Below are 144,179 nucleotides of genomic sequence, written 5' to 3' on the forward strand. Positions count from 1 at the left end.
GGTGTATTCAATGGAGACCCACAACACAAGTGCTAATACTCCAAGATCAATGTGAGCCACCTCTCTTATTAGAGTTAATAGATAAGGACCCAATGGCACAAGGTTCACTTTTTCCCTCTCCTTGGGAGCCTAGAGAAACCCAACCTAAATATTCTTATCTCTACTCAAGGGAGCACATTGTGAGTGACTTCGAGGTACGATATGATGGACTTGTAAAGCATTGAGAGGGGGGGTGAATCAGTGACACCAAAAACAATACTACTTTAAACTCTAACCCGTAGATATACTTAACAAGTTTGTTAAACACTATAAATGCAATCCAAAATGATATAAAAACATCCACAATAAGTAAAACATCCACCATAACACAAGTGTTTATACGTGGAAAACCCAAATGGGAAAAACCACAGTGAGATGGGACTCACAAGTTAACTATCTGTAGTAATAGGTAACTGACTGATTAAGGTCTACAAAAATTTGCTCTGCTAGGAGCGAATCCTATTAAAGATCCCAAAGCTTAGTTAAAAGCTATACCCTGTTAGGAGTAACCTCACTAGAGGATTTATGAATCAAAACTAATGGATCACCTGGTTAGAGGATTTGTACAATGAAGCTTGTTAGAGCCTACCCGGTTAGGGGATTTGATTGTTGCAGTGATTAGAAAACAACAGGTGGTGTGATCTTGAATAGATCCTCTTCTGCACACTCAAAACTTCATTACCAACATACTCTGCAACTTAACACTTCTGCCTTCGCATCAAATCATCTCATAACATATCTCCTTCACTCATACAAAATAATTCATTGTGATGTCAATATATAGACATTTAGATTTCATGGCAGCCTTTAGAAATCATATCACAATTTCCTAGGTGCAGTGTATCTGGTCAAACAATCATAACTCATCACAAAAATACCGCCAAAATTTGTCGGTTAGGATAACTCATCACAACCAGTGATAACTCATCACAACCAGTGATAACTCATCACATAATCAATGAATACCGGTTGGAACAACAATACTGGTTGGAGTTAAACATATAAACCATTTATCCTTCAATGCTCCTTTGATAATCTCCGCTGGATCTTCAGGTTGATGTCAAGTTATGTATATCCATATATAAATACACACTGGTTGCCACCATGTATATACCGGTTGTCACCATGTATCGGTTAGATATAAACTTCTAGTATAGCGGTTGCAATATAAACTACTTTGAAGTCACACCGGTAGACAATATGAACATATGTGTGTGTATGTGTTTCATCAATGACAACATATGAAGTTATTCATTACAATCATCATCAAGCCAACATGATATGCATCCTTTGCACCACACTGAGAAATGACCAAATGGTCTTATTTAAGATAATATAGACGATCTAGGGGCATCATCTAAATACTAGAAGGGTAAGTGAGGCATATCTGTGAACACTAGTTCATCACAAGCATGGGTCGGAAAATGTTTAATCAAGCCATTCAAATTAGTCTTGCATACTTACCTTGGTATCACCCAAACTTCAAGATTTTGTTGAACATGGCATGGCATGGATTGGGCTACAACTTTCACTCTCACCCCTTTGTATGCCCCGTTGGTGCACGTGGTTGAAGACATCCCTTAGGGTGATGAAATCCCCTAGTAGGCCTCCTAAAGGGAAAGATATGCTAGACATTTTTGATACCTAAGATAATAGGTGAATGCAAGAGTAGAGCATACATGCAAGCTAGCACTTCTAGGATTAACACAACAAGACTTAGATTAACATGCAATTTATGATACCTAGGCTCATATGAGAATGTATGGGTAGAGAATACATCAACACACTAACCTCAAACATGACAAATAAAGTTAATTGACCTTTTAAGAAAAAATTGAAATGTTCCTAGATTAGTGGAAAATATGTTTTTGATTAAAAAAACAATGTTAAATAGGGTGTCGACCCTTACACATAGTCATAGACTATCAAAAACAAAAAGCCCGTAGGAAATACAATACAATAACATATGGGAGCAAGCTCCAAACAAACAACTATTAGACCTTCAACAAACCAAACCCAGCACAAGGGGGGGGGGGGGAATGTACACCCAAGCCTTGACCAGGGGGGTTTGGGGGACTTCCCCTTCCGCCTATGACAAACAACCGTCTAGGAGATACTATAATTGGGACCATCAAAAGAATGCTCAAGCAGTGAGGATCTAGCTTGGAAACCATCAATAGAGCCAAAGTTATGTTGCTGCAGGGTAACGACATGTTGTTGCGACACAACAGGGGGCTGTAGGGGATCAATAGAAAGCTGCTACAGAGGAGTGGCATCAGGTGCAAAACTAGTAGGTGGAGAGCAAAGCTGCGAGTCATCGACGACAATAGGTGAGTCCATGGGGGCGAGAGGGGCCATGGTGGAATCAACTGCTACATCAACAGTAGTAGGAGGCACCTCAACCTCTCGAGAGAAGTCATCTGAATCCGGATCAACAACATGGATGGTCAGGTGATCGACAATAACGTCCTTCTACCGGGTAGCAACACCTTTATGGCGTGAAATGAAGCAGTTTGAAGCAAGGTGACCCGTAGAGAAACATTTTCGACAATGAAAGGGGAGACCCTCAAAATCTAGCAGTCGAGTCCAAGGTCGATCCCCAACCATGAGAACCACATCTCTCGAAAGAGGTGAGGAGATATCAATATCAACTAAGCTGCAGGCAAAGGTAGTGTGGTCCATTGAAGACGTAGCATCATCAATCTTTAAGAAACGACCAATAGAGTTGCTGATAGCCTCATAGCAAGAATGCTCCCAAAAATGAAGAGGGAGATTAAGGAGGCGAACCCACACTGGACGCACGTTGAGCAGTTCAGTGAGAGGATTGAAGGAAGTTGTCCAAAGTTTGCAAGAGAGAGAATGCACTCCCCAAGCTCGCAACTTACCCAAAACCAAATCTCAATCAGTCGGAGTAGTAAAAGAAGCAATGAAAAAGCCTTTTGCACAAGGAAAAAGCTCAATATTGTGAGTCACCAAGGGCTTCCAAGAGTTATTCACCCAACTATGGAGGTCCGGTAGTGAAGGCCAGAGTCCTGAGAATCTGCACACTAAAGCACAATGTTGGTAGAACCCAAAGTTGTCCACCACATCATGTCCACAAACCACCACAGGGGAGGATTTGGCATAGGGAAGCGGACGAACCCCTTAGAGGGCCGGGTAGCAGATCTGGCAACACGAGCAAAGCTACGGTTGCCAGCAACAAAAGGTCTAGGCAGAACCATAGCACCCGTAGCAATCGGCTGAGAAGCATTACGCAGAGAGTCAGCAACGGCAACACCCTCCGGAAGGAGTGGAAAATATGTTGCCTCTGAACTGCAAGAGATTATGTTAGTAGTTTTGGAGTTTGATCTTGAACTACCGAAGGCAAGGTGTGTAGATAAGTTATTAACAATCACAAGAAGACAAGTTAGCGGATTAGTAACCAAAACAAAATCGAAAGATACAGAAAGAAAAAAATTGTATTATATTTGAATTAGCCGAATTATCTTTGAAATTGTCGCTGTATGTAACTGTACAAATCTGCTGATATATTTGTCTATTTCCTGTCAATGTATAAGTCGATTTTGCCAAAAGGTTAACAAACCCACCAAGTGCTGTGCTGGGGATAACAAATCCATTAAATTATTATGAAGCTTGTTGATTTATCGACGAGTTCACTGATTCTATGTCAAATCCATCAAAGAAGGTCCAGTGCCGAGTCTGCCAAAATACATGCAACATCGCTAATCCATAGAGCAAACCCGTCGAATTACTAAAATCCTGAAATTGACTTCTTACCAATAGGTCCATTGAAGAACATGCGATTCCACCATTGTGCAAGTAATTCTGACCAACCATGACCCACAAAGTAAAACACTAAAAACAATTAAATGTATTATCTTAGACCCGTGATGTGGGTTCCACTAGGCGTGCTAGAATGTGTAAGGAAAAGTAATTTTTTAAGAAATCAAATTAGCTATAATCATAAAACCGAACATCAATCAATATAGGACTAAAAGAGGGTAAAATAATCATTGAATCCATAAAAAAACGTAGTATGGTGACCTCCTTGATGTGTAGATTCATCCAATGATATTTGATTTGATGTATGCTCACAATTTGGGTAGCATAAGGGTGCTCAAGGATTAATAAATGTATATGATGTCTTATGTGAAAAAATGGCTAGGTGAAGTATGAATGAGAGGAGATGACATTGGAGGGCTAAGATTGAGTGCACAAGATCAATGGTGGAGGATCATTTGGTCCTCACAATGCATGAGGTTTCCAAGTGGCAACCTAGGAAATGAGGTGAGGAAGGTGGTAGTTGGAAATGTACCCTTGGAGCATGGGTAAGATCTTGTCTTAAAGACATTTCTGGTCTTCATACTCCAAGTACATTGGGGAATGAGAATAAATAAATTTTTAAATCCTTAAATTTCATACATGAGGAAGGGACCCATGTGGGTACCTTGCCAGAAGTGGACCGTATCCTATAAGGTTGACTGAGCAACTTCGAAGGCCATTTATGGAAAAAGTTTGATCGCTTCCTAATCCAAGGGATTCAAAATGTGCAAATGATTAGGGGGGAATTAGGTAGATTATGAATGGGATTAAGGTGCAAGTAGGAGAGTTGTATGATTTGACATTTGGAGAGAGAAAGAGGGGAGGAATTAAATATTCATTTAAATTCCATTTGGGTGAAAAGGGGATAAATTGATTAAATTACCTAGAAGGGTTGGCTAGGAAGAAGAGTAATCATAATTAATTAAATAATATAAATTATTTAATTAATGGGATAATAGGTAAGAGGGATAAATTGACAAAATGTAGATGGTCAATTTTAAGTGGCTACACTATTTTCCTACCCAAGACTTATCATCTAAGCAACAAATTAAATATAGAGATGTGTTCAAGATACTTGAAATCCCTCTACACCATAATCCAATAGCCCTTGTACAACACAAACACATACCACCCTAGGTCTCCCACTATTTAGGCAATATTTGGTTTGGTGCAAATGGTTACAAACTACCTAATGCACTTACACAAAGGATCTAACTTATATCCTATATCTCACTTAGTATAAAAGAACACCATCGACTATATTATTTTTCCAATAGTTAAAAAAGCATTATAATTATGTATTGTAGATCTCCTCAGCCCAAATAACCATATATAAAATCTCTTTCCATGTCTAACCATTTAACTCCAATTAGAACACAATACAAATAAATATAAATTTATAAAATATGTAAGCTCCTAAAATAAAAAGAAGATCATAGAAATATCTAAATTCACATCCAAGGAATCAACTTATAGCCACTAAACATGTCTTATACTTCTCAAACCCATCCTCTCAACTATCTCTATAGCTTAATACCTATAAAATATAATAGAAAAATATAATATATTTTAAAACTAGGTGGGATATAGGTGGGATATACCTATCAAGTTGTATTTTCAATTGGGTGGATTTGCTTGAGAGAAGGTTATGAGATTGTTCCTTTGGTTGCAATTGTTTGAGTTAGTTTGAAACTCTCTCTCCCCACAAACAATCTTTGCATCAAGTTAATATTAATTTCACATATATCCCTAAGGGTAGGATCCAATGGTTTCTTTTTGAAACCTCAACAATCTACAACACCTAAAGATATCTAACCTCACCTCAATATGTCTAGAAATACTAAGTGTACTGCTAATCATTTCATGCCTAATAAAAATTGACTATAACACCATAATACCCACGAGTATCTCTCTCCAAGTTAATGATCAATGTTCTCAACATTAGTAGATTATCTCCAAATTATAGTTAATGATCATATTGCATGCTTAATACAAACTTTAAGAACCCCCTATGGATCAATGGTTTACACTTCACATCAAAAGATTGCATATCTCCGACTGATATAACTACTCAAAAATAGAAACAATATCATGCCAAAACTCAAATTGGTAATCCAAAGAATACCATGACACACAAATATCAACCCTTGATATTGAAACACCACCTATCAAACTAAAAAATACATATCATTGTCAAAATCCCTTTGGGAGTGTTCTAGAGATAGATATAGCATCATGATCTTCCTATGATAAAATCACAAACACAACTATTTTATACTGAAAAATCCACATGCATAAAATCTTCTGATGACATCATGATCACCATCTTCAACTTAGAACATAATCAATCACAAAAGAACAATGTACTTACATAAAATATCATGCTAGACCATGATTAGATGTAGGATATATCATGACAACTCAATTCATATACTTGGAACTAGATCCCTTCTACTTACAAGGCCCATGACAGACCTCATTTATCTCTCTTCCTACGTCTCTCCACTCATGCCAATGTTCCATGATGGACAGGGGCTAAGAAACTATAATTAATAATTCTATGACATACAAGTAGTCTATAACAAATAAACAAGATACTCAAGAGAACAAATCACTTCCACCACTATTATGGTTGATATCTTTGTTGTAAACACATGACACCATTAACACTTCATAAATTCACTCCCAATTTCTTTGTGAAAAACATGGAAGTACACAAACATGACACACACAACACATAATATACACATGCCACTAGCACAAAGATGATAGAAAATTATGGCTAATGCTCCTACTAAAATTGAAGTAAATTATAAAACTTACATCTCTCAAAATAGTGCAATATGGATCCACCAAAAAGTGTCAACCCAAAAAAATATGCAAATTTAATATTTCATTAAAAAAAATAGAATCAAAATACTATACATATTCTTCCCATGGAACAAACATTATATCCAAAATAGAATCAAATTTAATATGCCAAAAATCCTTAGCTTTAGAAGAACCATAAGTCAAGAACTAGAGACTAATGAGCAAGCATATACCCATACTTAAAAGCATTTGTGAAAATATGAAGACACAACCTTTGAGAATTACAATCCAGAAAATAATATCTCAGAGCTATGCAAAACAATAAATTTTAGATGAAAAAAATTACAAAACTTTCATGCTAAAAGAATACATGTAAATTTGAATCATCAGAATATAAAAAATAACTACAAATATTAGGAGCAAGGGTTCACTATCTAAATGATGGGATGTCACAAATTTATAACCTATAAATCCAAACACCACGAATTCACAACATGCAAGTTCATACATCTAAAAGGACCAATGACCATCCAATAACTCCAACATACCAAATGATCAACTCCACAAAATCCACCAAGTATATGCATCTAGGAACTATAGGAAAATTTATTACATAACCAACTCCTCCATCAATAAGATGTAAACAAAATAACTGGAATGCCTAGGAGCTTGTACGTTATCATGTCACCAACTCTAAAACCTTTGTGAGACCAAGCATCCAATGTCTACTTTGGGAGTTTCTAGGTCACAAGATGACCAACTCAACAACCTCCATGTAACAAAAAATCATCTAAAATGTCAACATTACCTCTAGGCCATTGCATGAACAACTTCTACAATGTAGGGATTACTCAAGGACACTAACAATATGACCCATAATGCTACCATGATCACGAAAATCCTCCATCCCATGCCCTTAAGCTAAAAGTGTGTTCCATTTATACTCTTCATCTTTGTTCTAAATTGCTCTCAATAGCTATCCCTAAAACAAGATCACCTACAACCAACTCCCATTGGAACAAGGATTAATACCATGTGCAAGGAATACTTCCCCTCATTTAGCCTTATGCTAGGTTTTGATAGTAAATGAATAGTAATCTGAACTACTAGTACTAAAATCATAAATAAATTCTAATACTAAATGGCTATAAAATGTAAGGAAATACAAAAAATTTCCTAGATTAACCTCATGAGAGAAGTTGTCATAATGATATCATTAATCTATAAATTCTAGTAGTAGTCTCGAATAAACCACACATATCAAGAATTAAAGAGATAACAAACACACAAAAGAGAAAGAAGCATTAATATTTTTTGGGAAGAGCTTAGCCCTCAAAATATTGAAACTAATTAATTTCTAGTAATAAAAATTGTCACAATATAATATTAGGCTTTGAGTTGTAACATGGAGATCAACACTATCATCCAAGAAGAAACCATGCAAGACATGACCCTTCTTTGATAATAGTGAGAAACCATTGTTGCCATCCCCATGAGACCAATCCAAGAACAAATGAGAGTAAAATATCCCAGGCCATGCTCCTTAAGGTCTCTTCAACAAGCAACCCAAGTCAAGCTCCAAGATCCACTTGTAATAAACAAGATGATTAAATGATGACTAATTCTATTACAAACCTTAGTTTTATTGATGAGATACAAGTAAGAGAGAGGAAACTTACTAGAAGCTTTTTAGCCACCTTTGCCACCATTGTTTAATGTCTAAACAAAAATAACAAATGCCTCCTGCACAAATATCTAATGCTCAAGCATCTCCATGGTGGCTCATTCGCTGTCAAAATGACATTGGATGCATATTTGATTGTAAATACTGAGTAATTGACATTCAAAACTCAATATATTTTTTAATTTTAATTAGTTATTATTTATTTGACTAAATGTGCATATAATATGTTGAATAAATAGATCAGCTTACAAAATATACCCCAAACATTATATACTTTTACAATATTAAAAATATTTTTTAATTAATTAAAATATTCTTTTATAAATTTAACTAATCATTTATTGGTTATACCATAACTACTCTATATCATCCACACGTATCACATTACAATATTAAATACAGCTTCACCTAAAGCATATGATCTAATAATTAAATATTAAATATTTTAATATTTAAAATATGCAGCAAACTTCCAACACCTCTAAATGATATATTAAATAGAATTATTTTTATATATAGCAATACACAAGTGGTCGTTACCAAATAACAACTCCACCAAAAATTAATAAATAAAAAAATAACTTTTTTTATATTGAAAAAATGCATAAGAGACTACAATAAAATGACAGTAAGACTGTCAAGGTGAAAACAGCAAATCAACTTGCAGCTGAGCAGAACATTTAAAATATCGACTGTGACATATTCTCTGTTCAAAATGACAAATTATTTGGAAGAAATTATATAAAATAGCAGAGCATTTTTTGAATTTTGTGTCTGCAACTAACACAATTTTTTATTCAGAATCGAAAAAATATTAAAACATGTGGCATTTACATAGAATATTTTCTTTGGTTCTAACTTCTCCATAGAAATCTTGTTGCCTAAAATACCTTCTTACCATTCTTCTTTATGAGTCCCATATCCATTGATGATCTGTCTCTTCACTGTGTACACTAAACATTCCACAATTACAGACAGCCATGAATGGATCAGTTGGCAACTCCAAGGGAAAAGTTATCATCTGTAAAGGTAAGGTGTTCTCTAGTGTGATTTTTCCTAGTTGAATTATAATCTTTACATCCAACAATTGAGATTTTGAAAGAGAAATCTGATAAATGGTGGATTTATTGAAGCTGCCGTGTGTTGGGCATCTGGGGAAGCTTTGGTGATGGAAGAAATTGAAGTGGCTCCACCGCAGGCTCTGGAAGTTCGCATCAGAATCATATGTACCGCTCTATGTCACTCTGATCTCAGTTTTTGGAATATAAAACAGGTTGGAAATCTTTTATCTGATTTGCATTCAACAAAATTGCATTTGCAGAGTCGTTTCAATTTGACTTATATAACATGTTCTAAGCTTTAACTTGTTTAGATCGGTCATATTGAATCAAATTAATATCTTATGGAACAAATAAATGTGATTTCAATCAAACTATCTAAACAAATCAGAACTTACAACTTTCTATTTAAGCGAAGCCGCCTCTGTAATGAGACATCTGTAAAAATGACTTGTGTTGTGTGTACTGTGTAATGATCAGGAGAATAATAAAGGGCATCCTCGCATTTATGGCCATGAAGCAGTTGGGTATGTCCCCTTTTCCCACTCCATGTTTTTAGTGGCATTAATATTGTCGACAATTGTTCAAATTTTGATTGAGAGTTTGTCTGGTGCAGAAGAGTAGAAAGTGTTGGGGAAAATGTGAAGGATTTTGAGGAGGGAGACATGGTGATACCTGTGTTTAGGTCACATTGCACTGAGTGCGTAGATTGCAAGTCAACCAAAAGCAATATGTGTGCCATCAGTATAAAAAGCAGAAATGAAGGACTGATGAAAAGTGATAATGGTACCAGATTCAGCATCAATGGGAAACCTATATACCATTTTTTAGGTGTTTCCAGCTTCTCTGAATACACTGTTGTAGGGGTTGATCAAGTCGTCAAAGTAAATCCAATGGCTGCCCCTGATAAAATTTGTCTTCTTAGCTGTGGGGTCACAACAGGTGAAGATGTTACACTTTTATGTAGTGGATAGCTTGATTAGTTCAATGCAATAAGAGTTACAGAGTTATAAGGGTTACAGAGTTAAGAAAACTGTAATTGTGAAACTAGAGGTATCAGGAAATCATGTAGTCAGTCCCTTATATATATGATTGAAGTAAATGACGAATTTGAGCATCCCCTTTGGTCTGCTCTGCACCCATAATCCAAGTTGAAATTATACAACTATAGTGACTAAAAGTTGCTATACAAGTACAGTGTCTATGGAACCAGATTGAGTTATAGAAATTGAATTTTTAATGTTGTTTTGAAGAAGTGATTGGCTTTGTGGTGTTGTTATTCAGGATTAGGTGGGGCTTGGAAGGTGGGCAATGTAGAGAAAGGCTCCACAGTGGCTGTTTTTGGTTTAGGAACTGTTGGCATGGCTGTAATTCACCTACTCTTCTTTCACTTGATCATAACATCTTCATCAATTGACAAATACAGAGGATGTGGTTCAGAGATCTTATAGCTATTTCAAGAATTTTCTTTCTGACATGTAAAATTGCAGGTTGCAGAAGGTGCAAGAATCAGAGGTGTATCTAGAATCATTGGTGTTGATGTGAACCCTAAAAAGTTTGATATTGGTAACAGTGATGATGGATTTGAACCTCTTTCACCGTAATTTTGCATTAAATTCATAATTTTTCATTACGTCCTTGGGAAACCAATCTATGGACTAACTCACAGTCAGATTTATAACATAATTCTGAAGCTTACATGCCATTTACACCAAAGTTGTATTCTGCGGCTGAATTTAGTGCATGATACTATATGCTAATTATTAGAAATAAAACTCATGTCGTTTAATTGTGTGTGCTTTTTTTATTGAAGGTTCTGTTGTTTTGTGGTCACAAATAGTTTTTGGGTTCGCCTCAAATAAGTTTCTTCCACAATTTTTTGTGTTCACAAATAAAATTTTGTTAATCAAGAGATTTCTTCCATGTCTAGGTTTAACCAAATATTTCAAAGAAAAAACAAGAAAACTTGAAGAGAATAGAACACAATTTCAGATGGATCAATTGAAATGTTTGTATGTGACAATCTCAAAGATCTTACAAAACAAGCAAACTTACCTATTCTGTTTGCAACTGGCAGGAAGAAAATTTGGGGTTACAGACTTTGTGAATCCTAATGACCATGAAAAGCCTGTTCACCAGGTTTTCCTTATTCTATCCTTTATTTTTTAACAAAGAATGAGTGTGGTAGGAGTCATGAGAGTCAATTAAATTTGTATATATTTTATCACAGGTGATCAAAGAAATGACTGGAAGTGGGGTGGATTACAGCTTTGATTGCACAGGCAACAAGTCTGTCATTGTTGAAGCCTTCAAAAGCACTTGTAATGTAAGATCTCTTGCATTGTTTTATCAAAATGGAATCAAGATTGGCCTGATGCCATTGTATTGCATTGATATTAACAGAGGAAGCTTGCAGGGATGGGGTACAACAGTGGTTTTAGGAGTGGGTATGACAGAGATAACCATAGACTGTCAAGAATTGCTCCGTGGTAAAACCATAAAAGGGTCATTATTCGGAGGAATGAAGGCAAAAACAGATGTGCCCCTATTGGTGGACATGTATATGAAAAAGGTTTTTCTCATCATCAAATTATTCTGAACTTAACATTTTGAGTTTGAAAACATGATCATGCAAATAGGATGCTTGAAAATTTACCCTCTCACTTCTCACATTAACTTCAACCTTAATAGATGTTATTGTTTTGTTATATAATTACTCTAATTGTGTTTGTTGTTGTATCAGGAGCTTCAGCTAGATGGTTTCATTACTCAGGAAATCTCATTTCCAGAGATCAACAAGGCATTTGAGTTGTTGACAAAAGGAGAGTGTTTGAGATGCATTATGTGGATGGACAGGGCATTGCATTAGCTTTCTACACCTAGTTTGATGGAGAATATATATATGTCTTTAAATCTCTGATCCAACCATGTTAAAGGCAAGATGTTTTGTAGTCCCTTCTGTGATAAAGTTATTTCTGTTTTGGGTTATTACCTTAAGTGTCATCAATAACTTTGATGTCATATTATGTCCCTATTTTGCTGGGATCCCACGGTTGATTCTGCTTGTATTCACCATAGCTGGTAGTTCCCATTAATATATGAAATTCTTAGAATGGTATATTATTATAATACAGAAGTTGATTATCAAAACTGTTACCATGTGTTTTGTTGTCTGCTGTTAAGCAGAAAAAAAAATGTTTTCAACACATTTGTCATTATATATAGAAATAACAGAAACTACCAAACTTAATCCATGCAGAACAAATAAAGACTACCATAACTTAAACTATTCCATGTGATAAATATTTTATTTGCTTGTCAAAAATCATACGCTAGCTGCGTTTATTTGCTTCGTTCAATGGATATATATATTAAAAAATATTTCACTTTTCTATATATATGATGTAATAGGGAATTGGCAGAGTTATTCGCTTGCAATTAAGAGGTTCCACGTTTAAGTTACATTTATATTGTTATGATGAAATTTTTAAAAATTGTTACATAGTTCTTATATGGTGAAGTATATTTCTTAAGTATGATAATTTGATAGCATTTACACTATAATTTTAAATAAGTATTAGTAACAATTTTTAAGAGGTATTCAAAAATGCCTGTTGCGCTGTCGAGTCTTGTCCAGACCAGTTCAAAATCGCCCTCTGTGCCTGTGGTTTCTACTGTGGGCGTTGGTAGTGATGTCGTGGGTACTGTAGCGGTGGCTGCTCTGGTACAATTGCCTCCAGTTTGAAACATTTTGCTATCGATGCTGAAGTTGTGGCTGCTCCGTCTGGTGCCGTTGCTTCTGTTGTCGATGGTGATCCTATTGTGGGTGCTAAGGTCCATCCTAGACCTTCTTCTTTTGCTGGTGGACAAAGCATTGCTCATGTGACCAGATTTGCTGCTCATCCCTTGAAGGGGATTCATCCCCTTCCTTGTGCCAAGACCTCCCATGTGGTGGTTTGTGGCCAAGAGGTTGTGGAAAATGTTGATTTCTACCAATGCTGTGCGTTGGTATGTAGATTTGCTGGGTTTTGACCTTCTCTCTCAAACCTCCATTGTTGGGTGAGTGATTCCTGGAAGCCTTTGGTTGCTTGTAACATTGAGATTTTCCCTTGTGCTAAAGGTTTTTTTATTGCTTCCTTGCTTCTTCTCATGATTGAGATTTGGTGCTAGGCAAGTTGTGGGCTTGGGAGTTCACTCTCTCTCTGTCAAACCCTGGACAATATCTTTTAACTATCTTACAGAACCACTTAATGTACGTCCAGAATGGGTTCGCCTTCCTATTTTTTCCCTTTATTTTTGAGAGCATTCTTGTTATGAGGCCATTGGTAACTCTATGTGGCCGATTTTTGAAGGTTGATGATTCCACGTCTACCATGGGTCATTCTACCTTTGCTTGGATTTTAATTGATATTGAAATCTCTATGTCTCTCCCTGGGGATCTAGTTCTTATAGTTGGGGATAGGCCATTGACTCAATCGTTGGATTATAAGGGCCTCCCCTTTTGCTGTCAGAGATGCTTCTCAATGAGCCACTTAGCTTCAGATTGCTCTCTCTCACAGCATGAAGGTGCTACTATTTGGTGGAAGGACACTACTATCGACCACTTGACTGTCAAAGCTTCTGATTCTGATTTTGATGACTCTTCACACAAGGATGATGGCTCCTCTTGGGATGAGGTTGTGCCTCTCACTGTTGTTGAAGTTTTGCTAACGCTCTCATTACTACTGATGTTGCCTCCTCTGTCTCTGAGGCTTCTACACCTACTACTCCTGTTCTGCAACATTGTTCTACTCTGGATGCTATTCTACAATAGTTTGCTGCTATTGCAGACATAAACCATGTGGGACCTCCCTACTTGATTCTTTTGTTGATTGCCTAGACTTATTGATGTGTTTTTTACGCACATGTGAACACATAATAAAATACCATAAGTATCTTATCCTCTCTTGAGCAAAATCTCTTGGATGCTGAGGATTAGCTTAAGGTTCATCCAAGAAAGACTCCAAGGTTCCAAATGTAGGATCTCTACATGTGGATAAGCTCATTGGTTTGATGTGATTATGCTGGAATCACAAGGGGACTTACATTCGAATGCGTGAATGCTCAATTTGTTGGAACTTAGGTCCTATCTACTCAATTGAAAGATAAAAAAAGAGCAAAAGAGGTAGGGTTTAAGAGAGTCTAGATTCTAATCCTATGAATGTAGGAAGATGAGTGAAGGACTAGATGGAATCCTACTGAGCGAGGTATCACCATCAAACTGAACAATTTGACACAAGATCAGTGCAATCTTCTAAGAATGTTTTAAGGATGTTTGAATCAATACCATCAAACATTGATCACCATTCAAGTTAATGCATAAACAATGAGTGTAGAATGATTCAAAGTTAAGCTCATATTATTCCAGTTGACCACACAAGGCACACTTACAAGCAGCAAGAGGCTAGTGGTATGGATTAGGCAGATTCCACATGAATACATTCAACAACTTCTTTCATTCAATCTAATCAACATGAAAATAAATTGATAAGTAGAACCATGAGGCTTGTTGAAATAACAAATTTCACCATAACTTCAATGAAAAGAGTATCTCATTTACAAGTCATACCAACAATTCTTCCTTCTCTTAATCTACTCTAATTGCTATTCTACTTACTACTAGCTATTCTCCAATTATTCTCTCACTATTAGCTATCAACTATTAACCTTTAAATGAAGAGCCTAAGCTTTTATAGAGAGCTCATTTACAACGAATGGCCAGCATTAATTCTCCATCAATGACCAGGATTTTACAATGAAACCCTAATTAGGGTTTGTTACAACAAACTTCTCCATTGCCAATGAGAAAATTACATTCAGAAAGTGTGGACCAATAGAAATTAGGGGCAGGTGCCTCAGAGTTTGTGCCATCGTTGGGTGAGTCAAGTACATTGCATCTAGACATGCTGATGTGGAACCCCTCTAATTGGCGAGTGATGACTGTGATGCCAATTCAATTCACTTAAGACTTGAAAGAATTGATATTCAACATTATCCAGCTTCAACGGTGGTGATGATGATCTTCTAACTTTGATTAACTCTTCTGAAACTGTCTACTGGAATGCCTGTGTCTTTGTATCTCTCCTTCAGAATTCCTTCTCTTGTGACTTCCTTCATGTTGTTGATATTGTAGATCATGTCTTTGCACAAGTGAATGCTTCTTGTTTGATCCCCTTATTTCCTTCTTCATTTCTTGCAAAACAAACAAGCAAGTATCAAATACACTTGATATATAAGCTTAATAAGAGCATACAAAGAGAATTCACCCTTAAAGCCCCCTACATGAAGTTCACTTATCTCAAACATGAAGTTAAAATTCACTCATGAAGCTTAATTCATGAAGTTGATATTCACTTATTTGAGCATGAAGTTAAAATTCACTCATGAAGCTTAATTCATGAAGTTGATATTCTCTCTCCTTCTTGAACTCATGACGTTTATTATTTTTGTGTGAAATCCACTCCATTCCCTCTAGAGATGAAGTTGGCTCTTAATCCTTTAAACATGAAGTTGCAAACTTCGCTTCAAAGAGGTAATTCTTGAGGTTCAAACTTTGCTTCTATCTCTCAATGCATGAAGTATAACTTCGCTTCAAAGAGGTAATTCATGAGGTTCAAACTTTGCTTCTATCTCTCAATGCATGAAGTGTAACTTCGCTCCAAATTGGTGAAACATGAAGTTGATTTGATTATCTCTCCTATTTATATCCAACTTCATTCACAAATCACTCTACTTAACAAGATCATGAACTTTGCTCCTCTTCCTAAACGCATGAAGTAGCAATTTCGCTCCAAATTCTCAACTCATGAAGTTACTATGTCGCTCTTAGTTGCTTGAACCCGAAATTCACTCCTTTCTTCTTGAAGTTGAAGTTGTAAGATTGTTCTATTTCGCTCCTCTCAATGGAATCATGAAGTTCGTTTGATATTATATCTTCATTAGGCGATTATCTTTTCTTATTCAATGTTGCTCATGCTTATGGAATCCACTCTCCTTGGTGAAAACATGAAGTTCGCTCACCTCTTTCTCAACATGAAGTTCGCTCTTAAAGGCTCAAACATGAAGTTCGCTCCTTTCACTCAATGCACGAAGTTGATATATTTCACTCCCAAAATTGCTTCATTTTGCTATGTTATGAAATTTGCTCATCTCCCCTCCAAGTTGAAGTTAAAACTTCGCTCACTCCCTTCAACTCATGAAGTTTGCACTTCGCTCTTCTTCCTTAATGCATGAAGTTGATATATTTTGTCTTAAGATTGCTTCATTTTGTTAGGTTATGAACTTTGCTCCATGGTGCTTGAATGTGAAGTTGTGAATTTTTCTTCAAAATGTAAACTTGTGAAGAAGGCAACTTCGCTCCAAAGTGGTGAAACATGAAGTTTTCTCCTAAAGGCTCAAAGGTGAAGTTCACTCCAAAGTGGTGAAAGGTGAAGTTCTCTCCAAAGTGGTGAAAGGTGAAGTTCGCTCCAAAGTGGTGAAAGGTGAAGTTCGCTCCAAAGTAGTGAAAGGTGAAGTTCGCTCCAATGTGCTCAAGGGTGAAGTTCGCTCCAAAGTGGTGAAAGGTGAAGTTCGCTCCAAAGTGGTGAAATGTGAAGTTTGCTCTAAAGTGCTTGAACATGAAGTAAAAACTTCGATCCTCTCTCTCAACTCCCGAAGTTGGAAATTTTTGCTCCAAAACCCGAACTCATGAAGCTGAAAAAACTTCGCTCCAAAACCTCAACTCACGAAGTTGAAAAAAACTTCACTCCAAAACCTCAACACATGAAGTATAACTTCGCTCTCCTTGTTTAAAACATGAAGTATGAACTTCGCTCTTAGCTTCTTGAAGAAGTTCACTCCTCTCTCCTTGAAGTTGAAGTTGTAAAATCATTCTACTTCGCTCCTCTCAATGGAATCATGAAGTTCGTTTGATATTGTATCCTCCTTAGGCAATTATCCCTTCTTTATTCAATTTTGCTCATGCTTATGGAATTCGCTCTCCTTGGTGATAACATGAAGTTGCAAGATTGCTCTAAATCGGTGGTTCATGGAATGAAAACTTCGCTCCAAATCATGAGTTCATGAAGTAACAATTTTGCTCCAAATTGATGAAACATGAAGTTGCTTTAATCATTTCTCAACTATCGAAGTTAGAACTTCTCTCACTCCCTTTAATTCATGAAGTAAGCACTTCTCTCTTCTCCTTTAGTGCACGAAGTTGATTTATTTCACCTATTTATATCCAACTTCACTCTCAAGATCACTTCATTTTTCTAGATCATGAATTTTGCTTCAAAGTGCCCAAACATGAAGTTGTCAATTTCGCTTCAAAATGCAAACTTGTGAACAAAGAAACTTTGCTCCTTAGTGGTGAAACATGAAGCTCACTCCTAAGTCTTCCAACATGAAGTTTTCTCCAAAGTCCTTCAACATGAAGTTCGCTCCTAAGTGCTCCAACATGAAATTCGCTCCTAAGTCTTCCAACATGAAGTTCGCTCCTAAGTCCTTCAACATGAAGTTCGCTCCTAAGTATTCCAACATGAAGTTTGCTCCTAAATCTTCCAACATGAAGTTGTTTGACAAGTTAGTCTCTCCGTCAGGATTCATATATGAAATATAACATTTAAGTATAAGTGACATTTACTTATATCTTTCTTCTTTTTTATACTTAAAGTGATATTCCATATATATTGTCAGGATGTTTGAGAGTGGTTTCGGACTTCTAGGAGTTATAATGCAAAATCTAGTTTTTGGAGGATTCTTCAATTTTCCAAACAGTCAAATCTCAGGACACTTCAGGATCAGGATCAGGAAAACATTCCTGACTTCTTAAGGCGAGTTTTCTTTGACCTGTTGGCATTTGCATGAAGATTGCATCAATGATATGTTATGTTGTCATTGATGTCAATTGAATCGGTAATGATATTAATGATGTTGCTGATATTGTTGTTATTGTTGATATTATCGTGTAACTGGTAGGAAGAGCTTTGTGAAGGTTATTGTAAACCGGTATGTAAGTTTGTGAGTTGAACCGGTAATCGGAGTAAAAGGTTAAACCCTTTCTATGTTATGTAACCGGTAAACCCTACCAGTTGTTTTTGTTAAACCCTAACCAATTAAGGCTGTCGAATTGGTTATGTTGGTTGAACGGTAATGATGGTGACATGTAAGGTCATTATATGAAGACAAGTTCAAAATATTTTGGCACGTTTGTTTGTCTAGGGAATGAACAAAATGTATTGCATCTAATGCAAAATGCGTGATGAGTTACTGAGCTTGATGAAGCGGTAGAGGTTTTCTTGATTGATGTGTAGAGATTGCTATAAAATCCAACGGTCGTGCTTGTACCGAATTGTTTGTAATCTCGATGAGAGGATTAGATTTTTGTTGTGTTACCGACCTAATTGATTAATATTTAAGGTCGATGAAGTTTTTTTGTTTAGTGTTGGCAAGAGTTGGCAGAAATCAATTGAGTGTGTGATTGCCGAACTAGAGAATGAGTCTGCAGTTTAAGTAAAGGTAGATAGAAGCTTAATTGGATCTGATCAAGCAAATGTAGTGCTATTCAGATAGATCAAGAAACTCCTGTTGTTTTCTAACAATTACAACATAATTGAAATCCCTAACTGGGTAAAAACTAACAAGCTTGGTTACTTATTAAATCCTCTAACAAGGTGGTCCATTAGATTGGATTTTCAAATCCTCTACTGAGGTTACTCCTTACAGGGTATTTGCTTCTAACAAGGCATTTATAGTCAATCCCTTAACTAGGTGATTCCTAACAGAACCAGTTCTTAACAGGACTTTTGTAAAAGTTTTAACAGGCTTGACTCCTAATAGGGCGAACTTCAGAAGAGTTTAGATATTATCTTGTGAGTTTCATCTCACCGTGGTTTTTACCTTTTGGATTTTCCACGTATAAATACTTGTGTCATGTGGTGAATATTTTTGTGGTTATGATCTTATGATTGATTTGATTAACTATTTCTGATAAGGCATGATAACCAGATGCATTGAGAAGTGAAGTATTGACATATGATAAAGCATTTGGATGTTTACAAGTTAAATGTTGTTTACTGTTAAGTTACTGTAACAGTCAATCGGTATTCTTATGAGTATTGATCTCGACAGTGGTATTTCATTGATAAGATTACTTTGCATGTTTGAGTTTAAGGTTGGAGAGTTTGTATCAATTTTTCTAGTTACTGATTCACCCCCCCTCTTAGTAATATACTAGATACTTATTCTTTCATCATACCATCATGACCTTGATGTAAGGGACGAGACTTAGGAGGACACTATGCATTCAACCAAGGTTTGATTTAGCAACTTGAAGCGTGATCGAATAGTACATTAAAAACCCTAGGAATGATCTAAATAACCCCTAATCACTCAATTGACCTGACCCCCTGGCCACCTAGCTTGATGAACTTTGAGAAACTCAATCCCTTTAATGCAAAGGCTAAGACACAAAAATGACCAACAACAAAACTAAAAGAGCTATCAACTAACCCTAGAAAGCAAAAACTGGGGGTCCCCATTTGCAATGGGGCGATGTGTGAATACTTCACAATAGGAATGTTGTTTGTCACAGGCAAAAGGGGAAGTCCTCGCCCTCCCCACCCACTACCAAACCCCCCTGTGTCAAGTTTTGGGTGTTTCTCCCCACTGTCGAGTTAGGTTTTGGGTGTTTCTCCCCACTGTCGAGTTAGGTTTTGGGTTGTTGCTAGTTTGGCATGCTTTTAATAGTGGACTTTTGGCTTGCTATTAAAGGCTTGTTTGACCTTGCTGTGTTTTGGGTCTGCACCCTTGTTTTGTTGCCTTTCTTTTTGCCGCTTATAAGTTGTTGTATATAGGGCCAACATGTTTTGCTGCTTATTTTAATCAAAAATAATTTTTAAGAGGTATGAAATTGTTAATGCATTTTTTCTTTATATAAGGAAGTATCTTAGAAGATTGATATTGTAATAAATATAATAGTTGTTTAAACTTGATTAACTAGAGAGATGAAAAGATGCACTTTTAGCATTGTTTCCTATCTAGTTTATATCACTTTGAAACTTTCTTCTTAATGCAAAAATCTAGTGCTCAATTTTTTAATTTGTATAAAATTTGATTTTCATTCTATACCTAATTTAAATTTACATTGTCAATTCCTCAATAATCTAAGACCCAAACCCTTCAATTTCATGTTCTTAATCATGGGTTTCAAGCAAACATGATCTTGGATAAAAACTGCTAGGGTAGTCTTGAAGCCTAGTTTCTAAATTCTAATTTAATTGTGGGCCCAAACCAACTTGACTCTAATTAGCCATTACTTGCCAACTCACAAGAATACTCAACTTTGAATTTCAAGGTGTTTTATAAAATGGACAACCGTAGGTCGTTTCGACATTAATAACCCATCAATTTGATCATCACATTATCATTACAAAATCATCTAGAGCATTAAATGCATTAACATATATGCAACACAAACATATATACATATAGACATGCAAACTTTCCTTGGCGTCTCTTTGATCTTGTTCATATGCCATCAAATTAATGTAAAGGGGTCCTAATCACCATCAAGAAAAGTCATGGATTATCCCAATAGTAAGTCTTTTGTATGATTTTAGGCAGTGGGTCTAGAATCCAAGTATTACACATTGACAAACAAATTTTGGACTTGAGCAGTTCATGACACAATTCAAGGTTGCCATTACAATCTAGGTTGCATAATTTCTATTCTAGGACCACCCAAGCAATTTTTACCCTTGAAAAAGGACATATCTATATCTAGTGTGTTGAAACTCCAATACTGCATATTTGATAGCATGCAACAAACTTGACTAATTCATTAATCCAAACATCATTATTATTTTTTGAATATAACATAAGCATAGTTTAAAGCTTCCATCAATATATGTTTGCAAATAAGGGGTGAAAGAATAAAGAGAATGTACATTCATACAATTGATCTCAAATCTAAAACAAGATGTAAATATTTTCCAATAATGTCTCCTTTCATTAACATAAGAATAGGATAGGTCGTTGTTATATTTTAAGTCACTATTACAATTTATTAAATATCATTAATAAATAAATCATTAATAATATCATTAATAAATCAAAGTGAAATTATAGTTCTTTATCTATAATAGTCCAAGTTTTGGCTTTGTGATTGCAAGAGGGACATCATCACTCGAATGTTTTTCCTCCAACCATAGACCGGCAATCCCTCGCACACCTTCCTACTAGAAGTGGTCCAACCCTTCATGAGAGTAGCAGATCTAGGGAAAATCCAAGATTGTTAAGCCATATGAGAATTAGTGTTGTGTGTTAATACAAATAATCTATCATACAATTTTAGATTCCCTCTAGCTAGTATGAAACATCTAACTAATTTTTTAATTTAGACTCGTGAATTGACAATGCAAACAATGATTTTGCATTACTTTGGTCAAATATTTATAATAAATATTCATGCAATTCTTACATGGCCATTTTGTTCATGCGTTTATTTCTCAAATTAAATTTTGACAAATGATTTTATATAACATACCTCAATGAAAATGAAAGTAATTAAAATATTTTTGATTTCACAATGTAACACAAAAATTGACAGATCAATCCTTTCTTATTTGAAAAAAAATTAAAATTGAATTGACACCCTTTTTTCAATTTCACAAGAAATTTTAATTCAATTGACCTCAAAAACTAGTCTTTGTTGTCATATCCGACAGACTAAAAATTGAGATTCGAATAGAATCTTGTTTATATATAATGTGTTCAGTTGATTCTCTTATACATATGTATTTGTATCTATATATATATTCCTTCATGCAACATACTCATATGAGCACATAACCATATCCCATATCTATTTTATAAAAATATAATTATCTCACTATTATACTTGTGAAGATGATAAATCTTTTACATCAGAAATTCAAATAAGACTGTTCAGTCCATATCATACCTTGGAGGGTCGAAGGCTCATTACAATAGTAATTTAAACACATCATCGATATCCATTACATGCCTTACAACGTATCACAATATTTTCACTATCAATCAAACAATATTCTTGACCATTTATATGGTCGACAGTCCATTGATTCCTATAAAAGATTATGTACCAGTAAAACTTGTTAACAATATTCATATAGTTAACTAGCCAGAAGGCTCAAGTATTTTGCAACAGTACATAGTTTGAACTGGGAGGAATAAACACAAAATACTTTAGCATTAATATCACTATTATAAAAGGCTGAGTGCTATAACATTGATAACACTATTTACACATAGATTGAAGGTTCAATATCTTATCATTCTCATTATTGTTTACTCCGAGAGAAATAGTCAAATATATTATCATTGACATCTTTGTTTACACAGATATAAATGGCCGAATATATTAGCATTGAAATCTTTGTTTACACAAAGATAAATGGTCAAATATAATAGCATTGACATAAAGATTGTTATTGTAACTGAAGGATAAACGTAGTTGTATGATTAAAAGCTTGGTGACATTTCTAGACTGGTAGAGTTTCAATGGGCATGAGACTAAGACATGTTTGTGGCTTAATGTCATGCTTCTCTTACAGAGAATAAGGTAGCATAGTGGCTACGATGTCTATTGGTGATGCATACAAATACAATGACTTAGTGTTACGGTTTACTCACAAAGAATATAAAAGCACAGTGGTTGCAAGGCCAATTTGTAGCATAATTACTATGACTTAATGTCATTGTTTCCTCAAGGGGATATTGCAACACTTACATATTGACTTATAGATTTTAAATAACAGAGTAAATTTCATTGGTCATATGTTGGATGTAGGGTAGCTATTATGCCTAATATCCATTAAGGGTTTATGAGACAGAAGTCGGAACATGTAATATCCTAAATTAAAGAGATAATGAACACACAAAAGAGAAAGAGGAACTAACATACTTTGGGAAAGCTTAGCCTTTAAAATGTTGAAACAAATGAATTTTTAGTAAAACGATTGTCACAATATAATATTAGGCTTTGAGTTGTAACATGAAGATCAACACTATCACCCAAGAAGAAACCATGCAAGATGCGACCCTTCTTCGATAATAATGAGAAACCATGGTTGCTATCTCCATGAGACTAGTCCAAGAGCAAATGAGAAGTCAATTGTCCCACTCCACACTCCACAAAATCTCTTCAAGTATGTCAAGCTCTAACATCCACTCACAATATACAAGATGATTAAATGATGACTGATTCTATTATAAGCCTTATTTTTATACATGAGATACCAACAAGAGAGAGGAAACTTACTAGAAGCTTTTTAGCCACCTTTGTCACCATGATTTAATGTCCAAACAAAAATAACAAATGCCTCTTACACAAATAACTAATGCTCAAGCATCTCCATGGTGACTCCTTTGTTCTCAAAATGACATTGGATGCATATTTGATTGTAAATACTAATTAAATGACTTTTAAGACTCAATATATTTTTAATTTTAAATAATTATTATTTATTTGATTAAATGTGCATCTAATATGTTAGATAAATAGATCAACTTACAACATATATCCAAACATTATGTACTTTTACGATATTAAATGTATTTTATAATTAATTAAAATATCAAATACGTTCTTCAATAAATTTAACTAACCATTAAGTCATTAAACCATGACCCCTCTCCATATCATGAGATGCACACATTTACAATATTAAATACAACTTCAACCAAGAGGTATTATCCAATTATAAATTATTAAATATTTTACAACAAACTTTTAAATGGAATATTAAATAGATGTCTTTCTCATATGACAAATCAAAAGTCATTTTCTAAAAAAAAAAAAAATAAAAAAAAAAAAATAAAAAAAAATAAATAAATAAAATAAAAAATATTTAAAATATCGACTGTGACATATTCTGTTCAAAATGACAAATTATTTGAAAGAAATTATATACAATAGCAGACCATTTCTGGAAGAAATTATATACAATAGCAGACCATTTCTGAAATCTTGTGTCTGCAACCAACACAATTTTATATTTAGAATCTCTTTTCTCTGACAAATTATGAAAGATGATTTTTAATTAATATAGAAATAAATTATGAAAAAATATGTGACATTTACATAGAATACCTTCTCTAGCTCTAACTTCTACATAGAAATCTCATTACATAGAATACCTTCTTACCATTCTTCTTTAAGAATCCCATATCCCATTGATGATCTGTCTCCTCACTGGGTACACCATACATTCCACACTTGCAGACAGCCATGAATGGATTAGTTGGCAACTCCAGGGGAAAAGTTATCACCTGTAAAGATAAGGTGTTCTTTAGTGTGATTTTTGCTATTTGAATTATAATCTTACATCCAACCATTGCGATTTTAAAAGAGAACTCTGATGAATGGTGGATTTGTTGAAGCTGCTGTGTGTTGGGCACCTGGGGAAGCTCTGGTAATGGAAGAAATTCAAGTGGCTCCACCGCACGCTCTGGAAGTTCGCATCGGAATCATATGCACCGCTCTATGTCACACTGATCTCAGTATTTGGAATCTAAAACAGGTTGGAAATTTTTTATATGATTTGCATTCAACAAAATTGTATTTGAAGAATTGTTTCTATTCTAATTTACATGATATGTTCTAAGTTTTAATTTGTTTAATTGGATCATTTTAAATCACATTAATAAATAGATCTTATGAAAAAACGAATGTGATTTCAAATAAACTACCTAAACAAATCAAAACTTACAGTTTTTTATCTAAACTGATCCCACTCTGTCATGAGACATCTGTAATTATGGTGTGTAATGATCAGGAGGATAACACACGGCATCCTCGCATTTATGGCCACGAAGCAGTTGGGTATGTCCCCTTTTCCCACTCCATGATTTTAGTGGCATTAATATTGTCGACAATTGATCAAATTTTGATTGAAAGTTTGTCTGGTGCAGAAGAGTGGAAAGTGTTGGGGAAAATGTGAAGGGTATTGAGGAGGGAGACATGGTAATACCTGTTTTTAGGCCACATTGCACTGAGTGTGTGGATTGCAAGTCAACCCAAAGCAATATGTGTGACATCAGTTCAAAAAGCAGAATTGAAGGACTGATGAAAAGTGAAAATGGTACCAGATTCAGCATCAATGGGAAACCTATATACCATTTTGTAGGTGTTTCCAGCTTCTCTGAATTCACTGTTGTAGGGGTTGATCAAGTTGTTAAAATAAATCCAATGGCTGCTCCTGATAAAGTTTGTCTTCTTAGCTGTGGGGTCACAACAGGTAAAGATATTACACTTTTGTGTAGTGGATAGCTTGATTAGTTCAATACAATAAGAGTTATAGAGTTAAGAAAAGTGTAATTGTCAAATTAGTAGTATCAGGAAATCATGTCGTGAGTCCCATATATATATATTGAACAATGCATCCCTTTGGCCTGCTCTGCACCCATAATCCAAGTTGAAATCATACAAATATAGTGACTAAAAGTTGCTATTTAAGTACAGTGTCTATGGAACCAGATTGAGTTATAGAAATTGAAATTTTACTGTTGTTTTGAAGAACTGATTACCTTTGTGGTGGTATTATTCAGGATTAGGTGGGGTTTGGAAGGTGGGCAATGTAGAGAAAGGCTCCACTGTGGCTGTCTTTGGTTTAGGAACTATTGGGATGGCTGTAATTCACCTACTCTTCGTTCACTTGATTATAACATCTTCATCAAGTGGCAAATACAGAGGATGCGATTCAGAGATTTTATAGCTATTTCAAGAATTTTTCTTTCTGACATGTAAAATTGCAGGTTGCAGAATCAGAGGTGTATCTAGAATCATTGGTGTTGATGTTAACCCTATAAAAATTGATATTGGTACAGTGATGATTGATTTGAACCTCTTTCACCGTTGTTATGCATTAAATTGATAATTTATTATTATGTCCTTGGGAAACCAATTTATAACATAATTTTGTAGCTTACATGCTATTTACACCAAAATTGTATTCTGCAGCTGAAATTGAATTTCTAGTGCATAATATTATATGTTAATGTAACGTGTTGGTGGATGATCAAAAAAATCCTGCATCCCATGCCCTCGAGCTCAAATTGTGTTCCATTGATACTCTTCAACTTTGTTCTAAAAGTGCTCTTAATAGCTATCCCTAAAACAAGATCACCTATAACCAACTCCCATTGCTTCAAGGATTAGTATCATGGTGCAAGGAATACTTCCCCTCCTTTAGCCTTAAGCTAGGTTTTAATTCTAAATGAAATCTGCTCTACAAGTACTAAATCATAAATAAATTCTAATACTAAATGGCTATCAAATGTAAAGAAATACTAGCAATTTCCTACATTAATCCCATGAGAGAGGTAGTCACAGTGATATCACTAATCTATAAATTCTAGTAATATTCTTAGATAAACCACACATAACAAAAATTAAAGAGATAATGAACACACAAAAGAGAAAGAGGAACTAACATACTTTGGGAAATGCTTAGCCTTTAAAATGTTGAAACTAATGAACTTTTAGTAAAAAAATTGTCACAATATAATATTAGGCTTTGAGTTGTAACATGGAGATCAACACTATCACTCAAGAAGAAACCATGCAAGATGCGACCCTTCTTCGATAATAATGAGAAACCATGGTTGCTATCTCCATGAGACTAGTTCAAGAGAAAATGAGAAATCAATTGTCCCACTCCACACTCCACAAAATCTCTTCAAGTAAGTCAAGCTCTAACATCCACTCACAATATACAAGATGATTAAATGATGATTGATTTTGCTACAAGCCTTATTTTTATACATGAGATACCAACAAGAGAGAGGAAACTTACTAGAAGCTTTTTAGCCACCTTTGTCACCATTATTTAATGTCCAAACAAAAATAACAAATGCCTCTTACACAAATAACTAATGCTCAAGCATTTCCATGGTGGCTCCTTTGTTCACAAAATGACATTGGATGCATATTTGATTGTAAATACTAATTAAATGACTTTTAAGACTGTCAATGGACCCTTGGTCTATAGGTGAAGTTGAATGGCTCCAAATGAGCCCACCAGGGATCAAGTTTTGCTGAGTGCAAGGCTTCGACATCATAGGGATGAGGTTGGTATCATGCCCCAAGCAAATTTGGTGGAATGGATACTGAAGAGGGGAAAATGAGAAATGTAAGCTTGATGGTTAGTATTCAAATAAAACATACAAACATATAATAAACCACTTATACCTTGCTATCTTGCCTTCTCCTTCGGATTAGACCTTCGGTGAAGTGAAGAATGCACCCCTTCCTCACTTGATTGGATTGGTCCTTGATGGGGATGTGGGTTGCTCTCCTTTGCTCAACAAGAGGGATTGGTTTTGATAGGATTTGATGGGATTTTGGATGGATTTGGAGTGGAAGATTGAAGGATCATGACAATATGATAGGAGGAAGGTAGAAGAGAAATGGGTAGCATGAGAATGCTATGAGAAGTGGATCCTTTTGTGAGGAAATGATTCTCCAATTTATAGATTGGAAGAGGCCAATGAAGGGCTACAATTGATTTGCTTATGGAGGGTTGAGATTGATTTGAAATGGTGGGCATGGATCAAGGATGCCTTGGGAAAATAAACAAGAATATAAAAATTCCTTGAGAAGAGGGGGGAAAGGAAATTTGAATTTCAAAATGAGGAATTAAAAATTCCAAAATAAAGGATGCATGTAGGGATTCAAAGAAATTTGAATTTCTTTGAGAGGCTCAATGTTGATGTGACATGAGTGGTAATATAAAATTGAAGGATAATGATAAGCATGATTATGAGAGATTCTAGAAGGATTAATTAGGTTAAGTGGGGATTAGGAAAAGTGATTTGTAGGAATCACATGACTAGATTAATTAATTAGAATTAATTAACTGGCTGGGTTTAGAGGAAATAATTATGGAGGGACTTTAGAAGAATAGGGGAATGATTAATTTATTTGATAAATTAATTATCAGACAATAGTGACAGGATTAATTAAATTGGATTTAATTAACACTGAGAGGAATAAGGATAACACAATTAAATCAATTAGCTATGTTGACAAGCTTAAATTAATTAAATATTAATTTTAGGTGTCTACATTTTGCCTCTCTTTGATATAGCGTCGTGAAATGATGCAATATCAAAGAAGAATAAAACATAGTGGATGAAAAGGATAAAGACTAGTAGCATGATGCCCCAGTCATGAGATGAGGAGGAAGGATGAGGAGGAACTAGTTGTATGCCCCCTCGAGAGGACATGCGGGTTCGAGAAACACGAGTGTGCTCTCGAAAAGGTTGAGAAGACGAGGTGATGAAAGGATGAAGATACTTAAAGAGGGAATGAGATAAAGAAATGATAAATGGATTGGATTTCTTGTTGAGCAAGTATAGAGAGAACCTAGGTTTGATATTGCCATGGATAGTCTACATCACTGATTATAAGAATCAGGATGATATGAAGCTCCGAGGCGTGGACTGACGCTCAGTCAAATAGGAATGTCTTGCACACAATCATGCAAGTGTTGATAAACACTAATGCAGGGTTGCCGGATTGTACAAGGAAAACCTCCAAACACGCCATGCCATGAAAACTATGCCCAACCAAGACATACCAAGATATAGGATGATCAAGGCAGTCCTAAACAAGTATAGTCTTGGGACACAAGATGAAAATTAAAGTGAAAAGCTCAAGCATGCAAACAACATGCACATGACCAATTGTCATCTCTTGCCAAGAGTAAGACATGGATTTGGATAAACTGTCAGACTAGGGAAGGATGCATCTCGATGGGAAGGTGATGGATTTGGATGAACTGCTAGACATGGGAAGGATTCATCCCAATGGGTAGGCTGATGGATTTGGATGAACTAGTAGACATGGGAATGATTCATCCCAATGGGCAGGGTGTGGATAGATTGATGGATGACAAAAGACAAGTTGTATGTGCAAGGTCTGCAGATGAGAGGATTGCCACTTGGATTTGATTAGCACAGGTGCTTGGATTAGGCACAAGTCAGTGTAAGCTTAGGTAGATGTGGAAGTTCAGTTTGATGGATTGGATAGGATGGAAGAAGGATAAATGATTAGATAGGATGGAAAAGGGATGGATGATTGAGTAGGATTGGATTGGGAATGAGATTAATGATTGAATTGGAAGAGATGGAGAATATGATTAGATGAGATAGGATTGGATTAGAAATTGGATAGGATGGGGTGGATAGGATTTGATTGTCTGGAACCAATGACAAGGGAGAGCCAAGGATTGGTAAAAGGATGGATGGATAGATGGATGGAGGGAGATATTGTTTGGATAGGAGACAGATGGATCAAGTGGATGGATATGTAGGAATAAAGGATGGAGGGTAGGATGATGGATACCCAAGGACTATGTTGCAAAGGAGGAAAATGCCCCACCAAGGGGAGTGGAATGAAGGATAGGAAAGATGGTGGATAATAATGTATGAGATGGAAGGATAATGTGTAATGAATATGGATGGTAGAGGTATTAAGGCTTGTTTTTTCCAAAGCATGTATGCATATTATTATTTTGCCTCTATATGATCAAGACCAAAGATAAGAATGGAGGACTACATTTGGATAGGATGAGAGATATGAGATGGATGATATGGATAGGATAGTGAAGATGAAAGATAGGAAAGGAGAATGGACTTAGATAGGATGCAGATGGATGGGAGGATTGCATGGATGAAGCTTGCCCCCAAGTGTAGAGTGCAAGAGGATGAGGGAATTACACATGACACTTGTTTGCTAGGTTTTCATCATGGTACTTACCAAAGGCGTTGTTGGCATTATGTGAACCGGCATGAGCCTGATGTGAATCGACATAAAGACATAATGATATTGTATGTTGTTATTGATGTCAATATGGGACATAGTGTGAACTGACACATGTGATAAGTGAAGAAAGAGGAACCGACATATGTGTGAACTGGTATATGCCAAAGTGAAGTGGCATATTTGCTCAAGGTGAACCGGCATGTAGTTATGGGAACCGACACATGGAAGCATTGTATGACTACTAGTTGGTAGGCAGCTTCCACTTCGGGGTTTTCGGTTGGCGTACCTCAAGTCTGTGTGACTCAATCGGTGATCTTTGTGTGATAAGTTAGTAGTATGATGGAGGACAGATCGTGTTGCCACGTAAGCTCTGTGTGCGTGAAGGATCTTGCATGAAGATGACTATTCCTATCTACCTCGAGAATGTGTGAAGTGTATCAAATGGTGATAACGCGTGATGGGTTATCAGCCGCCATGAAAACGGTGGATAATGGATGATGGAGAATGTCTTGAGATCGATTCAAGACTGGTGCATTTAATGCAGTATGATTCAACGGCCAGGATTGAATCGTTTGAATTGCTCAACCTAACAGGTTTAGGGTTTAGGGTTTTTGCTACTGACCTGTATGTTTCCTATAAGGTCGATGTTGGGTTTCTGTCTGAGGTTGTTGGCAAAAGTTGTGAGTGTGTATCCAAGGAAAGTGATACGTGATTCTTGCCAGACCAAAGGAGAGAAGAGATACCTGAAAAGTGAATGTGCAGAAGGAAAAGAGGAGCCTAAATGGATCTGCATTAGCATTGAGTGCTGTTAACAGATCATTGTAATACATGTTGATCTCTAACCACTTCAACAGTTGTAAAATCCCCTAACAGGGTATCCTTAACTGGCTTGATTTAAAATCCCTTAAATCAGGTGGTCTTAACCGGCTTGTCTCAAATCCCTTAACCGGGTAACTCGAGGCTAATGAGTTCTAAGAAGCTAGAGAAGCTTAGGAGATCCTTTCAGCTATTGAGTTCTTAAAATCCTCTAACAAAGTGACCCTACCGGGTTTAACCCTTAACCGAGTATCCCTTAACCGGGTGATCCTTAATAGGATCGGTTCCTACCAGAACCTATTGTAATGTCCTTAACCAGACAAGGCTCTTAACAGAGCAGACTTCTAAAGAGTTCAAAAGCAGCTTGTGGGTATTCATCCCCATTGTGGTTTTTCCCAGTTGGGTTTCCACGTAAAAAATATGTGTGTCATGTGTAATGCTCTTGTCTTGTGATGCTTTGTTTTATCTGTTAAGCACATGAAGGTTCTATGTTTTATGCCTGTCTATAAAACACATTGAACTCACTATTGTGAAGATCTGATGGTTAAGTTTACTAGTTTGTGGATGAGAATATAATGATAATGTGGTATTGAGCTAAGAGAAAAGCTTATTGAGTGATCGGTTCATGACTGATTGAGCTATACTGGATGTTACCAGTTGCACTCTGTTTTACCGGTATCCCTGTTTATTAGTCATTTGGGGTATTTGCTGTCAAACCGGTTTTTGATTGTATTTGTGTTGGTACTGATTCACCCCCCCTCTCAGTACCGGTTTGGTACTAGTGGTTCATCATTGAGTTATCAATTGGTATCAGAGCACTCCAGGTCCTCTGTGTTGTAAGTTTAACCGCTTGAGGAAAAGATCCTAGCCAAATGATGAAGAGGGAAGGTCCAAAGTTCAACAGGGAAAACTTTGGTATATGGAAAGACAGGATGAAGATATTCATCAAAAGCATGGGTGTTCAACACTAGAGTTATGTTGAAAATGTATATGTTGTTCCTACCGGTACTCTCACTGATGACCAAAAGAGAGAGATACAAGAAAATGGGCAAGTCATGGAAGCCCTCATCAGTAGTCTATCTAACATTGAGTTTATTGATGTTCAGGACAAGGCAAATCCCAAAGAAGTATGGGATGCTCTTGAAAATATTTATGGTGGTGATGAGCATGTAAAACAGGCTAAGGAAGAGAGCTTGAGAGGAAAGTTTGAAGACATGTAGATGGTTGAAGGAGAGACCATTCAGCAGTATGGAATAAGAATCAAAATAGTTGTTGGAGAAATAAAGAGTACAGGTGGCAAAATAGAAGATTCCACTGTGGTAAGTAAAGTCCTGAGATCCCTGTTGGCGGTCTATGCAATAAGGGTTGCTGCTATTCAGGAGCTGAGATCAATAGACAAGTCTAAGGCATCCTTGGACTCCATCATAGCCAAGTTGACAGCCTATGAGCTGAATAGTTTTGATGGTAGTGTTCAAAAGTTAGAATTAGCTTTTAAAGCTTCTGCTATACCATCCAGAAAAGGAAAAGAGGCTAGCACTAGTGGGGAACCTAGTCAGAACAGAGAAATGAAGGATGAAGAGTTTCTGATGGAATTTGAAGCTCTTCTAGCCAGGAGATTTCCAAAAGGGATTGGTAAATACAAAGGTAAGCTTCCTTTGAAATGTTTCTCCTGTAATTGGATAGGACATATTGCTATGAACTGTCCTAACAGTGACAACAAGGATAAACCGGAAAGGTTAAAGAAATTCAAAGGAGGAAACCAGAGAAATTATTTTGTGGCAGTTGATGAAGGTGTCACAGATGAGGAATTAGAAGATGAAGAGAATAAAGACATTGTGTTCTTTACTGTAAAGGAAGATGTGGCAGACAAGAAGGCTCTTGTGTCCCGGTTTGATGATTCCAATGAGTGGATCATTGACAATGGCTTTTCTCACCATATGACTGGTGACCGGAGCAAGTTTCTATCCTTAGAGGAGTATGATGGTGGTGTGGTTCGCTTTGGCAATGATGCACCATGCATGGTCAAAGGCAGAGGGTCCATCTCTTTGAATGGAAAGAGTAGTGCTGACAATGTGTACTGGGTTGATAGTCTCAGACACAACCTTCTAAGTGTTGCCCAGCTAAATGACAGTGGTCTCACTCTGCAATTCAAGAATGGAGTTTGCAGAATCAAAGGTGAAGATGGTAAATTGCTAGCCATCGACATGCAGACTAAAGGTAACCTATTTCATCTAAAGGCAAATATAAGTACATGTCTTATGGCTAAGCTTGATGATAGCTGGATATGGCATAGGAGATTCTGCCATGTGAACTTTGATAACATTGTAAAGGCTAGTATGATCAAGGCAGTTAGAGGGTTACCAGTGCTGAGCAAACCGGATAATACTTTGTGTAGAGAATGTCAATTGGGGAAAATGTCTTCCTCAACCTTTAAAGGTAAATCTTTCACTGCTGACAATTTACTTGATCTTGTGCATACTGATTTATGTGGTCCTATGAAAACTAGAAGTGTGCAGGGTGATAGGTACTTCATGATTCTCACTGATGACTGCTCAAGAATGATGTGGGTCACATTCTTGAAAGACAAGTCTGAAGCTTTTGGGAAATTCAAAGCTTTCAGAGCATTAGTGGAGAAGGAAAGCGGTAAGAGGATCAAATGTCTCAGAACTTTCAAGGAGGGGAATTCACTTCCAGTGAATTCAACAAGTATTGTGAAGAATTTGGCATCAAGAGACAACTGTCTGCCCCCCGGACTCCACAATAGAATGGCCTAGCAAAGAGGAATAACCAAACTGTGGTTGAAGTAGCTAGAACTATGTTGATCCAAGGAAAGGTTGCTCACACCTTTTGGAGAGAAGCGGCAAGCACTGCAGTTACACTATGAACTGGGTACTCATCAAAAAGGGTAAGGACAAAACTCCTTATGAGTATTGGACCGGTAAGACACCTGTGGTAAACTACTTTAAGGTATTTGGTAGAAAATGTTACATCAAGAGGAGTGAACGTCAGGGCAAATTTGAAGCTAAATGTGATGAAGGAATATTTCTAGGATATTCCACCAAGAGTAAAGCTTTCAAGTGCTACAACAATAGGACTCAGAGAATTATGGAAAGCATCAATGTAAGAGTTGATGAATTCTCTGAGAAGACTGAGAAAACCGGAAGTGAGCAAGTTGTAAATGAACCGGTTGCAACCTTCTGGGAACCGGTTGTCAGTCAACCTAGTACCAGTAACAGTGTTCCTGAACCAGTGAATGCTAATACTAATGAAGATGAGGATGAAGAAGAAAAGAAAGAAGAACCAGTTAAGACCATTCCTCGGTATGTCAAGTTGAATCATGATCCCAAACAGATCATAGGTGATAAGGATGCAGGAATCCTTACTAGAAGAAAGATCAAAGAAAACTCATGTATGATCTCTTAATTTGAGCCTAAGTCATTCAAAGAGGCTCATAAAGATGAAGACTGGATCAAGGCAATGGAAGAAGAACTTGACCAGATAGAGAAAAATGGTACATGGTCCTTGGTACCCAGACCAGAGCATAAAAATGTCATCGGCACCAAATGGGTTTTCAGAAATAAGTTGAATGAGGATGGCACAATGATTAGGAATAAAGCCAAACTGGTATGCAAAGGATATGCTCAAGAAGAAGGTGAAGACTATGGGGAAACATTTTCTCCTGTAGCCAGATTGGAAGGAGTTCATATGCTTCTTGCATATGCAGCTTTTAAGAGGTTCAAGGTATATCAAATGGATGTAAAATCTGCATTCCTAAATGGTGTACTTGAAGAGGAGGTGTATATTGAGCAACCAGATGGGTTTGCCCTATCTGAAGACAGTGACATGGTATGTAGGCTACATAAAGCATTATATGGTCTAAAGCAAGCACCTAGGGCATGGTATGAGCACCTACATTCCCATCTTGTGAAGATTGGATTTGAGAGAACAAGTGAAGATAGCAATATCTACTTGAAGTCTGAAGAAGATCAGATTCTGATATGTGAAGTTTTTGTTGATGACATTATCTTTGGAGGAGATGACAAGATGAGTCATGAGTTTGCTGATGAGATGAAGAAAGAGTTTGAGATGTCACTCATAGGGGAGATTAAGTTCTTCATTGGACTGTAGATCCAGCAGATGAAAGATGGAATCTTCATCACTTAGTCCAAATATGTCAAAGCAGTGTTGAAGACTTTTGGCATGGAAGATTGCAAACCGGTTGGTACACCGATGGTGACCGGTTGCAAATTGACAAAGGAGGATGATTCCGCACTGATTGATGAAAAGGAATACAAATCAATGATTGGTAAGTTGCATTATGTAATGCATAGTAGACCAGATATTGCACATGTAGTTGGCATCACTGCAAGGTTCCAGAAGAGTCCAAGAGAATCTCACTTGAGTGCAGTCAAGCGGATTCTTAGGTATCTGAAGGGAATAGTTGACTATGGATTATGGTACCCATACAACAATAATTTCAATATGAAAGTATTCACAGATGCTGATTGGGCCGATAATGTGGATGACCGGAAGAGCACAACTGGTGGTGCATTCTTTCTTGGTGGTAGACTGGTCTCATGGATGAGTAAAAAGCAGAGTTGCATCTCTCAGTCTATAGCAAAAGCGGAGTATGTTGCAACTTTCATGAACTACACTCAGACAATCTGGATGAAGCATGTACTGGAAGGCTTCAAGATCCCTGTATCTGAACTGGTAAGTATATTCTATGATAACACAAGTGCTATTAATATATCAAAGAATCCGGTTTTACATTGTAGAACCAAGCATTTTGAGCTTAAGTATCATTTCTTGAGGGAAAAGGTTCGTAATAAAGAGATTGCATTGGAGCATGTGTCCAGTAAGGAGCAGTTAGCATACATATTCACCAAGCCTCTCCCAAAGACAACATTTGTGCATTTGAGAGGTGAATTAGGGGTCTTGCCCCTTCAGGTGGTGAACTAAAAGTGATTATTCCACATCAGTCAGGTATTCAAAGACAAATATTTGGTTGATTGGTGTGTTTATGGATGCTACTCCTCAGGGGGAGCAGCATGATGGAACAGTGATGATTGTACCTCCACTTTGTCATTGTTGTCAAAGGGGGAGAAGGAGTGAAGCAAAAAGATATTTGCAGCAAATGGGGAGAAGATGGGAAGCAGAGAAGATATCTTTTGTATATTGCCATCAATGCCAAAGGGGGAGATTGTTGGCATTATGTGAACCGGCATAAAGACATAATGATATTGTATGTTGTCATTGATGTCAATATGGGACATAGTGTGAACCGACACATGTGATAAGCGAAGAAAGAGGAACCGACATATGTGTGAACCGGTATATGCCAAAGTGAAGTGACATATTTGCTCAAGGTGAACCGGCATGTAGTTATGGGAACTGGCACACGGAAGCACTGTATGACTACCGGTTGGTAGGCAGCTTCCACTTCGAGGTTTCCAGTTGGAGTACCTCAAGTCTGTGTGACTCAATCGGTGATCTTTATGTGATAAGTTAGCAATATGATGGAGGACAGATCGTGTTGCCACATAAGCTCTGTGTGCATGAAGGACCTTGCATGAAGATGACTATTCCTATCTACCTCGGGAATGTGCGAAGTCTGTCAAATGGTGATAACACGTGATGGGTTATCAGCCGCCATGAAAACGGTGGATAATGGACGATGGAGAATGTCTTGAGATCGATTCAAGACTAGTGCATTTAATGCAGTATGATTCAACGGTCAGGATCGAACCGTTTGAATTGCTCAACCTAACAGGTTTAGGGTTTAGGGTTTTTGCTACTGACCTATATGTTTCCTATAAGGTCGATGTTGGGTTTCTATCTGAGGTTGTTGACAAAAGTTGTGAGTGTGTATCCAAGGAAAGTGATACGTGATTCTTGCCAGACCAAAGGAGAGAAGAGATACCTGCAAAGTGAATGTGCAGAAGGAAAAGAGGAGCCTAAATGGATCTGCATTAGCATTGAGTGCTGTTAACAGATCATTGTAATACCTGTTGATCTCTAACCACTTCAATAGTTGTAAAATACCCTAACAGGGTAGCCTTAACTAGCTTGATTTAAAATCCCTTAAATCGAGTGGTCTTAACTGGCTTGTCTCAAATCCCTTAACCGGGTAAGTCGAGGCTAATGAGTTCTGAGAAGCTAGAGAAGCTTAGGAGATCTTTTCAGCTATTGAGTTCTTTAAATCCTCTAACAAGGTGACCCTATCAAGTTTAACCCTTAACCGGGTGATCCTTAACAGGATCGGTTCCTACCAGAACCTATTGTAATGTCCTTAACCGGACAAGGCTCCTAACAGAGCGAACTTCTAAAGAGTTCAAAAGTAGCTTGTGGGTATTTATCCCCACCGTGGTTTTTCCCAGTTGGGTTTCCACGTGAAAAATATGTGTGTCATGTGTAATGCTCTTGTCTTGTGATGCTCTATTTTATCTGTTAAGCACATGAAGGTTCTATGTTTTATGCCTGTCTATAAAACACATTGAACTCACTATTGTGAAGATCTGATGGTTAAGTTTACTAGTTTGTGGATGAGAATATAATGATAATGTGGTATTGAGCTAAGAGAAAAGCTTATTGAGTGACCGGTTCATGACTGATTGAGCTATACTGGATGTTACTGGTTGCACTCTATTTTACCGGTATCCCTGTTTATCAGTCATTTGGGGTATTTGCTGTCAAACCGGTTTTTGACTGTATTTGTGTTGGTACTGATTCACCCCCCCCTCTCAGTACCGGTTTGGTACTAGTGGTTCATCATTAAGTTATCAAGCACCACAAGAAGTGTTTTTCACCATTGGATGAAGTGATTTTTCTTTACTTTTTTGCCTTATTTCATTTTTTTTTCTTGATTTTTTGATTTTTTTGAATTTTTGGAATAGTTTGGATGGATAAGGATGAGGATGAGTGGATATGGAAGATAGTGGATGCGTGAAGGAGGAAGGAAGGAATCAAGCATCTAGTTCCATGGATGGTATCCCTTAGTATTTCTTTGAATTGGAGGTATGCTCATAGATGTTGGTAAAAATACTTGGGGAGATGAAATGGATAGGGGATGGAAGATGAGAATTTGTAAAGGATTTGACTAATAGAATGGGATTGTGAAAAATGGATGGTAGATAGTGGATGGGGTTCTAAAAAAATTGTGGAAGATCAACATTGGGACACACCTTGAAGGGTGTTGGAGTAGTGGAGGAGAGGGTTTTGAATTAGATGGAGGATAAAGTGTGGATTTTGGGAAATGAGGACCCAAAATAAAAGAAGGGGATGATGGAGTTGGGATGGTGGATTTTGGGACATAAGGACCCAAAATAGATTTTGAAGATGGAGGAGTATTAGATGGAGGATTGGAGTACTTATGAATGGATGGTGCTATTGGATTAGCAAGTTTGGATGCCAATTTTGATTTTACTTTGAGATGCATTTCTTCTTTGAGTAGTTTGAGAATCCACATAGTTTTTGATTTTCCTTTTGGGGCCTTTGTGGCCTTTTTGATTTTTCTTTCCTTCGGATCATATTTCTCTTTTGAGCATGTCGTTTTGAGGGGACATGTTGATCCTTTGATTTTTGTTTATTTTGAGCTTTATACTTTTTAGATTGGGCATCCAAATTGCTTCCAATAGCAATGGGATAGGTGCATTAGGATGAATGATTTAAGGATTTTATGGATGGTGGGATGATGGAAGGAGAGTGTTGGGAGACATTCAAGGATGCATGCCTTTGTTGATCTTGCTTAGGGATTATTTGAGGTAATGGAGTGGTGGATGGAGGGACGTAAGGACCCAAAATGGATGGAAGGAATGGAGGATTTAGCTTTGGAATATAGGGTCCCAAAATGGATGTGGATGATGGGGGATGACAAGATTTTGATTTGCATGAAGGAATTTTAGATTTAGGAGGAATAGAGGATGTACCAACATCTTGAGCATTATCTTGAGGACCCTTATTATTTCGGAAATAATATGCGAGTCCATTTTCAGGGGGATGAGATGTGGAAGGAAGATTAGGATCTTTAAATGGATTGGGATCATGACATGGATGTGAAGGGATACTTTGATCTTGATTAGGGAGGGTACCATGTAATGGAGTGGGAGGGGTGATTGGATCATGAGATGGGAGAGGATCATGCGATTGAGGGAGAGTGTTCGATAGAGGAATCCTATGATCATGAGAGGAAGTGGAGGGGATGGGATCATTAGATGGAGTGGAGGGAGATGCATCTTGGGATGGAGAGGATTGTATGCTAGCATTCTTTGGAACAAACTTTTGGCATGTTTGGGGTTGTGGGGATGGTATGATGGAGGAGGATACAGAAGCTTCGATGTAAGTAGATGGAGGAATGGGGGTATCATGAAGTGTGGGGTATTGAGATTTGTTTTGAGGTGGAGGTGATTGGTGTGGGTGGAGGATTTGAGGAGACTTGACAACTTGATTTCGAGGTGGGGATTTTGTCTCCTTTGCTAGCATGTCTTGGATAAGATTATGGATGATGGATTTAGAGGACATGGATAATACAAATTTTGGAGGATTAGGGTTACATGGAGAATGGGGATTAGATGGGGGATGAGGATTGGATGGAGGATTAGGATAATGGATTGGGGAATTAGGAGTAATGATTGGAGGACTATGGAGTAATGGATTTGGATGAGGAGTAGAGGTAATGAACATGTTGTAAGAGGATGGGGATTGTGATATGGATGGAAGGGGAGATGAAGGTATATATGTGGATGAGGGATAATATGGAGATACAGATGGGGAATAAGATGGATTTCCCTTGTCAAAGGTAGGGGAAGAATAAGGAATGTGAGATGAATTGGGATTGACTTGGTAAGTGGGTTGAGGTGGTTTGTGAACTTCCATGAGCATCTGCTCATACCAAGCTTTGAAATTTTGGGTAGCCATGTTGAGAATGAAGGATTAGATTGGAACTGGATGAATATCAGGATTAGAACTTGGATTTGAATGATGATGGGTTGAATTTGATTGATTTGATTTGGATTGGACTTGATTTGTTTGGATTGGTCCTTGGATTAGGACTTGATTTGATTGGATTGGATTGGATTAGATTGGATTGGATTGGATGATTGATTGATGAGGGATTGGATAACCAGATTAGAAAGATGGATTGATTTCATTGATTTGAATTTTGGAGATTTGATTGGATTAGAGGGAGAATGATTATGAAAGAACATATAGATAATATGAAGAATAAAGGGGGAGGCTACCCAAAGTTAGATGAATGATTTAGACAAAAATATTGGTCGAGGAAGGATGATTGCTTGAATGGATGAAAGTGGATTGGGGATTGGAGAATTACTTGGATAGATAGAAATGGATTAAAGATTTGATGATGATAAGATGGAATTTGGAAAGAGGGAGGATTGATTGGTTGGAGGAGTGATGGACTTGGCAAGAGATATCAAACAATGAATACACGTTGGCCACTGACGCACATAGAGAATTCAAACACAACGTGCTATCCTAAGAAGTTGGATGAGGAGGAAAACCTTTGCTTGCAGACTCAGGCACACACCCAATAGCTAATCAGAATATGACCGCTGGGTCTCATGCAATGGATTCTCAACGTCGTATTATCCGACTCCAAACTCTAATGGGGGCACGATATGGAAAGTCTCTTAGGGGAGTTACTATCTCCCTTTCACAAAGATTATCCACCTTTCGGAGGTGAGCCATATATTCCTAAGGTTTTTAGTATGGATTTCCGTTCGAAGACTACTCCTTGTAGTCGTGCAAGCACGATTGAGGCCTATATCCCTACAAAGTACTAAGCAAGATGTGGTCACACATGTGTGATTGAGACCTCAAGGGGCCCTACAAAGTGCTCAATATGAGAGTGAACTCTCGAATAGCTCCGTCCTCCGAAACTTTCATCTCAAAAGTCCTATTTATTATAGTGAGTTGGAATGCCCAGGTTTGGTTGTACTCACTTGGGTCATTCCCCTCTCACCAATGGCTAAGAAAATTGGGAGGGCAGACCCACTAAGGGAAAGCACACAACAAGCTAGAAAAGTGCTAAAGGTCTGGATTTCTGATTATCTAGATAGACAAGAGCATACTCTCCTACTTTCACACTTTTCTCAAACACTTCAAGCAGATGTTCTTTTACCCCTAATTAGATCTAGGTGCCTAGAATAAAAAGATTAAGAAAAACACAATGTTCGGTTGGATTTCCTTAGGCAACCTACAAAATATCAGATTAGTAGTTTGTATTATGTCTTGGACCGCTCGGGCAAGACCTGAAAAACTCAAAAATATGATTAATAAACAAAATTATGTAGAAATAGTGCTCACGCTGTTCTACAGACACCCACGTTGAAGTGCCTGCGTATGCGTTATAGGGGGTCCAAAAAGAGAAAAACATAAAATGCAGAAAAGTACAAAGTAAAAAAAATAGAATATACCTGAGGCAAACACGCTGTTCGGATGGCATTCGCGCTGAAGCGCGTTAGTGAAACAAAATTTTTCAAATTTAAAAACATGGGATTCTGCCAGAGCACCCGTGCTATTCGCAGAGCGCTCGCGCTAAAGTGACAGTTCCGAAATAAAAAAATGGATAGTTAGATGCAAAAACTAACTAATTTTTTGAATTTTTTAAGTTTTTGGTCCCTTTTAGTGTGTTTTCACGTACTAATTGTGGATTAAAAATAGAAGATGGAAGAATGGAAGAGAGGAGAATGAATGAGATGATGTTGTAGGTGGACGCGTTGATCCCGCGACACTTGTGCTGATATGCAGACTTGCAAAAGGGCAGGTTAAAATTTTCAAACTCCCATCCCATGCGCTAAAGCCCATGCGCACATGCCAAAGTAGGTAACTCTCGCCCTGACCCCTTGGTAGTCGCGCTAGTTTGCAGTCGCTCGTGCTGTTCCAACACCTGCGATAAAAAAACTTACAAAAAACTCCAAAAAAGATTAAATTCTAGGGACGTGGGTCCCACCGAGCATGCCAGAATGAAGAGGGAAAATGAGCAATGCAAGGTTGATGGTTAGTATTCAAATAAAACATACAAACATATAATAAACCACTTATACCTTGCTATCTTGCCTTCTCCTTCAGATTAGATCTTCAGTGAAGTGAAGAATGCGCCCCTTCGTCACTTGATTGGATTGGTCCTTGATGGGGATGCGGGTTGCTCTCCTTTGCTCAACAAGAGGGATTGGATTTGATGGGATTTTGGATGGATTTGGATTGGAAGATTGAAGGATTATGAGGATATGATAAGAGGAAGGTAGAAGAGAAATGGGCAGCATGAGAATGCTATGAGAAGTGGATCCTTTTGTGAGGAAATGATCCTCCAATTTATAGATTGGAGGAGGCCAATAAAGGGCCAAGATTGATTTTCTTATGGAGGGTTGAGATCGATTCGAAATGGTGGGCATGGATCAAGGATGCCTTGGAAAAATAAATAGGAATATTAAATTCCTTGAGAAGAGGGGGGAAAGGAAATTTGAATTTCAAAATGAGGAATTAAAAATTCCAAAATAAAGGATGCATGGAGGGATTCAAAGAAATTTGAATTTCTTTGAGAGGCTCAATGTTGATGTGACATGAGTGGCAATATAAAATTGAAGGATAATGATAAGCATGATTATGAGAGATTCTAGAAGGATTAATTAGGTTAAGTGGGGGTTAGGAAAAGTGATTTGTAGGAATCACATGACTAGGTTAATTAATTAGAATTAATTAACTGGGTGGGTTTAGAGGAAATAATTATTGGAGGGACTTTAGAAGAATAGGAGAATAATTAATTTATTTGATAAATTAATTATTGGACAATAGTGACAAGATTAATTAAATGGGATTTAATTAACACTGAGAAGAATAAGGATAACATAATTAAATCAATTAATTATGTTGACAAGCTTGAATTAATTAAATATTAATTTTAGATGTCTACAGATACCCCTCAGTCCTTGGCTCTTATCCAAAGAGGTTCAACCTATTGGCTCGTGCCCCCGTATCGTGTGGCAAAAAATACTTTGTGAAGGCCCTCGCTAGGCTGGCAGCTCACGAACTTCATGCCATTGCTGGGCTGTCGTGCTCGCAAAATAAAAATAAATGTGTATCTAATATATTAGATAAATAGATCAACTTACAACATATGCCCAAACATTATCTGCTTTTACAATATTAAATACATTTTATAATTAATTAAAATATTAAATAAGTTCTTCAATAAATTTAACTAACCATTTAGTCATTAAACAATGACCCCTCTCCATATCATGAGATGCACACATTTAAAATATTAAATACAACTTCACCCAAGATGTATTATCCAATTATAAATTATTAAATATTTTAATATTTAAAATATACAACAAAATTTTAAATGAAATATTAAAATAGAAGTCTTTCTCATATGGCAAATCAAAATTCATTTTCTCCACAAATTATTTGAAAGAAATAAATAAAATAAAAAATATTTAAAATATTGACTGTGACATATTCTACCATTTCTGAATCTTGTGTCTGCAACCAACACAATTTTATATTCATAATCTCTTTTCTTGACAAATTGACAATAAAGAGGGGTAAAAATTTATTCAAGTCAGAAAGAGAAGTACATCAAAAAAAGAAGGCAAATAACCCAACGAAAAGAAAATTAAAAAGACTTATCATGATCCACTAGTTGAGCCAAGACATGAGACAATTTTGGGGAGAGTTGTCCCATATCCTCAATAGCCCAACCCTCCATAAAGATAGAAGCCCATTTTGCAAGATAATCAGCCACCCTATTCCATTCTCTGAGATTATGACAAATTATGAAAGATGATTTTTAATTAATATAGAAATAAAGTATTAAAAAATATGTGGCATTTACATAGAATACCTTCTCTAGCTCTAACTTTTCCATAGAAATATCATTACATAGAATACCTTCTTACCATTCTTCTTTAAGAATCCCATATCCCATTGATGATCTACCTCTTCACTGTGTACACCATACATTCCACACTTGCAGACAACCATGAATGGATTAGTTGAAAACTCTAGGGGAAAATCTATTACCTGTAAAGGTAAGGTTTTCTTTAGTGTGATTTTTGCTATTTGAATTATAATCTTACATCCAACCATTGAGATTTTAAAAGAGGACTCCGATGAATGGTGGATTTGTTGAAGTTGCTATGTGTTGGGCACTTGGGGAAGCTCTGGTAATGGAAGAAATTCAAGTGGCTCCACCGCATGCTCTGGAAGTTCACATCAAAATCATATGCACCGCTCTATGTCACATTGATCTCAGTATTTGGAATCTAAAACAGGTTGGAATTTTTTTATATGATTTGCATTCTAACAAAATTATATTCCGAGAATCGTTTCTATTGTAATTTACATGATATGGTTTCAAATAAACTATCTAAACAAATCAAAACTTATAGTTTTCTATCCAAACTGATCTCACTCTGTCATGAGACATCTGTAATTATGACTGGTGTATAATGACCAGGAGGATAACACACGACATCCTCACATTTATGGCCACAAAGCAATTGGGTATGTCCCCTTTTCCCACTCCATGATTTTAGTGGCATTAATATTGTTGACAATTGATCAAATTTTGATTGAAAGTTTGTTTGGTGTAGAAGAGTGGAAAGTGTGAAGGGTATTGAGGAGGGAGACACGGTGATACTTGTTTTTAGGCCAAATTGCATTGAGTGTGTGGATTGCAAGTCAACCCAAAGCAATATGTGTTACATCAGTTCAAAAAGAAGAATTGAAGGACTGATGAAAAGTGACAATGGTACCAGATTCAACATCAATGGGAAACCTATATACCATTTTGTAGGTGTTTCCAGCTTCTCTGAATTCACTGTTGTAGGGGTTGATCAAGTTGTCAAAATAAATCCAATGGTTTCTCCTGATAAAGTTTGTCTTCTTAGGTGTGGGGTCACAACAGGTAAAGATATTACACTTTTATGTAGTGGATAGCTTGATTAGTTCAATACAATAAGAGTTACAGAGTTAAGAAAACTGTAATTGTCAAATTGGTAGTATCAAGAAATCATGTAGTGAGTCCTTTATATATATATCTGATTGAAGTAATTGAAGAATATGAGCATCCCCTTTGGCCGCTCCGCACCCATAATTCAAGTTGAAATCATACAAATATAGTGACTAAAAGTTTCTATACAAGTACAGTGTCTATGGAATTGTATTGAGTTATAGAAATTGAAATTTTACTGTTGTTTTGAAGAACTGATTACCATTGTGGTGTTGTTATTCAGGATTAGGTGGGGCTTGGAAGGTGAGAAATGTAGAGAAAGGCTCCAGTGTGGCTGTCTTTGGTTTAGGAACTATTGGCATGGCTGTAATTCACCTACTTTTTGTTCACTTGATCATAACATCTTCATCAAGTGGCCTAAGGTTTCAGAAGGTGCAAGAATCAGAGTTGTATCTAGAATCATTGGTGTTGATGTGAAGTCTAAAAAATTTGATATTGGCACAGTGATGACGGATTTGAACCTCTTTCACCATTATTTTGTCCTTGGGAAACCAATCTGTTGCATATCTTACAGTCAAATTTATAACATAATTCTGTAGCTTACATGCCATTTACACCAAAGTTGTATTCTGCAGCTGAAATTGAATTTCTAGTGCATGATATTATTTGTTAATTATCAGCACTAAAACTAATTTTGTTTAATTGAATGCTTTTTTGTATTGAAGGTTCTTGTCTTTTGTGTTTACAAATAATTATTGGATTCGTCTCAATGCTGACACAGTTCCATTTTCTGATCAGTCTCCGACCAGATCTACTATATTTTTTTTCGTTTAGAAATGTCTGAAATGTCTATTAGTTTTTAAGAAATCTCTCTCCATTCATGAATCCAATCCCTTTAGTCTGGTCTTTAATTGCAAACATTACCCATCATAATAGACTATTGCTACCCATTGAGCTTATTTTTTCTAGCCATGTCCCAAATTTACATTGCCGATATCAAGTGTCTAGGCTTAATAAGTATAGAATTGGGGGGTTGAATTTCCACCTTTAGTACTTCAATTGTAATTGTGTGAGCTTGAATTTCATCCTCAGAATGTTACCTGTAATAAATTAGTTTCACAAAATACAAATGGAAATGCATACAGAAAATCCAAATTCAACCAATGAAACTACATGAAATACATATTAAAATAAAACCTTATTTTACCTTCATGATTTATGTCTCATTGTTTCCTAACTCCATTGCTCCTGGTTGCAGATGGTGTGCTCTCAGACAATGCACTGATGGCTTTCAAGATGACATATGAAGAATGGACTGATAACTTGTAGTTAACTGATGCTATGATATGAAAATGCTACATGATTATGCTAAAATGATTATGCTAAAATGCTATATGATAATTGCTATTGCTATTTGCTATTTGCTTCAAAAACTCACAGATGCATATGATTAATTTGAAGACTAACTCTCTCTCAACTGAAGCTCTTGATTTTATAGACTTTGAGAGGATTAGATGATGTGGCTCATATCAACAGTCATGATCAGATTTGCAGATTTGGATGGCTATGAGCAAAGGTGAAGGTTGAGAGAAAGGGGGAAGGAGAAGACAAGTGTCACTCATCTCACCTTGACTGGGTTGCTGATTGAGAGAATCTAGGGATGGTTGGAGGAAATTTAGGCATGAGAGGACAAGTGGACTCAAGTCCTTCCTAAGATGTAGGGATGTTGGAGAGAATATAGGAGAAGGTTATGAAATATGTGTACGTACACAATATTCATTGAATTTTGGAAGTTGGAGATAAATGATGAATTAATATTTAAGAAATATTAATTTCCTTAGCCACATGATGGATGAGTTGGCAAAGGGAAGATGAAGTGGAGATGAAGGGTGAGTTGGATAAGAAAGATTAAATAATTTAAGAAATTATTTAATATTTGAGACTATAGGATAGGAGAATAACTATTAAATATTAGATATTTAATTGTTTGGAGAAGATAATTAAATATTAGATATTTAATTAACTTGGTTAGAAGAATAATTAAATATTAGATATTTTATTAATTAGAGGAATAAGATAAATGAATTAATTAATAAATAATTAATTAATAGAAAGACATGAAAATGAATTAAATAAATAATTTTTTTCAAATTAACTATTTAATAGAAGAATAATTATTAAATAAATATAAAATATTTATTTAATTGCTCATAGCCAATTTTATGTGTATACATTTTGCCCCTCTTTGAAATAATGTCAAGACAACATTGTTTCAAAGATTAAATCAAGTCTTGATAATGCGCCCGATAGAGATAAAAATCTCGATTGTGTGCCCCCTCAGGAGATTGATCGTGAAATTGTCGAAAATTTTGGTTTGAACGATTGATCTCATGATAATTGATAAAAAATTAGTCAATTAAATTCATTTGCAAAAAACAAATTAAATTGTCCCATTTGAAATTAATTACTCTTTAAATAGTAAATATAAAATTAACCAAGGCTAATTTTAATTTCATTGTTATCCTTGTCAGCTTGTGGAGAAAATATTTTTGCTGAGGTGGCGAAATGGTGATTCCCATGGAGAATCATCGATTTGAGTGTGTTCGACGTTACCAACAACTTGTCGAGCATGGATATCCGGTAGGTATCTTATCCCGAACCTTGTTTGCTAGTTTTTGTTCACATTTTCATGTTTTAGGTGCGTTTTTGAATTTTTTCGACATTAGGTTAGCGCTTTTGCAATTTGTTTTAGCACAAATGCATGTTTTAGCGCAAATGTCTGTTTTGTTAGCACATATGTTAAAGTTGTTAGCGCTTATGCATAAGATAATGCAAATGATTTGTTTGTTAGTGCTTTTGCATGGGTTTGCGCAAATGTCTTTAGATTTAGCGCATTTGTTCAAAAAGACAATGCATATGCACTAGGTTAGCACAAATGCTTTTAGATTTAGCGCATTTGCTATAGTTTAGCGCAAATGCTCAATAGGATAGTGCTTTTGCTTAAATTTGATGTTTTTGATAAGTGCAAAGGTTAAAAATCACTTTGATGATTAGATTTAACGTGTTTAATATGCATTGATGATGAAATAGGGTCTTGATTGAGTGATTGCGTGATTGATAGATCAATAGATAGTTTTGATTGCTGGATTGATTGATAGGATTGCTTTGATTAGCTTGATTGATAGAGTAGCTTTGATTATCTTGATTGATATATTAGCTTTGATTAGCTTGATTGATAGAGTAGCTTTGATTAGCTTGATTGATAAAGTAGCTCTAAGAAACCGATTTAGTTTCTGATGTAAGAGCTTAGCAGAGTTTTGAGTGAACTCAGTGTTTGATAGAAAACCATGATTGATAGGTTTTAAAATGTTTTGATAGCGTAAGTTGCTTCAATTTGATTTGATAGATAGATAGCGTTTTGATTCAGTTTGATTTGATAGATATATGATGATTTGATTCAGTTTGATTTGATAGTGAACCCAGCTCACATACCACTTTAATGGGCGAACAACCCAACCCTTGGAACATACTACCGCCCCAGGTGGCAAAGAGCTGACATTGAGGTGCCAAAGATGATGATTAAGTTTTGATTTGATAGATAGATTGATTTGATGATTCAGTTTTGATTTGATAGATAGATAGATAGATTTGATGATTGAGTTGATTTCTCTTGAAAAATAGGAGAAACTTGATGCTCTCCAGTGTCGAGAGAAATTACCGACAGTGCGTCATTTAGTTCCGGAGTTGACCCAGGCTGATATTAGACATATAGATGCCTGTGGTTTATGCCATTTATTGTATATGCCTGAGATTACGCATAATAGAGGATTATTGACGGCGTTGGCCGAGAGATGGTACATCGAGCATAACACTTTCCACTTGCCGACGGGTGAGATTAGTGTGACTCTTGAGGATGTCTACATGATTTTGCACATCCTAGTGACTGGCGAGCTACTGTATTATGATTATCAGGATCGGGTTGGGATAGAGGCTTGCAGAGTCGTGTTTGCTGATGAGAGCATTGGTAGAGGAGAGATCCGATGGGTTGATATGGTGATGTATTACGAGGCTCTTCCTATTATTCTTGTTGGTCTAATTGGAGGATTTATATGTCCTGATAGGAGATCATGAGGTTTTTCGGTTGGTTGGGGTGAGATTCTCCTGAGTATGATGCAACATCGTACTTGATATGCTTGGGGTGTTTGCATGCTAGCACACTTATATCATGATCTTCATCAGGTGGTGTATGATGAGAGTGCGAGTTTGTCTACAGGATGCACTTTATTGCAGATCTGGTGTTGGGAGCACATTGCTATTACTCGGCCTATCCATCATAGAGTTTGGGGAGAGAGGCAACCATATGTATATTTCTATGCAGGTATCCTTACTCAGCATAAGCTAGGTAAGATGGAGTATTGGCGTTGGGTGCTTGATTCATTGGACATCATTACTTGGAGACCATATGTTGATTGTGAGCCATGGATGGATGATGCACATACATTACCATTTATCATGCAGAGTAGATATCTCATTGGTCAGACACCTTTCATTGTTGAGTGACAATTGATTGGTCACATTTTGAGACAGTTTGGTATCATCCAGCCTATGCCTACTGGTGTGATGATATATGCTCGGCGGTACAAAGATAGGCGAGATTGGGGACCTTGTTTGTCATTTGAGATTGCTCGTGCAGAGTTTGTTGCTACTCTAAGAATGGCTTATTATATGAGATTACACATTCTTGATCCTGGGGTTACTGTAGATTATGCTCAGTATATATTAGCTCATCCATTTCCTCATATTACTGATCCAACAGATCCTCCTCCTTTCTCAGGAGATGATGATGATGACTCAGATGATCTAGTTTCTAGGAGATGCAGACGGAGATGAGAGCTTAGAGCTTCTCATGAGGCTGGGGGAGGTGGAGATGATGGTGGGGATGGAGGTGGTGGTGGTAGGAGACTTGGACGGAGGGGAGGTCGATTGAGAGTCCATGGAGGACCATTTGGACTGATCGGCAAGATTGAGAGAGCACATCCTATGGGTGGGAGAGATGTTGGATAGATTGGGAGGGAGCATGGCAGGGCGGGCATGAGATCACTGAGAGGGTTGCCATTGACAAGAGGTAGGGTGAGTGGACTAGATGGTGGTTGCAGGAGAGGTATTGATTTTGGATAGATTCAACTAGACCCTAGGGTTATTGCAGTGCATGGTGGAGATGATGAGGATCACGTTCCCCTGATTAGACGATGGGTTCAGAGAGTTACTCGGACCGAGATTCCAACAGTTGGACAGGTTGGTGGTTAGGGGATTGGGGTCCATGCACCACAACAAGATTTACCAGAGTAGGTTGCACCAGTACATGATATGCTAGAGCAAGATGCATCAGAGCATGATGTGCTAGGGCAGGATACCATTGATAGTCTGAGAGCACAGATTGATTAGCTTCGAGCACAAGTGCAGACTCATATGACTGAGCAGGATAGAGCTGTTAGGAGACAATAGGATACTCAGGGCCTTCTTGATCACATTCAACAGGTTGGATTAGGTACTCTCTTGGCTGACACTGTTAAAGCATTAGTTCGGGCCGGGAAGGAGACTTCCAACTGGTGACAATGATATGAGGAGATAGTTGCAGAGAGCCAGAGAGAAGGTAGTTATCATACCACCATATTGATGGATACTAGCAGTGGTGGGGTCATGGGACCTCCTTAGAGGAGTGGTGAGCATGGGAGACAAGCATCTAGAGGATCTTCTCGCCCACAACCATAGAGGCAAACATAGTCAGGTGGTAGTGGTACAGGACAACTGTGACTTGATTTGTATTTGATGAGGCATTTGTATGGTTTATCTGATATCATTGTATACTTGGACTTTTATTGTTTTATGGTGATCTATATGTATACATGGACTCTATATGATGATGATGATTTATATGTATGTTTTTATTTGATGATGATCTATATGCTGTGATTATATGGATGTAGTGATTATATAGATGCAATGATTATATAGATGCAGTGATTATATAGATGATACCATGATAAATGCTTTTGTTTGATTTTTATTTTATTTTGATGGGCTTGGATGCAAATGAAAATGATTATTATCTTTAAATGATGCAAATGCAATGATCTATATGGAATGCAAACAAATGATTGATTTGATGCTTATGATGATGAAAATGATCTACATGAAATGTTTTTGTATTTTATATGTAATGTTTATGAATCTAAATGCAAAGATGCAACTAAATGATTGTTAATGGAATGATAATGCAAATGATGATACACTACATGATGAATGAAATGCACTTAATTGAATGCAAATTAATGCAATGATAAAATGCAACTAAATGAAATGAATGATGATTAAAATGATTCTAAGAAATGAATGCACCTATAATGATTAAATGCAAATTGTTTTTGTTTGTCCAAGTATACTCAATCTTTATTTATGACCGTTGATTTGCGAATGAAATGAAATGCTTATAATGCAACTAACCATGAATGCTTATAATGCAACTGACCATGAATTCTTATAATGCAACTGAATAATGAGCTAACTAAAAATTGTACTGCCATTCTTCATATGTTATCTTGTAACAGTGCTTTGATTTCATCATTGAGCTTTAAAATGTTGTAAGAAAATACAAGCAACTTGACATAATGATTCAAGATGACCTGAGTATTCCTTACATGGATTTTGATATAGCAAGTTAATACAAGCAACTTGATATAATGGATCAAGTTGACCCGAGTATTGCTTGCAGAATAGACAAGGAGTATCTCCTTTCATGCATGACTTGGAATTTCCTCCTTGATCTTTTGCCGATCATATCCTGAGACAAGTTCATACCACAGTAAGAGATAAACCACAGACAACAATCAAAGAAAATAATCATGTCTCATCATAGCTTCTCTAGTCATGGACATCCTTGAGTTGCACAAAGTACATGATTAGCAATAAAATCAAGATATAAACACTAAATCTTGTATGCCATTCACATGTTCTTATGGTCATTAACTGATATAATCATCTTGATGAATGATCTTTAATAATCCTTTATTACTTGCTGATCGATTCTTCGGTTTTTGATTTGCATGATTCAGTTGTTGATAAAATGCCTTGATTGATTTGTTGCTTTGTTGCTCGTTATCTATTTCAAAATCCTAGGTGTTTTTGTTTTTTCTATATTTTTTGAATGTTTTGGATTTTCAAAGGTTCAAAAGATCACCTTAGCAAAAGGAATTTGGATTTTGCCCCCAGCAGAAACAAAAATTTATTATGGATGTATGAATTGATCAAGATCCAAACCATGGAAGAACACAAATGCAGATTGATTGATTTTGATAAGGTCCAAGACAGTGACTACGACAAGTATTTCAAAGATTGATAAATGTTGGTAGGTTGCATATTTTTTGCTAAATGGTTCAGAGCAATGGATTCGAAAGATGGAATGGGTAAGCTAAAATATATGGAAGTGATAGATGCGATAGGATGGAGTGGATAGGTGCGCAAAGCGATCTCATAGATGGAGGAACCTACTTCTTAGATAGCGACTGCTTACCAGGTTTTCACCATCTAAATTTATTGCAATTTTTTGGATTTTATATGCTTTTTGTTGAATTTTTCAGGACTGTATATGCTTTTTATTGATTTTTTCAGGACTGTATATCTCAAGCATAAAATTTCTTGAGATGGATAGAATTGATAGGTTCATCAAACCAATCACCTTCAGGGGTAGATAGCTTGTATGCTTCTGATCCATATGTTGCTACTATGAAAAAAGGTCCTAGCCAATTCGGTTCAAATTTTCCCTTCTTTTCCCGGTCTTGCTGATTTCTTGGATTCTCCCTTAGAACTATATCTCCAATCTGGAAAATACGTGGCTTAAATATATGGTTATACCTTCTTGCCATTCTTTTTAGGTATACTTTCAAATGTTTTGTTGCATTTTGGCGACGTTCCTGAATCAGTTCTAGTTCCTGGAGTCGAGAGACTTGTTGTTCTTCTTCTGGTATAAGACCATGCAAAGATACTCATAGAGAAGGTATCTCTACTTCTATAGGTAATATAGCTTTTGATCCATAGACTAGACAATATGGAGTTGCCCCTATTGGAGTGTGGACACTAGTTCGATATGCCCACAGAGCAGGATTTAGCTGAATGTGCCAGTCCTTTCTAGCTTCATTGACTATTTTCTTCAAGAATTTCAAGATAGTTTTGTTTGATGCTTCAGCTTGACCATTACCTTGTGGATAATATGGAGTAGAGAACCTATGTTGGATATGAAACTATTCACATAGCTCTTTCACATATTGATTTTTGAATGGTCTTCCATTATTAGTGATAATGGTCATAGGAACTCCATAGCGACAAATTATGTAATTCAAAATGAATGATGATATTTGTTTTCCTGTCACTGTTGTTAAAGGCACTGCTTCAATCCACTTAGTAAAATATTCAGTAGCAATCAGAATGAACTTATATCCATTAGAAGATGAAGGATTGATCTTTCCTACCAAATCAAGGCCCCATTGTGAAAATGGCCATGATCCTGTCATAGGATATAACTCTTGTGCTAGTGCATGAATTAGATTTCCATGGATCTGACATTGTTTACATTTTCTAGCATAGGTGAATGAATCTATTTCCATAGTAGGCCAAAAGTAACCCATACGAAGAAGTTTCTTAGCAAATGTTAAACCACTTGAGTGTGTACCGCAAATACCCGCATGCATGTCATTAAGAACTCTCTCAGATTCATCTTTTTCAAGACATCTCAACAATGTACCATCTAGACCATGCCTATATAGGATATCAGTAATAATAGTATAGCGAGAGGACTAACGGATAAATTTTCTTCGTTTGATTATGAGATAATTCAAGAGGAAGGATATGATCTTTCAAATATTGGTAGGTTTGACCGTAGAAGGATTGACTGGTTCCTGATATATGGAAAATTCAATAGGTATGCTGGGATTGGATGGTAGGGGTTAAGATATCTTCCATGAGAAATTCGTAATGCTGTTGATTCTCTTTATTTTGCAAGAGAGATGCTATTGTAGCCATTGCATTTGCTGCTTTATTCTCATTTCTGGGAATCTGGGTGAATGTGATTTCTTTAAAGTGTCCTTTAAATTCCTCCACCAGTTGTTTGTATGGCATAAGATTATCATCCTTTGTTTGATATTCATCATTTACTTGATTAATGACAAGTTGTGAATCACTATAGACATGGATTTCTTTGACGTTCCACTCAATAGCCATTTTAAGCCCTATAGCTAATGCTTCATACTCTGCACTATTATTAGTGCATGGATATTGCAATCTATATGATTTCAGAATTGTGTATCCTTGAGGTGTGATGAAAAAGATTCCTACGCCTGATCCATATTGAGTATAAGAACCATCAAAGTACAATTCCCAAAAGTTTGTACTTATTGTCAAGATATCTGCATCAGGAAATTCAATGTGCAAAGGCATGTCATTTTGTAAAGGTGCATCAACCAATTGATCGGCGATAACTTGTCCCTTGATAGCTTCCCGACCAACATATTCTATGTCAAATTCACTCAGTATTATAACCCATTTGGCTAGTCTCCCTATCAATGTTGACTTGCTCAACAAATATTTGAGAGGACCTATGTTTGCTATTAGTTTTACATAATGAATCAACATATAATGTTGTAGCTTCTGAGTTGCAAATACAACTGCTAGACATATCTTTTCAATTGAGGAATAATTTAATTTGTAGCCAACAAGCGTTCTACTGATATAGTAAACTGCTCTTTCTTTTCCTTCATCATCATGCTGGGCTAGGAGAGCGCCTAATGATACACTTGTTGCTAAGACATAGAGTAACAATGGTTTCCCTTTGGTTGGTGATATCGGTACTAGAGGACTCATAAGATATTCTTTTATTTGCAAGAAAGCTTCTTCACATTTTAGATCCCATTTGAATGGAATATTTTTATGTAGAAGATGGGTAAATGGAAGACATCTATCGGCCAATTGAGAAAAAAATCTCCTGATTGATTGCAACCTTCCTTGTAAAGATCGCAATTGACTTATGTTCATAGGTGACTCCATCCCCATGATAGCTTTAACTTTTCCAGGATCTACTTCAATGCCACGAGTTGATATAATGTACCCAAGGAGCTTTCCAAAGGTTACCCCAAATGCACATTTCTTTGGATTTAATCTCAATTGATATCTTTCTAGCCTGTCAAAAATCTTGCTTAAAATGTTCAAATGTTCTTTTCTTGTGTGATATTTTCCAAGTATGTCATCGACATACTCTTCCATAAATGTATGCATCATATCATGGAAAATTGTCGTCATAGCCCTTTGATAAATTGCTCCTGCATTCTTAAGCTTTGATTGTAGCTTATCATAGGTAATCAAAGAAATGGGGTAGACTACAACTTTGATTTCACAGGCAACAAATCTGTCATTGTTGAAGCCTTCAAAAGTACTCATAATGTAAGATCTCTTGCATTATTTTATCAAAATGGAATCAAGATTGCCTTGATTCCATTGTATTGCATTGATATTAACAGAGGAAAGTTGTAGGGATGGGGTACAACAATGGTTTTAGGAGTGGGTATGACAGAGAAACCCATACACTGTCAAGAATTGCTCTATGGTAAAACTATAAAAGGGTCATTATATGGAGGAATGAAGGCAAAAATATATGTGCTCCTATTGGTGGACATGTATATGAAAAAGGTTTTCCTCATCATCAAATTATTTTGAACTTAACATTTTGAGTTTGAATATATGATCATGCAAATATCTTTTACTTCAAAGTTTATCTTCTCATTTATGACACTAACTTCAACCATAAAAGATGTAATTGTTTTGTAATATGATTACTCTAATTATGTTTGCTGTTGTATTAGGAGCTTCAGCTAGATGATTTCATTACTCATGAAATCTCATTTCCAGAGATCAACAAGGCATTTGAGTTGCTGATGGAAGGAGAATGTTTGAGATGCATTATGTGGATGGATAGGGCATCACATTAACATTATACACCTAGTACAGAGCAATAACTGGGTTTGGTTGATGGAGAATATATGTCCAACCATGTTATCTGTGATGAAGTTTTTTCTGTTTTAGGTTATTATAGTTATGTTTCCATTTGCACCTTAAGTGTCATCCATAACTTCGTTGTCAAATTATGTCCTTGCTAGCTGGTGTCCCATGGCAGAATCTGCTTGTACTGACCATAGTTGGCAGTTTCCATTAATATACGAAGACGTGGCATATTATTATAATACAAAAATTAACTATCAAAAGTTCAAAACTGTTAAGTGTATTTTGCTATCTGCTGTTAAGCAGAAAAAACATGTTTTCAAAAAATTTGTCATTATATATGGACACAACAGAAACTACCAAACTTAATCCATGTAGAACAAATACAGACCTTGTGATAAATTTTTAATTTGCATGTTAAAAATCATATGCGAGCTATGTTTATTTGCTTCTCATGGAGAGCTATTCTCCATACAAAATATTTGATAAAAAATATCAAATCTGCAAATCACAACGGATTTTTATGGGATTTCTAGTTGTTCTTTCTTCTTAATCTGCCTTCTCAATGTTGTAAAAATGTACAAAAATCCACTGAAAAGCAATTGTGTTATGCAAATTTGTGTTTTTACAATTGTACCATTTTGTATGGAGCAGAGTATCAAAACTTGCCGTGAGTCAGGCAAGTTTGCCGAGTTGGCGAGTCGAGCAAAGCTCGGTGATTTTTGACAACTCATGACTCGGACTCGGCGAGTTATGGTAAAACTCGCCGAGTCCAAGCTCCAAGACTCGGCTTGCGACATGTCCAGATTTTGGACACTGACTCATCTCTGATCACTCTAGTGGATATCGATCTAGAGTCTGAGTGGATCATTGAGTCTACCGATCCCATCTTCACTGAGGAGGACCATGAGTGGGTTGACTAGGCAGACATAGAGGCTGAGGCTGAGGCTATGGCAGAGGAGGAGGTTAGAGCATGATCCGACATAGGCACAACTGATGTTGATCATTAAGGCACCTTATAGGTAGAGACTATGACTACTCAGTCATCCAGGACCTACCTTAGATGCCTTTGTAGGAGGTAGACAAACTACTCTGAGGTTGAGGCTGAGGATGAGCTAGAGCTTGAGCCATAGACTTGTTTTTGTTTACAGTTACATATATGTTTGGGAACATTTGATGTCTTGGATTTTATATACATTTGACAACATTTATAACTCTATATATCTATGTTTTCTATTTCCGTCAACAACAATTTACATTTCTATGCATGTGATGGATGAATGTTTATGTATGTGATCAAATTAGCTTTTATTTGATGATGTTATAGCATCTTTAAGCTTTATTCAATAATGGGTGCATGAAACAAGTTTTAAATCGTTAAAAATCTCTAAATTTTAAGGGTTTTTTTAATTTTGCTGAGTCGTTGCTGAGTCATTGCCGAGTCACGTGTCGAGTCGGCCTTGCTGAGTCTGAGCCGAGTCTGAGTCTAGGAACTTTGGTATGGAGAATAGCCATTGCCTCTTTCAATAGCTATTTTTTTTTTTTTTCAAAAATAAATATTTCACTTTTCTATATGTATGATGTAATAGGGAATTGTTAGAGTTATTCACTTGCAATCAAAAGGTTCCACATTTAGGTTACATTTATTTTGTTTTAATGAAATTTTTAAGAATTGTCAAATTAGGTGATAATAGCTCTTATATGTTGATGCATATTTCTTAAGTGAGGCATGATAATTTGATCACGCTTACAATATAATTTTAAATAAATCTTACTAATATTTTTTAGGAGGTACGAAATTGTCAATACAACTTTTTTTTGATATAGGCAAGTATCTCAAAAGTTGATAATTTAATGAATAGTATAGTTGTTTAAAATTGATTAATTAGAAATGAAAAGTGCACTCTTAACATTTTTTCCTACCTAATTTGCATCACTTTGAAACTTTCTTCCCAATGCAAAAATCTAGTGCTCATTTTTTGTATTTGTATAAAATTTGATGCTCATCCTATACCTAATTTAAGTGGTCATATTTTTCATTCATATAAAATTTGATTTTCATCCTATACATAATTTAAACTTAGTCCCCAATTCCTTAAAGGTCTAAGGCCCAATCCTTAATTTTCATGCTCTTAGTCATGGGTCAAGAGTAAGACTATTCAAGCAACCATGATCTTGGATAAAATTGTTAGGGTAGTCTTGAAGTCTAGTTTCTAAATTTTAATTTAATTGTGGGCCCAAGCCAACTTGACTCTAATTAGCCATTACTTGCCAACTTGCAAGAATACTTAGAATTTGAATTTCAAGGTGTTTTAAAAGGGACAAAACCCTAGGTCATTTTGACATTAATAACCCATCACTTTGATCATTAGAAGGAGAGGTACAATATACAAATTGAAGAAGGCCCATTCAGCCTACTTTATCATTAGAAAATCATCTAGAGCATTAAATGCACTAACATATATGCATACATAAAGGTATATACATAGGCATGCAAACTTTGCTTGTTATCTCTTTGATATTGTTCAAACATCATTGAATTGGTGTAAAGGGCCCAATCTCCATCAGGAAAAGTCATGGATTCTCCCACTTAATATTAAGCCCTTCCTACAATTTCAAACACTACCCAAACCAAGTATTACATATTGGCAAACACATTTTGGACTTGAGTAGTTCATGACACAATTCAAGATTGCCATTACATTCTTGGTCGCATAAAGGGTTCAAAGCCAATAATTTCAATTCTAGGTCCAACCAAGCAATTTTTACCCTTGACAAAGCACATATTGATACCTAGTGTATTAAAAATCTGATACTACATATTTGATAACATGTAACAAACTCGAGTGGTTCATTAATCAAACACTAATATCTCTTTTTTCAAGAATATAACATAAGCACAATTTATCTAGTTTCTAGAAATATATGTTTGCAAATAAGGGCAATTGAATGAAGAGAATGTACATTCATTAAATTGATCTCAAATCTAAAACATGATAGAAATGTTTTCCAATAATGTCTCTTTTCATTAACATAGGAATATGATAGGTCCCTTTTATATTTTAAGTCTCTATCACAATTTAGTAAATACATTGCTTCTAGTACAATAACGATTATTACAATTTCTTCTCATGTGGATGAGACAATTTACAATATCATTTATACATCAAAGTGAACTCATACCTGTTGTCTGTAATAATCCAAGTTTTGACTTTTCAACTACAAGAGGGAGGACATCACTTGGGTGCTTTTCTTCCAATCACAAATTGATTGTCCCCGCACACCTTCCTACTAGAAGTGACCCAACCCTTCATGAGAGTAGTAGATCAAAGGAAACTCCTTGAGGTCATTAAGCCATATGAGAACTAGTATTGTGTGATAATACTGATAATCTATCATACATTTCTATATTCCATCTAGCTAGTATGAAACATCTTATTAATTTGTAACTTTAGACATGATTAACCGACAATGCAAATAGTGGTTTTGTATTACTTTGGCCAAAGCTTTATAATAAATATTCATACAAAGCTTATGTGGTCATTATGTTCATGAACTTCTTTCTCAAACTAGACTTCAACAAACGATTTTATAAAATAGACCTCAATCAAAATAAAAGTAATTAAAATATCTTCTAATTTCATTATAACACAAAAATTGTAAAACAAAGTTATAGGTATTGTTAATCATAAATCAATCCTTTCTAATTTAAAAAAATATTTAAAGTTGGTTTGACACTCTTGTTTAGTTTCACAATAAGTTCTAATTCAATCGATCTAAAAAACTATTCTTTGCCTGTCATATTTGACAAGCTAAAAATTACAAAATAAAAATAAAAAATATATGAAATTTGAATAGAATCTTGTTCATATATAAAATGTATAACTGATTCTCTTATGAATACATGTACATACACATATACATATATGCATATACACACAAACTTATTAAATAATCATTATAATACTTCTTCAAAGATGAGTTCCTTTATGCAACATAATCATATGAACACATAGTCATATTCCATATCTATTTTGCATATGTTTATATGCTTATATAAATATATACTTATCTCATTATTATACTTGTGAAGATGTTAACTATTTTGCATCAAAAATTTAAACAATCTGACTATTTAGTCCATATCATATCTTTAATGGTCGAATGCTCATTAGAGCAGTATAATTTAAATACATGATAGATATCAATTAAAATGTATCACTATATCATCACTGCCAATCAAACAATACTCTCAACCATTTATAAGGTTGAGAGTCCATTGATTCCTGTCAAAAATTATATACCAGAAAAAGAGGCTCCAAATTTATTTATATTAAAGATAGTATGATAAAAAATACATTCAATTCTGTCAACATAGATCCGTAGTGTCTAATTGAGCACAGCAAACATGCATGATACTGAGGTTGCTTTGCCACGTAGGGCATGATCATACTATAAAAATAATCAGCCCTATACTGTCCTATATATCATTCATGCCCATGCTGATCATAATTAGAATTTTCTAATTATTTGAATTGACTGCTATCATTGCTAAACAATCTCCAGAGTTCATGTGCTATCTTACTCCTCTCTTTTCTTTGCCGGTTCCTTCCCTTTAGCTTTGTCTTGAGCCTTGCCTGCTTCATTATACTCTTTTACAAACTCCTGGAGAATTTTCATGAATGGTTTGTAGTCTTCATTTGTGTGCACCCATGTGAGACTTTCGGTAGGAAGACTCTCACAGTGCCATCTTCTAACAGCTTATAAAACTTGGCCTTTGAGATGTTCATTGTAACCGAAACCTGTAATGCAACATTGATGCTTAAGAGTCTTTTGCAAGAAAGATATCATTCCGAATTTTATTGCTGAATTGAACTTGCTAAATACTATTAACATAATTAATCAGATCCACATTATTAGTCAAAGCATTGTATATTAGTATAGCGTTACTATGCATTAGTTTATTACCATCTTTCCATTTATAATAAATAAATCTCTCAACATCTCAGGAATACTTCCTCGGAAGACAAAGGTGGGAGCACGAGTCCCTAAGGACCGAGTAGGTTCTCCAATTGGTGGCACGGAGGTTGAACTCACTGCATAATGAAGCCCAGGGCTTTAAAGTGCCATCCACAAGAAAGTTAAAGAAAGTTATTGAAGTATTTGATACCATTAAGGGTCCATTTCCGATTCAAACAACCTTGGAGAAGAGCCAAGGGTTTGTCTTTATGAAAGAGGTTCCACCATATAGACCTTTCACCACAGATACTATCGCCTTTAACTATAATCCCATTGTTGGTAGTAAGACCTCTAACACTCTCCCAATCTCTCCATATGATTTTTAATGTGCATTAGATCCTATAGGGGCAACAGGGAAGGTACTAACTAAGAGATCATTGAGAGGAAGGAATTTCCATGATTTAGCTTGCTTAGGCACAGATAGCTCAATAGATTTTTTTTGACGAGGATTTTCAAGGCTCATTGCCCTCCAATGCCTTGAAAATCCATTTAGCCCCTAGAGCAATGCTTTGAATCTTAAGATCTTTCAGTCCAAGTACTCCTTTCTTCTTATCAAGGCAACACTATTGCCATTTGACAACATGTGTTTTCTTTTCTCCTTTTCCATCTAACCAAAGAAACCTTTTGATCTACTTTTGGATATCATTGAATTGATAACTACTAAAGAGTCACATCGACACATAGTATATACTGTAAGCGGATAGGATTTTTTGGCAAACCTGAAGCCTACCAGCCAAATAAAGGAATTGGTTATTCCATTTGCTAAGTTTGTTAACAATATTTCCTTTGATCCATAGCCACATATCCTTCAGGCACAGATTAATTGCAAATAGGATTCCAAGGTACCTTACTTGCCTATTGGGGCTTCTCCATTGGAAGTTGAATTTAGTCATCCATGAGGGGGGAGAGCTTCTACCCACCATAACACAATGAATTTGGAGTTAGATATTTTGGCCTCGAAGGCAAGACAAAATAGGTCAAGCTTCTTGATAAGAGAATTCATATTATGTTCTGACAATTCAATGAAGATAGCAGTGCCATCTATAAATTGTATGTTCAATAGATCCTCTTTATTTGACAGGTTGATTCCCTTGACCCTAGGGGAAATGGAGGATTCCCTAAAGATATAGTGTAGAGAATCAAATGCAATGACAAATAGAGCTGAAGCCAGTGGGCAATCGTGCTTAATGGATCTCTCCAAATGGAAGCTCTCAGTCAAGGAGCCATTGATTTCAATTTGGGCTTAGGCATCTCTCAAGAGAGTTTTGTCATATGGCAGAAAGACTCAGGAAAACCAAATGCTTCAAGCATCATGAATAGAAAGGACCACTCAACTTTATCATAGGCCTTCTCAAAATCTAACAAAAATATTGCAACATCTTGATTGGAATCTTTAGCCTAGTACATAGCTTCCCAACTAGTTAATAAATTTTACAAAATATATCCACCTTTAATAAAGCCAGTCTGATTATTGCTTACAAATTTTGAAAAAATGTCTAGTAATCTAAGAGAAATGATCTTTGCAAGGATTTTGTATGAGAAATTTAATAGAGTAATAGGCCTCCAATTCTTAATGAGTGTTTTGTCCCCTTCTTTAGGCAGGAGGTTAATGACCCCTTTATTAACGTTTGGCCTGAGAGATCCTCTTTCAATGGCTTCACTATAAACTTGAATCATATCCTCACTAATCCACTTTCTATTATTCTTATAGAATTCAATAGGGAGACCATCAAGCCTCAAAGACTTGTCATTGTTTAGTACATTGATTGCCTTCTGAACCTCTTTGATGGAGATAGATTTGTTTAAGGCTTTCTTATTCTCATTTGATATTTTTCTAGGAATGAGATTTTTATAGAGGTCTCTTGCCTATTGGTCCTTAGCATCTCTGGCTTCAAATAAAAAAAACTTCTTATAGAATTATGGAAAGACTTCCTTAATTTCCTTCTGATCACTGATATTACTATCATTTTCCCATATCTTACTAATATTCTCTTCACATTCTTTCTATCTTATCATTTTGAAGAAGAATCTTGAACTCTTATCTCCATTTTGAACCCAATTTAACCTTGCTCTTGTTTTTGCCCCTTGACTCTTTCTACTTTGCAGTGTTCTAAGATCATTCTTGGTACTGGTCAATATATCATTGAGCTCCCTATTTTGGGGATCCTATTGCAACCTAGCCTCAAAGATGAGAAGTGCTTCATTTAAACTGTCTTCAATTCTCCCAATATCCTTAGCTTTTTTCTTTCCAATGGTTTGGAACATGATTGTCCAACTACTAATATTTGTTCCCATCTGTCAATGGTAGAAGTAAGTTGGTTGTTCCATTTATTGACTTGCCAAATAATGAAGGTGACATTGTTGCAATCCTCGTATTTGAGAAGATTGGTATTAAGCAAGAAAGTGGCATCTTTCTATTGTTTATCTCTTGGATTGTCATTGGAGATGATCTCCGCCTAAATAGGATGATGATCAGAAAGTGTATAGGGGATGAATTGAATATTGGATCCTTTCTTGTTTTTGTAGAAATTGAACATGTCTCCATTAACATAAAATCTATCTAGTATACAATATATTCTTTTCTTACATTGCTAAAAGTTGTACCATGTAAACCATATATCCTTGTGATACCATTTCCTTCTAATGGATCAAAATTTTTGATCTTCATTTTAGTCTTGAAATGTCTCTCATTACTTTTTCATTCAAATTTATTACCTCCATATTTATCCTCATGATGCTCAATCATATTGAAGTCCCCCCTATGATCCATTGAGCACCAAGTAGATCATACATCCATTTTCATAAATCATTTATGTTCTTATACTCATTGGGGGCATAGACCAAGCAGAAGCTGATTTCCAAGTTCTAAATTTCCAAAATGATCTAGGTAGCTCTATTGGAAGGTGATGAGTCATGATTAATAACATACTTGACCCATCTATTGGCCAAGAGTATAATTTCCCCTCCTCTCCCCCTATCATTCTTATTAGTAAACTGAGTGGCATATTTTGAGATACATTTAAGATTAACATCTAAAGTAAATTGTGTGGCTTTGACCTTGTGAAGAAAAATAATATCTTTATCTTTAACATAATTTAGGAATCTTCTTACCACATATTTCTCTTTTTCGGGATTCTAGTCCTTTCACATTCCATGTAATGCACTCCATGGAAATATCATTCAAAAGTATCCATGAGTTTTCTAAATCCTTCAAAGCACTATGGAAATCCATCTTCCTTCCCCTATGGAAGGAGAATGGGGGGATGAAGTTTCTAGTCTTACACTTCCTCTTATGTTTCACCACCTTACAAACTCCCAACTTATCTAGGTGAGACTCCTTATTGGTATGCTTTTTATTCCTCATAACAATCTCTTGGCCCGACTCTTCCATGAAAGTCCTAGTAGAATCTACCATGGTAGTATCATTAGGGCTCAAGGTAGAGTCATTGCACAATGGGATTAGGGTTTGAGAGGAGGGATTAGGGTAAATAAACTCCTAGACAACAAACTCACATGCCTTGGATTATCCACCTTGAACAAAGGATTTCCCTCCTTGGTGCCCATTCAAGGGTGTTGATATCCCCTTCACCTTTACCAGTAAGATAGCTAGTGTATACCTCCTGATTGAGAGTGTTAGGTCCCGGAGACAACTGAGGGGGGGGGGGTGAATCAGTTGTCCAATAAATTCAACCAAAATTAACTTAACCAAAACTTAATGCTTAATGCTGGTAAACCAAACTTTATGCCAGTAGACAGTTTTATTAGTTAATTGCAGTGCCGGTAAAGATTAATGCATGAAACAGAAAGACAATAACATCCACAACACATAACACAAATATTTGTACGTGGAAACCCTGTAAGGGGAAAAACCATGGTGGGAAGCCTTAACCACAATCAAATGATACTACTGTAGATAGTATGTGTGTACAATATGGAGTCTGCACATGCAGAAAGGCTAGCTGCCTAGAGCTTACTACTCAATCACAAAATGGGAGTCACACTGACTACAATTGGATGGTTAAATCCAATGATAACGTACTGCATAAAATAGCATCTTCATATGCTGGATTTAGTACCGGTTTAGTTCTGATTGCCTTCACAAAAACCTTCCTTCAACCTTCAAATGATGTTTGCGTGTATAGCTCTTCTTATTTTTGCATATACCCTATTACAATTCTTTTTCCAATCGCATATCAATCTCATAAATGTGATCTTACATTTATACCATAACCTAAGACCAATTGACTAGGTCAGCTCACTAAAAGATATTACAATAAAATCAATTACAAATAAATCGATATCCGATGCATGATGTCAGCTCAATGCATTTACAATAATAATAAATCATCTCCATAATGTGCCATGCTGATCTAGAATAGATATGCTTGCCGGTGCATAACTTGGACCTATTTGCCGGTAACAACAAATATGCAAACCCGAATAGACCAATAACAAAATCACCAAAACCAAGTGATCGAATAATGTCTTCGACATAACCAAGTAGTCTCCAAGTCATTCCAAGTGCCAGTGAACCAAATACTGGTGACTGTGCATAAGTCTCTTACTTGCCAGTGAATAAAACCAAACATCTCCAAGTGCTGATAAGGTTGACAAGTGTTGACAAGTGTTGATATCAATGACAAAACCATATCAACATATCCAAAATACCAACAGAGAGACTACATAGACAAGGTGCTCACCAAACCCATCGTGTCCTAACAAGGGACTCCAATTTGTTCAGCACCGAGGATGCTGAATTTATTATTAGACAATATTACAACATCATTTATAGATGGGGATGATAGAGTACTAAGCCTTTGCATTCTCTCAGAAGGGAAACACAAGGGGATTTTTCTAGGGACTTTGTATTCCCATCAAGGCTACCATCCTCTTGGGGGTGTCTATGAGCATATATACCAATCACAAGAGAGGTTTGGGGCTCATTGGTATCCCTTGCAGAGTAATTTCTGTTATTAATATTACTTCTGATTCTCTCCATGACAATATTTTGGGCATTCTTCCACCCGGGAATCATCATTTGGTTGGTCTTATTAGGGCCAAAAATTTTGCGTTTACATTTCGAGGGTTTCCCTTTTTGGGATGTGGAGTTAGGGTAGTCATGTTTGGGATGTGGAGTTAGGGTAGTCATGTTTGGCACTAAGGATAAGATTGCCTTCATTATTAACCAGTTGCACTGAAGGGTTGACATCCTTCTCCAATCCAATCTTAAGGTTGGCCATAGAATTAGAATCCTTCAAAGCCAACTGAATAGCAAATGTAAGGGATTTGAGGCAATATTAATTGCCACCTCCATGTTGACACACACACACACACACACACACACACACATATAGATGATTTTTAATATTTATTTTTAATTATATTTATTAGAATCTCACTTATTATTCTCTTACAAAAGTATTCTTAATTAAACAATACATAATTCTTTTATACAATAATTTATTTAAGGAATGTGTAATAGTTATAAAGTAAAAGTCTCTATATCACCTACACATCTTGAAGATCAACACACCTTTTTCACATTTACAAAAGGTAGCTTAAAAAAACTACATTGGTGATTCAAATCTTACGATGAAAACATGAAACAACTAACACTTTATGTTTTAACACATTACCACATTTTTGTTGGCCATTTGGAGGAATTGATTATGTGTTGCATTGATGTTTTGTCATTGATGTCAACACCAGCTGTTTTGGCTATTTACTAGTATCCTTTTTATCTTGGTAGGATGTTTAGTTTCTGGTTGGTATGATCATGTTGATCCAGTATACTCTGATATGATTTGGCTTATTGAATTGGCTTAGGTATTCTAGTCATGCTACTCAGATACATGTTTAGTCAGTTGGTATTGATCTAGTGATCAGATGCTATCTTGTATGCTGGTAAGCCTGGTTTGTTGATCCAGTGAGGGTTTCACCGAAAAAAAATTTGTTGAAGATCTTTTGATGTTATGCATAAGTGGTGTTGGTGCGGCTTCTAGTAAGGATTCAAGATGTTGATGGTGATCATGTTCGAGACTTGACTAATTGGGATCATTGCTTTAGTGTGTGTTGACCTAAATTGTGTCCAGTACTATCTAGGTTATGGATCGGCTTAATGCAACGTGTTTTTTGGGACTTCTTGATGTGTTTCCGAGATGACTTATGAGTTGGATGGTATTCGTTTGGCCAACATGTTTTATAATTATGTAATATGCTTTATTGTCTAGGTGACTGACCTAATTGTTTGAGGTCGAGGGTTTGTATATATATGATGTAAGATCTCATTGTAGATCATGTAGGAATGGTATGCAAGCGAATAATGTAATAATCATTCATGTAGAGGATTTGGTCAATCATAGGTGATCGAGTTGGGTTTATGCAAGAGGTTTAAGACCTCCAGTATTGAGCTTAACCAGAATTGTACTCAGGCATAGGAGACGATATTATTGCAGTCCATTCTTCCTTCTGAATTGTAGTATGGATTTCTATGTAGTTAGTGAGGCTCCTTTTGTAATGAGTAGTGTGCTCTAGGTTGTTGGCCATCCTGCAAGTGTAGGCCCCTCAATTTTTATCACATACTTACTACAAAAGTATTATCTAACTATGGGTAGGCTTGCCACCATGGTTTTTCCCTTTACCAAGTTTTCCACGTACAAATCTTGGTGTCATGTGGTTGGTATCTATTCTCTAATTGTTGGTTGTGCTTAATTGGTATATTTGCTATTTCGATAATTGGTTTATGTATTTCGGTATTGATCTTATGTGTTCTGGTAATAAAGTTTAAAATTATTAATCTTCCAGCAATCTGGTGACAACTGATTCACCTCCCCCCTCTCAGTTGTCTTCCAGTTATTTGAACTGTCTAACAATTTTAATTATAGAAAACAATTATTAGTGTGTGTTCTCATATTCCTGATGACCTTGGCCTTTCACGTTGAATTTTCTTCCTCCTCTCTAGTGATACTCTCCCATTATTCTTGGAGGGGAAAAAATATTATCTTGCATTCACCTCATTAAACCACAATGATAGTTAGACTGATAAAAAATTAACATAAATTATTTTAAACATAAATCATGATATTTCATTTTCATTATTATGGACATCAAATGCATATTAAAATAAACCTTTTATATCTACTTGACATAAATGATTCATAAACATATCTTAATTAATCACAATTCATGTTTTCAAGTTCAAAACTAAAATGGATAACAAAATAACATCGACTAAAGGGGTTACAAAAACTTGGATGTAACATCTCCTCCCTATTATGTCTTGCATGCACACCCCTCTATTTTGGTTGGGCTAAATAGGGACCCCTCTTTTCTCCCTTTCTTTCTTTATTTCTTCCTTCATTTTCATATTCCTTTTTCTTCCATATTTGTTATTTTGTCTCTTTGTCCTTGTAGCACTTTAAGTCCAACACAAATATCAAGACCTTTGTTCTTGAGTGTGTGGTTCCTTTGCGTTCTCACTTTTTGCCTTTACCCCTTTTATTGTGCTGTTATACTAGAATCTCATGTCTCATTCAATTCATAGGAATTTTGTCTTAGTGTCTTTGTTTGTTTTGTATCTTTTCTCTTGCATTGATTTCCCTAGCCTGAACATATAATTTTGTAAGGAAGGTGGGCTTTTGTACTTCATTCCTTTAGCCCATTCCTCATTGGTACTCCTACTCACCCACAACATTAATGGTAAAATGTCAATTCTTTTAAATAGATTTTATTAATGTTTGATTAATCAATTAAATGTATTTGCATTCTTAAGTTCATTCTAATCAAGCAATTTGAGCTCCTAATAGACTAAACATTTCTTGCAAGTAGTTGGTGATCTCTTTCTTTCAATCTAGGCTTGTTGTGGTTGTGCATGGGTTTTTTCTATCATGAGTGCCTTTTTTTTGTCCTCACATGTTTTTTTGTCTTAGGTGTGTCTCCATGCCACTTGTCCCTCTATATTTTTGTGTGTTTTCTTTCGTCTTTTTTTGGTTCTTTTATTGTTTCTTCATTTTTTTTGTCCCTACCATATGTTGTTTTTTAATATTTTAATGTGGTTATAATTTAGGGTTTAGGTTAGGGTTTGTTAGTTTAGCAAATAAATCGACCTTCATATCTTAGCTTATGTCCTAAATCTTAGTAAGGGTTTTTGTTGAAATTGTAAGGAAACTTGTAGCCAACTTTATGACAATTTCACATAACCCAATTGAGATTTCAATAAAATAATCACATAGAATCCACATGCAAAGAATAGAGAACATACCCATCAAAGATGGCACAAGATATTTCCTAGGAAAACCCTCATGAGGGAAAAACCAAGCCTCCAAAAACATCCATCACCATGTATTATTCAACAATGCAACATTGCAATACAACTGTGAACGCTTCTAAAACCTTGCCATCAACAAGCACTCTATGTGAACAAGTATGTAACTACACATCCCATGCCATGCTTCCAACCTCCACAAATGCTAACCTGGCTAATTGACCAACCCAAACAACTACCCTTGTGGTTGCTTTTATAAACACAAGCTCCCACAAAACCACCAAGTGGTATTACATCAAAACCATGTGCTACAAAACCATGTGCAAATACCATGGGATACCTACCCCCTTGATCCCAGATCTAATATTGGGTACTGTATACACTCAAAATTGGCTCTGAATAATTAAATAAATTTATTATTTAGTTAATGTTAATTTCTCTATTATATAATTAAATTGACAGGTTTAATTATTTAATTCATTTTAATGCTGATTCTTCTATTAAATAATTAAATTAAAAAGTTTAGTCATTCTTCTAATTTAATCTTATTAAATATTTAATATTTAATCATGCACTATGCATTCTTCATAAGTCTTCATTAATTAGATAATTCCATAATTATTTAATCTCCTTTTCCAACTCACTTCATCTCCATATCACTCAATCTTGCCAACTCACAATTTTGTGGCTAAACAAATTATTAATAGTCACATTTATCTTCTACTTCCATCTTCTAAATGAAATAATGTGTACGTACACACATTTTCAATTCTTCTATAATATTCTCTCTAACATCCCTACATCTTTGGAGGAAGTTGAGTTCACTTGTCTCAACATCCCTAAATATTCTCCATCCATCCTATATTCTCTCAAGTCTTCAACTCCAATCAAGGTGTACCTTTTGACACTTGGCTTCTTCTTCCACCTTTTCCTCCATCCTGTATGTGTAGGAGGAATATATTCCTCCTTTTGTTTCTCACATTCCAACCAATCTCTTCATAGACATCAATCTTACAAGATTTAATCTCAACCGTTGATCTTTTCCACATGGGATTTTTGCTCATGAAAATCTATAAAAAGGGCATTTCCTAAGCATTTTAGAGCTAATAGTCATCTAGGAATTATCTTGCATTCACGTGAGTTTTAGCAATCAAGCATTTTAGCAATTTATAGTGTGCCTTTGACATTTTAGCTTAATCATTTTCATATAGTTTTTCACAATCGTTTAGCTTTTATCAACATCCAATTATCAGTCCATTCATCAAGTTATCATCTTGGAAGCAACTACAGTACAGTTTGAGAGCAAATATCTACAACCAAGTTCAAATGGTGATAGGACACAATGACACAGTAAATGAAGGTATAATGTTTTAAAGTGTTAATCCTTTATTTGTTTCATTGGTAATTTTGGAGTATTATGTAGGATTCTCTTGTTATTTGTGAAAACTAATCAATCTTGCAGGTTCACCTGTAAAGTATATTTCTAGATTACACATTTTGGTGCCCACTATGGGGCTCAAGCCTCACTTTCTATCTTCTGTCTTTCATTCTCATAGGTTTAGCAAAGTCTGACATTTACTCATTTTTTAATGCATTTGTATGCCTTTTTAGTGCATTTGTGACTTTCTACAACACGTTTGTTCTATTTGGCAGTGCATTTGTCACACACTTTAGCACATCTATTCATTTTAGCAGCACATTCGATAGGTTTTAGCGCATTTAACTTGCATTTTAGCACATTTGTTAGGTTTAGTGGTGCATTTGCAGTTAGTTTTAGTGCATTTGTTGTTTCAGTGCATTTGTTCTGACAATTTTGCAAAGATTTTCACAACAGGTTGTTTGACTAACACATGCAGCTTTTTTGACCATCGAAGACAAAATCTTTCAAACAACTAACTAGTAGTTTTACAAGTGTTTTTCATGAATTTTCACATCTAGTTTAACTAGGGGTTTGGTAATTGATCATTTTTTTTGTTCCACATAGCTTAAATAGGAGGCTAATTAACAACATGCAACTTGCATTTGTGTTTTCTTTAAATAGTTGCACTTAGACTAATTTAGAGGGATAATTAATCAAGTGTTCACTGTGCTTGCAAAGTGGTAGGTTAGTATGCTCTCACCTTAACCAGGGGATCTAAAAACCAGACCCATTTTTAATGTGTAACCTTAAGAGGGCCTACCTCCTGAGTTGCCAATAGGGCCAGGGAGAGGGAACGACCCAAGTGGAAACGGGCTAAAGCCAAGCTCTTCGTATCCACTATAAATAAATTGTGTTTGTAATGAAAGTTATAGGCAATGAGTGCTAATTAGTCCATACCGACGTTATCTCCCCATTAACCCTATAGAGCACAAACTCTATATGCTAGGAGGCCCTCCTTAATGGAGCATAACATGCCACATGTATGGCCACTCGAATGGATGCCCTTACTACAAACTCTCTTGTATAGAAGCCAAAATCCTTCTAAATGTTGGTATAAGAAGTCAGACCTTTGATGAGACTCACAAACATACAATTCTTAGTAGAGATATGAAGTTTTCCATGAGGAGTTTTCATGGGAACTAATGCTTGGCTGCCTCAGAGAAGTGAGTGCCATGGAGTGGAGCCAGTGGGGTCAAGCATCTAAGTATCCTCTTTGAATAGTGTAGCCTAGGGGAAACCCACGTGAGATTCAACAACTATTGTATTGACCTGCCATAAGAATTGTGCTTGTCTTTTCAATTCTATTTTCCAAACATTGTGTCTGATGTGTTTGTGTTACGTTCTCAAATCAAGACAAAAACATCATCTCTTTTGAAAACATTAGAAAATTGAAAATTTACAAAGAAAAACACATGAATTTACAACATAGAAACCGCATTTGAAACATTCTGCAGCGCATTTAAATAATAGTGCAACGCATATACAAAACCTGTTAGCACATTTGTGGTATTTGTTAGTGCATTTGTTAAACAATAGTACATTTGCAAAACTTGATAGTGCATACACACTGTAGAGTCGTACATTTACAACACAATCTAGCACATTTATCAAATGCTACAATGCATTTGTTTTAGCGCATTCAAAACAAAGGGCACTTCCACTAGTTACCAGAAAATTTTGAAAACAGATTTAGATACCCATTTTCAAGAAGATCTCATTTCAACTGTCACAGATTTCATAACTAGTCAACCAAACAAGTTTCTTGATAAATTTACATATAAAGCTAGATCACACCTAAGGTTTATACAAATATTCATCTCAACAAGTTTTAGATCCAACATTATAAAGTGCATAATTGCTTATCTTTGATAAATTGAGCTTACAAACATAGTTTCTCATTAGGATATATCATCCTTTATCATGAAACTACAAAGATTGATCAAAATAACCTTGTTCTTTGCATTGAATATATTGTTGCTCTTTGAACTTAGTTATATCAAATTTCACAAAATTTGCACACTCATTAGGGTCAAAAACTTGCAAATTATCATAATACGTGTATGACCATTTCGTGTTGTCTCAAAAAGAGGAAACTTAGTTATAAAGAACTCTTGAAAAAGAGAAGGTTTCTATACATAAATCGTAAATTTTTGTTGAAACATCGTACATTCATACACTGTTTTCATAATGTAGAGACCTAAAAATGTCTCATTAATCATGTACTAATTATTCCTCTAACTTAGTTAAATAATTCTTTAATTCTTTAATTAAGTTAATTAATCTTATTCTTCTAATTTCATATTTCCTCATTATCTTACTAATTATTTCAATTTCAATTCTATCATCATTTAATCATTTAACCATTTTCTAATGTTAATTAAATATTTATTATTTAATTAATTCTGATTAATTCCTCTATTTAAATAATCTTTATTATTTAAATAAATTTATTTTCAATTTCTATCTCTATTCAATTAATCATTAACCCTTTTCTAAATATTAATTAAACATTAATTATTTAATTAATTATGATTTTAATCCTTTAAATTAAATAATCTTTATTATTTAATTAAAGTCCATTTCTAAATAATTAAATAGTTTCTTTAAATTATTTAATTAGCTAATTAATTCTTAATTTTTCTAATTCCAAATCCCCAAATTTCATTTAATTTCTTTTAATTACATTAATTCTTTTAATTCAAATTCTAATTCACATTCTTCTAATTTCTTCTAATTTCAAATACATGTGCATGATTTCAAAAATCAAAGTCAAGTTCTAAATATATTCAAATAACAAATTGAATTTAAAATAAATTCAATATTTGAATTAAATCTCATGCAAAGTTTAAATTTAAAATCAAAGTCAAAGTGCAAGCACATGGTAAATTAATTATCTTTCCAATCTCTATTTCTATCTTCCACTTTTCTTTTTTCCAAAAAGCTCCCAAGAAGCTTTCAATCAGTTAATTATTCCGTCTATTTTAATTGATTATTTTAATTACATTATTTCTTTAATTTCCTCCAATCATTGTTTTTTATCTTCCAGTTAGCTTTTTCTAAATAAAGCTTTCTTTGTCATTTCTCAATTCTCCTCCAGTCACCCTTCTTCATCTTTCAATCAGCTTTTTTCTCAATCAATTAACTCATTTATCTATTCAATCTATTCTATTCCACCTCCCAAATCAATAATTCAACTATCAATCAACATGTGAGCTCACCTAAGTTCCACCTCTTGATCAATTTGTTCTACCTTTCATTCAATCCTCTCCAATAATCTATAAATTAAGCATTCAATCTCCATTTTCAACAATCACTAACTTCGAATCTGTGTCATTTGCAGGTTGCTAGTGTGATATTCGAGAGCCACCATACCACAAAGAGAAGAAGAGAAATCGAAGCAATATGCAATCATGTGATAGGGAGTTTGAATTGATTTATTTTACATTCCTATTGCTTGTTTGCATTATTTTATTGAGTTTGTTTAGGATTCTTTGATTAGATAGAAATTCATGATTTCCCTTTATTTCTAGTTGAATTACATGATGAATTTTACATACACATTTTGGTGAACCTGATGTGAATCAACATCTAATTAACCTCTCTATTTTTTTTGTGATTTTTGCAGGTTGTGCGGATTTTTTTATTTTTTGCAGGTTTTGTACGGATTCCAAAGCGGATCTCATCATCATGCAATTGCACATACAGAATCATGCAATCACATAGACAAAATTATGCATTTATGTAGACACCAATACACATTCATAGTATTCAGTTTCTAGTTTGAGTCACACATTCGCCATATTTTTACGCAATCGCCATAAGTATCATGCATTCACATTAAGTGTTATGCATTCACCATAAGTGTCATGCATTCGCCAAAAGTGTCACACATTCGCCGTAGGTGTCATGGATCGGTCATGATAGTATCACACAATTATCCTGTTACTGTCATGCATTTATGCTGACAGATTTACACATTCGCCCTGTTATTTTTATGCAATTGATCTATCAGTATACCACAATCACTCTATTAGAATTATGCAATCACTTTTTAGTTTTGTTTTTTTAGTGGGCTTTCTTGGGTTACTGATAATCTGTCTGTAGCATGTGGCAAATTTACAGAGAGGAGTGGATTATTACTGAATCATAAACACTCATGTTTTCACACTTCAATTTGGGGCTTAAAATAAACCTGGTTAAAATAAACACTCATGCTTTCACAGTTCAGTTTTGGGCTTAAAATAAACCTGGTTAAAATTGACATGCATGCTTTCACAGTTCAGTTTTGGGCTTAAAATAAACCTGATTAAAATTGACATGCATGCTTTCACACTTTAGTTTGGTGTTCTAAAATTGACATGCACGTGTATCTCACACCTAAGTTTGGGTCTTAAAATAAACATGAATCAGGATTCTCAATAGAATAACTCACATTCCATTTTTCTTAAGGGAAATAAATTTTTATCATGTTTGGGGTGGACCTATTGTTGCATTAACTACCTTTCCACCCGCCTTCGGGGTCTTGGGAGAAAGGGAGAAGGTGATAACAACACCCACTTTTTCATTTTATTAGTGAGGGGTATCTTTGATTGGGGATTTCATCACCCCATAGAGGTACTTCTAATTTGGATGCGTTAGGGATATCATCTCTCCCAACATACTCTCGAGCAAGTTTTTCGAGCCGCTATATAAATATATGGGTCAAGCAGCTAGAGTGTTGAGTGAATTCGACGTATGTGGGGGCCTTCCCTGCATCAATAAACTTAACTAAATTCTTAAGTGGCTCGCTCTAAGAATCCGTCGTTGGATCGGGACCCCTCAAAATTTACAATAAGAACCAACTTAGTAGCCCAAATCCTACATTCAATGATTCTGGGAGTGCGGATCATACCCCATAGATACCCCTCATGTACCTTTCATTATGAGACAAAAATCCCTTGGTGATAAGATCTTCGAATCTTCGGGGTAAGAGAGACTGGCATGCTCGAGAAGTGTGTACCATGGAGTGGAGCCAGTCTTGTTTTGGTATTTTGCTGCGGGGGCCTCATTGAATGGTGTCCACTTTCTAGCCTAAGATTGTATTCTATGCTTTTATATGTATCATTGTACCAGACCAGTATTGAGTCAGTATTTGGGCTATTTTAGGCCCTATCTGATGTATCTCTAAATTCTCAACGTTGGTCAAAACATAGTTCAATTAGCAATACCTGTCTTCAAACAACTGTTCTTAGATTTGGAAAGCAACAAACTTGTCCTACAGATAAAAGTACTGGAAACAAAGGTTATCTTGAAACATTGGATGGTCCTACAAACTCAAAATTTTTACATACTTGTGACCATAGGCAGTCTTTGCATAGTCCTCATTTACGTCCTTATTATTGTCCTCATATATGTCCTTAAGAGTTGTATAAGTCCTTGCATAGTCCTCATTTAAGTCCTTATTATCATCCTTATTTGCATCATTATTATTGTCCTGATATACATCCTTAAGAGTTGCATAAGTCCTTGCATAGTTCTCATTTACGTCCTTATTACCATCCTCATTTACATCATTAGAATTTGCATAAGTCTTTGAATAAGTCCTTGCATCGTCCTCATTATCATCCTCATAGAGTTCCCATATATGTCATCATAATCTTCACATAGTCCTCATTTACGTCCTCATTATCATCCATAGAATAAGTCCTTGCATAGTCTTCATTAGACCTCATGTAGGTTTGTCTTAGTCCATCACCACTTGCATAATCATCCTAGAAAGTCATACCCCAAATGTCCAAAACATAATCAAAGGATCAATCAAACTCAACCTAAACTCAAACAAGTTTGTCAAGTTCAACAAATCAAACATTGTCATATTCAAACAAATGGAGAAAACATCTTACATGTTGTGATCCTAGGTCCAAACCAATCAAGCAAATATCATGGACTGGCATTACAAATTTTGTAGGGAAGGTGGAGAATTCATCCCTTCCATTCCTATTCCATCGCCATCCATAGAAACCTTAGCTCAACAAATCAACATGTTGCAACAATAAATGAGAGACATGACTAGTCCTAACAACCATAGAGGCTGGTTAGAAAAAATGATAGGAGAAGTGATGACCATGAGAGAATCTATATCAGGCCAACCTTCTTCTTCTTCTTGTGAGACCATTCAAACATGCCAACCTTCATTCTTCAACAAAATCATTCCTACCTCAGTTCAACCAACATTAGAGTCAGGCAAACCTTCTTTTTCTTTCAAACCACTATATCAGTCATACCAATCATATCAACCCAACATTCAAAGTACCTCATTCAACCAAAGTCCAAATCAAAATTCACATCAACCCAACATTCAAACTTCTTTCAACCAAAATCAAACCCCTTTCAACCAAAGTCCAAATCAAAACTCTTTCAATCAAAATCAAACCTCTTTCACCCAAAATCATACTCCTTTCAACCAAATCCCAAATCAACCATATCTATCCACCATTTCATCATCCCTTGAAGTCACACAAGACCAATCCATGCCATCTCTATCCAATAATACAACCTCCCAAGGGCTATCCATCATACAAATCCAATCTAATTCAAGTCATGGTTGAAAGAGTCTCATTCAAAATCCTTCCTCATCAAGCCAATGTATTGAAACATTCCAAAAATCTCCCATGCATATCCAAACTTCTTTCCCATGTCAAGAGGATAATTCAAAATTAAAAGAAATGAGTCTTGAAATAAATAAAGATCAAGAAATAACTCTTTCATCTAACCCAATTTTTGATCAAGATCCCACCAACCAAGAATCTTATGATGATCCCCTCACTCTTTTCTATTCAATTCATAATGATATCCTTTTGTCTGAAGAAAAAACTGTCCTTTCAAGTCCCATCCAACATCCACCTCCTAAGAAAGATCAGGATAGCCCTTCTATCCTTCATAATAATCCATTTCCAAGCCAAGATCAAAGCACACCTTTACCTTCATGTCCTAAGCAAGATCCCATTATTTCTCTAGATCCTGATCAAGATCCCTCCATCCCTTCATCTCCATGTCATAATAGTCCATGTTCCTCACAAGATTCCCTCTCAAATGAACTTACCATTTCTCCTAGTCCCCCTCATGATCCCAACCCCTCTACGCAATTTTTTCATGTACTCCTTATCAATGAAATCAGCAATCCTAATCATATTACAGAGAACAATTTATGAATGATTGTATGTGCACCATTTTCACATGCCAATGTGGTCACAACTTCGGAACCAGAATCTATTCACCTCATACACCCACACTTGATAGACTGGGGGCAAGAGAATCTACCACAATTGGATTTCTTTAAAAATGATAAGGCTATAGCTGAATTCATGGATGCCGAAGCTAGATTTCCCTCCGATGATCCATAAAATCCAAAAAATAAAGAAATCAAAATTGGAGATGTTGAACATGTACACTTAGTTGAGTCCTTATATCCTATTGGAAAATACATCTTTATCCAACTCTTCAAACAAAGACCAATGAACTACCTACACATAACTTCCCGACGCTATGAACAACATGCACCTTAAATGATATTATATCTAAGGAATGTGTTAGTTTAGTTTTTTATTTCCACATTGCATCTCATTTTATTCAAAGCATTACATCACATAAAGTTTCTTTTTCAAATGCATTGCATTCACAAAATTTCTGCATTGGCATATATCAACATCAATAAAACAAGGCAACTGTCCAAGTTTACCATCTATTTACATTCAAGAGAAATAAGGGTCATCTCCTTTCTTAGATATTCAAACATGAAGTCTTGGAGGTCCTAAGGTCATTCATTTTCAACATTACCCTATGACGATACTTTTATGGTTGGGTAGTGATTTCACTATTTGAGACTTGTTAACCCAAAATCTATAAATTCCTATATCTCAAACACATTAACAAAATCTCTAATTCATTTTAGACACCTAGTTGATCATATGACTAGTGAAAAATATAAAATTCTACTTCAGCGCTATGGCCAAGAAAGGAGATGAGTTATAGACAATCTTACCAGTAAGATGAGTTATAGACTCAAGTTACAATGTCCTCCTAGTTTTGCAAAGATGATTTAAAATGGTTTAAAAACAAAGGATGCTATGGTCAAGAGGAGAGTTGAAACTCTATAAGAAGGAGGTAATTCCTATAACTACAAAAACAATAACAACAACCATAACAAAAATGATAAACCAAATTTTTGGACAAAGAACATAAATGTTACCAATGAGGGAGTACCTGATAACAATGGTGTTAAACCATAACAACCTATTTTTTATCTCTCAAGTCAAGCACCATTAAATAATCAAGACAATCTTAAACCAAAACCTTTCTTCTCCAACGCTTGCAAAAAATTTACCAACATTGGGGAACCATTGGAATTGGCTTTAAAAACACTTCTTGCAAACATGTTAATCACATTACCAGAAGCAAGATATTTTGAGCCCAAAATTAAACCAAGTTGGTGGATTGACAACCATTTTTGTGATTTTCATAGAAACAAGGGACATCAAACTAATGATTGTCAAAGACTAAAACATCTTATCCAAGATTTAATTGACAATGAGGTTATCATAGTGGATGACCACAAAATGAATGAATCACTTTAGCCTTCAAAACTCCACTCCCTAACTATGAAAATGGTGGATCATCAAATACACAAGATGACAAAGGAAAAGCAAAGGTAAATTATGCACACACCTATGACAATGTTGTAAACGTTATCATTATTAAGGATAAAATACCCTCATATAGAGTTCATGCCATTACTCAGAGTAAGGGTAAGGTAACATTCCAGGGTGTAACAAATGAGACAACCTCTACCTCGAGGTAATATAACTTAGTACATAAATTGAAGAAAACACCCACATTGATATCAATCCTAGAGCTCTTAAAAATATCACCAATGCATAAGGAGATATTGGAAAAGGATCTAGTGGAATCAACAGTCTCTAAGGACTTGGATGTTGATCAATTTAAAAACATGGTGGGACATCTCATAGCCCCTCATTTCTTATCATTCACAGAACATGATGATGTATCATTGCAACATCCTCATAATTCTCTACTTCACATTGACGTGCTTATTCATAAAACATGGGTCAAATGCATTCTCATAGATGGAGGAGAAGGCTTGAATATTTATGCATTGAGTTTGGTAAAAGATTTGGGTTTTTAAGAAAATGCAATGGATCCTAGAAAGAGAATAACAACCAAGGCCTATGATGAAGAAGAATGTTCCTCCAAAGGAATAATGGTTTTACCAATCATAATAGGACCAATTCAAAAAGATATAGTTTGTCAAGTCTTGGACTTAAATTTATCCTATAAAATAATTTTGGGCAGACCATGGATTCATGATATGCAAGCAATTCCATCAACCTATCATCAATGTGTAAAATTTCCCTATGATGGACAAGAGATAACAATTACAACAGACTCAACTCAATATTGCAACAATTTGAAACTAGCTTAGGATGAAACAATTCCTTATAATAGAGAAGAAAAATCTCCTATTGTGTCATCTCAAGAGACATCATTCACATAAACCTTAGAGATTTTTGATAAAAAATATGAAATTGAATGATGAAGGAATGTGAAAGTATTATTTGCAAACTTTACCACTTTCTCGAAAATCTTGTGGAAAACCGACAAGCTCACAATCACAAAGTCCACAAAAATATCTTCAAAAATTTGATGGAGCATTTATCAGAGCTGGGAAATTATCAAAATAAGTTGAAGACAAAAAAGTTCTTAATTGGTTCTATAAGGATGAACAAGAGATCAAAGCAAAAAATTTAGAGGTCATTATTCCCATAGAATAGTATGGTAATGGATTCAGAATAACGCAAAGAATGGGATACAAAGGAAAAGGCCCTATTGGCAAGCATCGAGAAGGCATCACATAACCTATCCAACCTCACACACAACAATCTTATGACAAATTTGGACTTGGGTATGGCCAACATACTCAATCTACACAAAGTCAAGATCACCAACATCATCAACAAAAAAAAAAACAACACAAAGAGAACAATCATCGCAAGAATTAACACAACAACAAGTAGCTGAAGAAGCAGTCAAAAAAAAAAGGGATGAAGAATATGAACAACAACAAGAACTCTCCATTCAAAGGTAGGAGTCTTCTTATAAACAAATCCAAAGAGTGCAAGCAAGTACAAAATCTAAATCAGAATAGGCAGCAAAACTTGTATCAATTATCATCAAACTTTTCTCACCATATAACATCCCTGTTAGATACAGTGGCACAATCCTAGAAAGTGATTCTAAAATAGATTCAAATGAGTTTGAGGGGGATTTAATCTCACCATCTAATGAAGATAAAAAAATCTTAGGGAACAAGCAAGCTACTACAAAATAGGAAACAACTTCCACCAAACAAAAAGATGAAAATGCTAGAAAACAAGAAGAGGAAAACAAGAGAAAACAAAAAGAAGTGATAGAAGAAGTCAATAATAAAATAGAAAATGGTACAAAATCTAAATCAATCTCCAGTCAACAAGTACCAAAAATGGGAAGAAGTCAAGAGGAACTGATAGCAAACCAAACCAAAGAAATGATCAGTCCAGAGGAAGGAAAGTATGAAAGAAGACAAGAAATGGCAAGAAAAGCAACAAAAGCTACTCAAATATGTAGATTACAAGAAAACAATGAAACTGACTCAAATGCCGAGGCATCTTCTAAAAAGGTGTGTTATCCAAAATATATACATGTCGATAGGATTCATTTGTTTGAGGGACAAACGTCAACAAATAGACCACTTGAGGGTGAATCACCAATTACTCATTCTAACTTTACCAGAGCTAATTGGAGAGCGATCAAGAGAGTATATCTTGAAGAGAGTGAAATCCTAAACTTGACTGACACACCCATAAACTTTGATAACTATGCGATGACCATTGAGACCTTTGAGACTGATCAAGAAGACGATTTACCCTTAGTCCATCTAAAACTTATTGAAAGGGACAATATTGAACTCATTGAAATTGATACCTTCCCAGATGACCATGCCATATCCGTATACCTTAACGCTATTGAACTCATAACACCAAAGAGAGATTCCACCATTGAATCAAAAAGCACTTCTTTTAGTTAGGAGGGTGCCAAATCTTCCAGTTATAAAAGTGAAATAATTAAACAAAGAAGAAGGTCTAATGCTGAAAACCATTTGATGGCAACATTAGATCAATCAAAAGATAAAATAAAGGATGTATCTGATGGTGAAAACCTCCTTAAGGTGCCAGAAGATGGAATATTTGACACTCTACTAGAATATTTTGAAGAGAGATCAACTATTATGATAGTTACTACATAGATAGTTAATATTGGTACTCTAGATAATCCTAAGATTCTTCATCCTGCAACATCCTTATCAGAACAAGAAAGATAGGACTTTACCAATTTTTTCAAGAAGAGGCAAATCAACTTTTCCTGGTCATACTTTTATATACTGGGCCTTGACCTAGATCTCATTATGAATCATCTCAATCTCGCTCCAGAGATAAACTGGTTAAATATAAACTTACAAAGATACATCCTCATATTGCTCTTGTTGTCAAAGAAGAATTGAAGAAATTATTGGATGTAGGGTTCATACCACTAGTCGCATATCCAGAATGGGTGTCAACTATTATGCTTGTATCAAAACTAGACAAAAGTATCAGAGTGTGCACAGATTTCACGGACCTGGACAAATTATGCCCAAAGGATGAATGTCCATTACCAAGTATTGATATTATTGTAGATCTCACAATATGACATCAAATGTTCTCTTTAATGGATGACTTCATGGGGTATAACCAAATTAAGATAGCCCTTGAGGATCAAGGGAAAACAACTTTCACATGACCTTGGGGTACTTTCTGTTGGAATGTCATGCCATTTGAGCTCAAGAATGCAGGAGCTACTTACCAATGAGATATGATAACTATTTTTCATGATATGATGCATACTTTCATGGAAGAGTATGTGGATGATATACTAGCAAAGTCACATAACAGAGAAGAGAATTTGGAGATCTTTGACAAGATTTTTGATAGACTAGAACACTATAAGTTGAGACTGAGCCCGAAAAAGTGTGCTTTTGGAGTTACATCAGGTAAACTCCTAGGGTATATCATATCTTCTCATGGCATAGAAGTTGATCCAGCAAAAGTACAAACTATAATGAAAATGGAATCTCTGAAGAATATTAGTCAATTGCCTTCTCTACAAGGGAGGTTGTAAGAAATCAGAAGGTTCATATCTTAGTTAGTTGATCAATGCCATCCATTTACTCACTTGTTACACAAAAATGTTCCATTCAGATGGGATGACAAATGTGAGGAAGCTTTCATGCAAATCAAGAAATTCCTTGTCAATCCACCAGTGCTAGCATCACCAATTAAAGGAAAATCATTATTGCTTAACATCTGAACTACAAATGTACCATTAGGAGCTCTCCTAACACAACATGACAATGAAAGAAAATAAATAGCAATATACTATATCAACAGAACTCCGGTTTCCTATGAGATAATCTATACAACAATGGAGAAAACATGTCTGGCAATGGTATTCACAACCCAAAAGTTGTGACATTATATGCTCACATATTCTGTTAAGCCGATTGCAAAGATCAAACCTCTAAAATATTTGCTTAGCAAGGCAACATTAACAGGATGACTAGCTAAATGGGTCATGGTGCTAAGTGAGTTTGACATTGAGTATGTTGACCAAAAAACCATAAAAGGACAAGTGATTGTAGATCAACTAGTTGAATCACCCTTGTGCGATGATGCACCCTTACATATTGAGCTCCCTGATACATATGTTCTCACTATTAGCATGAAGGCTTGGGATTTTTTCTTTGATGGCTCCTACACACATCATGGATTGGGTGCAATAATTTTATTCATAACACCTTAGGATCACACTATTACTAAGTTATACAGGTTGTGCTTCCCATGTACAAACAATACTGCATAATATGAGGTGTTAATTATTGGGATCAAGATGAATATTGAATGGAATATCAAAGAGCTACATGTTTATGGAGATTCACAACTAATTATCAACCAGATAAATGATGAATATCAAACCAAGGATGATAAACTGATGCCCTACGAGAAACTGGTTAAAGAGTTCAAGAAATACTTGATTGAAATCACATTTCTTTAGATTCCAAGGAATGAGAATAAAGCAATGGATGCCATGGTGAAAATAGCATCTCTTAAGAAAAATCAAGAGCGTTATGAATTCCTGGTGGAAGAAATTATTATTATTAGGATCCGGTAACTACTGAGAGGGGGGAGGGTGAATCAGTAGTTAAACAAATCTACAATACTTTCAAAAACAATTCAAAAACTAGTACCGATAACTATTCAAATAGTCCTTTAAATTGATTTAACAACCACTCACATTAGTGTTCATGAATATGCATATAAAGTAAAGATATCAAATCCACACATGAATAATGCATCAACAATATGAACACATAGATTTCTCATGTGGAAACCCAAATGGGAAAAACCACAGTGGAATTAGAATCCACAAAATATTTGCACTCTTTTGGAATGCTCTTGGTTAAAGGCCTAGCCTAGTTAGGAGCTTTACATTATGTTCAATTAAGAGCAGACCCTGTTAGGAGTCACCCGATCAAGGGATTTCACCTTAGCTCTATCAAGAGCTCTACCTTGTTAGGAGTAACCTTGCTAGAGGATTTAAAACTCAAGTTAATGAGCCACCCGGTAAAGGGATTTACAAATAAGACATGTTAAAGTATACCCGGTGAAGGGATTTCAATCTGCTACAACTGTTAGGAAACAATAGGTAAATGATCTGATCACAACACTTCCTTGCTTGCTAGTACAAATCCTTTTCAGCTCAGATCTGCTACAGACATGCCGACACTTCAATCTGGATCGACAACACACTCTTCTTAAAACCACCGACATTAAAAACCTTCTCAAAATAGCCCTAAATATATTTTAAAGTTAGGGAAGCTACAAGATTACATTACAGATCATTATAGATCATTACAACAAATTCCAAGATAATTTTCATCATTGAATGATCACCGCACATCGATTTGATAAGCAATCAAAACCTTGTCACATTCTGCTAAGTACTTCACCATTTCCCAAGAAATTAAATCCTTGTACATGCTCAAACATCTTCTTATCATTACACACGGATTTTGAAATGCCATCACAAAGTTAAGAACATGATAAGATCCATTGCCAAACCATAAATCATCACCAGTCAAATATCTGTCACCGGTATTCATTCATATTCATTGAGTTCATGAGAGTCAATCATAACTCACTTAATATGCTGATTCTGTCGTGGTTGCAATAACAAACTCATATCAATGTCATATGTATATGTTCCAAACCACAACACCTAACTCCTCTCCAATTGTTTGTAGCAGTCTTCTGATCATTGCTCTATTCCTGCTAACCTTGCTGTCAACCAGTTCCACTATTGGTTAGGCTATATCAATAGGTCTAGATGGCTTAGATGACTCAACAAACATGGTTTCCATAAATGAAAACACAAATAAAGTCATCGAACAACTTAACATAACATCATCATCAACAATCTTCATCTTGACATCATATACCTAATCAAATTTGTCGGTCATCTTCACATCTCATCATCATCTCCAACAATATACCAACAATATGCCAATAATCTCCCCCTTTGGCATTGATGGCAACAACCAAAAGCAAACATGACAACACCAAAAATCAAAAGCTCATCAAACAAAACAAGAACATGGAACTTGAACTATTATGACTGCTGTACTTGTCTTCACTTGTGTTCTTCACTTATCTTCTTCTCCTGTATCACTTTTCTTCTCCTTCTTTTATTTAGTTCTCCCTCTATCATTGTTGTTCTCCTGTTTCTTTTCTTCTCCCCCTTTGACAACAATGCTAAAGGTGCAAAGTGTCAAATTCATCTATCCATTGCTATTGGTTTCCTTCATCTTTGCTACTCCCCTTGAGGAGTAGCCCACTTGTCATCAATCCACAGTGAAAGATTTTCAATTATCCCACTGGATTGACGCTTCAACAAAATCTTAGTTGACCTTCGGTAGGGGTATAACCCCTAACTTGCCTCTGAGATACTCAAAGGTAGCCTTAGGCAATGGATTAGTGAAGTTATCATCCAACTACTCCTTACTTGACACATGATCCATTTTGACTTGCTTTTCCTACACTCTCTCTCTCTCTCTCAGAAAATGATACTTCAATTCAATATGCTTTGTCCTAGCATGCAATATAGGGTTCTTTGAAATATTTATTGCACTTGTGTTATCACAATATATGACCACCGGTTCTATCATATTCTCCTTAAATCCTTCCAATACATGCCTCATCGATATAGCTTGAGTATAGTTCATAGATGCAGCCAAATACTCTACCTCTGCTGTAGACTGAGAAATACAGCTTTGTTTCTTACTAGTCCAAGATACAAGTCTTCCTCCTATAAAGAATGCACCACTGGTTGTGCTCTTCTGGTCATCTACATTACCTGCCCAATCAACATCTGTGAATACTTGCAAAGAGAAGTTTCCTTTATATGGATACCATAATCCATAATCAATAGTTCCTCTAAGATATCTAAAAATTCTCTTGACCGCCACCAAATGAGTCTCCTTAGGGCTAATCTGAAATCTAGCCACAATACCAACTGCATGAGCAATATCCAGTCTTCTATGAACAACATAGTGCAATTTACCAATCATAGATATATACTCAAATTCATCCACTGGATCTGAATCATCTTCCTTTGACAATCTGTAACCTGTTACCATAGGGGTTCCAACCAGTTTACAATCTTCCATTCCAAAGTTTTTTAATACCTCCTTCACATATTTTAACTGACCGATAAAGATACCTCCTTTCAACTGTTGAACCTCCAAACCAATGAAAAATTTGATCTCACCTGTCAGAGACATTTCAAAGTCCTTTTTCATCTCTTCAACAAAAGTTAGTCTCATATCATCATCTCCTCCAAATATGATATCATCTACAAAGACTTCTTCAATTAATATCTTGTCTCCTTTAGTCTTCAAGTAAATATTGTTGTCCTCACTAGGTCGCTGAAATCCAATCTTTATCAGGTGTGAATGGAGTCTTTCAAACCATGCCCTTGGTGCTTGCTTTAACCCATATAAATCTTTATGCAGTTTGCACACCATATCCTTGTCTTCAGTCAATGCAAACCCATCCGGTTGTTCAATGTAAACCTCTTCTTCTAGGATTCCATTCAAAAATGTAGATTTAACATCCATATGGTAAACCTTGAATCCTTTAAAAGATGCAAATGCAAGTAGCATCCTAACTCCTTCAAGTCTAGCAATCGATGTAAAGGTTTCTCCATAACCTTGACTTTCTTCTTGTGCATACCCTTTGCAAACTAGTCTAGCCTTGTTTCTAACCACTTCACCATCTTCATTCAATTTGTTTCTCAACACCCATTTAGTACCAATCACATTTTAATCAGCTGATCTAGGGACAAGTCACCAAGTGTTGTTGTTGTCTATTTGATCAAGATCTTCATTCATAGACTTTATCCAATCATCATCCTTAAGAGCTTCTCTCACTAGCTTAGGTTCCATTATGGAAATTAGACAAGCACTTTCTTTGATTTTTCTTCTTGTTTGTACTCCAAGATTCTTGTCTCTAATAATATGATATGCAGAGTGATTTAACTTTACATATCTAGGTATAACTGATTCTGGTATAGAAGTCTCTTCTAGTTCTACTTCATCTTCATCTTCATCTTCTACCATTTGAGTAGTATCCTCCACACTGTTCTACTCACCATAATTCTAAACTTTTGGTTCAATGATCACTATCTTCTGTTCATCAACTGCATTAGACTTTCTGGTATCATCAGATTTATCAGAATACTCATCAACTTTTACATTGATACTTTCCAGAATCTTATTCGTTCTTTTATTAAAGCACTCGAATGATTTTCTCTTAGTTGAATAACCAAGGAATGTTCCTTCATCACTCTTAGGATCAAACTTGCATGCGTACTCATCTCTCTTTATGTAACACCTACTTCCAAAGACCTTGAAATAACTGACATTAGGAGTATGACCATACCATAATTCATAGGGAGCCTTGTCATTACCTTTCTTAACCAATACCCGATTCATTTTATATACTGCATTGCTAACTGCTTCTCTCCAAAACATTTTAGGTACATCTCCTTCTATCAATATTGTTCTTGTTGCTTCAACTGTGGTTTGATTCCTCCTTTTTGCAATCCCATTCTATTGTGGTGTCCTTGGTGCAGATAGTTATCTCTTGATTCCATTTTCATCATAGTATTTCATAAATTCAGTTGATGTGAATTCTCCACCCCAGTCAGATCTCAGATATTTAAGGTTCTTACCAGCTTCCTTTTCCACTAAGGCTTTGAATGCTTTAAGCTTGATGAAAGCTTCAAAATTTTCCTTCAAAAATGTAACCCACATCATTCTCGAATGATCATTAGTAAATATCATGAAATACCTATCACCTTGAAAACTTCTAGTCCTCATAGGACCACATAGATTAGTGTGTACCAAATATTAAATATTCTCAGAAGAAAATGATTTGCTCTTAAAAGAAGAAGTAGTCATCTTACCCAACTAACATTCTTAACAAATCACATTGTCCGGTTTAACTAGTTGTGGCATACCTCTAACCATATTTGACTTGCTGACCTTAACCACATTATAAAAATTTACATGACAAAATATTCTATGCCATAACCAACTGTCCTCAACTTTTGCAACCCAAAAACTATTAACATTAGTATTCAGATGGACTAAGTTACCTTTTGTCTATTTATCAGTTGCAATCAGTTCTCCTTTGCTTCCTAAAATCCCACACACTCCATTCATAAGCTCAAGATGATAACCTTTATCATTTAGCTGACCAACACTCAATAAGTTATGCTTTAATCCTTCAACCCAATACACATCATCAACATTACTTTTACCATGTAAAGAAATTTATCCTTTACCTTTTACCATACATGGTGAATTGTTTCAAAATCTCACTACTCCACCATCAAATTTTGATGCAAGAGCACTGGTCTAGTTCTTTCCAGTTGAACAATTTTTAGTGGAGTTGCTTGAGAGTGTGATATTTCTTCATGTTTGAGTGTTTAGCATTGTGGTTTTGGGTTTATTCCCTCGTGTTCATGGTCATTATCATGTTTGATTTTAATATCTTTTGGCTTTGTTTCCTGTAAGCTGTGGATTCCAGTATTGTCCCAGTTGACGTGTTCTTACCAGTTAGCCTGGTTGTATGTTGAACGAAGATGATTTTGGGTTGCGGTTTATCTTCATGACTTGCAGATCATTTGAGGTCTTTCTTTGGGCCTTGGATGATATTCCCAGAGGCCTGCACATCATTTGGAGATTGTTCTTAGTGATTTGAGCCGACATGTTACGATTACACATTTCCTAAATCTATTGGTCTTTGGGCCAACTTGATTAAGTTGTAATTATTTGTAGGCGGTATTTATATGGAAGCTTGTGAATCATTTGAGGAAAAACAATGAAGTTAGAAGATTAAAGACAACATTGAGATTGAGTGAAATGTAGAATTGATAAGATTTTGATCCGGTAGGACTGAGGCCGAAAGGTTGAGGTCTGGGTTAGGGTGGAACCTGTAGACTATTCCCAGAAGCCGATTTGATATGAGGATGATCTGTGGATCTTTTAATTGCAATGTAAGCATTATTTGTATCCTGGACTGTGATCCAACATGTGGCATTTATAATTTTCTAGATTGTAATAAGATTCATTCACATTGTTTATCGGTTATGTCTTCTATGTTGTTACCTGTTGTTCTTTCTGTTGTTTTTGGCACTTTGTTACCAGTTACTGTTTATGGTGAAAATGGATAACAATAACAACAATATTGAAAGGCTAAATGAATCCAACCACTAAACCCTAGCCTAACAATCAACAAAGATCCACCATAACATATGAAGATAACCTAAGACAATGCAAATCAAATGAAATCACAAAGATTATACCATCACATGTCCAATAGGGTTTTGATCTCCATTCTTCCTATCTCCATTGATCTTGCTTGATATATTTGCTCTCAGATTTTTATATGCACAAGAGCTCAACAAAGAACGGAATGTGGTTGCAAGTAGGATCGTAGTGTAGCCAATTGATCAAGTAGTTATGTCATTAGCATGAGTGATTAGGGTTTGATAATGAAGAAAGCATCTCCTTAAATAGAAGACACAATAGGAAATGGAGGGTTAAGATTGAGAGGTGTAAAAAGAGAGGTCGGCTAGGATTAGAGGGTAGGTATAAGAAATACCAAAATAATGAAAGAGGTAGGTAGTGTAGAAATTAAGAGATGAATGACATGTGTCATGTGTAGAAAAAGATAATGAATTAATTAAATAAATAAAGATTTATTCAATTAATAGAAGAAGTAGGACAATTAAATAAATAAAATATTTATTTAATTTAGGAAAGGGATAATTTAAATAAATAAATGTATTTATTTAAATGAGAAATAAGGCTAGAAGAGGATAAATGAATTAATTAAATAAATAAAAATTTATTTAATTAATAGAAGAATTAGGCTTAGGTAATTAAATAAATAAAATATTTATTTAATTAGACATGACAATTTTGGGTGTCTACATTTTGCCCCTCTTTGAGACAATGCGGCTTGTTGCGTTGTTTCAAAGAAGATAAGATGAACTGATACAGAGTTGCCCCAGTATGGGAATGATATGCCCCCTCGAGAGATTGGATGAAAATGTCTGAAAAGATTGTAGACAATCTCTCGATAAGAAAGAGAGGCTAGAATGGACTGACCGGATAAAGTGACAGAGTCACGGGATAAAGAAGACTGACTCGGGAAATGAGGGCGAGGGCTAGGGTAGGCTATAAGATAGACCACGGGCAAAAGACATCCTCATTGTCATCCACACCCCTACGAGATCACAGTGCAGAGCGAGAAAAGAGCAGCAGCAGTCAGCAGCGATGACTTTCATTCATAGATTTGACCGCGTTTGCCGATTCCAGCGACCAGCAGATGTAGGAGAGCCGGTAAGTACCCGAAAACCTCCTCGTACTTTCACGCATTTCAAGTTTTGTCATTAATGCATGCTAAGTAGCAATAAATGCGCTAGGAATAGGGTAGTTGAAATATGCAAAAACGCGCAACTGCGTCTGTGTCAGTGCCAGCGCGTCTGTGTTGGACACGCACGTCTGTGCAGTCTATAAGCGTGTTTATAAGCTTAAAGCGCGTTTGTGTGTCAAAATGCATAGGTTGTGTCTTCGAGGTCAAATCGGTAGTTCTGTGATAAACATACGTTGTCGATTGGATAAGCTGCTGAGAGGATACACTCAAGCAGGTCCTCTAGGAAGACTAGGATAGATCAAGGCACTTTGTGATGAACAGGGAGCACCAAGATAGGCAGCACTTTGTGATGAACAAGGAGTGCGAATGTGAGTAACACTTTGTGATGAACAGGGAATGTCACACACGTAGTACTTTGTGATGAACAGGGAGTACTACTAGGATAGATAGCAACACTTTGTGATGAACAGTGAGTGTCACTAGGATAGGTAAGCGTATGCATTTAGGTAGCAAGTAGCATTTTGTGATAAACAGTGAATGCCACGATAACTGACATGATTGATTGGTTGACTGCAGGAGTATCTGCCTATGTTGGAGTCACGGGAGAGATTCCCATCGACTCAGAGGTTGCGACCAGAGTTGTCGATTCAGGACATGATTTCTATTGAGGAGATGGGTCTCACACATGTGCTATATGTGCCTGAGTTTCGGGCAAACATGGGTTTGCTGACTGCACTGGCGGAGAGATGGCACTCCGAGACTTGCACGTTTCACTTGCCTATGGGGGAGATGACAGTGACGCTTGAGGACGTCTACAGGATTCTGCATATTCTGATTGATGGAGAGTTGATTCCATATGATCAAGATGGTGATAGGGAGGCACTGAGATGGGTATTCCAGGATCCCGGGTTGGAGATGCGAGCAGGTCACGTGGCATGGGATACCATGACCGCTACAGGTTTAGCTTTACCAGCTGTTATCAGAGGAGTCATCAGTGGGTACTTGTGTCCGGACAGAGCTACATGAGGATTGGCAGTTGGCTGGGGAGGGGCATTGGAGACACTGATGACAGAGCACACCAGATATGCATGGGGGCCATGTGTGATGAGATGTTCTTATGTGATGCATGTTTTATGATATGGATGCTTATATGATGTAATGCAATATATTTTTGTTCTTTTATGTTTTATATGTGATGCATGATGCAAATGTGAATGTATGTAATGCAAATGAATATGATAATGCAAATGATTATTTACATAATGAAAATGTGAGATGTGCTAACATGTGTTGTATGCAGGATGTGATGCAATTGTGATATCTATATGTATGTATGAAATGCTTATATGTGGTGATGCAGGTGTAACTATATGAAATGCAAATGTTTTTGGTGTGTCATTATACTCAGTCATATGATAGCACGCTACGCGGACTCGAGAAGGACGATGGAAGTCAATCAAGAAAGGGGGATGGAAGACAGAAGATATGAAAGTGAAAGAGCTTCTTGTGCATTATCATCATTGAGCTTTATTATGGCAAAATAGGTTATGACAATCAAGGCATTTGTTCGACCCAGAAAGTCATTGTACCTGTTTGCATGGAGATAAGACAGTCACAAACAAGGAATGCCCCAGTTCATACTAGACTCACAGTGTCCTCATATCCTTGGACAAGTCATAGCATTACTAAAAGACAATCCATAGACAACAAATGCAAATAGGTGACGATACCCCATCCTCGCCTTTCTAGTCAAAGACATCCTGGAGATAGAATCTCTAGTCAGAGACATCCTGGAAAAGCTAAAAGACATGTCACCAAAAGATAAAATCAAAAGAAAACCAAGACTCGACACCAACATCCATTGTAGTCCTCAAGTTTAGTGTCTCTTGTCACTTGTATAAGTCTTATTCGATTGCGGTCACAATGTTCACTTTCACAAAAAGGATAGATAGCACTGAACCATATGTTGTCTGAGTCTGTTGAAAGATTTGATTTTGTTGAAGCCCATTGTTGCTGTTGTGTCTCATCTGAAACTGACTGAATCCATGAAACTGATACTTTATTACGGAGAAGATGAAACTTTATTGCGGATCTGTGATGCAAATGCTGCTTTATTGTGGACTGTGTGCGAATAGACTTGAAGGAAGCCAGAAGAAAGTGTACTCCTCGAAACATGTGATGTTCTCAATTCCACACCCATCACTAGACGTAGGATTTTGCCTTAGCCACAGATAGGATCTGATTTATTATGGATGGAAAGGGAGTGAAAAGGGAGGGTTTATTATGAATGGCTAACCAATCTTAGGTAGATCAATAACAAGCCATGATGGGAATGGGTAAGTTTATTATGGATGAATAGGTTGTGAGTGTGTGCAAAGTGAAAGGATGAAAGAGAATCCTGAAGGAGAGAGGAGAAAAGTCTCTACGCATGGCGCTGGTGACCCAGTTTTCACCATGGTACTTGCCCAAGGCGCCACCGAAGTGGTTTTCACCGTTGGACGAAATTATTTCTCTTTACTTTTTTGATTTTTCAATTTTTTTGTGTCACAAGGCGCCTGTTTGCCAGGTTTTCACCAAGTGACGATTTTTTTGTTTTATAATTTTTTTTGTATTTTTTATTTTTTTTTATTTTTTTGTATTTTTGAATTAGGATACTCTGATGAGCTATGTGTAGAACCGGCGAAGGTGCATGCTGTTGATAGGATCCTCCAAAGATTCCTCTTCTGTAGTTGAGAGCTGATATACCCCAGATCCATATACCGCTGTAATGATGTAAGGACCAAGCCGGTTTGGTTTGAACTTGCCTTTCTTATCTCTGTCTTGCTGATTCTTGGGGTTCTCTCTGAGTACTAAGTCACCTACCTCAAATGTGCGAGGCTTAACTTTGTGATTATAACTGCGACTCATTCGTTGTTGGTAAGCCTTGAGATGATTAAAAGCAGTGTGCCTTCGTTCCTCCAGCAGTTCTAGTTCTTGTAAGTGAGAGACCCTGTAGTCTTCATCGTTGATTATGTTTCTCAAGGAGACCCATAAAGAAGGTAACTCGACCTCAATAGGCAAGATGGCTTCAGCGCCGTAGACAAGTGAGTAGGGTGTAGCTCCTGTAGGTGTGCGAACACTTGTGCGATAGGCCCAAAGTGCAAGATTGAGTTGGATATGCCAGTTACGGCCAGCGTCGTCGACTGTCTTTTTAAGTATTTTGAGAATTGTTTTATTAGACGCCTCAGCTTGGCCATTACCTTGGGGGTAATATGGTGTGGAGAAATGGTGAGAGATATGGAAGCGGTCACAGAGTTCACGAACATCCTGATTTTTGAAGGGACGCCCGTTATCAGTAACAATGGAAGTAGGAATCCCGTATCGGCAAATGATGTAGTTCAGGATGAAGGTAGCGATTTGTTTCCCAGTAACTTGTGTGAGAGGCACGGCTTCAATCCACTTTGTAAAATACTCTGTGGCTGTAATAATGAATTTATGTCCATTGGAAGAAGGAGGGTGAATCTTGCCTATGAGATCGAGTCCCCACTGACAAAAGGGCCAAGGAGATGCAAGTGGTTGTAGTTCTTGTGCTGGTGCATGTATGAGGTCTCCATGAATTTGACACTGCTTACACTTCTTGACAAACTGATATGCATCTTTTTCCATAGTAGGCCAGTAGTATCCAGTCCTGATGAGTTTCTTGGCCAAGGTAGGACCACTAGTATGCGGACCACATATCCCCTCATGCACTTCTCGTAATGCAATCTGAGCTTCGTCACTCTCTAAACATCTAAGAAGGGTGCCATCTAGACCTCGTCGGTATAGGATATCTGCTAAAATGACATATCGAGAGGATTGGCGAATGAAATTACGGCGTTGATTGTTCGATAGATCGGGAGGTAAGATATTGTCGCGAAGGTATGTGAATATGGGACCATATAACTGGGATTCAGGACCAACAACACATATCATTTCCGTAGGGGTGATCTCATATGACGGAATCAGCAGGTTGTCTACCAGGAACTCATAGCAGGTCTCATTTTGCAGTAGATCAATGAGCGAAGCAATTGTAGCCATGACATTTGCAGCACAATTCTGTTCTCTTGGTATCTGCTCAAACTCTATCTTTGCGAAGTGCTATTTTAGATCATCTACTAGTTGTTTGTAAGGCATTAGTTTTTCATCTTTTGTTTGATAATCATCAGTTGCTTGACGGATGACAAGTTGAGAATCCCCAAAAACACGAAGTTCTTGGATCTTCCATTGAACTGCAATTCTTAACCCAGTTGTTAATGCCTCGTATTCCGCTATATTGTTGGTGCAAGGAAATGATAAACGGTATGATTTTGGTATAGAATCGCCTTGGGGAGTTATAAAGAGTATACCCGCTCCTGCCCCGTGCTGTGTATATGAGCCGTCAAAATATAATTGCCATGGCTTTGCAGGTGATATTGTTAGAATGGACTCATCTGGAAATTCTGACTGTAGAGGAGCATCATCTATCATGGGAGCATCTGCCAGTTGATCTGCAATTGCTTGTCCTTTTATAGCTTTTCTGTCCACGTATTCAATGTCGAATTCACTCAAAATCATTACCCACTTGGCCAGCCGCCCAGTAAGTGTAGCTTTGTTGAGAAGATATTTTAGTGGATCAATTCTGGCAATCAACTTAGTCTTGTGAGTGAGCATATAATGTCATAATTTTTGTGAAGCAAAGACCACAGCGAGACATGCACGCTCGATTGGTGTGTAGTTTAGCTCATATCCCACCAATGTGCGACTGATATAGTAGACTGCTTTTTCCTTGCCGTCAGGTATTTGCTGTGCTAGGAGTGCCCCCAGTGCTGTTGGAGTAGCTGATATGTAAAGTAGCAACGGTTGATCTGGAATGGGTGACATTAAGACTGGTGGGTTCAAAAGATAGTCTTTGAGCGCCTGAAAAGCCTGTTGATAGTTCTCATCCCATTTGAACTTGATGTTTTTGTGTAGCAGGTGCTGGAAAGGATTACACTTATCTGCAAGTTGTGCTATGAATCTTCGTATGGATTGGAGTCTCCCTTGTAAAGATCGAAGTTGACTAATATTCTTGGGTGGCGGCATGTCTAAGATAGCCTTGACCTTTGCTGGATCGGCTTTGATTCCTCTTTTAGACACAATGAATCCTAGGAGCTTCCCGGAGGTTACTCCAAAGACGCATTTCTTTGGATTTAGTCTTACCTTATATTTTTCCAGCCGATCAAAGACAACTGAAAGGATGTTCAAGTGTGTATCTCTGTCTATTGATTTTCCCAAAAGATTGTCAACATAATCTTCCACGGTTATGTGCATGAGATCATGAAAGATAGTAGTCATCGCTCTTTGATAAGTAGCGCCTGCATTTTTCAACCCAAAGGGCATGACGTTCCAACAGAAGGTTCCCCATGGACAAGTGAATGATGTTTTATGTTGATCTTCAGGTGCAATCCTGATCTGATTATATCCAGAAAATCCGTCCATTAAAGATAACATTTCATGGCCTGCTGTGAGATCAACGATCAAGTCAATGTTTGGTAATGGGAAATCATCCTTTGGACAAGCCTTGTTGATATCTCTAAAGTCTGTACATATCCTTATGCTGCGATCCGGTTTACTGACGGGTACGAGATTGGAAATCCATTCGGGATAATCAATTGGGCGTATGAATCCGACATCCAGTAATTTCTCCAGCTCTGCCTTGACTAGCAATGCCACTTGTGGATGCATTTTCCTTAATTTCTGCTTTACTGGTTTTGCCCCCGGTTTGACTGTTAAATGATGCATAACCAAATCCGGATCCAGTCCAGGCATATCAGCATATGACCATGCGAAGTTGATTTGTCGTCCCTTAAAGAAGCTTATGAATTTTGCTCTCTCGGCCTCTGTCAATGATTGAGCCAAAAATATGTTGTGTGGAACCTCTGCTGTACCAATGTTTGTCTTTATAGTCTCCTCTACCAACATGGATGATTTTTCCTTGTATGATGCTGGGAGAATGTCGAGCCTTCCATCTTCGGGTGCCTCAGAGAGGTTTTCACCCTCAGATACGTCCTTTCTTTTTACTTTTTTGGAGTCAGATAGCGCCACAGTGTGGTTTTCACCATAAGACCCTTGTTTTGTTTTTATTTTCACATTTTTGCGACTAGAAGGCCCGACACCCTCACCAAAGTATGCTATGTTGTTGAGCTCTATGGTGTATCCTTCTTTGTGGTCTCCAGGGGGAAGATCATCTCGAATGCCAAGGTAGTCGATAATAGCTTCGTCATTTTGAAATGTATCAAATTGTGCTGGTCCTTCATGATCCCAGTCAATGAGTTGAGGATGAACAAGGGGAAGGTCATTAGTGTTTTCCGAATTTGCTGGACGAAGAGTGAAGATGTGGTTATATTCAGGTATGTCAAGGTAATCGTCGAGGTCATCGATGGCACTCTCCTCATCAGTTTCGATCGTGAGCGAATCCAAATTGTCATCACTAGTAGAGCCTTCTGGGACAGGTGTCCTCATCCTATATGATTTTGACCTAGGACCTTGAAACGAAGCTTGTGCGGGATCCTTATGGGTTGGTTCTTGACCAACTCTGAACTTTTTGTAAAATTCCTCCTCCTCTGTGGGTTCATCTGGCTCTCTGAATGTTTCAGTGAGCTCATAGTCACTGGAGGATTTGTCTGAACCCCACTCCCACTCATTAGAATCTGTGGAAGGATAATCCTCTTGTTGAACTTCGGCAACCTTAATTCGCCATACCTCTTTTGTTCTTTTATTATGTAGTCTGGGATTTAGAAAACCAAGCCCCTTGGAGCGTTCCCTTCTTGTAGTTAGCTCAAGTTGTAAGGGCTCCATGACACCTTCTTTGCGTAGTCCGAGAGGGCTTTTTCCATCATACCTGAATCTTTGCAAAATTTTGAAGCCTTTGCCATAGTTCTCGCAGGGTATAATAATCTGATCATGTGTGTCCTCTTCAACGTCCTTATAGAGCATTTTATATAAATTTTCTTCTTCTAGTTCACCCCATTTTTGAAAGATGGTAGGATCCCATTTGAGCATCATGATGGAGATTTGCTTGTTAGGATGTGGCCTCCCATATTCCTTGGGAGAGGTCATGACTTGTCGTAAAAACATTGTCTGATTCAGAGTGTATTCTCCCATGCCTTTTTCTTGAAACTTGGCTCTAAGTTCACCTTGTTTGGATGTCGAGGGCTTTAATGACTCAGGATCAATATATGCTGACGAAGGAGTAGCCTCCCGATTGCTGGGGATGATAGTCTCAGTATGTGATCTCAAGTTATTACAATATATGAATGGATTTGGATCACCATTGACGGTCACTTCAACTCCATTGTGAGGAAACTTAATGCACTGATGGTATGTTGATGGGACTGCCCTCATTTCATGAATCCAAGGACGTCCTAGCAATATGTTGTATGTGAGATCAAGATCTAGGACTTGACAAACCACATCCTTTGTGACTGGCCCTATTCTTAGCGATAAGGTGACTGTGCCCTTGGACAAGCGCTCTTCATCATCATAAGCCTTGATGGTGATTTGGTTTGTAGCATTCACAGCCTTGTCAGAATATCCCAATTGTCTTATGGTACTCAAGGTACAAATATTAAGACCTGCTCCTCCATCTATCAGGACTCGCTTTATTCTATGTTTATGTATGAAGGCTTCAACATGTAGAGGTGCATTATGTGGCTGACTTATGGAGGCGTCATCGGCTTCTGAAAATCTGAGGGAGTGTGGAACGGATAGGTATCCCACCATGGCTTGAAACTGGTCCACGTTCAGATCAGTAGGGATGGCAGTATCTCTCAAGATTTTGTCAAGGATAGCTTTATGTGCAGGAGATATACGTAAGAGCTCAAGAATAGAGATGAGTGCAGGTGTCTTCCCTAGTTGTTCTACAAGGTCGTACTCAGGCTTGATTGATGAAAGATTGGTATTCTTAGTGGAGGCACCTGGCAATGTAATCTTACCTCGATGGGTTGTAACATGACATTCAGAGGTAGGTTCGGAAGAAGATCCAACACCTTTTAGGACAATCTTGGGTCTCTGAGTAGAATTCTCAGGATTTTTGTTCTTGATAGTAATAGTAGAGATATGATTGTCCATTGAGATGTGATTGATAGTAGAATCATAATTGTAAGGTGCTCTAGTATAATTGGCTTGATCATCTGTGACTTTGGCTTTTCCTTTGTCATGTTTTGGGAATGGTTCCTTAAACATCTCATGCTCTTGATTAGATGAATGTCCCTCAATCTCAATGTCGCCTCTATCAATGAGATCTTGCACAATGTTTTTCAATCGATGGCAATTACTTGTCTTATGACCCTTGCTCTTATGAAACTCACAAAATTCATCATCATTCCACCAATTTGGTTTGACCTTTGGTTCATATGGAGGAAAATCTGGAACTGTGATCACTTTGTTTGCCACAAGCTTTTTGAATACTGATTCAAGTGGTTCCCCCAATGGAGTGTACTTCCTTCGAGGTTTTGAAGTTGTTTGGTTGTTCACCTGATTGTTGGTAGAACTTGATCCAGAAAAGATGAAATTTGGTCTCACTGTATTTGCATCGACAACACCATCATTAACCGTGTTCTTGTTCTTGTTCCAAAATTTTGGTTTGTCCTTTCCTTTAAAGTCCTCTTTGTTTTCTTTGAATAGTTTGATAACTCCTTGTTCAATTAAGACCTTTTTTGTTGCTAGGCCCTTTTCAATGACATCCTTGAATGCAGACAAACAAGCTTTTCTGAGATCATATCCAATAGCCTTGTTAACATTTTGTGTGAACATTTCTACCATTTGTTTCTATGGGATTTCGCAAGAGCATCTGCTAGCTAAATTTCTCCATCTCTGTAAAAATGTTGCGAAAGATTCTCCTTCCTTTTGTTTAGTATTGCACAAGGTAGTAACTGAGACATCTGTTTCTATGTTGTAGGACAAATGCTGAATGAATGCCTCTGCCAAGTCACCCCATGACTTAATACCGGGAGGTAATTGAGAAAACCATTCCATAGCTTGATCGCCTAAGCTTTGTGGAAACAACCTCATCAAGTATGTTTCTTCTGCCGCTACCTCAATGCAGGCTGTGAAGAATTGTCTTATGTGTGCCTTGGGGTCTCCTTTCCCTCTATATTTGTCAAATTTTGGCGTTACAAAGTGTGGAGGAAATGGAGGCATTGGAATGCTCTTATTGAAGGGATAAGGACATATATCTCTCATAGTGTATGTAGGTTTTGGTGTACTCATGTCCTCCATTTTCTTTTGTAGATCTCTAATTTGTTGCTCCAAATTATTCTTGGGAGGAGATGGATTTCTTTTAGCATACCCCATGTTTGAAATGCCCATTTGAGGAGGAGCTTGTTGCATGTATGGATGATACTAATCGTAGACATGTCCATATGGAGGTCTATATTGTTGCGACATATATGGAGCACTTGGCATAACTTCTTGTTGAGGGACCCCATATCTATTTTGTGCATATATACCATATTCAATAGGCCTTTCATTTTCCATTGTGTTGCCCCCAATTTTGACATGAGGTCTCCTTGTGTCAAAATTTTGAGGATGTCCTTGAGTATCCACTTGTTTTGATTGATTCATACCTTGAGCATGTGATTGAGCATAAGGCCTCCATGATGGTCCTTGAGTGTAAGTATCATATGTTTGAGCTTGTGTATGTGGGATTGCTGGTTTTTGAAGCAAAACTGATGGTGACTCAGGCATCATATTATTCGGTCCTCTATTTCCTCCACTATTTGGTCTCCTTTGATCCATGTTAGGTTGAATTTGTTGTGAGGGTCGACTTTCCATAAGTTGAGATAAGTCAAAATCATGCGGTATTTTAGCTCCACTTTGTGCCATCATGTTTAAAAAGTATTGATGATCTCTCCTCATTATCTCTTCAACCAATCTATTGAATTGAGGATCCATTATGGATTCTTGTATGTCTGCTGATAGTATTGAAGAGTTGTCCACTGTGTCATTGTGTGTAGCATTGTTGTTTATAGTGTTTGCGCTTTCCACATTTGGATTGTGTCTATAAACATTCATGTCTGGTAATGTAGTGTGCTCAGGATTGTAGAATAGATCATTGTCATACTCATAAGAACTCATGTTTACGGATTCTTGAGCTTCTTTAGCTATTCTCCTAGATTTTTGAAGGCGGGTTTCAACCATGAACTAGGTGTTAGACCAAGATGTGAGAGACTAGATGAAAAATGACGAGAGTATGGAAGACCAAGAGTTGTATGGAGTGTAAGTGAATCTTGAGGTGTACTTGCAATGTCCAAAGTGTAAGACCAAGTATGTAAGTAGTAGAGTAGGTGTGACTTCCAAAGAGAGGATAGTTTCTCTTGATGAGGTAAGCTGAACTTGACTCTAAGTAAGACCAAATGAGACCCAAAGGTAAGAAACCTTGATGAGGGACCACTTAGCAAAGTGTAGTTGTATGTAGTGTGTTGACAAAGTATGATGAGGACAAGCAAGTGACCTTTTGACTCAAGTTTAGACAATTGTGAATGTAAAATGAGGTATGAAGCAATGATGGACTGTGTGAAACCTTAGAACAGGTTGAATGCTAGATGAAACCTGAAGAGACAACCTAAGAAGCTCAAGTATGCCGAAACGGATTTTCTTTGTTTGCTTGACTGTTAAAGTTTTCAAATCCTGACACAGACGCCTCTGTATACTTCACAGACGCGATTATCTGACACAGACGCCTCTCTGTTTGACACAGACGCTGATAAAAACACAGACGCTATTCTGTACTTCACAGACGCGCTTATCTGACACAGACGCGGTTTGAACAGACACAGACGCGTTTCTGTAACCTTAGTGCAATTTTTCCTATCTGTGAAGTTGTTTTGTTGTGACCAAATCAAATTTTTCGACTATTTTTCGTAACAAGAGGACACAATGTTGATGACTCAATGTGTGCAAACTGTTTAGACTCCAAAAGTGTGTTGTTTGATGTAAAAAGTTTTTGCATACACTTGAAAACACAAAAAGACACAATGTTTTGCTGTTTTGTCTTGAATGTTTGAGTGTTTAGCATAAGACAAGCACAAATCTTAGGGCTGGCCAAGACAATAGTTGTTGATCCCACATAGGGTTTTACCCCCGAGGCTACGCTATTCAGAGTGGATACTTAGATGCTTGACCTCACTGGCTCCACCCTCGGCACTCACTTCTCAGGTCAGCCAAGCATCAGTCCCCATGAAAACTCCCCATGGCGAACTTTGTATCTCTACTAAGAACCGTATGTGTGTGGGCTGCTACCAGAGGTCCGACCTCTTGCCTCAACAACTAGAAGGATTTGGGCATCTAAAACAAAGAGGTGCTAGTAAGGGCATCCGCTCGTGTGGCCATACATGCGGCACTTTCAGCTCTGTAAATACAGAAGGCTCCCAGCCGGTAGGGGTTACGCCCTACAAATGATCAAATAAATTTGATCAAACGGGTTTATGGGGAGACATAGTGTCGGTATGAACTAATCAACACACGTTATTCATAGTTTTCACCATGAATACATTTGATTATAGTGGTTTGGATGAGGTGGGTTTTCCTCGCTACCACTTGGGTCGTTCTCTTCTCACTAGTAGTCCTAATGACCACACGGGAAGACAGGCCCTCTAAAGATTAAACAAAAAGAGCCTATTGCTCAAGACACAAAAGACAATGATTCAATTTTAGTGCACCAATGGAAGTGTTTGCTAAGCTATGAAAACAAGGCACACAACAAAACTACAAAACCCTAGCCAAGGCCCTGCAACAAAATTGTTAGTAGTTTGGGTTGTTTCAAATGATAACCCCTTCCTGCAAGCACACAAGTTAGGTAAATTTTAGAAAACCCAAAAGACTTTGTGAAAAGGGGCCTTCAACAAAAACATTTTTTTTTTTTTGCCTCCAAAGCAAGCTGCACAAACCAGGTTAGCTAGATCTGCAAGGGTTAGCCGAAAATAAACCAGATTTGAAACCCTAAGTACAAAATCCGAAAACCCAAATCTCAGAAAAATTGAAATTGCAAAACAGAAATCACAGACGCCTCTATACCAGACACAGACGTGTCTGTATGACACAGACGCGGTTCTGTTATTCACAGACGCGCTCAGAGATCACAGACGCTGTTAAATGACTCAGACGCGGTCAGATGCATCGCAGACGCAGTTAGGAGTCACAGACGCACCTTTCGGAAACCTACAAAAATAAAATTTGACAGAAACATAGACGTGATTCCCTCTATCGCAGACGCTTCTGAAACACAAAAACGCGATCCAATCACTCGTAGACGCGGAAAAAACCTAAAATATCGTCGAAATCGTCCGATCTGCAACTTCAAAAATGCAAAATCTGCAACAAAATTGTTAAATGCAAAGGGACAAGAGTCCCACCGGGCGTGCCAAAATGTTTATGGTGAAAATGGATAACAATAACAACAATATTGAAAGGCTAAATGAATCCAACCACTAAACCCTAGCCTAACAATCAACAAAGATCCACCATAACATATGAAGATAACCTAAGACAATGAAAATCAAATGAAATCACAAAGATTATACCATCACATGTCCAATAGGGTTTTGATCTCCATTCTTCCTATCTCCATTGATCTTGCTTGATATATTTGCTCTCAGATTTTTATATGCACAAGAGCTCAACAAAGAACGGAATGTGGTTGCAAGTAGGATCGTAGTGTAGCCAATTGATCAAGTAGTTATGTCATTAGCATGAGTGATTAGGGTTTGATAATGAAGAAAGCATCTCCTTAAATAGAAGACACAATAGGAAATGGAGGGTTAAGATTGAGAGGTGTAAAAAGAGAGGTCGGCTAGGATTAGAGGGTAGGTATAAGAAATACCAAAATAATGAAAGAGGTAGGTAGTGTAGAAATTAAGAGATGAATGACATGTGTCATGTGTAGAAAAAGATAATGAATTAATTAAATAAATAAAGATTTATTCAATTAATAGAAGAAGTAGGACAATTAAATAAATAAAATATTTATTTAATTTAGGAAAGGGATAATTTAAATAAATAAATGTATTTATTTAAATGAGAAATAAGGCTAGAAGAGGATAAATGAATTAATTAAATAAATAAAAATTTATTTAATTAATAGAAGAATTAGGCTTAGGTAATTAAATAAATAAAATATTTATTTAATTAGACATGACAATTTTGGGTGTCTACAGTTACCAATATAATTTGCATGATTTATGTGTTTACCTACAAGGTTGGGCTGTCCTTCATTGGATCTCCTTGCCTTGACTGTGTTAAATGGTATCAGAGCTGGTTCATGAACTTGTTGTTGGACAAAATGTTGTTTGTGCACTGGTTGGTTGGGGATAAGATTGAGGCAGCTTGTGGACTTGTTCAGATCACCAAGTGTGAGGCAGAGAAAGGTTTGCAGGCAGAACTCCGATCCTAGAGCTTGAGCTTGAGGCAGTTAGTGGGTGGAGACTTGAACATATCACCGATTGAGGCAGGCTACTATTTGTATTGGTAGATCACCGTGGAGAGGCAACCAAAAGCTGTGGTTAGATCACCGAAATACCCTAAGGTAGTTGCAAGTACCTATTGACTGATTATTGAACTAGATCAAGTGATGGGACTCACTTTTTAATTAACCCCAAGAGTCTGATGCAGCAACACCGGTCTAGTTCTTGTTGGTTGAGCAGTTTTCAGTGGAGTTGCTTGAGAGAGTGGCATTTCTTCATGTTTGAGTGTTTAGCATTGTGGTTTTGGGTTTATTCCCTTATGTTCATGGTCGTTATCATGTTTGAGTTTCATAGCTTTTGGATTTGTTTCCTGTAAGATGTGGATTTTGGTACTGTCTCAGTTGATGTGTTCTTATCGGTTAGCCTAGTTGTATGTTGAGCGGAGATGATTTCGAGTTATAGTTGATCTCCATGACTTGCAGATCATTTGAGGTGTTTCTTTGGGCTTTGGCTAGTATTCCCAGAGGTCTGTGCATCATTTGGAGATTGTTCTTAGTGATTTGAGCCAACATGTTACCGTTGCATGTTTGTTGAACTGGTTGGTCTTTGGGCCGACTTGATTAAGTTGTAATTATTTGTGGGAAGTATATATATGGAATCTTGTGAATCATTTGAAGAAAAACAATGAGGTTATAAGATTAAAGACAGAGCATTGAGATTGAGCGAAGATGTAGAAACGATAGGATTCTGATCTGCTAGGACTGAGGTCTGGGTTAGGGTGGAACCGATAGATTGTTCTCGAAAGTCAATTTGATATGAGGATGATCTGTGATCTTGTTATTACATTGTAAGCATTGTTTGTATCCTGGACTATGATCCAACATGTGGCATGTATAATTTTCCAGATTGTAATAAGATTCATTCACATTTTTTACCAGTTATGTCTTCTGTGTTGTTACCAGTTGTTCTTTCTACTATTTTTGGCACTTTGTTATCGATTACCGGTACGCTTTGCATGCTTTATGTGTTTAGCTACAAGATTGGGCTATCCTTCATTGGATCTCCCTATCTTTATTGTGTCAAATTATTCAAGTGATATGAACTTGTTCTTGTCACCGATCATATGGTATGAGCAACCACTATCAATGACCCACTCATCACTACTGTCAATACGAGATACTGAAGCTTTCTTATCATAAAGCTCTTCCTTAACTGCCACAAAAATAATCTCCTCATTGTCTTCATCCTTAGATGATGAATAATGATGAACAAATAATACCCTAACTGGTACTGAGAGGGGGGGGATGAATCAGTATAGTCAAAATTTTTCTCAACACTTTATCATATTTAAACAATGCTGACCGATTGTCTTCACCATTGAACTTAACCATGGGTATACCAATTAAACACATATACTTCAAACAATATTTAACAAATCCTAAATATTGATGACTACTTCCTGATATAATCAAGCATGAGTTGTATTAACAATACCACAATAATTTAGCACTGCATGCATATTCAACTTTAATAAAAAACTATTCAATCATCACATGAAAACTCACAACCCATAACACGAAGATTTTTTCACGTGGAAACCCAAATGGGAAAAACCACGATGGGGATGAATACCCACAAGCTTATTTTGAACTCTTTTGAAGTCCGCTCTGTTAGGAGCCTAGTCCAGTTAAAGACTTTACACTAAGGTTCTGTTAGGGATCACTCAGTTAAGGGATGGATATAAACCCTGTTAAAGGTTGAAACCATGTTAAAGGTTACCTCACTAGAGGATTTAAAGAACTCAATGAACTTGAGTCACTTGGTTAGAGGATTTGCAACAAGCTGGTTAAAGCTACCCAGTCAGGGGATTTTCCTTCTATTGAAATGGTTAGAAGTCAACAGGTAAAGCTTTGATCTAATAACAACACTACTTGCTAAGGCAGATCCTTTTCAACTCCTCTCCTCTACAATCACACTTTGTAGATTCCACACTCTCGTTTGGCAAGTATCTCAACAAGCAAACACAAAAACATCATTTGCCAACACAAACAATAACAAACATCATCGACCTTATAGACAATAATTAGGTCGGTAGCATAAACCCTAAACCCTAAATATTTTAGGTTTAAAATTACAAGCGGTCCAATCCTGACCGTTCAAGCACATTGCAAAGAATGAAGCGATCTAAAATATATCTCAAGTCATTTTGCATCATCCAATCTTCACCGCATCTAGAAATCAGTAAACCCATCACACGCTCTTCATACACCGCTCAGAACATTGTGCATTCCCGAGGTAGAAATTCAATGCATTTGATCTTCATGTGCAAGATCCTCAAAGAAATCCTTCACATGCACATAACTAACATGGCAACACGATCTCATCCTTATATCTTAACTAACTCATCACAAAATGTCATCGGTTGCACCGCATAAGACAAACCAGAAACCCTAGAGCTAAACAGAGACTACCAACCGGTAGTCACAATTAGTGAACCTGATACCGGTCCACTCCATCCCGGTTGACCATAACCGCTTCCAATCTTCATACTGGTGTATACCAGTTCACCTGCTTGAGCAAATATTGACATCAATGACAACATACATTGTCACCGCTTCATCATATGCCAACAATCTCCCCCTTTGGCATTGATGACAATACTCAGTGTAGCATTGCTTAGTAACATATATTGGTTCAATTTCAAATGATCACCATCACCATCATTTGGACTGGTTAGTGTGCACATGCTCAATATCTTTTCCCCAAACAATATATCTTCTTCATCAGATATCTTCTCTCCCTTTGACAACAATGCCAAAGTGGAGGCACAAGCTTCCAAGCTCCACTATGTTGCTCCCCCTATGGAGTAGCATCTTTCAACACATCAATCCTGTAAAATATGACATGATACTACCTAAGTGATGTGGAGCACACAACTTTAGTTTACTTCATGAAGGGACAAAACCCCTAATTCACCTCTCAAATAGGTAAATGTAGTCTTCGGTAAGGGCTTAGTGAATATGTTTGCTAGTTGCTCCTTACTGGAAACATGTTCTAATACAACCTCTTTATTTTGAACCTTTTCTCTCAAGAAATGATACTTGAGCTCAATGTTCTTTGTCCTAGCATGCAATACCAGATGTTTTAGAAATATTGATTGCACTAGTATTATCACAGAAAATACTCACCAGTTCAGATATAGGAGCTTTGAAGCCAGTCAATACATGCTTCATCTAGATTGCCTGAGTGCAGTTCATAAATACTACCACATACTCTGCTTCAACTGTAGATTGGGAAATACAACTCTGCTTCTTGCTTTTCCATGAGACTAGTCTTCCACCAAGGAAGAATGTTCCATTGGTTGTGCTCTTCTGGTCATCCACATTACCTGCCTAATCTGCATCGGTAAACACTTTGAGACCAAAGTCACCATTGTATGGATACCACAATCCATAATCAACTGTCTCTTTTAGGTATCTAAGAATCCTCTTTACTGCTACCAAGTGGGATTCTCTTGGACTCTTTTGAAAATGGGCTACTATGCCAACTACATGAGCAATATTTGGTCTACTATGCACCACATAGTGTAGCTTACCGATCATCAACCGATACTCCTTCTCATCCACAAACACTGTATCATCCTCCTTTGTCAGTTTGCAGCCGGTCACCATCAGTGTTCCAATCGATTTTCTCTCCTGCATGCCAAAGGTCTTCAATACCTCTTTGATATACTTGGATTGGGTAATGAAGATACCCTCCTTCATTTGTTGAATCTGTAGACCAATGAAGAGCTTTATCTCTCCAATCAAAGACATCTCAAACTATTTCTTCATTTCATCTGTGAATGCATGGCTCATTTCGTCATCTCCCCCGAATATTATGTCATCTACAAATACTTCACCGATCAGAATTTGATCACCTTCGGATTTGTTACCTTGTCATTCGTCCCTCATAACAAGAGTGAGTCGCCTTCCAAAAATTTTAGTTGAGTCTTTGTCTTGTCAAAAATTTGTTGGTTCAATCCCTAATCCTCCTGTAAGTCATTTCTAAGTCATTAGAATTACATTTCAATGGTCTATTGAGCCTCTTGAACCCCTTGAACCATCTTGAACAGAGTTTGTAGTGTTCATTTAGGTACCGCAGGTTCTAAGTTGTGTCTAAGACATTTTCGGGCTAACGTTCACTTAAGTGTTGTGAAAGTGATATGTCATATACTGTTCAAACAGTTCATTCAGTTCGAGTAGGTTCATACAGTTCAAACAGTTTAGGGAGGTTTAAACAGTTCATTCAATTCGAGCAGGTTCATACAGTTCAAACAGTTCAGGGATGTTCAAACAGTTCAGGGATGTTCAAAGAGTTCAGTGATATTCAATCTGTTCGATGAGGTTCAAGGTTCAAGCTCTGCAGGTTTGATTTTATGACAATCATATAGAGCCGCACACAGTAGCTCATATCTTTTTACAAAGACATCATTTTTGAAATCTCTCTGGTCATGATGGAGAAAACTAGGTCTTGACCAACATATCCAAAATGGAGAAAGATCCAACGGTGGAAACAAAAGTTATGGCCCCCGTACCGAGATAGACTTTGATTGTCACAAATATTTTCAGCCCGCCCAGCATATTGAATATTTTCATCTTGGTTTAAAATATTCAAGTGCCACCTATCCAAATATTATTATAAACTTTAGAGAATTATATTTCTAATGTTTATAAGTATTTTATATTATAAAAAAAGAGTAATGGGGAAAGTGAAAAGTGTAAGTGAAAAGGCTTTTCAAGATTCGGTTATAAAACCGAATAATGATCTCATGTAGCTATTTATGGAGAAATGATTGAAAGAGAAAGGATTGTTCTTCTTTTTCTTTTCTTCCAGCAGCCCGTGGGTGGGGGAGATTAGATTTTTATTTGTAAGGGAGGAGTTGAAGCTTTTCTAAGCAATGCTTTGTATAGAAAATATCAATCTTTAAGTTGATTTCCAGACATGAATAAAAATGCAGATGATATCTTCAATCTTTGTGTTGCTGATATTCTTCTTATGACTGTAGCTGGTCTTTGAGCCTTTGCGGTTATTTATTAATGTATTTTCTATTATAATCAATTGTGTATGTGGATTTATTACAAGTCTGTGTGCTTGAAAGTAAGCCATATTGGAGCAACGACTTTCTCTCTTGGTTTTTAGTCTAAATGCTATCCATAAGTGTAGAAAATTAAACTTTGATTTAATGGTCTTCATTTATATCTATTTTCTAAGCCTTTGACATTCATTTTCATGGCTATGGATGAATGTTATTTTCCTTTATTGCTTTTTGGTTAAAAGCATCTCAATAATTTAATTCATTGTAAATCTTCTAAGAGGGAGTTGTACCTCTCAATTCAGAGGAAGATTATCACTTCAATGATAATCTATCCAACTGTTAGTACTTTTTGTCCTTCATTCTGGGCATTTTGAGTTTATTTGTATAGTTATCTTCGAAGGACAAATCTGTTCACTAACAAATTTTTGGCGACTCTGCTAGGGATTTAGAATCAAAGACTAGTGCAATTTATTTCCTCAGATTTTTAGATTTATCTTTCTGTAGGAGATTGGCAACTCTGTATATAAACATCATGCTCAAGGCAAGAGCAACGAGAAAAGGGAAAAGACCAGATCCTTCAATCTTGCAAATTGTTGCAATAGATGATAAAATATTGCATGACTTCTTGGAGCATTACAAAGAAAGTATTTCTCATGCTGTTAGAAATAATATAAGTGTGGAAGATGATCATGCATCCACTCTTCTATGGAGAAGTCTTTGTGTTAGATTTCACAAGTTGAAAGAGCTGAAAGAAAAGACATGGTTGCTGCATGAAAATGGAAAAAGGGTATCCCAATTGAAAGAAGAATTAAAATTTGATGATGATGAGGCTTCAGCCATATCAGTTTCATCTCACTCCTACAGTTACCTTGTCATGAATGAGCGAGAAGTTCAGCAAGAAATAGTTCAGTCTCATGAAAGTCAAACAATGGTAAGTGAGAATAATCAAGACAACATTGGAGAACCTGCGAACTTGAATGAAAAAGGTTTTTTGAGATCTTTCTCTTGCCTGGAAATAGAAACTTTCAGTTTTGATAGTATGGAAAGTTATCTTGTTCCAAAAAGTATAAAAGATGAAAATTTTCAGATTTACATGCAACCCGAGTATGAAGATTTCAAACTTATACATGAAATTGATGAAAATGATTCTTTATGTTTAAAATCTTGTGATGAGTCCTTCGTATAATCATTTCATTTTGACAATAAATCAATGTTATGTCTTCCTAATGAAGAGTTGCAGTCCCAAGAAATGTTGACCGGTTTGGATAGTACTTCTTTTTGTGAAGAAGAGATCATAGAGCAGTTTTTGTCATCCATTGAAGAAGGGGATTTCAAAGAGAAGGATTCAGGTATTAATTTATTTCATGCATTAAGTTTGGATAGGGAATTTGCAGATTTAATTTCAGTAAAAGATGTTGAAGTTGTTTCAGCTAAGTTGGATCCCATGCATGATGAAGTGTTTCTCTATTATGAGATTAGTTCAAATGCTGAAAATTATTTTAAGAATGATGGTTTTAATAGTGGTGATTGTGAGAATGATGTAGCCTTTTCCCTAGGAATTTCTGAGCATTACTTTTTTCAGCCAAAAATAGAACATTATTTGAGAAGTACTGTGTAGATGTTTCCAGAAAATTCAGAAGTTCATGATGAAACATGGCTTTTTGGGCATGAATGTGTATTCACAAAATTCCTGCATATTGTTAGTTTGGTGTTCAAAATTGAAGAAGTTACCAGAAGAGCATGGTTTTGGGTTGCTTCATTTGAACACAAGCCATTTTTCCGGAAAGGCTCCTTCTTCTCCCAACCAGTTGATGGTTTTGTGTAAGAAGTTCTTGGCTTCAATTCTCATGGTGGGATTTTCCTACCTGTATATTTTTGTAAATAATATTTTTGGTGTGATCTAGGTGTAGCTTGTCTTAATTTTCAGCCTTGGTTTAGTGTGAGTTTTGGCTTGTTAGTTTTTCCTTGTTGCCTTCGCCCATTGCAAGAAGTTTCCCTTCCACTCTTTGTGACTCTATTGCCCAATGGTGCTAGGCACTTGTCTTTTCAACCACAGATTCAGAGTTCTTTACATTCTTCTTCACAAAATGCAATCCCCAGTTAGAGCCAATGTTACCTTGTCATTCGTCCCTCATAACAAGAGTGAGTCGCATTCCAAAAATTTTAGTTGAGTCTTTGTCTTGTCAAAAATTTGTTGGTTCAATCCCTAATCCTCTTGTAAATCATTTCTAAGTCCTTAGCATTACATTTCAATGGTCTATTGAATGTCTTGAACCCCTTGAACCATCTTGAATAGAGTTCATAGTGTTCATTTAGGTACCGCAGGTTCTAAGTTGTGTCTAAGACATTTTCGGGCTAACGTTCACTTAAGTGTTGTGCAAGTGATATGTCATATACTGTTCAAATAGTTCATTCAGTTCGAGCAGGTTCATACAGTTCAAATAGTTTAGGGAGGTTCAAACAGTTCATTCAATTCGAGCAGGTTCATACAATTCAAACAGTTCAGGGATGTTCAAACAGTTCAGGGATGGTCAAACAGTTCAATGATGTTTAATCTGTTCGATGAGGTTCAAGGTTCAAGCTCTGCAGGTTTGATTTTATGACAGTCATATAGAGCCGCACACAGTAGCTCATATCTTTTTACTCAGACATTATTTTTGAAATCTCTCTAGTCAGAATGGAGAAAACTAAGTTTTGGCCAACATATCCAAAATTGAGAAAGATCCAACGGTGGAAACAAAAGTTATGGCCCCCGTACCGAGATAGACTTTGATTGTCACAAATATTTTCAGCCCGCCCAGCATATTGAATATTTTCATCTTGGTTTAAAATATTCAAGTGCCACCTATCCAAATATTATTATAAACTTTAGATAATTATATTTCTAATGTTTATAAGTATTTTATGTTATAAAAAAAGAGTAATGGGGAAAGTGAAAAGCGTAAGTGAAAAGGTTTTTCAAGATTCAGTTATGAAACCGAATAATGATCTCATGTAGCTATTTATGGCGAAATGATTGAAAGAGCAAGGGTTGTTCTTCTTTTTCTTTTCTTCTAGCAGCCTGTGGGTGGGGGAGATTAGATTTTTATTTGTAAGGGAGGAGTTGAAGCTTTTCTAAGCAATGCTTTGTATAGAAAATATCAATCTTTGAGTTGATTTCCAGACATGAATAAAAATGCAGATGATATCTTCAATCTTTGTGTTGCTGATATTCTTCTTATGACTGTAGCTGGTCTTTGAGCCTTTGCGGTTATTTATTAATGTATTTTCTGTTATAATCAATTGTGTATGTGGATTTATTACAAGTCTGTGTGCTTGAAAGTAAGCCATATTGGAGCAATGACTTTCTCTCTTGGTTTTTAGTCTAAATGCTATCCATAAGTGTAGAAAATTAAACTTTGATTTAATGGTCTTCATTTATATCTATTTTGTAAGTCTTTAGCATTCATTTTCATGGCTATGGATGAATGCTATTTACCTTTATTGCTTTCTGGTTAAAAGCATCTCAGCAATTTAATTCATTGTAAATCTTCTAAGAGGGAGTTGTACCTCTCAATTCAGAGGAAGATTATCACTTCAATGATAATCTATCCAACTGTTAGTACTTTTTGTCCTTCATTCTGGGCATTTTGAGTTTATTTGTATAGTTATCTTCAAAGGACAAATCTGTTCACTAGCAAGATTTCTGGTAGATGTTGCTATCCTGACTTGTTCTCTGAAATCCTATCTTCATAAGATGAGAGTGTAACCATTCAGACCATGCCCTTGGTGCTTGTTTCAATCCATATAGGGCCTTATGTAATCTACATACCATGTTACTATGTTCTGACAAAGCAAATCCATCCGGTTGCTCAATATACACTTCTTCTTCTACGATTCCTTTTAGGAATGAATACTTCACATCCATCTGGTATACCTTAAATTTCTTGAATGCTGCAAATGCAAGTAGCATTCAAACACCTTCCAGTCTAGCCACTGGGGCAAAGGTTTCTTTAGAGTCTTCTCCCTCTTCTCGAGCATATCCCTTGCATACAAGTCTTACCTTGTTCCTTACCACTGTTCCTTCTTCATTCAACTTATTCCTAAAGATCCATCTGGTACCTCTTACATTCTTGTGTTCTGGTTTGGGTACCAAGGACCATGTTGCATTATTTTCTATCTAGTCCAGCTCCTCTTCCATTGCCTTTATCCAGTCTTCATCGGTAAGTGCCTCTCTAGTGGTCTTAGGCTCAAATTTTGAAATCATGCAAGAGTTTTCTTTCACCTTTCTCCTTGTGAGTATCCCTGAATATTTATCTCCTATGATCTACTTCGGATCATGATGTAGTTTCACATACCTAGGAATGGCCCTAGCTGGTTCTGCTTGATTTTCCTCTTCTTCTTCCACCTCATCTTCTTCTTCACCTGCTGCAACTTCTCTCGGTATAGGAACACTGAGGTCTTTCTTGTGTTTTCAACTTGTTTCCTTCTTAACTGGTTCACAGAAGGCTACACCTAGTTCATCTTCTGCTTTCTTGCTATAGGTTTCCTCAGGCTCCTCAGGGAATTCATCAACCCTGACATTGATACTCTCAACAATTTTCTAAGTTCTGTTGTTGTAGCATTTGAGAGATTTTCTTTTAGTGGAATATCCCAGAAATATTCCTTCATCACATTTAGCATCAAACTTACTCAGATGCTCACCTCTCCTGATATAGCACTTACTGCCAAACACTTTGAAATAACTCACATTAAGTGTTCTCCCATTCCAGTACTCATAGGGGGTTTTGTCTTTACCTTTCTTGATGAGTACCCGGTTCATGGTATAGACTACAGTGCTCACCACTTCTCTCCAAAAAGTGTGAGCAACCTTTCCTTGGATTAGCATGGTTCTGGCTGCTTCAACTACAGTCTTGTTATTCCTTTTTGCTATGCCATTCGGCTGTGGTGTCCTTGGGGAAGACAACTGTCTCTTGATGTCGTTCTCTTCATAGTACTTGTTGAATTCATCAGAAGTGAATTCACCTCCCTGATCAGTTCTTAGGCATTTTATTCTTCTGTCGCTCTCCTTTTCCACCAATTCTCTAAAGGCTTTGAACTTTCCAAATGCCTTAGACTCATCTTTCAAGAATGTGACCCACATCATTCTTGAGAAGCCATCGGTAAGAATCATGAAGTACCGATCTCCCTGAATGCTTCTAGTTTTCATTAGACCACACAGATCGGTGTGCACAAGATCAAGTAAGTTCTCTGCTAAAAAAGACTTACCTTTGAATGTTGAGGAAGACATCTTCCCAAGTTGACATTCTCTGCATAAAGCATTCTCTGATTTGTTTAGCAAAGGCAATCCTCTTACTGCCTTGATCTTACTCGCCTTTACAATATTATCAAAATTCATATGAAAAAGTCTCCTATGCCATATCCAACTGTCACCAAAATTTTCCATCAGGCACTGACTAATCTTGGCATTCAGCTGAAACAGGTTTCCTTTGGTCTGCTTACTGGTGGAAATAAGTTCACCACTCTTTCCAATTATTCTGTAGACTCCACCTTTGAACTCCAGAATGAGTCCTTTGTCGTTCAGCTGAGCAACACTCAAAAGGTTGTGCTTAAGTCTTTCCACCCAATAGACATCATCTGCACTGGTTTTTCCATTCAGTGAGATGGATCCTTTTCCTTTTACCATGCAAGGTGCATCATTGCCAAACCTGACAACAACTCCATCATATTATTCCAGAGACAAAAACTTTCTCCAGTCACTGGTCATGTGGTGAGAACACCCACTATCAATGATCCACTCATAAGAGTTGTCAATACAAGAGACAAGGGATTTCTGATCAAACACCTCTTCCTTTACAACTACAAATACTATGTCATTCTCTTCATCCTCAGATTCTTCATCAGTAACACCTTCATCTACTACAACAAGACAATTTCTCCTATCTCCTCCTTTATACTTTCTAAACCTTTTCGGTTTATCTTTATTGTATTGTTAGGAAAGTTAATAGCTACATGTCTTATCTTATTGCAGGAAAAACATTTTAGAGGAAGTGTACCTCTGTATTTTCTGATTCCTTTTGGAAGTCTCTTGGCAAGAAGAGCTTCAAACTCCATCAGAATATCCTCATCATCCATGTCTTTGCTTGGGCTAGATTCATAACTGGTGCTGACTTCTTTTCCTTTCTTGGTTGGTGCGAAGGAAACAAACACTCTAAAGGCTAACTTTGTCTTCTGAACACTGCCATCATAGCTATTCAATTCATATGCAGACAACTTTGCAATGATAGATTCTAGAGATACCTTTGTCTTGTCGATAGACCTTAACTCTTGATTGCATAGACCAGTAATAATGATCTTAGAAGTTTATTGACAATGGTGGCATCATTAATTATTCCACCAGTGCTCTTGATATCTCCAGCCATAGTCTTGATCCTTATGCCATATTGCTGAATGGTCTCACCTTTAACCATCCTCATGTCTTCAAATTTTCCTCTAAGGCTTTCTTCCTTAGCTTTCTTGACATGCTCATCACTGCCATAAATGGTTTCCAGTGTGTCCCATACATCCTTAGGATTTTCCTTATCTTGTACATCAATGAACTCAATATCAGACAGGCTACTAATAAGGGTTTCCATGACTTGCCCATTTTCTTGAATCTCTCTTTTCCGATCATCAATTAGAGTGTCAGTAGGGATTACATAGGTATTCTCAACATATCTCTAGTGTTGAGCACCCAAAATCTTGATATAAATCTTCATTCTATCCATCCATATTTTGAAATTATCCCTATTGAACTTAGGACCTTCCCCCTTCATCATTAAAGTAGGATCTTTTGCCTCAAGCAGTTAAGCTTATATCACCGAGGACTTGGAGTTGCTCTCTGATACCAATTGATGAATAATGATGAACAAATAATACCCTAACTGGTACTGAGAGGTGGGGGGGTGAATTAGTACAGACAAAAACTTTCTCAACACTTTATCATATTAAAACAATGTTGACCGGTTGTCTTCACCATTGAACTTAACCATGGGTATACTAGTTAAACACAGATGGTTCAGACAATATTTAACAGATCCTAAATCTTGATGACTACTTCCTGATATAATCATGCATGAGTTGTATCAACAATACCACAATCATTTAGCACTGCATGCATATTCAACTTTAATAAAAAACTATTCAATCATCACATGAAAACTCACAACTCATAACACACAGATTTTTTCACGTGGAAACCCAAATGGGAAAAACCACAGTGGGGATGACTACCCACAAGCTTGTTTTGAACTCTTTTGAAGTCTTCTCTATTAGGAGCCTAGTCCGGTTAAATAATTTTCAATAAAGTTATGTTAGGAACCGATCCTGTTAGGGATCACCCAGTTAAGGGATGGCTATAAACCCTGTTAAAGGTTACCTCGCTAGAGGATTTAAAGAACTCAACGAACTTGAGTCACTTGGTTAGAGGATTTGCAACAAGCCTGTTAAAGCTACCCAATCAAGGGATTTTCCTTCTGTTGAAATGGTTAGAAGTCAACATGTAAAGCTTTGATCTGATAACAACACTACTTGCTAAGGCAAATCGTTTTGATCTCCTCTCCTCTACAATCACACTCTGCAGATTCCGCACTTTGGTTTGGCAAGTATCTCAAAATGCGGACACAAAAACATCATTTGCCAACACAAACAATAACAAACATCATCGACCTTATAGACAATAATTAGGTCGGTAGCATAAACCCTAAACCCTAAATATTTTAGGTTTACAATTACAAGCGGTCCAATCCTGACCATTCAAACATATTGCATAGAATGAAGCGATCTAAAACAAATCTCAAGTCATTCTGCATCATCCAATATTCACCGCATCTAGAAATAAGCAACCCATCACGCGCTCTTCATATACTGCTCAGAACATCGCGCATTCCCGAGGTAGACATTCAATGCATTTGATCTTCACGTGCAAGATCCTCAAAGAAATCCTTCACATGCACATAACTGACATAGAACCATGATCTCATCCTTATCTCTTAATTAACTCATCACAAAATATCATCGGTTGCACCGCATCAGTGAAACCAGAAACCCTAGAGCTGAACAGAGACTACCAACTAGTTGTCACACTTAGTGAACCCCGACACCAGTCTAGTCCATCCTGGTTGACCATAACCGCTTTCAATCTTCATACTGGTGCATACCGGTTCACCTGCTTGAGAAAATATTGACATCAATGACAACATACATTGTCACCGCTTCATCATATGCCAACATCAGATTCATCATCGGTAACACCTTCATCAACTACAACATAACATTATTTCTTTCCTTTTCCTTTATACTATCTAAATTTTTCCTTCTGATCACTATTAGGACAATTAGCAACAATATGTCGCATTTTGTTACAAGAGAAACACTTAAAAGGAAGCTTGCCTTTGTACTTATCGGTGCCTATAGGAAGTATTTTTGCCAATAGAGCTTCAAATTCCATTAGGTTACTTTCATCATCCATTCCTTCATTACCACCGCCATGATGACTTGACCTATATACATCCTTTCCTTTTCTTACCGATGCATGAGATACATATGCTTTGAAAGAAGATTCTTCTATAGGTACACTATTATCAAAGCTATTCAATTCAAAATTAATAAGCTCAACTATCAAAGAATCAACTATAACTTTATCTTTGCTGACTGACCTCAATTCCTGGATAGCAAATACTCTAATAGCTGTAAAGCGGAAAAATCGAACCCTAGTCATTCTCCCCTCCCCAACTCCAAGGAGAGAGAAGGGAGAGTCACTAGGGTTGATGGTTTTCACTTAGGGGAAACTTTACATTCAAAAGAGGGGTTGAAATCCACAAGATCCAATCCCACGCAATGCAAGATTGGATTCTATATGAGTTTCAAGGGTTAAGACATCAAGGGTACCCTCTTTTGTAAAGAATGTAGATAGAAAGATTGAACTAGGAATGCATGTAAAGTAGGAAAGATTCGCTTATAAACAGAGATAGGGATATGGGATGAAGCTACGGACCTGGAATTAGTAGTAAAATGTTGAGACGGTACTGTTTTGCAAATTTGAGCGAAAGTTGACGGGACGATGGCGCCCGGTGTGCACACGGTCCTCCGAAAAATCTGCGAAACGAAGGGGGATCTGTTCGTCTCTGCACAGGGATTCCAGATCTTCAATTACAGCCACGTACCTGCAACCTACACACAGAAAAGAGAGGACAATTGGGGGGTTAGGGATGAGGGGTTTGCCTTTAGGTCAAACCTCGGTTTTGGAATTAACCAAGAAATGAGAATGTTGTAAATGTAAATGTTTGTAATGTAAACAAGTACTGATACCTTGTTGTAAGAATGTTTGTATTCTTACATGCGAAGGTGTAATGTATGTAGTATGTTGTATGTTGTATGTGATCTCCTCTTCAATGGTTGAATCCTTGTCTTGAATGCAACACCTAGCCTTGAATGGAGACTTAGAATGCTCAATTGCTTGAAGGAATGCTTGAATGCTTGAATGCTTGAATGTTTGCCTAGCGCTTTCGCCTCTTGTACACATATGTCCTTTTTTCGACCTCCCCAAATGGGAGAGGAAATGTAGTTTATATACTTGTCAATTAGGGTTGATAGACTGATTTTCCCAACCTTAGGCCGACCAGGAAACATTATTTTCCAATTTGCAAACTTAAAGACCCGAAGCCCCATAAGAGACTGGGCCCAAAATAGGGCTAGGGACCAGGGCGCTGGGCGCCATGGTCCCACCTCCAGGGGCAGCAGGGTGCAAGGAGGATCAGGCCAGGGTGCTGAAAAATGTAGTTTTTGATGTCATGAACAAGTTTCGGGGTCTCCATTCAGGTTTCGTGTTGCATCACCATCGTGAAGACCCAAATGCGGTCAAAATTGCAAGTGTCACAATTTTAGGATGCTACATTTAGCCCCCACTTTAGCGGGAGTATAAGCGTACGCTCATACTTCCGGTAAAGTACAAGGAAACAACATTGAAAAACTTTCACCACGTCAAGGAGGCAAGATACACCAAGACCCCAGTGGACTAAGGATCTTACGACTTCGATTGACAAAGTAAAAGGGAAGATCATGAGGGAGAACCATGACTGTTAGTAGTAAGGTTCCCTCACTATGAGTCATGCAAGAAAGATATCAAAAATTTTCAAGGCAAAGCTAAATTTGTCAAGAAATTTTCAAGTATCTTGAAGAGATATGAACAGGGTGTATGCCCCCCTACGTTAAAGCAATCACACATGCCTCATCGGGGGTGATTTCTTTAAGGTAGTGATACATATAGGAAATGAGAAGGAAAGGAGCACGTTATCACAAGGATTTAGCCCCCAAGTGTGAGATAAGCCCAAGGATAATAGACACAAAACACAAAGCACAAGGTGACTTCACTTTCCTTGGGGTCATTATGTTGTATGATCATTCATGTATATCATATGTATGTATGCATAATTTTTCTTCATTCCGCAATCAAGGAAGGTCACCTAGAAGAAGGGAACACATGTGTCTTTTGAGTCAACATGAGAGAGACCAAAAGAGATCTCAATGTTTTGCATTGTCCTCAAGTAGACAACACTAAGGACAACAAATAGAAGAATGAGAATAACACATAGAAGAAGTAATAAAAGAGAGGAGGAGAGAATCTGCTATGCTAATGAACTAGTCTAGCACATCATCTACCCCCCGATCTTGCTGATCAATATTTCAGGAAGGTAGGAAACACACTAGAGGAGGAACATCCAACACAGCAGATGGAGCTATCACAAGATCCAAACAAGGGCTATGTTCATATCCCAAGCCACAGTGTTCTTGTCTAGGAGCTAGGATAAGTGCTTTAGAAAATTCGTTAGATAAATGGTTATTAACATCAACATATTCATATTCACTATCAGAATGAACAGGAGTAATATTTTCATCATGAATAACATTTTCATCTATATCATCATCAAGATTTATAAAAATAGGATCTTTAACTTGCACAGGATCAAGACCATCATGCATCTTATGTTTAGGAGATTTCGGCTCAATCGTCGACTGAGGAGAAAATGGAATAATACTGGCTGAAGGTGTTTTTGGGGATTGCAAAGTTTGAGAAGCAGCTGCCTGAGCTCTAAGACGACGCTTTCATCGGTGTTCACGTGCAGAACGATTTCGTCTAGCCTTAGTAGGAAGTTGTGAAGATTGAGGAGGAGGAATGTTCTCATCCTTATCACTTGGGTGTTTAGGTTGTGGTCTCTTAGGTTGAATAATAGGAGAAGAGGAAGGTCTCTTCTCTCCATAAGAGGAAGGAGGAGGAACTGCTCCATATAAGGGAAGAATATTCGGTTTAGGAAGGAGACCAAGTCCATCATGATGAGGAGGGATAGGTCTACTTTTAGGAAGTTTATTAATCATAGGCATAGTCACATCCATAGGGATGGGTTGGGAATATTCTTGAGGAAAGACATTAGTTTTATCTTTCAAAGGAAGAACTTCCTTCTCAAGAACAATAGGAATGTCAAGTTTGGGTGTTCTAGGTTCACTTAGAGATAGGATCATATCTTTCTTCCACTTTTGATAAGATTTAAAAAGATGATCACTTTGCAGAGGAAGAGATTGGAATTGTTTAGGCCAAAAGTAATCAATAGGAACGCTAGAAGTTCTTTCAGCTGGTTTAAAGAGACTATGATTGACAGTAACAACTTCACCATTATGGGGAAATTTCAAACACTTGTGAATAGGAGAAACAATAGATTTCATGGAAGACAACCAAGGATAGCCTAGCTTCACACAAAATTGTTCGGATGATGGAATAATAGTAAAGTCCACATCAAGGGATTTGTTATGGACCTCTATAGGTAATGTAATAGAACCAATTGTAGGAGAAGAAAATGAATCAAATAGTTTCACAACCACATTTGTTTCATCATAGATCACTTGATTCAATTGCAAAGTAAAAAGAAATTCTTCAGTAATGATATTAACCATACAAGAAGGATAAATAAGAACTCCACGGCAAGGTGTATTCTTGACTTTTGCAACTATATATAAAGGACCATCACGTGCCCTGATAGTTTCACTATAATCAAAGGTGATGGAAAGTTCTTTAGGGATTTTCTGCAGCTCTACAAAGTTAATCACATTCGGAGTCATGGACACAAGATCATCAGGTGAGATAGAGGAATCAATAGTATCAATCGCATTAGAGGTGTGAGAAGGTAATAGATTAGTAAAAATCTGAAGATTTTGGTTAGGAGGACCTACAGATGTGTTGCCTTTATCATTCACACCAGAAACAGAGATAGTATTATTATCAATCAAATCTTGAATTTTACCCTTTAAAGCAAAACATTTTTCAGTATCATGCCTAGGATGACGATGAAATTGACAAAAAGATTTGTTATCAAAATAGGGTGAATTAATCTTTGCAGGATCTATTTGCCTTATAGGAGGAAGAGTAGGCACATTTTGTTCCAATAGCTTATTCATAATACTATGCATTGATTCATTCAAAGGAGTAAACTTTCTTTCTTTCTTGAAAAACTTAGAAATAGGAGGCACACTTGATGTTGCATTCACATTTTTGTTGATGATGTTTTCATTGAATTTAATGGATTCTCTATTCGGTTTAAACTTCCCAAATGGTTGTTGACTACTATCACCCTTATCACTCAGAGCCATAGGATTTGCTTGTTCCATTTGGCTCACAGTCAGTTGATAATTGTGAAGAGTTGCGCACAACTGTTGGAAAGAAGTAAACTTAGAAAACAAAAGTTTTTCTCTAATATCTTTTTGTAAATTAGAAATAAATATTCTTTGAATATCATTGTCAGGTACTGGAAAATAAATTTGAGCATACAAATGCTTATATCTACCAATGAAATCAGTCACTTTTTCTTTAACACCTTGTTTACAATGCATTAAATCAATCAAAGTAACTTTAGGACTTATATTGTTTTGAAATTGTTGAATGAAAGCATTTGCAAGTTGTTTGAAAGAAGTAATAGAATAAGAAGGCAACGAGCAATACCATTGTAGGGCTTTATCTCTTAATGTTCTAGTAAACAGTTTTGCAAGCAACCTTTGGTCATAAGCAAAATCAGTACATATTGTTTGAAAGGTCTTAACATGTGTTAGAGGATCACCCTTACCATTATAAAGCTCCAAATGCGGAATTTCAACATGTTTAGGGGGGATAGCTTGAACAATGTCAAGAGAAAGTGGGCTCGCAACATCAAATGTGGGCACACTAAACTTAGATTGATTCATAGAGGCAATTTGTTGCTGTAAAGAAGAGACAGTTTGTGCAAGATTGTTAATGGTCGCTTCAGTCGAAGAGTTCATATTAGATGTGTTAGATTGTGATGGAGGTGTTATGTTATTGAAAGAAGGTAGAGAGTAAAGTGGTGGGACACTATGTTAGTTAGTCATAGGAGATGATTGGAAAGGAGGAACACTACAAGGAGGAATGGAAGGGTTAAATGAATTGCCCCCTTGCGTCATGTTCATTTGTGGAGATATAATAGGGACACTCATTGAAGGAATGAATGAAGAAGTTGGATTGAATGAAGGAAGAGGATTGATTGAAGAAGAAGGATTGCCCCCATGACTAGTGATCATAGGAGGAATATCTTGTGTTGAAGTAGTCATTATGTTTGATGTAAAAGTAGGTATACTAGCAATAGGAGTTGCCAAAGGAATAGAATGATTAACTTGAGTAGGAGGTTGTGCATAACCTAAAGTTTCGACACAACTTTTCATAGGCATCACATTCGAATCCACAATGTGTGCAATACCATGCAAAATATCAATTCCATTCTTATCACTTTGAACCATACATTTTAGACCCTCAATTAATGAAAGAGCTTCACTATCAGGGTATTCTTGAGACATCCATTGTCGAAAATCATCAAATTGGTTATCCAATTTTGAAAGTTGTTCTACAGAAACCTCATGGAGAGCTTCTTCATCATTAAGAGGATTAGAGGAATTACCCATGTCCTCATTAAAAAGGCCATTCAAATTAGGTTCCATCTCCTTGGTAATTACACCTTGGAAAGACTTAATTCTAAGGCTTTGTCTAACGGGAATAGTGTAAGTAGGGCTTATTGTTGTAAAACTCATGCACTAAAGAGAGAGAGAAGATTTTGAATTTTAGAGGCAGAAAATTTCAATAAAACCAGCCAATCTCCTAGATTTAAGCTGTTAAATACAATCAGGACAATCTCCCGAAATTTCAGAAAAAATGTTCGGGACCGTGGCGAACGGAGTGCACACGGTCCTCGCAACTTTTTTCGAAATTTTCAGGGATGAAAGTTATGATGATTTTAAAGCTAATCTGAAAAAATTGAGTGATTTTACGATCTGTAGATAGGCCAAATTAAAGTTGCAATCTCAAAATTGAACCCTACCAAGATTGTTGAAAAATGTAAATTTTGAATTTTGGAAAAGAGAGGGAAACTGAAATTTTGAATTTTATGATTTTAGAGGGAATACTAAAAGCAATGTAAGTTTTGAAATTTAAAAGTTGACTCGATTTCATGCAAAATTCGAATTTGAAAGTGGAAATCAAAGTTGTTGCAATTAAACACTTAATTTCAAAAGTCACAAACTGCAAAAATTTGAATAAAGCACTGAAATTTTGAATGAATGCTAACACACTTTTCAGATTTAGGACTGTAAGAAACACAATTTTGATACAAATTTCAATTTCAACAATTTTTGAATGATTAGAAGCCTCAATCCAAGCAATCGCTAGACCAACTTTGACTTTAATTTTGAAAGTGTTAAAATTGATAAAATCAGCCAAAATTCTGGATTTTAGCAGAAAAATACAGTAAGATCTAGCTCCCGAAATTTCAGAAAAAATGTCGGGGACGATGGCGCTCAGGGTGCACACGGTCCTCGCAACTTTTTTCCAAATTTTCAGGGATGAAAGATATTGTGATTTTATTGCGGAATCCAAAGTTACAGCCGATTTGGAAGTGTTTTGATTAGTGAAATTATCAGTCAAAGGTTGAATCAAGAAGGTCTTAAAAATTAGGGTTTTGACATTTAACCACTTAATTTTCAAAATTAAAGCATAAATATGATTTGACAATTTGCAGTAGAAGGGTAGATCTGAAACAATCATTAACAATTAAACATTCCACAAGTTTAATTACTAAAAAGAAAATTTTAGGGTTTTTATGCAATTAGCCTCTAAAATTTGCAAAAGATCAAACATGGAAATGTAATTAAGGAAACAAAATTTTCAGATGTAACCATGAATAATCAGAATGAGGATGTTCACGTCGGGTTCACCAAAATGTAAAGCAGAAAAATCGAACCCTAGTCGTTCTCCCCTCCCCAACTCCAAGGAGAGAGAAGGGAGAGTCACTAGGGTTGATGGTTTTCACTTAGGGGAAACTTTACATTCAAAAGAGGGGTTGAAACCCACAAGATCCAATCCCATGCAATGCAAGATTGGATTCTATATGAGTTTCAAGGGTTAAGACATCAAGGGTACCCTCTTTTGTAAAGAATGTAGAGAGAAAGATTGAACTAGGAATGCATGTAAAGTAGGAAAGATTCGCTTATAAACAGAGATAGGGATATGGGATGAAGCTGCGGACCTGGAATTAGCAGTAAAATGTCGAGACGGTGCTGTTCTGCAAATTTGAGTGAAAGTTGATGGGATGATGGCACCCGGCGTGCACACGGTCCTCCGAAAAATCCGCGAAACGAAGGGGGATCTATTCGTCTCTGCACAAGGATTCCAGATCTTCACTTACAGCCGCATACCTGCAACCTACACACAGAAAAGAGAGGACAATTGGGGGGTTAGGGATGAGGGGTTTTCCTTTAGGTCAAACCTCGATTTTGGAATTAACCAAGAAATGAGAATGGTGTAAATGTAAATGTTTGTAATGTAAACAAGTACTGATACCTTGTTGTAAGAATGTTTGTATTCTTACATGCGAAGGTGTAATGTATGTAGTATGTTGTATGTTGTATGTGATCTCCTCTTCAATGGTTGAATCCTTGTCTTGAATGCAACACCTAGCCTTGAATGGAGACTTAGAATGCTCAATTGCTTGAAGGAATGCTTGAATGCTTGAATGCTTGAATGTTTGCCTAGCGTTTTCGCCTCTTGTACACATATGTCCTTTTTTTGACCTCCCCAAATGGGAGAGGAAATGTAGTTTATATAGTTGTCAATTAGGGTTGATAGACCGATTTTCCCGACCTTAGGCCGACCAGGAAACATTATTTTCCAATTTGCAAACTTAAAGACCCGGAGCCCCATAAGAGACTGGGCCCAAAATAGGGCTAGGGACCAGGGCACTGGGTGCCCTAGTCCTGAAGGACCAGGGCGCTAGGCACCATGGTCCCACCTCTAGGGGCAACAGGGTGCAAGGAGGATCAGGCCAGGGTGCTAAAAAATGCAGTTTTTGATGTCATGAACAAGTTTCGGGGTCTCCATTCAGGTTCTGTGTTGCATCGCCATCGTGAAGACCCAAATGCGGTCAAAATTGCAAGTGTCACAATTTTAGGACGCTACAATAGCATAAGAAGGTAGTAAGGTTCTAATCATTTTACAAACCACTGTGTCTTATGCAATGGTTCCAGCAACACTTTTGATTCCTCCAACTATTTCTTTTATCCTTTGTCTATACTGGGTGATGTTCTCACCTTCCATTATCTTCATGTCATGAAACTTACCTCTAAGACTTTCCTCTTTATCTTTTTGCACATTCTCATCTCCACCATAAATTAACTTCAACTTCTCCCAATTTATATAAGCTATTTCAAGACCATGAACATCAATATATTCAGAATCAAAAAGTGTACTTACAATGGCTTCCAATGCTTGAATATTATCCTATTTCTCCTTGAGCTGATCTGGAGTCAGAGTACCAGTAGGAGCTGTGTACTTATTTTCAACATGCAACCAGAATTGTGCCCCCATTCCTTTGATGTAGATCTTCATTCTGTCACTCCATATTCTATAGTTATCCTTTGTGAACTTATGACCCTCCTTCATGATCTCAGATCTTTACCTCAAGCGGTTAAGATTCTTCACAAAGAGGACCTAATGCTCTGATACCAATTGTTATTATGAGGATCTGGTAACTAGTGAGAGGGGGGGAGGTGAATCAGTAGTTAAATAAATCTGCAATACTTTCAAAAACACTTCAAAAACTAGTACAGGTAACTTTTCAAATAGTCCTTTAACTAATTTAACAACCACTCACATTAGTGTTCATCAATATGCAAATAAATTAAAGATATCAAAGCTACACATGAACACTGCATCAACCATATGAACACAAAGATTTTTCACATGGAAACCCAAATGGGAAAAACCATGGTGGGAATTAGCACCCACAAAATGTTTGCACTCTTTTGGAATGCACCTGGTTAAAGGCCTAGCCCAGTTAGGAGATTTACAATATGCCCGTTTAAGAGTAGACCCTGTTAGGAGTTACCCGATCAAGAGATTTCACCTTAGCTCTGTCAGGAGCTCTACCCTATTAGGTGTAACCTTGCTAGAGGATTTTAAACTCAAGTTAATGAGCCACATGGTGAAGGGATTTACAAATAAGACCTGTTAAAGTCTACTTGGTGAATGAATTTTAATCTATTTCAATTGTTAGGAAACAACAGGTAAATGATATGATCACAACACTTCCTTGCTTGCTAGTACATATCATTTTCAGCTCAACTCTACTACACACATGCAGACACTTCAATCTCGATCGACAACACACTCTTCTCAAAACCACCGAGACTAAAACCCTTCTCAAACTATCCCTAAATACATTTTATAGTTAGGGTGGCTACAAGCCCAAATTATATCAACACGATTACATTACAGATCATTATAGATCATTATAGATCATTACAACAAATTTCAAGGCAATTTTTGCCGTTGAATGATCATCACACATCAATTTGATAAGCAATCAAACCCTTGTCAAATTATGCTAAGTACTTTGTTGTTTCCCAAGAAATTTGATCCCTGTACATGCTCAAACATCTTCTTATCATTACACATGGATTTTGACAAGTCATCACAAAGTTATGAACATGATAAGATCCTTCCAAACCATAAATCATCACCGATCAAAGATCTATCATCGGTATTCATTCATGTTCACTGAGTTAATGTCAGCCAATCACAACTCACTCAATATGCCAATTCTGCTGATGTGGTTGCAATAACAAAATCATGTCAATGTCATAAATATATGTTCCAAAAAACAACACCTAACTCATCTCCAATCGTCTATACCAGTCTTCTGATCATCACTTTGTTCCTGCTAACTTTGATGTCAACCAGTTCCACTAGTTCCACTATCGGTTAGGCTATACCAGTAGGTATAGATGACTTAGATTACTCAACAAACATGGTTTCCATCAATGAAAACATAACTAAAGTCATCAAACAGCTTAACATAACATCATCATCAACAATCTTTATCTTGACATTATATACCTAATCAACTTTACTGGTCATCTTCACATCTCATCATTATCTCCAACAATATGCTAATAATATGCCCATAGAAATATTTTATCCCGCCCCTAATTCCCATAATGTCAAAATCATCTATAATATCTTCAGAACTGATGACACAGTATATAGTGGTGCAGGAGCACCTATGGAACACCTGTGAAGCACCTATGAAGACCTATGGAGGCAAGGTGCACTAGGATCACTGATAGGCCCTCACAGAGAATCAATGATAAATGAAGTCTAAAAGGCCTTTAAGGTCTTAAAACAATGTAATCATGGCCAATAGAGCCGAAATATGCAATGAAATGTAATGAAAAGATCAAAAAGTGTAAAATTGTCAAAATTGGCAATTAGGCCTATAAAGGGCTAAAATTGGGTTTTGAAGGGTAGAATAGGTAATATGATGAATAAAATCATGTAATAATGTTTAAAAGGTCATTTTATGATCATTTGAGTTGGGTAGGATGATTAGTTTCAAAAATATCAAGTTGACAAATGAAATTTTCAATCTTGGAGGCCCAAATACATTATAAAAGCATGATAACCGATGCAAACATGAGCAATGTACATGAGTTTTGATCAATAAAAACCATATTTTTATGTGCATTTTTTGAGTTTTTCAACGTGACAGTCATATCGTTTATTGGTTTTGATGCATTTCATGTTTATATCTTGCAATTTCCTTGATTAGAGGTGATAGAGGAATGATTTAACTTTACTTTTGAGGTGGCGGCATTCATTTTCATTGTGTTTTATCAAATTTATTTGCATTTTCATAAAATCTGTCAGAACCCTGGCTTAGGGTATCTTGTGGCATCATAAATGTGATATCTTTTGTTTTAATGCTTAATTAATCCTCATTTGGGCAAGGATGAGGGAAAGGATGTATTCTACCTTTCCAAGGTGTGTTTAGGGTGTCATGCAGGGGTTTGTCACATGCTACATGATGGTTTCAGACTATTAGGATAGTCACAAGTGTAGTTTGATTGTCACAGTCAAGTGAAGAAGGCTTTGTTTGATATGACAAGGTGTATGATGGCTAGGAGGGATTAGGGGAGTTTTTTTTGGTGTGTTTAAAACCTTCCTAAGGTGCTGGAGCAAGTGGAGTGCCCAAGGAAGGGCTTAGACAAGTGGGTTTCCAAAGATAGCAGCAGACTGTCATAGTGTGACAGAATGACAGTCACAGAAAAAATGTAGCCTGATGCGAGGGCCATATCTAGGAGTTGAACCGTTGGAGTAGTCTAAATTTCAGATATGTGGTTCCAAATCAAGTTATTCAGAATCTCACTGGAGAGATTGAGGAGTTTTGAACTGATTCAAAAGTTATATACCTCTGTGTATAGGTATATCTAAGAAGATAGCAAGAAGGTAACTTTGGTTTTATTTAATCAAAGTGTTAAGCATTTTTGGCTTGAGAACCTAGTTTGGAGTTTAGTGGATTGTAATTCTTTCAAATTCAATGTGGGAAGATTATACCTTAGGGTTAGGGTATGAGAGGCTTATGAGTCAAGTGTTGATCCTTGAGTAGGGTCCAAAGGAGTGAGTAGGTTATCAAACCTTAAGAGTACAGTGTTAAACAAATGATGAGATGATCAATCATGATCAACAGAAGTTGGAATGGGAAGTTGGTTTCACCTAGCATGTAGAAGGATCCTCTGGATTGTCACCTTGAGTGACTGAACCCTTGAGAGGTCTAGAGTAGGAGATCCCTCTGCATCATATAGCCAAACTTATATGTACTTAAAAGACAATATCCTTCCCCCAAACTTATCCCAAAATAAGAAGTGAAATTTTATCTATCAACCAACCCGTTATACCATTATTATTGATATCCTTTATAGACAAGGTCTATATAACACTCTCCTAAGGTGCCTCGAACGTGAAGAATCCAAAAAATCTCTAAAAGAAGTCCATGAAAGTATTTGTGGCATACATTCAAGTGGTCTTACGTTGGCTAAGAAACTCATTCATTTTGGTTATTATTGGCCCACTATGGAAAGAGATTCCTTCACATACATCAAAATGTGCAAACAATGTCAAATTCACGGTAATCTTATTCATGCATCGACACAAGAATTACATTGTTTGGTAGGATCATGGCCATTTTCTCAATGGCGATTGGACCTGGTGGGAAAGATTAATCCTCCATCTTCAAATGGACATAAGTTTTTTTTTACTGCAACTGAGTATTTCACTAAATGGATTGAAGCAGAGCCTTTAACAATAGTGTTAGGAAAACAAATTGCATCTTTTATCCTTAATTACATCTCTATTATCACTGATAATGAAATACCATTTAAAAATCAAGATGTGCAAGAACCATGTGAAAGATTCTGAATCCAACATAGGTTATCGACACCATACTATCCTCAAGGGAATGGTCAAGTTGAGGCATCCAATAAGACAATCCTTAAAATCTTGAAGAAGATAGTTAATGAGGCTGGTAGGGACTGGCATGTTCAGTTGAATCTTTTTCTATGGGCTTATCATACTAGCATTCGTACACCAAATGGAGCAACACCATATAGCCTTTTGTATAGATCTAAAGTGATCTTACTAATTGAATTAGAGATACCTTCTCTATGTGTGTCACTGAAAGGACTCATTCCAAATGAGGAACACAGAGTATCAAGGTTGCAAGAACTAGAATTGCTACAATAATGCCACCAGAATGCCTGAGATCATTTAAAACCATATCAGAAAAGAATGGCGAGAAGTTATAATAAAAAATTTAAGCCCAGAGTATTTCCATTGGGATATCTTGTTCTAAGGGAAAATCCATGTAACTGGGAAGATAGAGAGAAAAAGGGAAAGTTTGTACCAAACTAGTTGGGTCCTTATATCATAGTAGTTGCATATGGATCTGGAGCTTATAGGTTATCTACACTAGAGGGTGAATGGTTTGAAGAACCAATCAATACCATGCACCTAAAAAGTTTCTATGTTTGAAGCAACAAAAAATCACCCCCCCCCCAAAAAAAAAAAAAAGTGAAAAGCGAAAAACCCATAAAAAAGCAGAAAAGAGGAAAATACAAAAACAGTAAAAAAAAATCAAATATAAAGAAAAATGCATTAAAAATAGATTGTGAAAACCTGGCAAATAGGCGCTATCCATCCATTGGCTCTTCTATCTATGAGTTTGCATTTTGTTCCGTATCCATCCATCACATCTGTGTATATTCATAATAAAGTCTTTTGCACATAATTAGGTGTAGCCATCTTCCAATGTTTTGATCATTGTTGTATATCCATAATAAAGCTTGTTTCTAGCTGGGGGTAAAATCTTCAACTTAGCTGGGGGCAACATTGAAAACTTGGAAAATATAAAAGACATCAAAAAAATAAGAAAAACCAAAAACAATTTGGATTTTGAAAATAGGCGACAAGCAGTAAGATAACAAAGCAAACTAAAATCAGGACATAGATAAAAATTGAATCGTGAAACTCAAACTTCGGAAGGATCAACAAACAAGTGATAACACATATCAAAAATCATCAATTTGGATGATTATATCTGTTATTACTAGGAGAACGTACATATGACATGCATGATTCAAATATTTGTATCTTGATTTTAGTTAATCATGTTCCCTATGTAGCTCAATGATGTTTGAGACTAGAGGAGGTATGGTGGGGCATGATTATTTTATTTGTCAGTTGTTTGTGGTTTGTCTCTTAGTAATATATGTACTTGTCTAAGGACATGATTGACAAAAGATCATTGAGGACGTACCGAGTCATATATAGAAGGGGATAATCCTTGTCGGTTATGCAAGAAATACTCAGGTCATCTTGGTTCCTTATACCTAGATGCTTGTATTAACGTGCTAAATCAAAATCCATGTAAGAGATACTCAGGTCATCATGTTGTAATTGTACCCAGGTGCTCATATTTTCTTACAACATTTTAAAAGGTCAATGATGAATTGAAGCACTATTCCAAAATGAAGAAAAGATGACACTATCATTTAGGTAGGTCTTTGCATTTTCTTCATTTTTAAGTGTTCATTATCATTTGTATTATAAACATCCTTATCATTCATGATCAACGGTTGAAAAATAATGATAGAGTATACTTGGATGAATAAAAATGTTTTCATTAGGTTCATTTTATCAATCATTTAGGTTCATTTAAATCATTAGCTCCATTTCACTTAATCATTTAGGTTCATTATCATATTCATTAGGCACATTTGCATTTATAGATAGTATTGCATTGCATAAATATAATTTTCATCTATCATCATTTTATATCATCGTATCATTTTACATCATCATATACATCCATAGCAATAAGATATCACATGAGAATCATCAACATTATAAGAATTTTCATCATCAACGTATCACATATAAAAACATCAAAAAATTATTCATATAAATAAAGCATATAGGTCATATCATCCAATAATCAATACATGTAAAGAATACATCAACATCATATAGATCATGTATCATCGCCATAATAAAATCATCATCACAACATCGTCATGCATGAATAACAAAGTACACATCATAGAAAAAACATCATATAGAGTCCATCAATGTCTGCATATCATCATAAATCATGAATGTCCAAGTATACAATGATATCAAAAAAATCATCAATAGTGTACAAAGTCCCATGATACAATGTACAACATCAAAGAAAATTAAGTCTAAAGATACATTATGTGGCACTACCACCAGAATCTGTATGTATTAGATGAGAAGGATCTGCTCCACCAGATGGTCTTGCTCTTGGATCTCAGTCTTGATGAGGTGGCCTCATAACTCCACCACTCTTGATTTGTAGTCTTGATGGTCGTTGTGTAGACACATAACTGCCTGCTCTCTAACTGGGAGGAACCACACTCTCATATAATTTGCACCAATGGGATATCTCCTTCCCAACGTGTACCAACTCCCTAACTATATTCGTGAAGAGGGATCTAGAGACAACCTCCTGAATATGCCTCAACCTGCTCTTTGTCTGCCTATATTTCTCAATAGTAGTATCTCTCTCATGTCTGGTAGTGTCTCTCTCTAGAGTGAGTGCCTGCACCTGTGTTGTGAGATGTGCAACATGTGCTCTCAAATCACCTATACCATCTTGTGCCTCTGGCACATCTTGTTGCATCAGATCATCTGCTCCATCCCCTCCCACTTGTCCCTTAGTTGCATCTCCACCTTTCAGGGTATCCACCTATGCTATCCTCATTATCCTAGGCCTAATCAATGAAACATCATCCTTGGTATCCTCATAAAATCCACTGTGAGCTTCTAGCACACCTGGATCAGGACCAACTTGCCCAAAATCAAGAGGTGTACCTCTCCCCTCTCTCCCGCCACCTTTTCCTAGACCAGGTAATAATGGTCCACCTCGCCCTCCACCCTTGTCTACATCCCTACCTCCGATAGGTAGTGGAAAACCTTTCCCTCTAAGCACCTAAGGTCCACCTCAAACATGTGGTCTGCCGCCTCTCCTACGAGCTCTGCCATCATCCTAATTCCTCTCCATCCCCTCCTTGACCACCCTATCACCATCACCTCCTCCTCCATCGAGGGTCATCCTCATCATCATCCTCATCCCATGAGCTCAGTGGTGGATCTGTAGGATTTATAATATGTGGGAATGGATGCGAAGCCAGGTATCTGGCATAATCTTCTGTAGTGCCTACATCCAATATATGTGGTCTCAACTCATAAGGAACAAGTGACATGGAAATGAACTCTACATATGTTGCATCAAAAGAAATAGAAGGACCCCAATCTCACCTATCCTTATATGTCCGTGCATACATGATGCCACCTTGTGGCATACCCCATGGCCTGTGAAATTGTCTAAGCACTCTCCGAATAAGCTATCTCTCAATCACAAATGGAGTATGACCAACCAAGTATCTAGTCTACATAACAAATGGCAGTGATCTCACATCATCCATCCATGGCTTGCACTCTACATACGACTGTTGGCATATGCACACTCCAATGAGACATTGTAGGTGATTGAAGGTTTTGTCATTGATGGCAACATTACAATCTTATGGCACCAGCAAGGCATTACATCAGCAAGGTATTACACTACACCGGCACTACCAAGATCAGACTCTACACCGACACCGATAGAGAAAGGAAGTATACCGGCACAGAGGCCAACATGAGTTTTGATATATTATATTTTGTTTATTATTGTAAAATAACTCTTATATATAAGAGAGATCATTGTAGACATTTTGTAAGAGTAAGTGAAGAGACAAGAAAATATATTAGGCAGACCTATTATGCGAAATATAGGTTAAAGGGTTTATGTAAGAAGTAGAGCAGCAACCGGTACTAGATCTGGCATTATAGTTGCTATTGTAAAGCAATACAAGATATTGGATTTGTATAATCCATCATTGTAAGTCAGTGAGACTTCCCATTTTGTGTTTGAGTAGTGAACTCTAGGCAGTTGGCCTTCCTGCATGTGCAGGCCCCTCTTGTAGCAGTAATATTCTCTTATTGTCCAGTAAGTGAATATTGTGGGTCACAAATACCACCGAGGTTTTTCCCACACCGGGTTTCGTTGTTAAATCATTGTGTTATGGTGTGCTTTTCATGTGGATTCTTTTAATTATGTTTATTGCTTTATTTCTTGCATACCGATACACTGTTATAATATGTTCTACATGTTTTAAGTTAAGAAATTCTAGTCATCGGTTAGATACTGATCCCCCCCCCCCTCTCAGTATCTATGGGAATCCTAACAACGACTTCCAAATAGCTGAGTCCATGGAATCCAAAACCCATCACCAGTACTCAAGCTTACCCAACTTCTGTTTGGTAATCATACCACATTATAAATAAATGCAAGGTTGTCCCTCTCCGCGGACTCGATCATGCACTGGCGAGGTAATCGCAATATGCTGCGAGCACCATACCTGTAGAAGAGTAACACCTATGGAAAGGCTAGCTGCACCATCATATATGACTTGATGAAGATCATGATATAAATGTTCCAATACACATACACCCCATGCATATCTAGTCATGTGTTGCATCATACTCAACAAAATCTAGTCCCATCCAATTGATAAGCCTCATGATCTCCTGTCTGGGAAGATAAATCCTCCAACTAGTCTGACCAAAATGAAAGGAAGAGTGTCATAATACATCAACATATCCTCCCATCTAATCTCAGAGCCATCAATAGATTCATCACCAAAAATGGTCCTCAACGTTGTTGTCTCGCCCATCTCATGGTGATCATACTGTACAAGCTCACCAACAATCAGAATGCATAATATCCTATATACATCCTCCAAGGTCACATTGATCTCGCTAGTAGCGAGGTGGAAGGATTTTTGGTCGCTATGCCACCTCTCCAAAAGAGATGTCAACAAACCCCTGTTTAACTTGATTTCAAGCATATATAGGAGTTGTCTCAAACCACAAGCATCAATATGTCTCAAAGCAGCTACGTCTAACTTGGGAACTAAGTGTCACATAGAAGGAAATCATTCACAATATTGGAGAACATCTAATTTCTTTGGTTTAAGCACACAAGCTTGTCTAAGTCAATTATCATTTTATTAATTTACCTATTCTATGTATCAAAGAATCCATGATCAATCTATCTATCCTATCTATCTATCAAGCTCTTCATCAGAGACTAAATTGGTCTCTTTGAGATTCTATCCAATCTAAAACCATCAATCATGGTGATCAATCTATCAATCACATCTCAATCATCTCAAAATCATCTATCTTTATCAAAATCAAATAAAAAACCATCAATTCATCAACCGAAAATGACTTCAGACAAAACTATACAAGGGAGAAATGTGAAAGCGCTAAACCAAATCGTAAATGCGCGAAAACTTTATTTAATTGCGCTATTTCAAACAAATGCGCTACACAATATCTTAAACGTGTGATCAAAAAGGGCATTTGTGCCAAAACACACAAAAGTGCTATGAAATTCAACAAATGCATGACAACATAGTGCAAATGCGCTATACTAAGTAAAAGCACGACAAAACCTAACAAAAGTGCCAAAACATTTAACATATGTGCTAAAAATATAAATGTGCAAAAACTATCAACAAAGGTGTGAAAACTTGAGGCAAATGCGTGAAAAAAAAAAAATTAAAAAACCTAACAAATGCGCTAGAAAAATGTGAGAAAATAAAAAAAATTCCAAAAACTAATATAACATGCGAAAATTTGAAAAAATCGTACAAACGAAATCACAAGATCAAGCTTAGGGTACTTACCAGGGGTCCATACTCGGGTGGTCTCTGATATCTGCGTATCCGCTCAAATCGGTGGCTAGCATGTGGGACAACCATGGTGACAGCTCAACAAGCTCACAAATCTCCAAGTCAGCTCTCCTATTTCCACTTTCCAAGAAGATAAAATGCAAGTGAGGTGGAAATGGGCCCAATGAGATTAATATAATTAACATTTTGATTTATTAAGGGGGTAATTAATTTTTAAATGTGAGGGGCAATTTTATTTTTCAAAAATAAAATTTAATTGCTAAAGGCCTTTCATCATTTTATTGTGAGATTCATCGCTCAATCAAAAATTTTCAAAATTTCACAATCAATCTCCCGAGGGGGTACACTATTGATATTTTATCACCGACCAGGGTAAAAATATCGAGACTTGATTTTCTTTGAAATAATGTTATTCCGAGAATATTTCTAAGAGGGGCAAAATGTATACACTCAAAATTGGCTATGAATAATTAAATAAATATTTACTATTTATTTAATGTTAGTTTCTCTATTAAATAATTAAATTGACGAGTTTAATTATTTAATTCATTTTAATGCTTATTCTAATATTTAAAAATTAAATTGAAAAGTTTAATTAATTTAATCATTCTTCTAATTCAATCTTATTAAATATTTAATATTTAATCATGCACTATGCATTCCTCATAAGTCTTCATTAATTAAATAATTCCACAATTATTTAATCTCCTTTTCCAACTCGCCTTATCTTCACATCACTCAATCTTGCCAACTCACAATTTTGTGGCTAAACAAATTATTAATTTTCAATTATTAATAGTCACATTTATCTTCTACTTCCATCTTCTAAATGAAATAATGTGTGCATACACACATTTTCAATTCTTCTATATTCTCTCTAACATCTCCATGTCTTTAGAGCAAGTTGAGTCCACTTGTCTCAACATCCCTAAATATTCTTCAACTATCCTATATTCTCTCAAGTCTTCAACTCTAGTCAAGGTGAGCCTTTTGACACTTGGCTTCTCCTTCCACCATTCCCTCCATCCTGTATGTGTAGGAGGAACATCTTCCTCCTCTCACATTCCAACCAATCTCTTCATAGCCATCAATATTGTAAGATTTAATCTCAACCGTTGATATCTACCACATGGGATTTTTGCTCATGAAAATCTATAAAATGGGCATTTCCTAAGCATTTTAGAGCTAATAGTCATCTAGGAGTTATCTTGCATTCACGTGAGTTTTAGCAATCAAGCATTTTAGCAATTTACAACGTGCCTTTGGCATTTTAGCTTAATCATTTTCATATAGTTTTGCACAATCATTTAGCTTTTATCAAACATCTAGTTATCAACCCATTCATCAAGTTGTCATGTTGGAAGCAACTACAGTGCAGTCTGAGAGAAAATATTTGCAACCAAGTTCAAATGGTGATAGGACACAATGGAACAATAAGTGAAGGTATAATGTTTTAAGTTTTAATCCTTTATTTTTTTCATTGGTAATTTTGGAGTATTCTGTAGGTTTCTCTTGTTATTTGTGAAAACTAATCAATCTTGTAGGTTCACTTTTGAAGTATATTTCCAGGTTACAAAGGTACTTTATTAAATTACTTTCCCCAATATTAAATAAATATAATATAATATATCTCAATGTTACAATATAACTCATCAAGTGGTCCTGAGAATATTCCCAAAGAATCTCTACATGTTATACGTCCATGTGCAACATTACATAATAATTATTACATTACATGTCCATGGGAAATATAATAAAAAATATTACAACTATAAACATTATTATGTAAGGTGTACAACACCTATTTTTCCAACAGAAAGGCCCCTCGAGATCTTAGATCTGTTAGGATAACCGGTGAACAACTGAGAGGGGGGGGGGTGAATCAGTTGTTAACTGATTATATCATTTAATCCACTTAATAACCTTAAACCAAATTAAGTAACGGTAAGGTAGAAAAAGATATCGGTAAGAAATAAAACTTAACAATAAAATAGATAATCAAGACAATGCAACCATACCACATAACACCATTATTTGTACGTGGAAAACCCAGAAAAGGAAAAACCATGGTGGGAAGCCTACCCATAGTCAGATGATACTTCCACAGAAAGTATGTGATACAATGAGGGGCCTGCACATGCAGGAAGGCACACTTCCTAGAGCGTCCTGCCCATTAAAAAAGAGTCTCATTGACTACAGAGAGGTAATAACCATCTCAAGATAAATGAACAAAAATCCAATAGAGTGAACTGCCAGAGATAGCATCTACCATGCCTGATTACGCTCCCGGTTAAGCTCAATACCAAAGGCCTTTGACCTCTTCCTTAATCTCAATTCGATCACCTATGATCGACCAAATTTCCTTCGTATATGATATTGCATTCCAAGACCACGACACATAATCCCCATTCCATACCATGATCTACAATGAGATCTTACATCATTTTATAATAACCCTGAGGCCTAAACCAATTAGGTCGGCCACCATAAAGATATTACAATAAGATCATTACATAAATCCATATTACAATGATATGCCATGTCGGCTTAAGACCAAAACAACAATAACCAATCCATATAACATCCTGAAACATCCCGATAACGTGTAGAGAACACATTATCATGATACTTGTCCATAACCTAGATAAGCACTGGACCTATCCTGGGTCCACCACACCAAAGAAATGTCTTCAAGTAGTTGAAGAATGATCAAATAACATCTTTAGCATCCTAAAATCCATCTAGAAGCCACACCAACACCACTTATGCATCCTGTCAAGATTTCTAAGTGAAAGCTCTGTCGATTAAACCTTAAACTAGTGTCCGTATGGGTTTACAAGAGTGTATGATAGAATCTGATTACCGAGTCAATTCCAACTAACCAAAACATGCTCCAGGAACATGTAACACATAAAATCAAACATACTCCATTGATCCAAACATGCCGAAAGTGTCCAACAAATAGTCTCTTCTGCTAGTAACACTAGATCTTCTACCGATAACCAAAACTTGTCTATCGGTAACCAACCATAACAGCTAGTATTGACATCAATGACAAAACATCAATGCAACACATAATCAATTCATCCATAATGCCAACAATCTCCCTCGTTTGCATTGATGGCAACACTAGATGTGAAAAACATCTAAGTACCAAAAAAATGCCAAACAAGTCTCCCCCTATGGAAGACAACCAACAATCTCTTGAATAACTCTCCCCCTGTAAATGATATCTCTATAAAGTTCTGAATTTATTTTTCACATCACTATCTCTCCCCCTTTGACATCAATGCTAGAAATATGACACAAATATCAAAGCAATAATGTAGACCTCTGAATCTCAAAGCTGACTACTCCCCCTGAGTAGTAGCACCACTCATCAGTGCTAGAATGAATAATTTCTCTGATAATGCATGCCAGACTAATGAAAAACTACATCAATCAAGTCTTTGTTGGAGGGGCAAAAACCCCTAACCTGTCTCTCAAATACTCAAATGATTCCTTAGACAATTTTTCAGTGAATATATCTACAATCTGTTCTTTAGTGTTCACATAAACCAATTTGACTTCCTTTCATTCTACCTTGTCCTTCAGAAAGTTATACTTTATTGATATATGCTTAGTCTTAGAGTGAAATACTGAATTCCTAGACATGTCAATAGCTACAGAGTTATAGTTAGGTCCCGGATACAACTGAGAGGGGGGGGGGGTGAATCAGTTGTATAATAAATTCAAACCAAAAACTTATTTACCAACTTAATGCTTAATACCGGTAAACCAGTTAAGTATGTTGGTAGACAGTGTTAACAGTAAATTGCTATACCGGTAATATTTAATGCATGAAACATAAACATAAACTCATCCACAACTCATGACACTAATATGTGTACGTGGAAACCCTATAAGGGGAAAAACCACGGTGGGAAACCTTACCCACAATCAGATGATACTACTGTAGATAGTAAGTGTACAAAGAGGGGTTTGCACATGCAGAAAGGCCAACAGCTTAGAGCTCACTGCTCAATCACAAATGGGAGTCACACTGACTACAGTTGGATGGTTAAATCCAATAAGAATGTACTGCTCAAAATAGCATCTTCATATGCTTCTACAAAAACCTAACTTCACCTTCAAATGATGTCTTCGTGTATGCCTCTACTTGATCTCGCATATACCTTTACTCAAATCTTTTTTGCATTCCACACTTGATCTTACAAATAAGATCTTACATTTATACCATACCCTAAGACCAATTTTAGTAGGTTGGCTCTACAAGATATTACAATAAAAACATTTTACAAATAATATAATATTCGATGCAATAACCGATTAAACATGTCATCTTAATTCATTTACAACAATAATAAATCATCTCCATAGCGTGCCATGCTAATCTGGAAAAGATAAACTTGCCGGTGTAACCCTAGATAACCTGGACCTATTTTCCAGTAAAAGCAATTATACAAATATGAATATACCAATGATTATTTCTTCAAAATAAAGTGTCCACATGATTTCTTCGATATTACCAAGTGTCTTCCATGTCATTCCAGGTACCGATGAACATTATATCCCACCGGTTAACCATATACCAGTAATTGTTGTACAGATTACTGCTTGCCGGTGAATGTTGCTGGATCTCCAAAGTAGGTGTATTCAGTAGGTGTTGACATCAACGACAAAACCATACCAAAATACCAACAATCTCCCCCTTTGGCATTGATGGCAACACAAGATGGAAAAACCATCAAAGTGCCAAAACAGAAATGCCAAATACAAAAACCAACAATCTTCATTTCTCCCCCTGGGAGTAACAATACCAATTTCTCATACCAATTTTCTTTAAATGTGTTTTTCAAAATCTCTCCCTTAAAATCTCTTTTTCTTACCAAAAAGATAATGTGTTTTTCCATAGATATCTCCCCCTTTGACATCAAATGCCAAAGTCACAAAAGGTCAAGTTCATACAAAATACCAACCAATTCAATATACCAACTACTCCCCCTGAGAAGTAGCTTCCTCATCAAATACCGAGATAAAATATTTGTCCATTTAATTTTGTCGGTTGATGACAATCATCAACTGTCTAAGTCTCTACCGGTGGTGGTATGACTCCAAGCTGATCTCTGAGATACTCAAAAATCTCCTTAGGCAAAGGTTTTGTGAAAATATCTGCAAGTTGTTCTTTAGTATTCACATAAACCAGTTTTATCTCTTTTTCTTCAACTTTTTCCCTTAGAAAATTCAGTTTGATAGAAACATGTTTTGTTTTAGAATGTAATACCGGATTTTTAGAAATATCAATTGCTGTAGTGTTATCACAGTATATAGTAATAGGTTCCTTACATTTTACCTTTATGTCTTTCAACATTTCCTTAAGCCAAAGTACCTGTGTACAGTTTGTTGCTGCTGCAACATATTCTGAATCTGCTGTTGATAAAGATGTACAACTTTGTTTCTTACTCAACCAAGAAACTAATCTCTTTCCAAGAAAGAATGCTCCTCCAATGGTGCTTTTTCTATCATCCACATCTCCTGCCCAATTTGCATCTGTATATGCACATAGATCATAATTTTCATCTTTAGGATACCATAATCCAAGATTTACTGTGCCTTGTAAGTACCGGAAAATCCTTTTCACTGCTGATTCATGATTTTCCCTAGGATTACTTTGAAATCTAGAAACTATACATACTGCATTCATAATATCAAGTCTAGTTTGTGTCAAATACAATAAACCTCCTATCATAGATTTGTATCTAGTTGGATTAACAAGTGTAGATTCATCCCTTTGAGATAATTTGTCATTTGTAGTCATAGGTGTGCTTATCGGTTTAGAGTTCTCCATCCCAAATTTCTTTAGTAGTTCTTTCAAGTACTTAGATTGACTAAAAAATATACCTTTATCAGTTTGTAAAATCTATAATCCTAAAAAGAATTTTATTTCTCCAATCATAGACATTTCAAATTCTTGCTACATTTCAAGAGAAAATTCTTTACATAATCCATCTTCTCCTCCAAAGATTATATCATCAACAAATACTTCAATAATCAAGATGTCATCATTAGTTACTTTGTAATATAAATTGCTATCTGCATTTCCTTTAGTAAAACCAATCTTTAAAAGATACTTATCCAATCTTGCATACCAAGCTCTTGGGGCTTGTTTTAATCCATATAGAGCGTTTCTTAACCTGCAAACCATATCATTGTCATCTGTTAAAGAAAATCCATCAGGTTGTTTAATATAAACTTCCTCTTCAAGATCTCCATTCAAAAATGCACATTAAATATCTATTTGATAAAATTTGTAATCCTTGTGAGCTGCAAAGGCCAAGAATAATCTAACTGCCTCAATTCTGGCTATCGGTGCAAAGGTTTCATTGTAATCAACTCCTTCTTTCTAAGAATGTCCCTTACATACTAGTCTTGCTTTATTTCTGACAACCTTACCATCTTCATTAAGTTTGTTTCTAAATACCCATTTGGTTCCAATTAGATTTTTTTCTTTAGGCCGGGGAACTAATGTCCAAGTATTATTTTTCTCAATTTGTCCTAATTCTTCTTCCATAGCTTTAATCCAAAATTTATCTTCACATGCCTCATTGATAGATAATGGTTCAATTTGAGAAATAAGACATACCTCTTCATTTGCCAATCTTCCTCTTGTCATAACTCCTTTAAATTTGTTTCCAATTATCTGATCTTCAGAATGATTCAGTCTTACATACCAAGGTGTCTTAGTTTGCTGTTGTTCTTCAATTATTGTGGAATCCTCTGATGATACTGGGGTAACTGGATCTTCATTCTGTACCAGTGGGTTCAGTGTAGGTTCATTTGTCACAATTTCTGTTGCCGGTTCAAAGTCTATATACCTTGAAGTTCCTCTGGATTGTTCATCAATCTTTACATTTGTACTCTCAACAATTTTCTGCAATCTTTTATTAAAACATCTATATGCCTTGCTCTTAGATGAATAACCAAGAAATATTCCTTCATCACTTCTAGGATCAAATTTTCCAATATACTCATCTCTTCTAATATAACATTTACTTCCAAAAATTCTGAAATACTTAAGAGTAGCAATATTACAAAACCATAGTTCATGAGGGGTCTTACCGGTTTCACCTTTGATGTGAACTTTGTTGAATGTATAGACAACAATGCTTACTACCTCTCTCCAATACACATGGTAGATTTGCTTCTGATAACATACTTCTTGCTGCATCCAAGATAGTTCTGTTTTTCCTGTCAACAACTCCATTCTACTGTGGTGTCTGAGGTGCTGATAACTATCTTTTGATTTCATTCACTTCACAGAATGTATTAAAATCTTTAGATGTGAATTCTCCTCCTTGATCTGATCTTAAACATTTGATTTTCTTATCGGTTTCATTTTCAACCATTGCTTTGAATAGTTTGAACTTCCCAAGTGCTTCTGATTTTTCTCTGAGAAAAGTAACCCAACACATTCTAGAATAATCATCAATAATTAGCATGAAATATCTATCACCTTGTAAGCTTTTAGTTCTAGCTGGACCACATAAATCAGTGTGAATTAAATCAAGAGCATTATTGGATTTTTCTGGAATACTTTTGAAACTAGCTCTAACTTGTTTTCCAAATTGTCATTCCTTGCAAATTGTATTATGAGGTTTCACAATTTTAGGTAGATCTCTAACTGCCTTAGAAGTACTGATTTTTACCATGCAATCAAAATTTACATGACATAGTCTTTTATGCCATAACCAACTTTCATCTATATGTGCAATTAAGCATGCCTTTTCACTGTTATTCAAATGAAAGATATTACCTCTAGTCTGATTACCGGTTGCAATTTCCAAACCAGTTCTATTCATGATTTTGCATTTTCCATTTTTAAATTGTAACTGAAAACCCTTCTCAACTAATTGACCAACACTTAGAAGATTATGTTTTAATCCTTCAACATAGTAGACATTGTCAGTGTTATGTTTACCATCAAGAGATATTGAACCATTACCTTTGATTGAACAGGCTTTGTCATCTCCAAA

The 144,179-nt window shown here is 36.4% G+C and overlaps 3 protein-coding genes across 3 annotated transcripts; all 3 read left to right on the top strand.

The window, feature by feature from the left end:
• Positions 1-9,228: 9,228 nt before the first annotated feature.
• LOC131029838 (alcohol dehydrogenase-like 5) lies at positions 9,229-12,570 on the top strand. Its single transcript, XM_057960493.1, has 10 exons — positions 9,229-9,385; positions 9,490-9,629; positions 9,895-9,941; positions 10,031-10,356; positions 10,699-10,781; positions 10,905-10,980; positions 11,492-11,553; positions 11,645-11,740; positions 11,831-11,986; positions 12,158-12,570. Exons 1-10 carry the CDS (start codon positions 9,337-9,339, stop codon positions 12,281-12,283), a joined length of 1,161 nt encoding a protein of 386 aa, XP_057816476.1. The 5' UTR covers positions 9,229-9,336; the 3' UTR covers positions 12,284-12,570.
• A 451-nt stretch (positions 12,571-13,021) lies between these two features.
• On the top strand, positions 13,022-26,348 carry LOC131029928 (alcohol dehydrogenase-like 1). The gene is made up of 7 exons (XM_059212219.1): positions 13,022-13,100; positions 13,184-13,422; positions 24,825-24,995; positions 25,251-25,297; positions 25,387-25,712; positions 26,023-26,113; positions 26,228-26,348. Exons 1-7 carry the CDS (start codon positions 13,022-13,024, stop codon positions 26,346-26,348), a joined length of 1,074 nt encoding a protein of 357 aa, XP_059068202.1.
• Positions 26,349-44,193: 17,845 nt separating this feature from the next.
• LOC131858769 (alcohol dehydrogenase-like 7) lies at positions 44,194-108,732 on the top strand. Its single transcript, XM_059212220.1, has 7 exons — positions 44,194-44,247; positions 44,356-44,417; positions 44,677-44,990; positions 45,319-45,401; positions 45,458-45,538; positions 55,943-56,027; positions 108,575-108,732. Exons 1-7 carry the CDS (start codon positions 44,194-44,196, stop codon positions 108,730-108,732), a joined length of 837 nt encoding a protein of 278 aa, XP_059068203.1.
• The last annotated feature ends 35,447 nt before the right edge of the window (positions 108,733-144,179 follow it).

Source organism: Cryptomeria japonica, chromosome 10 (genome assembly GCF_030272615.1).
Source record: "Cryptomeria japonica chromosome 10, Sugi_1.0, whole genome shotgun sequence".
NCBI classification, from domain to species: Eukaryota; Viridiplantae; Streptophyta; class Pinopsida; order Cupressales; family Cupressaceae; genus Cryptomeria; species Cryptomeria japonica.

Coding starts and splice junctions, on each gene's coding strand:
- LOC131858769 (XM_059212220.1), top strand. CDS start 44,194: ATGAATGGTGGATTTGTTGAAGTTGCTATGTGTTGGGCACTTGGGGAA. Junction 44,991..45,318: donor TAGGTGTGGGGTCACAACAG/GTAAAGATATTA, acceptor GTTGTTATTCAG/GATTAGGTGGGGCTTGGAAG. Junction 56,028..108,574: donor GTTGCTGATGGAAGGAGAAT/GTTTGAGATGCA, acceptor CTGTTCAAACAG/TTCATTCAGTTCGAGTAGGT.
- LOC131029838 (XM_057960493.1), top strand. CDS start 9,337: ATGAATGGATCAGTTGGCAACTCCAAGGGAAAAGTTATCATCTGTAAA. Junction 9,630..9,894: donor GTTTTTGGAATATAAAACAG/GTTGGAAATCTT, acceptor TGTAATGATCAG/GAGAATAATAAAGGGCATCC. Junction 10,782..10,904: donor TAGGAACTGTTGGCATGGCT/GTAATTCACCTA, acceptor GTAAAATTGCAG/GTTGCAGAAGGTGCAAGAAT.
- LOC131029928 (XM_059212219.1), top strand. CDS start 13,022: ATGCCTGTTGCGCTGTCGAGTCTTGTCCAGACCAGTTCAAAATCGCCC. Junction 13,101..13,183: donor GGTTTCTACTGTGGGCGTTG/GTAGTGATGTCG, acceptor TCGATGCTGAAG/TTGTGGCTGCTCCGTCTGGT. Junction 24,996..25,250: donor GTATTTGGAATCTAAAACAG/GTTGGAAATTTT, acceptor TGTAATGATCAG/GAGGATAACACACGGCATCC.